At 48.1% G+C, this 132,996-nt stretch overlaps 5 protein-coding genes across 20 annotated transcripts; 3 read left to right on the top strand and 2 right to left on the bottom strand.

Annotated features, from left to right (window-relative positions):
* Nucleotides 1-2,331: 2,331 nt before the first annotated feature.
* On the top strand, nt 2,332-31,065 carry USP21 (ubiquitin specific peptidase 21; the record flags this gene model as incomplete). Of its 4 annotated transcripts, none has more annotated exons than XM_080984593.1 (15): nt 2,332-2,530; nt 7,969-8,062; nt 9,063-9,873; nt 11,024-11,116; nt 15,295-15,354; nt 18,047-18,170; nt 18,977-19,088; nt 19,212-19,349; nt 22,069-22,133; nt 22,560-22,663; nt 23,873-23,959; nt 24,229-24,307; nt 27,444-27,551; nt 27,659-27,773; nt 30,839-31,065. In XM_080984593.1, 15 exons carry the CDS (start codon nt 2,332-2,334, stop codon nt 30,927-30,929), a joined length of 2,280 nt encoding a protein of 759 aa, XP_080840719.1. In that variant the 3' UTR covers nt 30,930-31,065. The 4 variants fall into 4 exon arrangements, with proteins under 4 accessions (XP_080840719.1, XP_080840720.1, XP_080840721.1 ...); XM_080984596.1 differs by lacking the exon at nt 2,332-2,530 and adding an exon at nt 2,967-3,106; XM_080984594.1 differs by lacking the exon at nt 11,024-11,116.
* A 2,832-nt stretch (nt 31,066-33,897) lies between these two features.
* PPOX (protoporphyrinogen oxidase) lies at nt 33,898-48,308 on the top strand. Of its 7 annotated transcripts, none has more exons than XM_080984686.1 (14): nt 33,908-34,109; nt 34,416-34,461; nt 36,739-36,832; nt 38,501-38,635; nt 39,879-39,994; nt 40,512-40,644; nt 41,820-41,964; nt 42,075-42,265; nt 43,899-43,959; nt 44,064-44,182; nt 44,955-45,068; nt 45,571-45,720; nt 47,053-47,095; nt 48,037-48,308. In XM_080984686.1, exons 3-14 carry the CDS (start codon nt 36,746-36,748, stop codon nt 48,171-48,173), a joined length of 1,431 nt encoding a protein of 476 aa, XP_080840812.1. In that variant the 5' UTR covers nt 33,908-34,109; nt 34,416-34,461; nt 36,739-36,745; the 3' UTR covers nt 48,174-48,308. The 7 variants fall into 7 exon arrangements, with proteins under 7 accessions (XP_080840814.1, XP_080840813.1, XP_080840812.1 ...); XM_080984685.1 differs by having other exon boundaries at nt 33,910-33,978; XM_080984684.1 differs by having other exon boundaries at nt 33,910-34,011.
* Nucleotides 48,309-51,595: 3,287 nt separating this feature from the next.
* B4GALT3 (beta-1,4-galactosyltransferase 3) lies at nt 51,596-68,235 on the bottom strand. 5 transcript variants are annotated; one of them, XM_080984698.1, is made up of 7 exons: nt 68,125-68,235; nt 65,177-65,484; nt 60,557-60,792; nt 59,065-59,255; nt 58,098-58,220; nt 53,863-53,967; nt 51,596-52,624 (listed from the first exon to the last, which is right to left on the bottom strand). In XM_080984698.1, the coding sequence occupies exons 2-7, from the start codon at nt 65,427-65,429 to the stop codon at nt 52,027-52,029; spliced, it is 1,506 nt and encodes a 501-aa protein (XP_080840824.1). In that variant the 5' UTR covers nt 65,430-65,484; nt 68,125-68,235; the 3' UTR covers nt 51,596-52,026. The 5 variants fall into 5 exon arrangements, with proteins under 5 accessions (XP_080840824.1, XP_080840823.1, XP_080840821.1 ...); XM_080984697.1 differs by having other exon boundaries at nt 65,177-65,487; nt 68,135-68,221; XM_080984695.1 differs by having other exon boundaries at nt 65,177-65,634; nt 68,125-68,214.
* A 4,080-nt stretch (nt 68,236-72,315) lies between these two features.
* LOC308465724 (palmitoyltransferase ZDHHC3-like) lies at nt 72,316-92,698 on the top strand. Its single transcript, XM_080985905.1, has 9 exons — nt 72,316-72,504; nt 74,692-74,780; nt 79,470-79,552; nt 81,422-81,534; nt 82,464-82,525; nt 84,178-84,298; nt 85,306-85,378; nt 87,147-87,276; nt 87,649-92,698. Exons 1-9 carry the CDS (start codon nt 72,332-72,334, stop codon nt 87,738-87,740), a joined length of 936 nt encoding a protein of 311 aa, XP_080842031.1. The 5' UTR covers nt 72,316-72,331; the 3' UTR covers nt 87,741-92,698.
* Nucleotides 92,699-97,176: 4,478 nt separating this feature from the next.
* ADAMTS4 (ADAM metallopeptidase with thrombospondin type 1 motif 4) lies at nt 97,177-114,334 on the bottom strand. Of its 3 annotated transcripts, none has more exons than XM_080984574.1 (10): nt 113,968-114,334; nt 111,762-112,410; nt 105,692-106,015; nt 104,455-104,587; nt 103,762-103,929; nt 103,054-103,340; nt 102,347-102,533; nt 101,765-101,940; nt 101,351-101,526; nt 97,177-99,953 (listed from the first exon to the last, which is right to left on the bottom strand). In XM_080984574.1, exons 1-10 carry the CDS (start codon nt 113,982-113,984, stop codon nt 99,539-99,541), a joined length of 2,532 nt encoding a protein of 843 aa, XP_080840700.1. In that variant the 5' UTR covers nt 113,985-114,334; the 3' UTR covers nt 97,177-99,538. The 3 variants fall into 3 exon arrangements, with proteins under 3 accessions (XP_080840700.1, XP_080840701.1, XP_080840702.1); XM_080984575.1 differs by lacking the exon at nt 113,968-114,334 and adding an exon at nt 112,953-113,602 and having other exon boundaries at nt 111,762-112,481; XM_080984576.1 differs by lacking the exon at nt 113,968-114,334 and adding an exon at nt 112,953-113,602.
* Nucleotides 114,335-132,996: the final 18,662 nt, after the last annotated feature.

The following is a 132,996-nucleotide window of genomic DNA, read 5'->3' as shown; positions in this document are numbered from 1 at the left end:
CTTCTTCTTTTTCTTTTTTGGTGATCACTTGTAGCAGAGTAAGATTGTCTTCCATTAACACAGTTTTAACAGTGAGTCCGTAAGTGACTGTGGAGGCCAATTCTGGATTCACACATCCTTCCACAGTGGGGACATTGGTTCCCGGGTGGGAGTTGATCACAGTGTGGATTTGCCAAGCGTACCTTCCTCTTAGCACGTTTCTCCCTTGTGTCCTGAGATCAAGTGTCTTCAAAGCCCATGACACCTTTGGTAAAGGCTGTTCTCCAACTGGAGCGCTCTCAGGCAAGTGTTTCCCAATTGTTGGTGTTTATACTACATTTTTTAAAAAATTGCCTTGAGACAGTCTTTAAACCTCTTTTGTTGACCACCAGCATTACGCTTTCCATTTTTAAGTTCGGAATAGAGTAGTTGCTTTGGAAGATGATCACCAGGCATCCACACAACATGACCAGTCCAACGAAGTTGATGTTGAAGAATCATTGCTTTGACACTGGTGAGCTTTGCTTCTTCCAGTACACTGACATTAGTTCGCCTGTCTTCCCAAGTGATGTGTAAAAATTTTCGGAGACACCGTTGATGGAATCTTTTGAGGAGTTGGAGATGGCGTTTATAAGTGGTCCATGTTTCACAAGCATCCAGTAAGGTTGGTAGTACAATAGCTTTGTAAACATGCATTTTGGTTTCCTTGCGAATGTCCCAGTCCTAAAGCACTCTGCACTTCAATCGGGAGAAAGCCGCACTCGCAGAGCTCAGACAATGCTGGATTTTGGCATCAATGACGGCATGGTGATATATCATGATGTTGAAAACCAGATATTGCCCAGCCCTAGTGTGGATGGTCCAGACGATCCACCATTGAGTGCTCTATTATTCCATCCGTGGCATGTTGCAGAATACGCCCATGAAAAAACACCAGTCTGGGGGCTTCCTCAGTGTGACTGGATGAGGCCCTGTGTGAGTTTAATTCCGTGCAAGCAACACTGCCTTTCCCCTCAGTTGATATTTGCTGAGCCATTAATGAATGGGTGGAGGGTAGCATCCAGTTAACATGTCCAGTATCCTCTCCCCTTCATCTTCTCAGTAAGCTGATATGAAGCGAGTAATTAATGCAGAGGAACATGAGTACTGAGATGAGCAGATTTTTGCAAGCTGATCTAGGAGGGTTAGTTTACCACCATCACAAGGAAACAATTCTCCTTCTCCCTGGGAAAGAGGAGTGAATTGGCTCAGAGGCAACAAACAGCACATTAGCATCTTCACAGGCTCGTTATGAGGTTAACGGGATATCTCCCATATGGTTGGTTTGCATACAAATGCTAATGTTTAATGTTTTTCAATTACAGTATATGGTTCAAGGAAACATGGGTGTGTGTGTCCCCCTCCAAGTATTCCATTTTGATTAAAAATAGCTTTTAGGGCAGGTGTTGTCCGCTATACACTTTTGCTTAGGGGGTTCAGCCCTATTTGATTCGCTAGTGGTTGATGTCAGAACAGTAAGGCATGCTCACTTGCAAGGAAAAATGTTTACTTCAGTGTTACAACAAACTCCTTGCCCTGCTCTGCTCAGAAGTAAGCCCTGCCCTGTTCAGTGGGGCTTATTGTCATGTAAGTGTGCACAGGACTGCAGAATGTTGCACCAGCAATGCAGTCTTGTAGCATTTTTAAAAGACTAATGTAACAAGTAACAATGTAACAAGTATCTATTTGTTAGCCTTCAAGGTGCAGCCAAGATCTGGAAGTTCTTGTTACATTTGAATTAACTCCCGTCAAACAAAGTGGGTACAGTATAATTATGATTAAATATCCTGCAATTGCAATTCCTATGCACACTTAACAAGGAAGTAAGCCCCATTTGTTTATTATCATTTCCTATTTCTTAAATGATATTTCACCCTTCCTCACAAAGGAGTTCAGGACTGCAGACATCAACAATAAATATTAAAACACACACAGCAACCTGGAAATAGTTAAATACATTCTGAACAACAGTTTAAAATTTAAATTTAAAAGCATTTCTATTCTGCTTAATATTTCAAAAATCTCTTAAGTGGTGTGAATTACTCCTGAATAAACATTCATAGGATCTGGTTGCAGCTTGCGAATAAATCACAGCGAACGACTCCCAAGAAATATACAATACATAGACCGGATCCGGCTTGCAAAGCGTCCAGCCTCTATTATTATTTTTATTTATTTAAGGCTACTGCGCCTTTAAATTTTCTGGGACGCTTCCCGCCGTTTCCATGGCGACGGAAAAGGTGAGAGTGGCAAGTCGGGCAAAGCAAAAGCTGACTGTGACGCTACCAAAACAACAAAAGGACCCTAGGGAGGATGAGCTGCGCACGCGCAGGTCCCGTCAGTCCGTCGCCGGCGCGCGCGGGGCCCGAAAGGCGTGCCAGCGCCTGCGCGTTGGAGCCGCGCGAAGCCGGCCTCGGCCGGGCAAAAGCGCGGAGTGCGGCGGGGAGGGGGGAGGAACAAAGATGGCGGCCCGTGCTGCAGGAGTTGTTGTTGCCATGGCGTCCTGCAGGAGGTGAGGCCCACACACCTGAACTCCTTTGCGGCACCGAGGGTCTGTTGCGGGACGGGGTGGGGTTTGAGGGCTGGGGGGGGCGAGGGCCGTGGGCCCTGTAGCAAGAAGGGTTAAGAAGAGGGGGGCTCTAAAGACTCGGTTAAAAGGATGCTCTGGGGGCTCCTCTCCTTATTTGAGTCGTGGGGCCGGCTGTGGGTCTGCATGGGGGGCACAACGCGACATAGGTAAGGCCCACCTGCCTAGATGGTGTCTAGCGCAGGCGACATGCACACGCTGTGCCTGTATAACGCGAGGGGAGGGGGAGGGCAGGGAGCACAATTTGACATTATTATGTAATCGCGGCATAATAATATGTGGGGTGAGTCTTGACGGGGTGGGGTTGGGGTTTGTGGTTTTTATTTGGGGGGGGGGACTTCTCTGCCCAGGGTCCTCGGTGAAGGGGGTGGGGAATGGGCTTCTCATGGGGGCTCTGGACTGCGAAGGAGGAGGGCTCTAGAGGTCGGCAGATGAGGCTGTGCTGCCTAGGAGTTGGGGTGGGCTCCTGGTGACAGCAGGAAGACCCCCAACCTCTATGGAGTAAGTGGGTCTGAAGTGTGGCTTGGAAGTAAAACAATTTGGGGGGTGTTCTGGGTGTCAGTATATTTTTTATGGCACTGGTCTTCAGCTGGTGGGTTCGGGGACCCCGCTAGTGGGTCACGGCTTGTTCCAAGGTGGGTTGCAGCAGGAGCATGGACATCATGCAGATACACGGTAAAAATAGTAGGGAATGGGTCCTGAAATGTATGGATGGGTTGAAATTGGGTCCTGGGAGTGAAAAGGTTGATGACTACTGTTTTATGGGATGCATGGACAAGGGCTACTAGGAGGCTGCCTCTTGAGAAGGACATCCTGGCGAGGGCAAAACCAACTTCATCTATCTGCCAGTTGAGGATCAGCTGCTCCAGTCCTTGATTTTCCTCTTCCCTCCTCATTCCATTTTCCTTTCACATTGTGTCTATTGAATTGTGAGCTAGAGGGCAGATATTGTCTTATCCTTTAATTTACAAACAGTGCTTAGAGAAATTTAGGAGCTTTGATAATGATGATAATATAGGTTTTAAAATAGGGAAGGTATGGACTGTCTTTTTAAATGGGAAGGTGCACCCCAAATCAGAAGATGGATTTGTGTTTTAGGTGTTTAGATGTGTTTTAGGTGTTTAGATATATTATTGGGTTGTATCCAGGGCTAGTTCTTCCCATAGAAATGAATAGGCATGGCTAGTTCAGTTCCATTTCAATGAATCTACTCTGAGTAGAAGTTGGATAAAAACCTAGTATTTAAATGGTGTATGGCAGTGTCATTATCTGGCTTTATGGTATTTATGAAGATTTGGTCAAATTGACAGAAAAGGATAGAGCTCTGAGTGTCTCTTTGCTGCTGCAAGATATGGCAGTAGTAAAGATTTGAAGGATTTATTTTAAATGGTGAGGTGGAGGCCACCAGGTGTCATGGCTTCAAACAGGGTTAGACATACTTATAGGAGAGGAGAAGGCTGTTGAACTTCCATATCCAGTAGAGGTGGAGAACCTCTTAGGCCCTCCATATGTTATTAGACTACAACTTCCATCATCCCTGATCATTGTCCATGCTTGCTGAGGCAGGCAGAAATTGGAGCCCAGCAGCATCTGAAGGGCCACAGATTCCCCATCCATGATGTACAGGTTGAGACTACCTTTGAATTCCCCAATGCTGAGGACAAACATGAGGGAAAGATTGTTGCTGCTTTATCCCTGGATGATGGAAGCTTTCTGGAGGGACCTGGCTGGACAAAGTTTGTACTGGAGAACTGGACCTTTGCCTGACATTGATGGGCATGCTCCATCTTTCCCAATAACGTTTTGCATGTCAATGAAGCTTTGGAACTCCCAGGGGATGTCTTGTTTTCCATTTCAGCCACAGTGAAAAGAAGCAATAGAGCAAAGGAAAGATATGAGGGCCAGTGGTGGTTGTCCTCAAGGATCACATCTGTGATCCTGCAGATGTTAGACTCCAACTCCCATCTTCCCTGGCCATTGGCCATGCTAAGAGTTGGATTCCAGTTATGTCGCAGGGGAGCGGGACACAGATGTTGACCGGCTGATAATAAAGAGAACTCTGGGATTTTTGTGTATGTAAATAATAAGCGTCTAGAAACCAAGGGGAAGTGCTCTTGTGCTTGAAGCCTGCTTGTGGGTTTCCCCACAGGCAATTGGTTGGCCACTGCAAGAACAAGATGCTTGACTAGGTGTTGGTCTGATCCAGCAGGCTCTTCTTTTGTTCTTCTTTTGTTTTTCATAGAATCATAGAATTGTAGAGTTGGAAAGGGACCCTGGCAGTCATCTAGTCCAACCCCCTGCAATGCAGGAATCTCAACTGAAGCATCATTAGATGGCCATCCAACCTTTGCTTTAAAAACCCCAAGGAACGAGAGTCCACCACCTTCTGAGGGACCGACACAATTTTTGTTCTTCTGTTGCATCTCCTGTGCCTGTCCCTATTCATTCCTCTTTCCTCCATGAATATTTTAGAATATAAGCAAAGGACCACTCAGGCTTCTTCAGTGTCATTTATATAAATGGGACTCTCTGTATATAAGTAAATGAGAATGTGTCGAAATTCTGTGTGCCGAGAAAAGCTAGATTCTATAACCGTGGCAGAAATTATGCTGATAATACATTTGCATATTCTTTTTTCATCTACTTTCTCTTGCTTCTGCTGTGTAGCGACAAATAACTATAGCGGTTACAGAATCTTCTCTTCCCCTGCTTGCATTCAAGTCTTACTTTGCAAAAAAGGAAATGTTTTTCTGAAGGCTGGCTCTTTACTTTGATCCCCTATTCTGTGATTGGGTGGAATTCGTGTATCCCTGCCAGTTTCCTGTGTGGCTCTTGAGGTCTCAGTGGGCATAGCTCTGTCTCCCATAAGAAGAGCCCTGTTAGATTGCACTAAAGCTGGGGTGGGGGGCAGGACCTTGTGACTTCTAGATGTTGTTGAACTGCAGCTTTCATCTTTGAGACCAGTATCCTGCCTTTCCTAGTGACGTGCCAAATGCTCCACAGTCGGAGCATGAAGGCACCGGTCCTCTGCTGCTTATTTTGTTCCTCAAGTCTGCATAATTCATGTAATTCCCATAGTTCTGCTTAAGCAGGCTTTTTGAATTTGGCACAGAAAATTGGTTTTCCCTTGTTTTTAAATATGTCGCTCAGAATCTTGTTGCCTCAGTAAAGACCTCCTTGAGTTTTGATTTCCAAAGAATTGTGATTTCCAAAAGAATTGCGCCAGGAATGCAGAAGAAATCCCCTTTGGCCAATGGTAGCAGAGGAAACTGGAGGAGAACCTCAGAAGAGCTCTGATGGAGAGTGGCTGGCCAGCAGCTCTCTGAAGCTCACAAGCAGCGCAAGGAGGCAATAGCTCTTTACTGTTCTCCGCTTCTTCAGCAGCTGGTATTCAGAGGTATACGGCCTCTGACTTCCACTAGCCTTCGTGGCCGCTACCCATTCATAGACCGGTCCTTCACGAATGTGTGTACAGTGGTACCTCAGGTTAAGTACTTAATTCGTTCCGGAGGCCCGTTCTTAACCTGAAACTATTCTTAACCTGAAGCACCACTTTAGCTAATGGGGCCTCCTGCTGCCGCCGCACCGCCGGAGCACGATTTCTGTTCTCATCCTGAAGCAAAGTTCTTAACCCGAGGTAATATTTCTGGGTTAACGGAGTCTGTAATCTGAAGTGTATGTAACCTGAAGTGTATGTAACCTGAAGTGTATGTAACCTGAGGTACCACGGTAAATGCCTTGCAGTACCACCTAAAGTCATATAACTACACAATGCCCTAAAGCTGTTTGGCTGATACCACTGTGGCAGAACTTTGGGACTGGGGGCCGAATGTGGCCCTTCAGGCTTCTCTGACTGGGCCAGGTTGCCTCTGGCTTGCCAGGATGGAAAGACGTGTGACCTTTGCGTGGCCTACTATACAAAGTAAGAGTTGCACCCATTGCTCTGCCCAGTTTACCACTGACTCGGCCCTGACACTGGCATGTGGCCCCTGGAAGACGCCCCATGAGAGAATGTGGCTCTTGGGCTGAAAAAAAATGCCTGACCTCCCTGGAGTGTTTGTGATTTTTTGGTCAACCTTTAGGTGTCCTGGTTTAGGTCCCATTTAGGTAAGTAGATGCACATGAAATAATTTAGATGCAAATGTGAGTGAGCAGCGATGCTGCCTATTCCCCCTTGCTGCTCTCGAAGCTTGGAACTCCCCCTTAAATATGCACATGGCGCCACCTCTCCTCCCTTCCTTCAAATCACTTCTCAAAATTAATCCTTTTCTAAGGGATTTTTCCTCCTGAATTCTTCTTTCCAACTTTAACCAAGTTTTAGGCCGATGTAACTGTGTCTGCCCACAATTTCTCCTCCCTTCTTCGTTTCTCCCGTTGTCTGTTTTGGATTGGAAGCTCCTTGCAGGCGGGCACCTCTCTGCACACCTCTCTGTGACTTACTGCGCCCCAGGAACGGGAAGACTATGGCATTCCTGATTTTGCAGATCTACAACCCCCCTCATCCCTGACCACTGGCCATGCTGCCTTTGGCTGATGGAAGGGCCACAGAGTCTCTGGTGCTCAAAAGCTTGCACTGACTGGCCATACTGGGCCAGCTTCAAGGCTCTTAACAACTTGGACACCTCAGGGTCCACCTCTCCCTTGTATCCCTGCCCGGTCACAGAGGTATTCAGGGGAGTCGCTGTTAGTGTTAGTTTCCCCCCATGGCTCAGATGCGCAGCATTTGGTAATGTGGGCACAGTTTTATGAAACCTCCTTCTAGCCAAGGTCTGACAGGCCCCCTCCCTGTTGAACTTCTGTGCCTTCTTAACTGGGTTAAAAAAATAATAATCCAGCAGGCATTTTAATTTAATTCTGATTTTGTAATTTTAATTGGGTTTTGATGTCATTGTATTGAGATTTTTGTGTGCTGCATAGAGATGATATAATGGAGAGCTATATAAAATGTCTAAGCAAATGAATAAAAATGTGAAGGAAACACCCATTATGTTACAGGTACTCCCAGCCAGGTGGCCTTGGGCTTTGGTTTCCAAGGTTTTGACAATCTGCATACCTCCAGAGCCCCGTTCACTCCCACTCCGTCCTTGGAATGACGAGAACTATTAAACCTGTATCGCAGAAATAAAGCCGAGGTTCTCAGGAAGCCAGAAGCTGAGTTGAATCCTGCATGGTGTTTACAGACTATGCTCACCCTTGTTTCTGAGGAATTGGAGTTAAGATGTGGCCTCGGTTCCCCCTGAGATGCAGGGAAGCTCTTCCCTTTCCATTGGGACCACCTATCCTGGAATCTGGCTGTGGGGAGCATCTCTGAGTAAAGGCGGAGAATTTTACCAGTTTTCCTTTGCTGTTTTTTTGTCTTGCAGGGCATCTGCCAAGAGGAGCCCTCCTGCGGTCAGCCACCTCTGTGAGGTGTGAGCCAGGGGCCGGAGGGGGTGAGAGTCTAGCACTTTTTGAGAGGTGCGTTTCCAGCTTGCTGGGCTGGGGTCTTTGTGCTGCTTGGCTTTGTGCTGTCCATTTCTGTTGAGTGCCTGTTTTGAGGGGCTAAAAAAATTCCATGCTTTTATTAAATTGGAAACTTGGATTTCCCAAGAGTCTGTGTGCTCAGTCCTCTGAACTGACCTTTTCCCACAGTCTCCTGGTTTAATTGCTGCATTGTTTTAATGTGTATTTCACTTAAGGGTGTCTATATTGTAAGGTGATTGTGTAGTTTAATTAGGAATGTTTCTACTTCAGTGTTTTGTTTCCTTTATACACAGTAAAAAGCACAGAAGCCTATCCTGAACGTTAAGTGGTATATAAAGTTGTTAATAACTGATTCTATCCAGCTAAATCCTACTCAGAGCAGATGCACTTAAGTCAATGGACAAATTAGTAATAGCTATTTATTTCTCAGTTGGCTCCAACCCAGTATTAATAACCAATAGCCTCATATTTGGCATTGCTCTGGAATGATAAGGAACCAAAAAACCAGTGCAGCTCTGAAAGGTTCAGTCTGCCGTCTTGATTCCAAATGATGCCCAGCTGTATCCAAACATAGACAAAAGCCTGGTCCTTGAGTTCTGGAGGAACCATTATGCCAAATTTGGTTATGATATCTTAGCAGGTATCCGAATGCACAGCCAACAAACATACAATGGTACCTTGGTTTAAGAACAGCTTAGTTTATGAACAACTTGGATTAAGAACGCTGCAAACCTGGAAGTAGATGTTTTGGTTGTGAACTTTGCCTTGGAAGCAGAACATGTTCTGCTTCCTGCTGAGTGTGTTCCATTTGTAAATTGAGTCCCCCGCTGCTGTGGGAAAGCACGCCTCGGTTTCAGAACGCTTTGGTTTAAGAACGGACTTCCAGAACGGATTACGTTCGTAAACCAAGGTACCACTGTATTTCAAAAACGTAATGTGAAGAAACAGACCTGACCGTTTCCCCACTTCCCGCTTTTGTTTCTTTTCTCCCCAGGGCCCTCCTCTATCTCCTCTCCGCAATGCCGCAAGCCTCCGAGCACCGCATGAGCCGGGCGAGAGAGCAGTCGGTCATCACCTCTCAGCCGAAAGCCACCTCCAAGCTCCCCAATGGACACCGAGCCCCGAGCCAAGAGCACCGCGGCTGCTCCTCCGCCGCCTCCAACGGACTTTCCGTGGCGTCCAAACTGCGCCCGTTGCCGCCCAGGCCAAGCCCTCTGGATGACAGGGGCAAGAAGCTGGAGCTCGACCGAGGCCGGGCCTCCAAGCGCAGCGACACACTGCGCGCCTCTGCCTCCCGCCGCGGCCCCGTCAAGGCAGACCACGCCCTCAAGGTGCCCGGCTGCCCGCAGGCCGGCACCATCTCCGGCAGCGCCTCCTTCACCATGCCACCTGGGGTCCTCCTGGGCGGGCCGGACTCAGACCGCCGGAGCGGCAACCTGCTGCGCTCCAAGTCGATCAGCATCGGCGACTTGAGCCAGTCCGGCAGCCGCGGGGAGGAGCAGTTGAGCGCCGTGCTGAACCGGCTTGCCCTCCGGGACCGCAGCCCATCGTGCAGCCACAAACATGGCCTGGGCGCCCTGGCCCTGAAGAGGAGCTCGTCTCTGCGGAGAGTCAACGTCACCCCCGGGGCAGATGGGAGGCCGTCGCCCACGCTGCTGTCCGTCCGCACGGAGGGCTGCCCCAGGACTCGCGCCCTCGACCCGCAGGCCACGGAATACGCTCGCTCCCAAGACGTCCCGGTATCCACCAGCCCACCCCAGAGCAAGGGCCCTGTTCCGAGCAGGCTGGAGGAGAAGGCCACTGCTGTAAGGGACTGGCAAGGGGTGCCCAGCAATGATCCTCTTTGGGGGAATGGAGGGCTCCAGGCTTTACAGTAGGGTACACGGTGTGAAGAAAGTAGATAGAAGGAACTTTATTAACCTTAGAATCCAGGGCTGTCTAGGAAACTGATTGGCAGTAGACCCAGGGGCAAACTGAAGAAAGTAATTCTCTGCAGCACATATAGATTCACTCTTGGCATCTCTGTATTTAAGCAGTTGCCTGGGAGTTGTAGGCACAAAGGAATTCCCTGTGGCAGAAGGGTCCTGGATTCCTCTTCCGTCCTGCACCCCTCACCTTTATCCCTCCTCAGCCAAAATACTTTGCAGAATGCTTTCCCCTTCCTCCCCCCTTCCTCCCTGGCTGCTAAGAATCCGGTGTCCTGGGTTTCCATATTAGACATGGAGGACCAGCCTCTTAGCAAGCTAGTGTTTAGAAAACAAAGTGTGGGATACTTATTATTTATTCAATTTATATTCCGCCCTTAATCCAAAGATGTCAGGACGGTTCATAAGATAAAAATACAGGATAAAAGCACGAAATCGATAGTTAAAACCAAAATGAAACAATAACCCCACCCCCCACCCCAAGAAACACATTTAAGAGCCGTAACTTTTGTGGCACTATGGGGAGTACGTTGCCGTGAAGTGCAGTCACAGTCGCCATTTTGGTTTGTCTTAAAGCAGGATTGGTGTAACCTGTGGCCCTGCAAATGCTGCTGAGCTCCAGCTTCCACCCTCCCTGACCATTGGCCATGCTGGCTGGGGCTTACGGGAGTCCAGCAACATCTGGAGAGCCAGAGGTTCCCACTCCCTCCTTTAAAGGAAGGACAGAAGACAAATTTGTGGATGACTTTTGTTCATCACTTGATCGCCTGATAAAGCTCCCATGTTCAGTAGCAATATACCGCTGAATACCAAATGCTGGGGACAGGCTGTTGCCTTCACAACCTGTTTGTGGGTGCCCCAGCATGAGCCAACTTCTTTCTCTCCTCTCCTGGTGCATCCCCCCTAACCCTCCAAAATAATTGCCCCAGAGGGTTGTGTGAGCAGAAACTCACGCTCGCTGGATTTCCCTTGATGTTTATGCTGTCCGCTCCCGCTAGTTTTTAACTGCTTTGTTTCATGTTCCTCCCAGGCAGACATGCACACACGCAGGACTCTCCTTGGCAGGCGGCTAAGTATCTCTAACAGAATAGACAGCCACAAGAGTTCCCAGCATTCCTTGGGGGTGAGTCTGTGGGGGGAGAGCACCGTAGTCGTTAAGCTGGTTTTAAGTGGCTCAGCTGCATTAGACACACTTAAGTGGGTTTATCGGCCATGGAACCTTGCGGGTTGTGCTTCGGCGAGTCAGACAGAGATCCTTCTCTGAGAATTCGCAGGAAGCCACCACCAAAGGAAGTTTAGGGGAACTGGTGGTAGTTTGCCTGGTTTAGAATTGTGACATGTGAACTTTCCTTATACTACTAAGGCAGAATGCTGGCCCATCTAGTTCAATATTGTCCGCAGTAACGGGCAGCAGCTCCTTGGGATTTTCCATCCCTACCTGGAGATGTCAGGTCCATCTGTGTATAAAAGCAGATGCTCTACGCCTCTGAACTATCCCTCCAAAAGAATAATAACCATTGAATAGGTTCCTATAGAGCTGCCCCTAGCTGTTTGCTTTCCCCTCTGCCTCACAGGAAGGCTGCCTCAGTATCCTTCATATCAATTACTTACAGTCCTGTAAATACTGGCAGATGGCCAGCATGGATCCGGTTCCCCAAGGCAGGAGGGTGGAGTTCTGGCCTGACTCCCACCACATGCCAGCTGCTGGAAAATGAGACAGCACAGGCATGGCTCCTTGCAGCAAGGCGCTTTTGGTGTCGTTCGGGTGTCAGTGGGAAACTTAGGAAGCCTCTGTATACAGAGTTGAGTTTTATCGGAACTGACTCTTGAGGGTTTCAGGCGGTTGGCATCCCCAGGTCTACTTGGAGGGGCCAGAGATTGAGCCTGCAACCTTCTGCATGCAAGGCAGATGTTCTGCCACTCAGCTACAGCCCTCCTCCCTCTCAACAGTGGTCCAGACAGAGAGGAGGGCATAAGAAGCTGTCTTCTACTGAGTCAGACCATTGGTCCATATAGCTGCTCAGTATTGTGTATACTCACTCCAGGATTTCAGGCAGGGTTCTCTCCCGGTCCCACCTGGAGATGCTGCTGGGATTGAACCTGGGACCTTTTGCAAGACAGATGCTTTCCCCATTGAGCTATGGCCCTTCCCCAAGGGGTGTTGGCTGTTCATTGTGCTGTCACCCACACAAATGGTTTTCTTTTCCTTTTTCTGTTTATTGCATGGTGAAAATCAGTAAAGCTTTTTGTGGACAAACTTCGTCTCAAGGAGCAGCCTCTGCACAGTTGCATTGCAAGCTGCTTCCACTGGTCCATCTGCCCCTGTTGGAGCCATCTCAGGAGATGCCTCCTTGTGGCCTCTCCAACACTTGAAAGCAGGAGGCAGATGGGAGGGAGGGAAAGGAGACTTTTCTTTGGTGATAGCCTATCGAAAATCACATTTGTTTCCATAGAAACAGATGCATGGAACAAAATGTATAGAGTTAGCAGATGTCTCCCCTAAATCTTTTCTGTGAGTGCAGGGACCGTCTTTTATTAGAGGGGGTGGGGATGGCTTAGGGGAAGGCACATTCTCAAATGTGCCCATTTTCTTCCACTGCTGTCCCAAGCTGGCAGCCCTTTTGCTGAACCTGGACTGATTTGGGGGTAAAATGTCCACGCCCAGCTCCTAGCTCACTATCTGCACCCGGTTCCCCCGGCTAGTGACTCTGGTCGACTCAGGTGCTGACATCTTCCAGAGTTGTAACGGCTAATTAATTCCCTGGGGCAAGGATTCACTTGCGCAGTTTTTATAGGTCTGTGTAGCTGTCCGACTTGCCCTGCTCAAGGTAGCTTTTGGGGAACATCCCACTGTGCCAAGGTGGGTTGGCCCACTGAGAAGTCGTCCGAAGCAGTTACCCGCTGGGTCTCGGGGCTTTTCTCGAGGACGCTGCAGGGGCCTCTTGGGGAAGCTGCTAGCCGTAACCCTGGTCACCCTGAGCTGTGTATATTTGCTTTGGTTGTGTTTTTATTTTGCCGCGCCGTTCCCTCCCTGGCTCCGCAGTTCTCCGAAAGCGTTGCTGCTCCCCAAAGTAGCTCTTCCTGCTAATTAATCCCGCCGAGATGAGCCTCCAGGAGGAGCCAGGAATAGCCAGGGGAAATCGGATCAGCTAATGAGCTGCTGGCTTATAGGGACGTGAGGGAGGGCCCGCCAGTCCTTTTCCCCGCTTGGCGCCGCGCAGGACGAGGGCTGCGCCTCTTTCTCGCCGGCTCTTCAAGCGGGAACGGGCAGCGGGGGAGCCATGCCGGGGCTCCAGGGGGCCACTCTGGTGGAGCTGCCCCGGAAGCTGCACCGCACGTTGGCCACCAAGCGGGAGCTTCATGGCCGAGCGGCGGACATCTCTGAGTCCGTGGTCCACACGGCGGTGATGGGGCTGCTGCTGATGACCAGCGAGGTAACCCCCCCCCCAATCTCTCCCCGTTGCTGCCACTAAGTTGATAATGTCTGACGCGGCTTCATTGCGTGGCTTTATTGTACAGAGGTGCCCTGAGCCTCTTTCTCCGTATCCTTTACCTTTTACCTTTTTGGTTCTTTGGCTGGATTTATACCATTCCGTTCCATATGGGACAGTTTTCATTGTAATGAAGGATGATTAAGAAACTTGACTATTAAAAAAACACCTGCTGTTTGCTGGGAGAATTTGAGGAACAGGGAGCTTTGGCCTATGGGACAAGGCTGCAGCTGAGAAGAGCGTGGAGAATGCTTTTCCTTGATTTCATAGTGGATGAGAGCAACGCTTGTTGAATTATTTGTTTCTGACCCAGTAGTTGCCTTTAATTCTGGCCAGCGACTAGCGACCCAGTTACAATGTTTGTGATGAGATGTTTCCCTCCTTCTCCTCTTCCGCCCACTGCAAGAAGAGGAGAGGACATTTTTAATAGCTGTTTGAAAGAGTTTTTTCTTGGAGGATCTACCCTGTGAGAGAAACCTGCATTTGCTGCAGTTCCCTTCTATATTACTAAATTCATACCCCACTTTTTCCTCCCAAAGTTGTCCAGAGTGGAAAACACACAAGCAAGAAAACAATCTGAACATCTTAAAAACACCACTCCAGTACGGATGCAGGCCTGCTTTTATTGCACCACACAGCTATTTAAACATGAAGAGGCTTGGTCTTCTTTTGCAGTTGGTCTCTCTGATCTCAAGCTCTTCCTCCCCTCCACCACAAAAAAGGAAATTGAGTAAATCGACCAGTTAGTGATGCCGCTGGGGTGAAGTGGCTGTAGGTCAGGGCACAACCTTCCTGTCAAGGGCCAGTAGTCTAAAGAAGGGGTTGGCCGGATATGTGGGGCTGATGGACTCCAATTCCAGACATTGCTGGACTCCCATCAGCCCCAGCCAGAGACATCGGCAGGGCCACAGTGTCCCCCTTCGGAGTATACAACAACAACAACTTCATATGCTCATACAGTTCTCTTACATTGGAAAAGGACCATAGTTCAGTTGATCAAGCCCCTCCTCTGCCCTCAGAAGGTTCAGTCCCTGGCATCTTTAAGTGGAAAAGACTCTGAAGTTCTAGAAAGGCATGGCTGTTGGTGTGGAGCCTATTGGGTCCTCTGGATGTTGCTCAGCTGCCTCCCATCAGCCCCAGACAGCAGGACCAAAGTTAGGGAGTTGGAGTCCAACAACGTCTGAAGGGTGCCTGATTCCTTCCCCCTGGAGCTAAGGAAGGATTGGTATCAGGACTTGTTTGGGGGCTTGCAGCTCCTGTTTCAGAACTTCTTGGTTGCAGTCTTAGAAAAATGCCCCAAGGGTGCCTCCCCCCCCCAACTTCTTGATTGTGTTCAGATTTCCTTCCTGTCACGGCAAGTCGCACAATATAATTGCGTGTATTTAAATCCTCAGCGGTTACCGCTCAAGCTAACCTGCTTCAGAGCCGCTGTGATTTGCTCACTCCTTCTCTGCTCGAGACGACTAGGTAGGGGAGCTGGAACTCCTCCACAGCTGGAAAGGAGAGGTGGATTGATTTGAGAAGCCTGCAAAAGGCAGCTTGGCCAGAAACTGCAGTGGAACGACCCCTAGACCATGGAGAGGAATCATGCTGGGGGGTTGGGGAGTTCTGGCAATGCCACGAAAGAGACCTGTGCCAGTCTTTGGGATGCTCACTCTGTATGTGTACTTAAGTACGGATGTATCTGTCCATCCTGCATGTGGAGACGTGAGACGAGACAAGCCTATTATTCCCGCTGTCACAACACGCAAAACATCCCTCCCTCTCTGTCTCTCTCATTCACTCTGTCATTTGTTTTTGTTTTTTCCAGACGCATCACACTCTCCTGCTGGGCTCTGGGCACATAGGTCTCCGCAACCTTGGCAACACGGTAAGAAGTGGGCGCTTACCTCCCCAGCCCCAGGTGAAGAGAACTTCCCTCCCTGCATAAGGGACTTGTCACAAAGGTTTCTTTTGAAAGGCCCCAACAATGTGCAATTTTTGTTACTCAAAAGACGCCTTAAAATAACCGGCATTGAGAAGTCGAACTTGGTAGGAGGCGAGGTAGCCGTGTCAGACTTGCCACAATGAGAGCAGCAGAAGTGATGTCTCTTATTGAGTTTGTTGTGCGTGTGTTTTAAAGCAAAGGTGGCAAATCTTTTCTGGGTTGGGTGAGATTTGCATCTTCCCCACCCCTGGAGGGCCACATTTGACAGGTGGGTGGGGTTGCCCACCTGCCAATTGCCTGGATCCACAGTGGCATCTTGCGATGCAGCGCTTTGAAGTCCTGACTTTCGGGACTTCAAAGCGCAGCGTGGGACTGTTTGAAAGCCCTTTTGCAAACCGCCCCAGCTGCTCTTTAAAACTCCAGTTTCAGAGGCCACATTTGACAACCTGGTAGGCCAAGATCGGCCTGTGGGTTCCCCACCGCAGATGATTTTGACCTTTCAGCTTGTATGATGTGTGCATATTCTGCACAACCGCTCTGTGCCGAGTGCAGAAAACAAGTTTGGAATTCTGCATCCAGGTGTTGCTGAGGGAGGTGAGGTTGGGTGGTATGCTCCACGAATGTTCTGCACTAAGCACCAAAATCGGACGCAGGACCCAGCATCTTTGGAAACTCGGTGGGATTTTAGGTGCTGCCTGAAGGCAGCTTGCAACCCTGCCGCTACAGTCCCCGTTCCTAACCCTAAATCCCCATCTGGAAGTTGTGGGAGCCTAGCAACAAGGACACACACACCCAGCAACTGTGCCAACCCCAGCATAACTAAGAGCATACGCTGTGGTTGGTTGTTCCAAAATGGCAGCACGCTCCTGTTTCCCACCACCACCAGGAATTGAAGTCAGGATTGCTGGCTAGGAATATGGGTGTTTTATTGCATTCTGCACTGGAGCACTAGGTAGCTAAAGTTCTGTTCGCAATTGTTCCCCCTCCTGTCCAGGCACCGACTCACCCCAGGCCTTCTTTGCTCCAGCAAGATTTTATTTATTTAAAGGCATTTTAAAACAGCTTGTTTATTACAGTCATACCTTGGATCCCAAACGCCTTGCAAGTCAAACATTTTGGCTCGCAAACGCCACAAACCCGGAAGTGACTGTTCCAGTTTGCAAACTATTTTTGGAAGCCTAATGTCCAACGCGGCTTCCGTGGCTTCTGATTGGCTACAGGAGCTTACTGCAGCCAATCAGAAGCCGTGGTTTGGTTTCCGGATGTTTTGGAAGTTGAACGGACTTCCGGAACGGATTCTTTTCGACTTCCAGCGTACGACTGTATTACTATTCACTAAACAGTGTGCAACATAAAAACCGCGGGTTGTAGCCAATGCAAATCCTATTCAGAGTAGACCCATTGAAATTAATGGACCTAAATTAGGTGTGTTGGTTTTTGAAATATTTCTTACTGTGTTTTCAAGAATAAGGAAATACATCAGCATAGGAAGTTACTTGTTGAGTAAAGTACCGTATATATCCATGTACAGTGGTACCTTGGGTTAAGAACTTAATTCTTTCTGGTGGTTTGTTCTTAACCTGAAATTGTTCTTAACCTGAAGCACCACTTTAGCTAATGGGGCCGCCATGCCACTGCCCCGCCATTTCTGTTCTCATCCTGAAGCAAAGTTCTTAACCCGAGGTACTATTTCTGAGTTAGCGGAGTCTGTAACTTGAAGTGTATGAAACCTGAAGCGTATGTAACCCGAGGTACCACTGTATAAGACAATTTGTTTTTCCAAAAATAATGTCAAAATTTATGGGGCGTCTTATACACGGATAGTGCCGAGGGTGTACTGGCGACTGGTTTTTGCTGCGAGCAGGAATGTTTCATTGGCGATAGGGATGTTGATTTGTGTATGCGGCAAGGGCTGCTGCGGATAGGCTGCTGCTGCGGGAAGTGGGCAGTTGAATGGCAGTTGCTGGCGGGTGATTGTTTTTGGGCCCCCTCCCCAAAACCCTCAAAAACTGTGGGCAATCCACTCCAAAAAAAGCTGAACAACTGAGGACAACCCTCCGCAAAAAAACTCAACAACTGTGGGGCATCTCCCCCCTCCCCATTTTCTTAAACCTGAGTCCCCAAAAGGGGGGCATCTTATAGACGGCAAAATACGGTGTGTTGGTGCAACTGTATTACACAATTATACTTCCCCCAGTCAGCAAACAACCATTCGCAGAGCCTCTGTAACAAACTAACTAAATGAAACAAAACTGAATCTCCTGCCCTGTTGGTCTCCCCACCCCTCTGAGTTGAACCAACATTGGATACACCCCAAAGGGAGGGGGGCTTATTCAACTTGTTTTTGCTGAGAGTAGACCTGTTGAAATTGATGGCAAAGACTAAGTAACGGCATTCTGTAATACAGGGGTAAGGATGGAAAATGTCCCATTTTCAAGTCCCCGCCCTGTGATGTTCTGCAGGGTGCTGTGTCGCGAGTAGAATTTTCCCAGCCGATTTAAAGGTTCTCCCGGGACTGTACAGGGGCAGGTGACCTTTCAGGTAGCTGCATCCTGTGTGTCTTCACACCATCCCTTTTGGGGGAACAGGAATGCTGCAGGCCATGATGATACCCCCATTGTATCTCCTCCTCCAGTGCTTCATGAATGCTGTGCTTCAGTGCCTGAGTAGCACCAAGCCCCTGCGGGACTACTGCCTCCGTCGGGAATTCCGGCAGGAACAGCCCAGCGCTCTGCGGACCCAGCAGGAGCTGACTGAAGGTAAAGAGGGGAAGCGGAAAGACCCTGCCCTGCTTTTTCTGTTGTTGTTTTCCCTCCCGTCGGCAGAGTCGGTTATGTAACCAGATCACTGTCTGAACGAACTTCAGCTAAAAAGGATCCTTGTAGTGAGCCAGCAATCTAAATTGGTCTCTGGAGGGCCTTAATCCAATCCCGGTTGACCACTATTATATAAGTACCTCTGCCTTGAACAAAGTATTATATAATTAGAGGACCTAATTCCAGCACTGTCCTGTCCTGTCCCTTTCTCACCTGCGAGGTATTCATAGGCCACCGTCTCTGGCCTTCAGCTTGCAAACGTATTACAGGAAACACCTACATAAATATTGTGGGACAAACTGCCCAGGCTTATAATCCACAATTTTGAGGTGGGGGGTGGAATGGTGGGACAGGGAGAGGATTATGAAAGTCACTCCTAAAGCAGCGGGCGTTTGATATTGCATTGTGTTTGCACATCTTTTTCCATTGCTACAGCCCCTCCTCTGACCCCCTTGATAGTTTTCCACCAGCAGCATCTTTGAGCCTGTCCTGTTGGGAGGGAGAGGGTCTAGGTATGAGTTCTGCCTCTGCCACAGTCTTCCCTGTGTGGCCTTGGACAGGCCACATACCTAACTCCAAGCCCCAATTCCTCATTTGTAGGACAAAACCAGGAATGGTAGCATATTTGCCGTGTTTCGAGGAAGAGGAAGCAAAATGAAATTTGCTGAGTGTTTTCCCTAGTGTAAAAATGGAGAAGGAGAAAGGGAACAACTCCTTTATTTTCTTTTTTGTGGCTCTTCATTCTCCAGCCTTTGCAGATGTCATTGCCACTTTATGGCACCCCGATTCCACGGAGGCTGCCAACCCCAGCCGCTTCAAAGCCGTCTTTCAGAAATACGTGCCATCCTTCACAGGATACAGGTGAGGCAAGTTGGGGTACCCATTGCCTTATCCCTGCCCCAGTGCGGTTGCACATTTCTTACCCACCCCAACATTTCCCCCACCCCGGCCTGCCCAACCCTTCTGCCTTTCTTCCTTTTCTAGCCAGCAGGACGCTCAGGAGTTCTTAAAATTTCTCATGGATCGGTTGCATGTGGAGATTAACAGGAAAGGGCGCAAGACTCCCAGCATCCTCTCTGACGCCAAGCGACCCTCAGTACTAGAGGACACGGACACCTTGAGGTGAGTGCAGAAAATGTGGTGCCGTCTTGTGAGCTGGGCAGAAGAAACTGCTCTATACCACAAATCGGAGCATGCTTCTATTTTTTAAAGGGGAGAGGGCAGGGATTGAACCTGAGACCTTTGGCTTGCGAGGCGGGTGCTCTACCACACAGCTACAGTTCCTCCCTGAATGTGTCAAGCTGCTGTATACCAGGTCATCTATCCCAGTACAGTCAAGTTGCATCATCTGGGCATTTTACTTACACAAATTCAGCTTTACATGCCCAGTTGCGGCTCCATTCCAGCCTTTTTCTTCTACCTCCATTTCTCTCTCTCTCTTACTCACCTCCCCCCCTCCCTTCTGCTGCTCACTTTCACATGGGGGAGTGAGGGGAGGTAGCAGAAACATGGGGGAGGTCTTCCCCATGGGACTTCTCCACCACCAGCAGCCAAATGAAAAGTAACTTTGGCTATGCATGGTTTCCACATATATATTCAACACCTGGAACTAAACCCTTGCATGTGATGCAACTTGACTGCATTGTCTGCTGATAGTGGCTCTCCACAGCCTCAGGTTTTTGGCAACTCTGCTATCTAAGAGCTCTTATGTTTTGTTACTGTTTACAGTCATATCTTGGGTTGAATTTGCTTCAGGTTAAGGCTTTTCGGGTTGCACTTGGTGGCGACCCGGAAGTAACGGAGCGTGTTACTTCCGGGTTTCGCCGCTCACGCATGCACAGATGCTCAAAATGACGTCATGCGTGGAAGCGATGAATCGCAACCCACGCAGGCGCGGGCGCGGATTGCGTTCGCTTCAGGATGCGAATGGGGCTCCGGAACGGATCCCATTCGCATCCAGAGGTACCACTGTATATAAAGTGATTGTTTGAATGATGCCAGTTTCTACTATTGACACAATATATGCCGCTTTTCAGCCAAAAGAGACCCGCAAGTCAGCTCATAAAAGAATAGATAACACAAATGCCAACACAAATGATAAAAATTCAAAATAATTAACATTTGAAGAGTGTTTGACTGCGTTCGTTTTCCTGCCAAAGAGGCAAAGAGCATTCCCTACACACACAAAATTGAGAGCAAGATCAAATCTTTAAGCAGCGGCTCCTCCTTATAAGAGTCCCAGTTAGGGGGGCAAGGCAGGTGGAAAAGCTTGCCCGGGTTGATTCCAGGAGTCTTTCCCATGACTGGAGATCCTTGGAATTGGATCTGGAACTGCTACAGTGGTACCTTGGGTTAAGTACTTAATTCGTTCTGGAGGTCCATTCTTAACCTGAAACTGTCCTTAACCTGAAGCACCACTTTAGCTAATGGGTCCTCCTGCTGCCGCTGCGCTGCCGGAGCACGATTTCTGTTCTCATCCTAAAGCAAAGTTCTTAACCTGAAGCACTATTTCTGGGTTAGCAGAGTCTGTAACCTGAACCGTATGTAACCTGAAGCGTATGTAACCCGAGGTACCACTGTATATGCAAAGCACAGGCTCTGCTACTGCTTTATGGCCCCCTCCCTTAAACACCACCTCAGAAGAGAGAGGAGATAATGCTAGAAGGGGCTTCCCAAGGAAGCTGAATGTTGGAAGATTCAGGACAGACAAAGGAAAGTCCTTCACTCAGTACAGAGAGTTAACCCGTGGAACTCACTCCCACAAGACGAGTGGTGGCCAGCAACTTGGATGGCTTTAAAAGAAAATTAGGCAAGTTCATAGAGGAGAAGGCTCTCAATAGTTGCTTTCCACGGTGTCTGTGTTCTCCCTCCACCGTCAGAGGCAGTTGCTGGGAAGCGCAACTGAGGAGAGTGCTGCCACTTGCAGGCTTCCCAAGGGATCTGGTCAGCTACAGTGAGAGCAGGCCTTGATGGGCTTTCTGGTCCTGCAGGGCTTTTCTTATGTTCTTACAATGGGCTCATATTTCCTGGTCCAGTGGCCTGTCCTAGTGCAGGGTGTTTCTGACCTACCTGGGCTAATGTGGCGAACAGTTGGGCCTGACCTCCCAGTGTAGCTGAACTACTAGCAGCGCTCAGAGTGTGTCTGAGCACATAAATGCTGGAGGCTGGGTTTCTAGTCACCGCTTGAAGCCTGATTCATACTTGCATCTCCATTGCTCAGTGCGGAGCTTGGATGTGAGAATTGCCATGCTTGGAAAGCGTTTGTGTGTGGAGGAGGTGTTTGATGAAATCTTCCCTGCGGTGACTGGTTGTTGCTTACTTAATAATAATAACTAGCCATTCTGTAGCACTCCAGTTTTCAAGTGACATTGCAGACATTCTCAGGTAATTTTTACAACACCCCCTTAACTTGGACTGGTATCGTCACACCCACGTTTCAGATGGAGTCTGAGACTGGCTTGCCAAAGACCATCTAGCGAGGTTGCTCCTGAGGCAAGATTTGAACCAGGAGCTTACAGGTTCCCAGCTCAGTCTCTTACCCCCATGCCAGCTATCAACTTGCTGCCACTGAGCTTCCAAATTTCAGGGGTTGATGGGCCTTCAGTTCACCATCAGTGCCTGGGATTGTAAGCTCATCAGGGGCCTGTTTTGGCTTTCTTCTGCAGTGATGCATTGGTACTGATGTTGCTGAATTAAAATAATAATCGTTTTGCAGGTGGGCTCTGCTTCCTCCTGTTCTCTGCCCCGGTAACCAATGCCCCACCTCCATCTAACCCTCTTCCACTTCCTGCTCATGTTGCTCACACTCTCCTCTTGGGTTTCTTTCCTCCCCCCCCCCCAGTGATGACGAACAAGCCAACCAGATGTGGAAGCGCTACCTGGAGCGAGAAGACAGCAAGATAGTAGGTGAGCAGGTGTTGTTTCTTGCACAACCTTGGACTGCCAGCTCCCATCATCCCTGACAGTTAGCCAGGGACTGATGGGAGATGGAGTCCGGCAATCCCTGCCGGGCCACAGGTTTCCCCCATCCCTGCCCTACAGCATGGGAATGGTCTGAGCTGAGCCATAAGGTCGAAATGATTTGCCTGTGACTAAGCCAGTCTAAGAATCGCCCACCTGGTCACACAGGAACATGAGGGCCACTCGAGGGTAGACCCAAATTCAAATGCCAGTGTGCAACTCCTACAGGGTGCTTTTGATTCCATCTATTATCAGCTTGAAATGCTCCCTTGGAGCCAGAACGCATGAGCTGTAGCAGAATGTGCAAGTCGAATGCTGTTTTTAAGCTGGCCCACACAGTAACAGAAGCATTTCTTTCTCTCTCTGCGCTAGATCTCTTTGTCGGCCAGTTGAAAAGCTGCCTCAAGTGTCAAGCGTGTGGCTACCGGTCGACCACGTTTGAAGTTTTCTGTGACCTCTCCCTGCCTATCCCAAAGGTAGGCTCCTAGTGTCGTCACGGCAGGCTTCAGGGCAGATGCTGTTAAGTGACTGATGAAGCTTCCCTACAGCAAGTCAGATAGCTAGCCTGGCTAGCTCAGAACTGTCCACTAATATGACTGGTAGCTTAAGGGATACTTTTTAACTGGAGAGTTAATCTGGGAATCCTCTGGAGTGTTTTCTCTTTTAACTGGTTAACTGGTCAAAGTATTGGGGTTTTCCCCCTATCCTGTAAGCCAGGAGTAGGGAAGGTGGGGCTTTCCATATGTTGCTGAACTCCAGTTTCCATCATCCCTGATGACTTTATACTGGCTGGGGATGATGGGAGTTGGAGTCCTTTGAGCTCTGGAGGGCTACAGCTTCCCAATTGCTGCTGTGAACCACTTCAAGAGAGAGGTTTTTTTATAAAAAAAAAAAAAAGGTGGTGATTTTAAAATTAAGATTCCTGGTTGTCATTTTGTGTTTATCTACTCATGAGCAATGTCAGAAATGGGCCGCCCACCTGTCAGTCCCCTGTTGCTACACTGACATCAGGCGATGCTTCCTTTTGAAGCCCCAGTTGTCAGGACTTTGAAATGAACCGTAGGGCTTTCAAAGCCCCCCACGTTTGGTGTGGTGTAGTGGTTAAGAGCGGTAGACTTGTAATCTGGTGAACTGGGTTCGCTTCCCTGCTCCTCTACATGCAGCTGCTGGGTGACCTTGGGCCAGTCACACTTCTTGAAGTCTCTCAGCCCCACTCACCTCACAGAGTGTTTGTTGTGGGGGGGGGGGGAAGGAAAGGAGAATGTTAGCCGCTTTGAGACTCCTTCAGGTAGTGATAAAGCGGGATATCAAATCCAAACTCTTCTTCTTCTTGCAAACTACTGGACTGTGGACCTTTCCTATAATTTTGCAGTGGCTCAGAAGCAGCAAGAAGGAAAAGGGAGGGGGTTTGGCCATCTGAGCAAAGGGACTTGACATCCCCTTGAGCAGGGGAGGTAGACTGAGCTGGGGGAGGAGAGGTTCCTGCACCCAGCCTCTGGGTAAATTTTGGCACTTGCTGGCCTGGCAGTGGGGCAGAGGGACTGCCAGAAGTGGAGATCTTCATCCCTGCGTTTGTTTTTACGTGTGAGCACTGATTTTTGTAAGCCTCCTCGAACGTTCAGCCTAATGGATAGGGTGGTGGTAAAGATGATCTTTCCAACCAAACCCTTGCCCTGATTTCACAGAAAGGCTTCACCGGTGGGAAGGTATCTCTGCTAGACTGCTTCAGCCTCTTCACCAAGGAGGAGGAGCTGGATTCTGAAAACGCACCAGTAAGTTCATCGTGCTTTTCTGCCACGTGGGTGATGGCATTAGCAGTAGCACCTGTTTTATTGAATTTGTGGTGTCTTTTTGTTTAAATGATAATTGTCTCACTGTTTAAGAGGTTTTTTAAATAAAAAAATCTCCAGTGGTTTATAAAAGCTTTTACAGAAATAAAATGAAGTATAAGCATCTTCTTCTTCTTCTTCTTCTTCTTCTTCTTCTTCTTCTTCTTCTTCTCTCTCTCTCTCTCTCTCTCTCTCTCTCTCTCTCTGAGCAGGTGTGTGACAAATGCCGGCAGAGGACCCGAAGCACCAAGAAGTTGACCATCCAGCGCTTTCCTCGCATCCTTGTGCTACGTATCCTTTCTGCATTCTCCCTCCCCCACCCCCGACCCAACTTCCCCCAAGAATTGGGAGCCAGTCAGGGCTGCAGCTGGCGGCAGAGCGCCCAAAGTATTCTGTTTGTATTTTATCTGCAGATGTAGAAGCCACTTTGCAACCAAAGGTTACCAAGCGGCGTACAGAAAAATATCAAGTTGAAATCCCAACTCAGTAAACTACAAGGAACAATAGCAATTTCTACAGTTGTAAAATTGTTGTCCTGTAGTATGACTGCGCCACACTGCAGGGAGAAAGTGGCTGCTTAGAACAGTCTGTTAAAAATGTTAAGATGGTCAAACTGGCCTACTTTTCAGGCTGGTTCTGCAGAATTACACAAAGTACTTGGGATAAGCGATACATACAGTCATACCTCATGTTATGTTTGCTTCACGTTGCGGCTTTTCAGGTTACAAACGCTGCAAACCCGGAAGTGTTTATTTCCGGCTTCGCCGCACGCGCAGAAGCGATCTGCGCGCTTTGTGCATGTGCAGAAGCACACTATCTTTTTTTAAAAAAAAATAAATTTTTATTAATTTCCCAAAAAAATTATACAATTTTATCCAAATTTTAACAAATAAAAAAAACATTTTGGACTTCCTTCAGCTTCTCTGGTAATCATCCATAGTTATTCTTCAGTACGCATTCCCTTCGTTGTATTGCCATTTATCTTCCCTCCCCCTTCTATTTCTTTTTGACAATACATCTTAACTTTTACAGTGCTTCTTGAAACCCCACTAGCGTTGTTTGCACATCACACACATTTTTCAGATATTCCACAAACTTTTCCCAGTCTTCGGTAAACTTTTGGTCTCTCACATATCTTATTTTCCCATTTAGTTTATCCAATTCAGCATAGTCTGTCAGTTTCATTCTCCATTCTTGTATCGTCTGTATTTCCTCTTGTTTCCATTTCTGGGCCAATAAAATTCTTGCTGCCGTAACTGCATACTGAAAAAGTTTACAGTCCTTTCTTCTTATTTCTTTTCCTGTAATCCCTAAAAGAAAAGCTTCTGGTTTCTTTACAAAAGTATATTTTAACATCTTTTTCAATTCATTATATATCGCTTCCCAGAAACTCTTCACTTTCTTACACTCCCACCACATGTGATAAAACGTTCCTTCTTTTTCTTTACATTTCCAACACTTATTACATGTCTTATACATTTTTGCTAATTTTACCGGTGTGATGTACCATCTATAAAACATTTTCATCACGTTTTCCTTCAATGCCATGCATGCAGTAAATTTTAGATTTTCTTTCCACAATTTGCAGAAGCACACTATCATGCTTCGCGAGCACACAGTAGCGGCACTCTACTTACGGACTTTTCAGGGTGTGAATGGCACCCCGGAACGGATCACGTTCATAAGTAGAGGTACTGTAATGGATTTAGGGGTTGCTCGTGCGTAAGTTGCCGCCACTCCTGGCGAGGTTACCTGGTTAAACCCTTTCTGACTGAACAGCCTCCAGCATCGTGACTGTCTCAGTCGCTGGCAGAATCCGTCAGTGGGCGTTTCTTAAACTTTTTCCAGCACAAAAATTCCTTGACGCCTAGTCTCCGCCTAGACTCCCTGTGCGGAAGCCTTCTGCGCAGGGAGGGTGTGGGCAGCGGAGGACCCGTACTCTCTCCGCTGGTCTCCGGCGAGGAGTCTTGGAGCCTCCTCTCCGATTCCCCCATCTGCCCCCCTTCTCTACTGGTGTTACGCTGATTTCCTTCCCCAGCGGACGGGCTGCCTCTCTCCCTACTGGGACCCTCTCTGCCATCCCTCTGGAGCCTTCCCTCCACCTCTAGCTCCGATGGCAGTTCCCTGACAGGTACTGCTGTAAATCAAAATCGGATGCCTTCCTGGGTTTCCTAAGGAATTGGGGATTGGCTTCTTCTGGCCTCTAAATACGACGCCGCCAAGGCTATTCTGGCTTGGGTTTTCTTTTATGAGGAAGCATCGGGTTATGCTGCACTGATGTGTGTGATACTGGGTATCTTGCTCCTTTCCAGTCCTGCTGAGTTTAGGGGGGAAAGCAAGAGGTGTATTCTAGAGCAGTGGGACCAGTGGTCAAAGTGCCCTTGCTGCACTCGGCACAGGCATTACAGTCCTTCTCCAGGTTGAGTCCTGGAGAAAACTGTATATAATAAAATGGCTTGTGCAAGGTTTTGCAATACAAGGTGGATGCCAGGAAGCTGCTGAAGCCCACCTAGTCCCCTAGAACAGCTTGACGCATGAAGCGACAAATTTATATAATATATATTTCATTTCATTTATATCCCACCTTTGCTCCAAGGAGCTCAAGGTGGTGTGCCTGGTTGTACGCCAGTGTGGTGTAGTGGTTAAGAGCGGTGAACTCGTAATCTGGTGAACCGGGTTCGCTTCCCCGCTCCTCCACATGCAGCTGCTGGGTGACCTTGGGCCAGTCACACTTCTCTGAAGTCTCTCAGCCCCACTCACCTCACAGAGTGTTTGTTGTGGGGGAGGAAGGGAAAGGAGAATGTTAGCCGCTTTGAGACTCCTTCGGGTAGTGATAAAGCGGGATATCAAATCCAAACTCCCCTTCTTCTTCTTCTTCTTCTTCTTCTTCTTCTTCTCCTGACCTGTTTTATCCTCACAACAACCCTGCAAGGTAGGTTAAGCTGAGAGGCAGTGACTGGCCTCTAAGGTCACTCAGTGAGTTTAATGACCGAGTGGGAATTTGAACCCAAGTCTCCCAGCACTTTTAATTGCTTCGCCACCACAGGCTTAAATGAAACATATAAGCATGGTGCTTAAAAAGCAGGCTAAACCCGTGAGATTCACTTAGATGCACACCTGCCATCAGGTGTAGAATTGGAAGGATGAGTTTACCGTATTTTTTATTAATCATTTATTTACGGCATTTACACCACCTTTAGCCAAAAAGGTTTTCAGAGCAGCTTACAAAAACCAAATACTATCCCTGCCGTGTGGCTCACATTCTTAAAGGACACGACACACAAGGAAGAAAGGATGGGAGGAGGAAAAAACAAGCTTGAGTACTTCAAGCTATAGCCAGTTATATTGGTTTATGTGTTTTGAGAAACAGTGAAAAGCAGGATATCAGTTTTGAATAAACAAAATTCTTTAACTCACCCTATCCCAGACCTGAACCGGTTCTCCACCACCCGTTACTCCATTAAGAAATGCTCCGTGTTTGTGGATTTCCCCCTCCAGCAGCTCAACCTGAAAGAGTTTGCCAGCGAAAAGGCCGGTGAGTTGGCATGCCAGGTCTGGGCCAATCCCTCCTGTGCCGTCTCGGGGCCTGCTTGCTGGAGAAGGGGAAGTCTGAGCTCCTCCTGTTCTCTCTCCCTGTTCCAGGCACCCCTGTGTACAACCTCTATGCCCTGTGCAATCATTCTGGCAGCGTCCACTACGGCCACTACACAGCCTTCTGCAAGGACCAGTCTGGCTGGCGGGTTTACAACGACTCCCGGTGAGCAAAGAGAAGACGATGGCTTTCCTTTCCTTTCCAAATCTCCACTGCGCTGATTCTAGTCTAGTTCTAAGGAAGCTTTCCTAGATCAGAAGCGGGGGTGTAAACACTCTCCAGGGTTTTGCAGCCAAACGACGCTGGTCGGGCCATCCAAATTCTGCAACCCGGGTTCGAAATGCGTAATTTCCTTGTTGAGTAATTCTGGGGAGGAGAATTCCCCGGACACTGAAGGCCTCTTCCATGCATCTCATAGGGAGATAGGGAGTAAGACCGTTGGTCCAGATCGCTCAATATTGCCGCGTCTGTCTACTATGGAGTCAGGCAGGTGTTCTCTCCAGGGCCTGCCTGGGGGTGGATGCAAAGGATTGAGCCTGGAACCTTGTGCATGTAAAACACGCACTGAGCTGTGGCCCATCCTCCCAAAAAAGGAACCTGGGATATATAGGAAGCTGCCTTGTATTGAATCAGACCGTTGATTCACCTAGCTCAGTGCTGCCTGCTCTGACTGGCAGCAGCCCTCCAGGGTTTCAGGCAGAGGTCTGTCTCTCCCAGCCCTACCTAGAGATGCCCAGGATTGAACCTGGGACCTTCTGCATGCAAGGCAGATCCTCTCCCACTCTCATTCAGCCACACTTGTTGAGGTTTCACACACACACACACACACACACACACACACACACTCAATCACTCACTCACTCTCAGCTGTTTTGTAGGCATACGGAGTAGAAAAGTCCTTTTTTTTTTCTTAAATCAAACCGTGAAGGGCAGGAAGCTGAAAACTGCACCCTGCGTCAGCATTTTCCAACTCTACAATTCTGTGATTCCGCACCCGCTGTGGGACTGTGGCGCTCACCCAGGCCAGCTCTTATATGGGTCAGAAGTCACTTCCTGAACCCTTCCTGCCTGTGGCCTGCTTCTTTGCACCATAAATCCTGTGCTCTGCTCTGGACCAGGATGCTAATATAATTAGGTAGCTGTACTAACTAAGTAGCTTAAGACACCTGTTCCTAATGTGTGCCCTGCTTGGCAAGGGTTTAAAGCAGGCCAGGCTGCTGCCTGAAGACCCTTGATGCAGCCTTGCAGCCAGCTGCAAAGCCATTCAAACCCGGCTGCCCTAGAACCCAAATTCTGCAGTGTGAACAGCTCAGGTTTTTTTTTTAAATGATATTTATTAAAATTTCAAAAGAAAAAGATTACATTGATAAAAAAAAATAACAATAGAAAAAAGAAAAATACAAAGTACAAAAAAGAAAAAACAGTTAAAAACAATTCCATCTTTTCATCACTTCTCTTACATTTACTTGTTTCCTGGACCTCCTCATACCTCCCTTTTTTGTATTCCAATTCAATTTGTTAGTCCAGCAATTCCTTTCCCTCCTTTTTAATCCTGATCTTTAATCTTAATATATTATAACATTAAGTTTTTATGTATTGAAAACCAATTTTTCCATATTCTTTTATACCATTACAGCTAGAAACCACTTAACTTCAATCCAACATCATTCTAACATTCATTAATTTTACAATATTTCTGTAAGTAGTCTTTAAATTTCTTCCAATCTTCTTCCACCGACTCTTCTCCCTGGTTTCGGATTCTACCAGTCATTTCCGCCAATTCCATGTAGTCCATCATTTTCATTTGCCATGCTCAGTTTTGCAACCAATGCAAAACAACAGCAAGAGGGTTGTATCCAACGTAGAGTAGACCCATTGAATTCAGCAGGCATGACTGACTAAAGTTCATTGATTTAATTAGCTGACTCTGAGCAAGAGTGAGCAACCAAAATCTCTGGTTTTCCTCACTGGCATGTTTTCCCCCCTGCTCTTTAGCACGATACAATCCTCTCCTGCTCTTTATGGGATGCTGGACATTGCCCTGCCCTCCAACCTCTTGGAGTCTTCTTTGGCCGTCACAGTGCTTTCTAAGATTTCATCTAGCATAGCTCATGTATCACCACAAAATCAAAATGGCTACAGAAAAATAAGAACCTGGCAATTAGAGTGATAAATTATCTGGCCCATGCTACACCCTGTGACTTTGGCTTTCTTCTATACACTTGGCAGTGGTTATTAATTTTATTTAGTATCCTCTACACACATGGAAGGGACGCGGGTAGCGCTGTGGTCTAAACCACTGAGCCTAGGGCTTGCCGATTGAAGGTCAGCGGTTTGAATCCCTGCGACAGGGTGAGCTCCCATTGCTCGGTCCCTGCTCCTGCCAACCTAGCAGTTCGAAAGCACGTCAAAGTGCAAGTAGATCAATAGGTACTGCGGCGGGAAGGTAAACGGCGTTTCCGTGCACTGCTCTGGTTCGCCAGAAGCGGCTTAGTTATGCTGGCCACATGACCCGGAAGCTCCCTTGGCCAATAAAGCGAGATGAGCGTCGCAACCCCAGAGTCATTCAAACTGTACCTAACGGTCAGGGGTCCCTTTACCTTACACACATGGAAGTTTACAAAAGTACTGGGCAGGGAGGGGCGGCAGTACAGGCGACTCCAAATTTCCAGTTGGTTCAAAATGCAATTGCTTATTTGACACTGGGAGGAGATCATATCACTGGGAGGAGATGTGGTCTCAATACCATCAGCTTTGGTTATTTACTGGTTTCTAGACTAAATTCAAAGTGCTGATATTAACTTCCTAGAACCAGCACACCATAAGGGCTGCCGTCTCCCATGTGACCAAGTCTGAAGTTCATCTTAAGATGTTGCTTTACTGTAAGACAGATGTGGGGAACCTGAACTGCAGCTCCCTATGAGCCCCAGCAGATGTGATCAGTGGGCAAGGATGATGGGAGCAGGGGCAGACTTTCAGATTTCACCAGCGCCCTTTGTGGATCCACCTCTTGCCTTCCAGTCCGCTCAGTTCAGTACATTAGAGTTGTGGTGCGCTGCTCAGCGCCCAGTGTGGCAGAACTGGTCACTCTGCCTAAATCCGCCTCTGATGGAAGTTGTAGTTCTGCAACATCTGGAGGAGTATCCCAGGCGAGTAAGATGAGCAGGCAAGTAAGATTTCTCTGCTAATGTGCCATCCTTTCTCTCTCCCCCCCCCCGCCCCTTTTGCAGTGTGTCTCCCATCAGTGAGAACCAGGTCCCGTCCAGCGAGGGCTACGTCCTTTTCTACGAGCTGGACGACATGCACTGGAAGAAGCAGTAATAGTATTGGAACCCAGCACTTTCGGCCCTGCCGCCCCTCTTACCTCATAGAGACTGGTGCTCGGGTCTTTTTAAAAAAAATCATTTTAAAAAAGCGACGACGACAAAAAAAAAAAACAATAAAAAAACAAACGACACTGTGTGGGGTTTGTTTCTACGAGTGACCCGGGTCATCCACTTCTCCATATACGTTCCCAGGTTTCCTTTTTATTTTATTTTTTCCCCTCATTTGTTCTTTTTTTAAAATAAAAATCACCAGGTCTTAAGGCGGGATGGGAGCGAAGTGGTTGCAGGGCAAGGCCTGGCAGAGAGAGAGAGAGAGTGTATGTGTGGGAGCTTGTGAAGGGATGTGTGTGTGGGAGGAAGAATGCACAGAGCCTCCATTGTCCGTCCGCTTGCCCCCCCCCAAGCCCTCAGGGGAAATAACATGCGCTTACCCCTCAGTCTGACTGTGGCAGCCACTACTGATTTTAAACGACTATGTGACTTTGTATATATAATGATGGGTTTGTACATAGATGACAAGAGAAAAATGAAGAGGTTGAAACTTTTTTTGTGAATAAATTTACTAAAAAAATAATAACAAAAATGGTGTTTGTCTTACTTCTATTTGGGGGAAGGGGTCATTTTGGGGTATTGGTTTAGAGCAGGCTTCCTCAACCTCAGCCCTCCAGGTGTTTTGAGACTACAATTCCCATCAGCCCTGACCACTGGTCCTAGCTAGGGATCATGGGAATTGTAGGCCAAAAACATCTGGAGGGCCGAGGTTGAGGAAGCCTGGTTTAGAGTGTCGGACAAGGACCCAGGAGAGATCAGGGTTCAAATCCTCACTCAGCCATTATGCTCACTGGGTGACCTTTAGGCTGTGGAAACTCAGGCACTGGTCCCTTTGGATGAGAAAGAATTCAGGTACTTAATTATCATTTTTATTTCCAATTGTGAAATGGTTTATAGGTGTGAGTGTGTTCATTTTGTGTGTGTGTGTTTGTAACAATGCTTACATCTTGGCACAGAGTTCTGTGCAATCTAGAAGCAGGCACATGTTTTCTTGTTGCAAGACAAAAAACTGTGGTACTTTTTGTGCTAGCATAATGAAGCCTGACTGATTCCTGGGCAAAACTGTTAGAAGCATTAGTTGGTTGCTGGGGTGACCCCACCAGAGTCCAATTAGTATCTCTACTCATTTGGGATACAGGAAGCCCCAGAGAAGGGGTGTGCATCTCTCTCTGGGTTACTTTTTCTTTCTAAAATTCTCTGGTGTGTTTATAAAAAGTTTTTCTCTCCCTAGCCCTGAGAGTGTCATTTGTCTTTATTTGAGGCTTCTGTGAACTAAAATATAATTGCCTTTAACACAGGAGACAAAGGAAATGTGTGTGTGTGAGAGAGAGAGAGAGACAGAGAGAGAATTGTATCCTAGAGATTATCAGAATGGCAGTGGTGTTTAGGGGCTTCTGTTCGGGTCAAGATTTAATTTTGAAGTGCATTATTTTCACTGTTACTGGGACTGTGTATTTTATTATTATACCTTATGAATTACAAGGGGATTGCTTAATTTTATTGTACATTTCTTAATGAACTGTTTTTGTTAACTTGTTTTTTATTGTTTAAATTTTGTTATATTTTGTAACAGTGAATTATGGCTTTTCCACACCATGAAAAAGACATGATAGCCAATGCTAGTTGATGGACAGTAGATTATTATTAATAATAAGTAACTTTGTTAGTTGCTTTGCCCAGGGAAACCCAAAGATGAATTCATTTCAGTGGGTTTACTCTTAGTACAGTTAGTTAGCTACAACCCTGGGAGATTTAAACTTCAACGTGCCATACTCAATGCCACTTCCCATGCATTATCTAGTTGCTGTCCTTACAACAACTTTGTAAAGTAGGCTGTTGTTGTGCCCATATTGCAGATGGGGAACACTGAGGCTGAGTGTGTTTTGCTTAATGCCACCTTGTGAATCCTTGACCTTGATACCTCCTCTTGAGTCGCACAGAGACAGGTAGCTCTGAGCATTTTAAATTCCGATGTCTATCAATCACTTATGTTGTTAGTTGTTTAGTTGTGTCCGACTCTTCGTGACCCCATGGACCAGAGGACACCAGGCACTCCTGTCATCTACTGCCTCCAGCAGTTTGGTCAAACTCACGTTAGTAGCTTTGAGAACACTGTCCAGCCATCTCGTCCTCTGTTGTCCCCTTCTCCTTGTGCCCTCAGTCTTTCCCAACATCAGGGTCTTTTCCAGGGAGTCTTCTCTTCTCATGAGGTGGCCAAAGTATTGGAGCCTCAGCTTCAGGATCTGTCCTTCCAGTGAGCACTCAGGGCTGATTTCCTTCAAAATGGATAGGTTTGATCTTCTTGCAGTCCATGGGAGAGCAGGGGTCAGCAACCTTTTTCAGCCGTGGGCCCGTCCACCGTCCCTCAGACCATGTGATTGACCAGACTATATTTTTTGGGGGGGGGGAGGGAATGAACGAATTCCTATGCCCCACAAATAACCCAGAGATGCATTTTAAATAAAAGGACACATTCTACTCATGTAAAAACACGCTGATTCCCAGACCGTCCGTGGGCCTTGAGAAGGCGATTGGGCCGGATCCGGCCCACGGGCCTTAGGTTGCCTACCGCTGCTCAAGAGTCTCCTCCAGCACCATAATTCAAAAGCATCAATTCTTCGGCGATCAGCCTTCTTTATGGTCCAGCTCTCACTTCCATACATCACTACTGGGAAAACCATAGCTTTAACTATACGGACCTTTGCGAACGGGTAGCTCTCAGTATTTTAAATTCTGATGTCTATCAATCACTTATAAAAGCGCCCCAGGCCCCGCCCACCAGGCGGTGCGCGTAAATAGGAATTGCTACAGAATGCTCAACGTTCCACTCGCCCCGCCTCCCCTGCCCTTGCAGCCGAGCGAGTTGTCCGAACCCTTACGTCATTGTCCCTATTAGCCAATCCTGGGCGGAGGGGAGGAGCCCTGAGCTCAGCTGCGGGGGATGAGAAGGAGAGAAAGAAAGAGGGAAGTGGATGCAACGTGCAGCCATCAGAGTAAGGGGGCCGGACGTCGCCCGAGGACTAGGGGTGGGTGGTACACGTGTGTTTTGTGTTCGTGTGAATGCAGCCAGAGAGTGGAGTAGAGGACATATTGGTGTAGGAGGAGTCAATTGCTGTAAATCGAGGTGGGTCGGTCTGGAGTGTGTGTTTATTATGGTAGAGAGAAATTATATCGGTGGCAACTAAAGGAGGCCTTGAACTAGGGTTAGGGGGTGCGTTGTAGAACCGGTTGGGGGGTAACAGGAGGGCAAATTGGGGAAATTGTTCCAAGGGTAGTATATGGGGGGGCGAGGTTGCACGTTACAGACAGGAAGAGATATGTCATCAAATGAGGGGTTGGAAGGCATATTTGCTGGGGAGGTTCTGGGGCAGTTGGGAAGAGTTTCTGTGATGTACTTTACTCATCAATTACTGCATTTATATCCTCCAAGGAGCTGAAGTGTGGTGTCCATGTTATCCTCGCAACAACCCTGCGAGGTAAGGCAGAGCTGGTTACTGGAGTCACCCACAGCGAATTTTGTGGCAGAGGGGGGATTTGAACCTTGGCCTCCCAGATCATAGTCCAACACTTTTACCACTATGCCACCGAAGGCTTTCATTGTGATCACAAATAATCCCTGGTCTTTACAGGGGGTACGGAGTGGGTGTGGCTGGCTAGGTGCAAATAACATAGTAAAGTGAATGGGGGGAGGGAAGAGAGCAATCTTCCCTGAAGGGGGTGGTTGGTGGGGTGACCAGACAGGGGAATTGTGTGATCACTTGAACTCAATATAGACTGCATGCAAACCACCCATTTAAAGCACACATACCCCAAGAAATCATGGGAACTGTAGTTTGATAGTGATGTTGAGAACTGTAGTTCTGTGAGAAGGCATACTACGTAAATTTCCCAGGATTCTTTGGGTGGGTAAATGTACCGTACTTTAAATATATTGTGTAGTCACAACCCCATTAAGTGTTGGCTACTTTGCTGAGCACCTCAGGTTGTGCAACAATTGCTTAACAAGCCACATTCATGAAGGCTTCCAGACTGCGTTGTGTGGGCTGAAAAATGTATTCTCATGTGTGTTAATAATGGCAACCAGGAGTGGCAGCAGAGACTCATCTGGGGGTGGGAAACTTTCAATTGCAAGTAAATATATGGGCTGGGGAGGTATTTTGAGGGGACGACAATTTCAGAGTGGAACATTTCCTCTCTATGATTAAGGTGCACATGGTGAGGTTAATTTCTTGATTTCATAAAATTTATATACTACTTGGTTGTAGAAAACCTCAAAGCGTTTACAAAAAGTTTATTCGTTAAAAAAAGCACACCTAAAAATAAAAACCAGCAATTAACTAAAAACACATAAGTATTCTAAATATCATGTTAACCCATATATTTATATTAATTTCTATTATTATATTTATATTAAATTTATTTATTTATTACACACACACGCCTCCCACCTGTTCTCTGAGGCGCTCAAAGTGTACACATTCCCCTCTCCAGTTTGACTGGGGTCACATCCATGCCTTGCCTTTAAAGAATCCTGGGAACTGTAGTTTGTTAAGAGTGCTGGGAATTATAGCTCTGTGACAGGTAAACTACACTTCCTGGGATTCTCTTGGAGGAAGCCAAGTGCTTTAAATGTATGCTGTTAGAGGTGCCATGGGTACCTTCAGCCAGCCCACTTGTTTTTGTTTTTTAAAAAATAATATTTATTGAAGTTTCAAAAGAAGAAAAAATCACATTAATAATAATAAAAAAATTAACAATAAAAAGGAAAAATACAAAGTAGAAAAAAGAAAAAACAGTTAAAAACAATTCCATCTTTTCTTCACTTCTTTTACGTTTACTTGTTTCCCGGACCTCCTCATACCTCCCTCTTTTGTATTCCAATTCAATTTGTTAATCCAACAATTCCTTTCCCTCCTTTTTAGTCCTAATCTTTAATCTTGATATATTATAACATTAAATTTTTACATATTAAAAACCAGTTTTTCCATATTCTTTTGTACCTATACTGCTAGAAACCACTTAACTTCAATCCAACATCATTCTAACATTCATTAATTTTGCAATATTTCTGTAAATAGTCTTTAAATTTCTTCCAATCTTCTTCCACCGACTCTTCTCCCTGGTCTCGGATTCTGCCAGTCATTTCCGCCAATTCCATATAGTCCATCAATTTCATCTGCCATTCCTCCAATGTGGGTAAGTCTTGTGTCTTCCAGTGCTTTGCAATAAGTATTCTTGCTGCTGTTGTAGCATACATAAAGAAAGTTCTGTCATTTTTTAACACCGATTGGCCGACTATTCCCAGGAGAAAGGCCTCTGGTTTCTTCAAGAAGGTATATTTAAATACCTTTTTTAGTTCATTATAAATCATCTCCCAGAAAGCCTTAATCCTTGGGCACGTCCACCAAAGGTGAAAAAATGTACCTTCGGTTTCTTTACATTTCCAACATTTATTATCGGGCAAATGATAGATTTTTGCAAGCTTGACTGGTGCCAAGTGGGTGCCAGCCCACTTGTTATCTCTCGGCCCAGCCAACCTCTCAGGGTTGTTGTGAGAACTGAAGACGGCTGTCAATATGGATGCCACTGTGAGCTCCTTGGAGGAAGAGATGTAAACCGCTTTGAGGTTTTCATTGCAGCCAAGCAGTATATGAATGTTGTGGAATAATAAATGTAAAAATAATAATTTGGGGGGCATGGTGTTGTGGGTGACCCCCTGTACGTAACTGGATCCTTTGCCCGACTCTCTCTAGAATCCCAATGCAGAGGACCGTGGCTGTCCTTGGTGGGGGGGTGAGTGGCCTGGCAACCTGCTACTACCTTGCCAGAAGCCCCCAGGCACCCAAGGTGAGTGTGGGACTGTCTGTGAGGTACTGTTGCTCTCTGGAGGGCAAGGCCCGGAGGGAAACAGCACTGCATTTGCTGCTTAAGTTGGTAATTGTGTGTGGGGGGGGTGACCAAGGGCACAGCTTTAGACAAGCATGGCATCCCCTGCAAAGGATTCTGGGAGCTGCCATTTGTTCAGAGTGCTGAGAGTTGTTAGGAGACTCTTGTTCCCCTCACGGAGCTCCAGTTCCCTGGGAAGAAGGGCTGAGCATTAAACACAGAACTGCAGGTCCGTGAGGGAAACTGGGATGTGCTAATAGTTCTCAGTACAGTGGTACCTCGGGTTACAGATGCTTCAGGTTACAGACTCCACTAACCCAGAAATAGTACCTTGGGTTAAGAACTTTGCTTCAGGATGAGAACAGAAATCGTGCGGTGGTACCTCAGGTTAAGCACAGTTTCAGGTTAAGAACGGACCTCCAGAACGAATTACAGTGGTACCTCAGGTTACATACGCTTCAGGTTACAGACTCTGCTAACCCAGAAATAGTGCTTCAGGTTAAGAAGTTTGCTTCAGGATGAGAACAGAAATCGGGCTCCAGCGGCACGGCAGCAGCGGGAGGCCCCATTCGCTAAAGTGGTGCTTCAGGTTAAGAACAGTTTCAGGTTAAGTACAGACCTCTGGAACAAATTACTTAAACCAAGGTACCACTGTACCCTTAACAACTCTCCTCCCCTGGGTGCTGTTCTGGAGTTTCTCTCAACACCTAATTTGCGGAATTCAAGGGGAGCAACGTGGGGAAAGGCCCCATTGTACATTTCTGAGCACAATTCGAAGTGTTGGTGTGGACCTTTAAAGTCCTAAACAGCCTCAGCGCTGTATATCTGAAGGAGCGTCTCCACCCTCATTGTTCAGCCCAGACACTGAGGCCCATCTCTGAGGGACTTCCGCTGGTTCCCTCACTGTGAGAAGTGAAGGGAAGCAGGCAGAGGGCCTTCTCGGTTGTGGCACCGGCCCTCCCGTCAGATGTCAAGGAAATAAAGAACTGTGTGACTTTTAGAAGACATCTGAAGGCAGCCCTGCATTAGGTGGTTATTAATAGTTAATGTTTTATTACGTTTTGGTATATGCTGGAAGCTGCCCAGGGTGGCTGAGGCGACCCAGTCAGATGGGCAGGGTGCAAATAATAAAGTTGTTGTTGAAGCTCTTGTATGGGTTTCTATAACAGAACCCATATGTTGGATCTGGCCCATAGGAAACAAGGAAGATGTTTCTGATAACAGTCAGCCCAGCATCCTGATAAACATGGGTCCCATTTGATGCTATTCGGTCACATTCTCATGCACACACTAGTGTTCAAAATCCCCCAAGTGCATTTTGCGATTGCAAACGGTCCACTTGCGACCAAATGGAGATGTCCCGTTGCCAACTTGGCATCTCCATCTTCTGGCTGGCACGCAGAAAAAAATTCTGCTGCCATACCACCTACGCAGCAGCAAACTTGGTGAGAGAATTGCTTTCCAGGGTAGAAACAACAACAACAACAATAATGATAATAATAATAATAAAATTACATTGTAAAAATAATTGTGGTGACCATAACCTAGATTTAAGGTGCCATTTGGCAATTAGCTTATATATCTGAGGTTTTTTTAACACTGACACCCCCCCACCCTTTCTCTGTCCAGGTAATCCTTTTAGAAAGCAGCAGCCGTCTCGGAGGATGGATCCATTCCACCCGTACAGAAGATGGGGCGGTTTTTGAACATGGGCCCAGGGGGATCCGCCCTGCTGGGGCTGTGGGAAAGAACACCCTCCTTATGGTATGTATTTTGTAAATCGGAAGCCCTTTACAATCAAGCAGTATATCAGTTGTACGAAATAAAATAAATTGATAAGTTGAGGCCCTTGATAGCTCAGTTGGTAGAGCATGAGACTATTAATCTCAGGGCCGTGGGTTCGAGCTCCTCATTGGGCAAAAGATTCCTGCATTGCAGGGGGTTGGACTAGATGACCCTTGGGGTCCCCTTCGACTCCACAATTCTATGATATATCCCTGGCAAGATGCTCCCAGCTGTGCTAGCCTGTCACTGGAAACATGGCCACTTGACCCAGAGACAGATGATACTTAAACCTAGTGGACTGCTTCTGAAATCACCTGCTTGCCCATTCTCTCTTATTACTGGTTTTCCTAATTATTACAAATTATTATTATAATTATATTATTACAAATTATTACAAATCAGGCCGAATTCCTTTAATTTAATACAATTGCTCTTTTTTTAAAAAAATCAGGTTTCCCACTCCTGTTGCAAACATATGTCCATTACTTCCCTGTGCAGCCACTTCATTCTTCTTTAATCTCCTCTTAGTCCTTCTCTTGAATTCTCTTCCATTTTGAGAATTAGCAAGGGAAGGACCTGCTTGCCAGTTCTCAAAACAGAATTGGTTTGCCTCAAGCCGTAGGTCAGGCGCCAGAACCCTTTGGCTTTCCAGATGCTGCTGAACTACAGCTCCCATCAGCCCCCAGCAAGCATGGTGGGAATTGCGAGGCCACCGGGGTTTGAACCTGGGAGAGGATGCTCTGCTACTCAGCGATGACACTTCCCCAAAAGCTGATCTGGGCGGCATTGACTGCTGTTATCCATGCATCATCGTCTACAAATGGTCATGGGTCGTTTTATCTTTAGAAAGTTCGGTGTCGACTTTCTAAGTCCCACAGACTGCAAATCATTTCAGATCCGCATTGCTCGGGGAGCGAAACAGCCCCCATAAGCAATCATGTTTGATATACAGTGGTACCTCGGGTTAAGAACTCAATTCGTTCTGAAGGTCCATTCTTAACCTGAAACTGTTCTTAACCTGAGGTACCACTTTAGCCAATGGGGCCTCCCGCTGCTGCTGCGCCACTGCCACACGATTTCTGTTCTCATCCTGAGGTAAAGTTCTTAACCTGAGGTACTATTTCTGGGTTAGCGGAGACTGTAACCTGAAGTACCACTGTAATACACTATTTTGAAGTCGAGCATCTGCACTGGGGTTAAAAGGGTTGCGATTCCTTTCTAGGTCTCTGAACTCGGACTTGACACAGATGTCCTTCCTGTCCCCGGTGACCACCCAGCAGCCAAGAACCGCTTCCTCTATGTCCGCGGAGCCCTCCATAAACTCCCCTCGAGTATCAGGTACCGTATTTTGCGCCCCATAGGACGCATCGGCCCATAGGACGCACCTAGTTTTTTGGGGGGGAAATAAAGAAAAAAAAAATTATTTCCCCCCCAGGTGCGGGGCTGGAAGAACCAGGTCGGGGAACAGCGGGTGGGGCTGGCGATGGGGAGAAGTGCGCTGAGCCCAGGACTGCAGGCAGCTCTGTGCGGCCATCGGGAGCTGGGCAGGCAGCTCTGCGCAACCCTTGGAGCCGGTCTCCCGAGGGTTGCGCAGAGCTTCCTGAAGCATGGGTCGGTGCACCGACCCCTCTCGCTCTCCAGGCTTCAGCGAAAGCCTGCATTCACCCCATAGGATGCACACACATTTCCCCTTCATTTTTGGAGGGGAAAAAGTGCGTCCTATAGGGCGAAAAATACGGTACTTTCCAGAAACCCTGGGGATGGCTCTCAGGAGCCCTGAGATCAACCCGTCCCTCCTATCTGAGCCTGGAAGGTGATACTTTCTCCGCTGTGTTTTGTGGGTGGCGATGTCCAGTGGCGTCGTGCGGACTGTTCCTCCTTTCACCCGCCCTCTGGTCTGGAGTGGCCTGAAAGAGCTCCTGTCACCCCGCGGCTCCGAAACGGACGAGACCATCCACGCCTTTGTGAGGCGTCGCTTTGGCCAGGAGGTACGTGCCCAGAGGGGAAATGTGGCAATGCTCATTTGGGGGAGTGAGCCAGGAAGGTTTTCTTATGGTGGGGCATTTTGTTTTGGCTGGCGCAGGGCAGGGGGGAAAGGAGAAGCAGACCAAGGGTGGGGCGGGGGCTGTCTGTCTTATCAGCTCCACACAGGGCCTGAGAGAAGGGTGGGTCCCACTGCTCTCCCTGCCCTGCCTGTTTCTCTCACACAAAGCCTTCCAACAGGGTCAGGGTAAGGTGTTATCAAAGATATCCTGTCCATAAAAGAACAGGGCTACTGTCTGCTTAAAACAAGGGCAGGGTACTTTCCCCGTCTCCTGCCGCCCTTCAGGAGAACCTTCCAGAAGCCACATGAGTCAGAGGCAAAAGTGAGCAGAGCAGTGAATGTGAATTTTACCGTTGCACAGAGAACTAGTTTGTACATAACACTCATTCTCCCCTTTCTGTCTTGTATCGGGAAGTTTTTAATGTTTGCTGTTTCATTATGTTTTTATATGTGTTGGAAGCCGCCCAAATGGGTGGGGTATTATTATTATTATTAAGGTAAAGGGACCCCTGACCATTAGGTCCAGTCGTGACCAACTCTGGGGTTGCGGCGCTCATCTCGCTTTATTGGCTGAGGGAGCCGGCGTACAGCTTCCGGGTCATGTGGCCAGCATGACTAAGCTGCTTCTGGCGAACCAGAGCAGCGCACGGAAACGCCGTTTACCTTCCCGCCGGAGCGGTACCTGTTTATCTACTTGCACTTTGACGTGCTTTCGAACTGCTAGGTTGGCAGGAGCAGGGACCGAGCAATGGGAGCTCACCCCGTCGCGGGGATTCGAACCGCCGACCTTCTGATCAGCAAATCCTAGGCTCTGTGGTTTAACCCACAGCGCCACCTGTGTCCCTATTATTATTATTATTATTGTTGTTCTCCATCCAGGCAAGTAATAGGCCTGATCCAAGTTCGAAGACACATTCCAGCCAGGCAAAAACACCCAAGGACCAGCGAGAGGGATGTGGCCTGCGGGAGATTCCAAAGGGCCAGATAGGAAGCCTTAAGGGGCCACATTTGGCCCCATGGTCTGAGATTCCCCACTCTTGATTTTAAAAAGCGCTGCGCCCAGCATCAGGGTGTGTTGCCGCTTTCTTGCCTTGAGTGCTGCATCCTTGATCTCCACAGCTGGCTGACATCGTCATCGACAGCCTCTGCCGGGGGGTGTTTGCCGGAGACTGCCGGACCCTCAGCATGCGCTCCTGCTTCCCGGCGCTGTTCCAGGCCGAGCGGAGCCACCGTTCTGTCATCTTGGGCATGGCCCTTGGCGGAGGTGAGGTGCCAAGGGGAGCCGGAGAAAAAGAAGGAGGCTTTTGGATTGCATGTTTTGTCATTTCAGGACACATAGAGTAGTTTCTGATATCAAACTTCCTTATCTTGTAGGGAAAGGCCCCCCTGTGGATTCTCCTCTGATCCGCAGAGCTCGAGACGAGCGATGGAGCCAGTGGTCACTGCGTGGCGGCATGCAGACTCTCCCCGAAGCCTTAGAGGGCTTCGTGAAACAGCGTGGGGTGGAGATTCACTGCGGCGCTCCTGTGAAGCGGCTGGAGAGGGTGGCATCCAGCTCTTGGAAGGTAAGAAAAGGGCCATTGGGGAGTGAGAAAGGAGCATAGGGTAGCTTCCTCTCTAGGAATCTCCCTTCAGCTGCTCTGGAGGAATTTTGCCCCACTCCTCTTACAGTATTTCCGCAGAGGCCTGTTCAAGTCACGTGGTTAAAGTGTTGGGCTCAAAGACCTGGGAGATGTGGGTTCAAATCCCTTTCTCAGCCATGAAGGTCACTGTGGACAACGCTGGGCCCAGTCACTATCTCTCAGCTTAACCTGCCTGAACACTGAGGTCCAGCACCGAGGGCCTTCTGGCGGTTCCCTCGCTGCAAGAAGCCAAGTTACAGGGAACCAGGCAGAGGGCCTTCTCGGTAGTGGCACCCACCCATCAGATGTCAAGGAAATAAATAACTATCTGATTTTTAGAAGACATCTGAAGGCAGCCCTGTTTAGGGAAGCTTTTAATGTTTAATAGACTATTGTATTTTAATATTTTGTTGGAAGCCGCCCAGAGTGGCTGGGGAAACCCAGCCAGATTGGCGGGGTATAAAAAATAATAATAATAATAATAATAATAATAATAATATATAACCTGCCTCACAGGGTTGTTATGAGGAGGGCGAGATCCACATGCTCCACTTTGTGATTCTTGGAAAAAAGGTGGGACTGAAGTGGGATGATGAACAGTAATAAATCAAAGTCATATGAATAAATAAGCCGCCATCTCCTTGTGGAAGCACCTGCAACCATGTATAGGCCTTAGTCAGCTGCCCCTGACTATAAATTGAGTTCTATCCAACTAAAGCATACTCAAGAGTCGACCTACTGTTTTATTATTGCATTTTATCTTGCCACTTCCACCAAGGAGCTCACGGGGGGGGGGGCAGGCATGGCCCTCCCCTTCTCCATTTTAACCTCACAACAACCCTGTGAGGTAGGTCAGGCTGAGGGACAATGGTTGGCCCAAGCTCACCCAGTGATCTTCGTGACCAAGTGGGGATTCGAACCCCGGTCTCCCAGGTCCTAGTCCAGCGTGTTGGGGACTGCAGTAACCTGTGCTGGGCTTGGTGCCAAGGCTAATTTTGGGAACATCACCCAGAGTTTTCTGATTGGTCATTTTTGGTGGTGGTAGGAGGGCTGGACTTCAGCCAGAGAGCCCTGGCTGTTGTTGTTTAGTCATTTAGTCGTGTCCGACTCTTCACTCCCATTTCTTTAGGAACTTGCCATAGTTTGCTGTGGTTGACACAGTCAAAGGCTTTTGCATAGTCAATGAAGCAGAAGTAGATGTCTTTCTGGAACTCTCTAGCTTTCTCCATAATCCAGCGCATGTTTGCAATTTGGTCTCTGGTTCCTCTGCCTCTTTTAAATCCAGCTTGCACTTCTGGGGGTTCTCGGTCCACATACTGCTTGAGCCTTTCTTGTAAAATTTTAAGCATAACCTTGCTAGCATGTGAAATGAGTGCAATTGTGCGGTAGTTGGAGCATTCTTTGGCACTGCCCTTCTTTGGGATTGGGATGTAGACTGATCTTCTCCAGTCCTCTGGCCACTGCTGAGTTTTCCAAACTTGCTGGCATATTGAGTGTAAATCACTGCACTTGTGTTAGAGACCCTTCTGCGGCTGGCGCAGCGTGGATTGATGCTGGCTCTGCGTTTCTCCCTTAGATAGCGCTTGAGGACGGCGTTGTGGAGGCAGATCACATCATCAGCGCTTTGCCCGCCCAAGGTAGGAGAATCCTCTGTCCTGGAACAGGGACCATGGAGCCTAAGGACCACATTTCATCCTAGGCAACCTTGAATAGACTCAACCTGCCTCTTCTCTCTCTCCAGCGCTTGCTGAGTTGCTTCCCAGCTGGGCCGAACCACTTGCCCAAGAGCTACTGGCCATCCGGGCTGTTTCTGTGGGGGTGGTGAACCTACAGTACAGAGATGTGCATCTCCCTGTCACGGTAAGAGGCTTTTTCAATGCCCCCTGCTCAAAATGCAAAGCTTGCTGGTTCCCATTGCAAGGAGCTTTAAGGGGCAATGCAAGCAGGGATAATGTTTCTCGTTTCTCTCAGGGGTTTTTTTCCTGTTGTGTCACACAGGAGAAAATCCGTACATGCCCATAGTGAGATCTATTGTTTGGGGAGCTGGGGCTTTACCAGGTGGATTTCTACCTGTCACAGAGCGCAACAGCTTTGAAACCAAAGAAAAGGGGAAATGTGGCAAAAATCTCCACATGCCCATAGGAAGATGTAGCGGTTGGAGGAGGGGGTGGGGACACCTTCCCAACTAGAAATTCAACAGGTAAAGTTGCCGGGCACTGTCACGGGAAAGATTTCTATATGTCCACAGAGAAATTGAGTGATGTGACAAGGGCTGGGGCTTAAGCCTTAAATTTTGAGAGCTCTGGAGTGTACATTTTTGTAATGTTAACTTCAGCTAGAGTCAGTGGTCCTTGCATGTCCTTGCAAAAGGCCGTGATCAGCCCTCCCCCTATTTTCTCAAGGGGGTGTGCCCACCCATGTGCCCACGTGCCCCTTGATCTGTGAGATTGGCTGGGAAACCCAGGCAGGGCCTTCTTCATAGTGGCCCCAACCATTAGGAATAGGTTTAAATACTGTGTGTGTTTGTTTGAATGGGTTTCGTTTGCGTTCCCAGAACCTTTAGGGCAGAGTTGAAGTAAAAATAAAGAAACCTACACTTTGTGTGTATTTTCTGCCAATCTCTTTCTTCCAGGGATTTGGGCACTTGGTACCCTCCTTCGAGGACAGCTCGTTGCTGGGCATCGTCTACGATTCTGTCGCCTTCCCCGGGCAGGATGGATCCAGCGGTCCTTGCATGCGCCTGACAGTAAGAGCCGGTGGGAGGCGAGGGGCTAACCTCCCACCCCCACTATAGGATCATGTTCTAAAGATGGCTTAATGCAGGCTTCGTCAACCTGGTGCCCCTAGAGGCTCCTCCATTAGGGCAGATGGGGCACTCCCCCACTAACCTCAGCTGGCTCTGAGCCAGCCCCCATTTCCTGGCTGTCTTACAAGCAGTCCAGGGGGTGGCACTTCTTGGCAGCTTCCTCCTCCTTAGGCTCCGTGTTGCCCCTGCAATTGTGCTCATCGGGGGGAGCTCTAGGATGCTGGAAGTGGGAACTGTCCTGCAGAAATTGACCCCCCCTGGCCACTAAGCCACCGCCCAGCTTCCCTCAGTCCAGCCCTTTTGGACACTCCGGCTTCCATCAGCCTCAGATAGGCTGGGAGTTCTAGTTCAAAATGGGCGCTGTGCCAAAATGGGTCCCAGAAGGCAATGCAGCTTTCAGGCTGGGAAACAAGCTTTTTAACGTTCCGCTCCTTTTGCCCAGGTTATGCTGGGCGGTGCATGGTTTACATCGGGGCTTGGAGATCCGGACACCATCCCCCACGCTGTGCTGCTGAGCCGGGCCAAGGCAGCTGTTAAGGAGCACCTGGGGGTCTCAGCCGAGCCCTCCCGCAGCATCGTCAAGGTGCAGAAGGTACAGACCCTGGAGCTGAGAGAGAGAGAGATGGGGGGGGGGGAGAGTGTCAGTCTTAATTCCACAAACCTCCTTCTGTGTTCCAGCTGGATGCACAGCTCCCATTAAGTTCAAGAATCACAGAATCACAGAGCTGGAAGGGGACCCTGAGGCTCATCTAGTCCAACCCTCTGCAATGCAGGAATACGCAGCTGTCCCATGCAGGCATCAAACCTGCAACCTTGACATTTTCAGCACCATGCTCTAACCAGCTGAGAAAAGTGAACTGATTTATGATGATTATATTGATTTCCTTTATTTCACAAAACGTATAATAAATAATAATAAAAATAAATTTTATTTATACCCCGCTCTTCCCAGTTCAAAAACCGGGCTCAGGGCGGCTAACAACAAATTTTAAACACTTTAAAACACTTAATTATAAAAGCAGCATAAAATACAGTATAAAAACACGAATAACAGTAAAATTCAAAATTCAAAAATCAATTAGATAATCCCCAGGGCTAGCTGGCTGAATTGGTCCTACTTGGGCCAGCGAGGAGGCCAGGGGAGAATTAGCTGTGGGGTCTAAGAGCGTGTGATCTTCATAAAAGGGGAGGGGGAGGGAAGAGAAGGGCAATGAAAGATCAGGCTGAATTCAGATTAAAGGCCAGGCGGAATAGCTCTGTCTTACAGGCCCTGCTTGCAAAGAAGAAACCCTCAAAGTGGTTGACAAGCAGAATGAAAATGAAATTATCAGTGTGTGTGTGTGTGTTGTTGTTTTTTTAAAAAAAGTTAAAAGCAACTATTTAAAACTTTTTAATAATGAAAACCAACATTCACTTTTCTGCTGGTGAATGGGCTGGGCAGCCTTAGACAAAGCTGCTGTTTTCAGCTGCTCCTTTGCTCCTGCAATTTGGGGAGGGTAGTGCGCCAAGATGGTGTACAGCATGACATAAATGGAGAGCTTTAAAAATGCAGAATTTGGGCGGAGGTTAAGAACCAGGGTGCTTTGACCCACCGTCCGTGTTGCTTTCGTGATGACACAGCCACTGTGCTGGTTGTTCCCGTGGTGCAGATGGAGAATTGGTGGCATGAGGAGGCTGTGGGGATTTGAACCCAGCGATCTGCTGTCCAAGCCTCAATTTCTGTGTCTTGTGTGTGGAAGAAGCAGAGGAGAGGGTAATGCACTGGGTGAGAAGCAGAGAGAAAAAGAGTCGGGGAGGGGTATTGAAGGGGAGAAGAGAAAGGGTACAGGATCTCTTTATATATATATAACTCCAATTTGTTTGAAAACATTTTGAGTTGCTCAAGACCACCTGCAAACCCCTTTGCCCCTTCCTGTCTCTGCAGGCCTGCATTCCTCAGTATACACTCGGCCACTGGAAACACATAGGTAGGCCTTTCTTTTTTAACTATCAAGACAATTTAATTCAGCTATTTTCATGTTACACAGCCTTCCAATATGAGTGTGTGTGTGTGTGTGTGTGTGTGTGTGTGTGTGTGTGTTAGAGAGAAAGCGAGAAAGAGAGGCCTCAGCTTCATTAATCAAAGAATAATGTTTTGAATTCATTATAAAAATGCAACACCGGATGGCGCCAGAGAGCAAAGAAAATTCTAAGTGATTTTTGCATAGCATTTTTTCTTTCTTTCGTTATAACGATTTAATTTCTGACTTATTTATAGCGTTTCCCCCCCGTGTGTAGCTCCACCCTGAGAGAGAGAGAGAGAGAGAGAGAGAGAGCAAGCAGACATACAAACAGCCTAGCGCAGCAACACCTTTCTATGTATATTCTATCTATATTGTATATAGGAGCACAGGTCTTCAGCCAGGGGGTCGGGACCCCCAGGTGGGTCGCAGGACAGCTCTTTCTTCTTGCCATGTTGAACTCCAGCTACAGCTGACCAAACCAAAGGAGCACAGTGCATGCGGTGTCTAGGCCAGGGTGCATCCTTATGAAGACACACTCATTTTTGCTACAGGGGCTGCAAACTGAAAGGCTAGAGCCTTTTTCCATAAGAAGAATATTTCTGGCAAGCTGTGTATAGCCTTCCTGTAGTGAGGGAGCTGTGACACTGTTTGCCTTCTGGTCTGTTTGTGTGGCTCTCTCAACTTCTCCCAGAACAGTTGAATGATGGGGACCAGAATGCGGGAGGGTGGTAACTCAGCGGAAGGGATGGCTGCAGGAAATCAGCTAGCAGAGGCTCCCACCTGGAACCCTGGACAACCGCTGCCAGTCAGTGCAGGCAGTCCTGAGCTAGATGGAGCAATGGCCTGACTCGGTATAAGAAGGCAGCGACACATGTTCCTTGCTAACCCTTTGCTCTTTCCTTTAGAGAGCGCAGCGGCTTACCTGGAGCGGCAAAAGCTGCCTCTCAGCCTGGTTGGGGCTTCCTACGAGGGCGTCTCGGTCAACGACTGCATCTCCAGTGCCCACACTGCCACAGCCAAGCTTCTCGGCCATGTCTCCTGAGAAAGGCAGCGGGAACTTCGTCTTTCCTCAGCTTGTGGGACTCCTGCCCCAAAGTGCTCCTCTCAGCAGGATAAGAACCAAGGCTGCCAGCGAACTGCCTGGAAGTGGGGTTGACGAATCTCTTGGCACAAGATCCAGGCCTCTCGCGCTGAAACGCAGAAGGGGGTGGTTGCGTTGGTTCAACTTGGAATGGATTTGCTCCTCTGAGCTTATATCTATCTGGTCCGCAAGCACCACACACTCTGTGCTCAGCAATGTCTGGAGAAGGCCTCGCTGAGGACTAGGAGCATGCGTTGCTGCAATTGGAAAAGCGGGTGTCTAGCCCCTGGCTTTCCTCCCTCCCTTGCAATTTGAGGTTTCCGCTGGTGCTTGGAAGTGTCCGTTGCTTTGTCTGAAGATTATGGGGAAGGTGTCTGAGATGCTCTGCTGTTGGATGGTGGGGTTTGTGTGGGCCCTGCCTGCTTCCTTCCCACCACCCTTCAGTTCTTCATAAAACTGACTATTTCATAAATGTCTGCTAATAAAAAAATATATCTATCAGCCCTACTGCTGGGGGTGGTTGGGCTGATTTCTCGCTCCCATTATTTGCGTACATAAAAGTGCAAAGCTTGAGGATTCAGGCAGTTGTGAAATCCACGCAGGTCTCCTCCTGTGCAGGAGATCTATAGCAGGCATTCATTAGAATTCACTGTTCAGCAAGACTGCAAGTTACACTGGAGTTCCGTTCTTGGGCTCATGCCTGAAGCCCAAATCTCTCAGTGGTGGCCAAACTTGGCCCTCCAGCTGTTTTTGGACTACAACTCCCTAGCTAACAGGACCAGTGGTCAGGGATGATGGGAATTGTTGTCCCCAAACAGCTGGAGGGCCAATTGCCAAAGTCACTTTTCCTGGAATCCTGCCCCCTTTTAATTTTTTTTTTAATTGTTGCCATATGCATAAAGCTGAGTGTGCACTAGTTAAATGTGTGTTAAGTTGCGGCTTTAACTTGCAATGCAGTGGTATACATGTGCCTGCTCAGAAGTAGGTGTATGTTTGCAACAGGGCTTACTTCCAAGTTCTGACTGCGACAGAAATTATTCTAGCAAGTAAGATCAGCATCGGCTGCTGTTGCTGCTTTGTTTGCGAATGACACATAGCTGGTTTGTGCTTCCTTTGCATTGAAATGAATGGACTAACATAATGAGTATGGAATTCAAAATGTAAACTAGGACCACATGCAGACTTGCACTTAAAGCGATATGGTGTGACTTTGAACAGTTGCAGCTTCCCTCAAAGAATGCTTGGAGATGTAGTCTGCAATCACAATAGGACACTAGTATTGGGAATAATTATTAGCCTTCCAATGGACATAGACATTCCACAACCAACTCTATGCCCTGTGCCCTTTCCTCTTTGGTGCAGGTAGAAGTTCACCAGGTGATGCCCATCCTATTTCTGGTCCCTACTGGGGGGGGGGGGGCACACCTATTATACCTGTCCCACAGCTGATCTTTTTATTGCCTGAAGCCCACATTCCCTCATTGCAGCCTTCCAGGGGCTGCACATTGGGGGTTTGCTGCAGGGCAGAGGCAAAAGTGGCTGCATTTGGAGGTTATATTCCAGCCACACAAAAGCCAGAGGATTCTACCCCTACCCACACATCTCTCCACCCTCCTAGCAACATTCAAGGACAAGGGCACAGTCCAACCCAAGCAAAGGCACACAAGGTGAGCGGGCCTGGAGGGGACAGTCCCCAAGGGCCACCTAGAGAAGGCCCGAGGGCCACACCTGAGCTCTGGCCCAGAGGTTGGCCTCTCCTGCCTGCAGAGGGCCAGGCAGCCGCTCTTAACCAGGGAAAACAGCTCACTCATTTCCTCTTTAATCCACGGACCATGTTTTTATTTCATTAAAAAAATCGGTTTATCAAAAACTGAGGCAAGGGACAGTAGCTACAGCGAGAGAGAACGAGGACTCCATAAATAGAATAAATAACTACACACCACTGCCAACAGCTAGAGCGATTGTGAGACGCACACCTGCGGAGAGGAAGAGGAAAGGGCCTTTTCTGAGGCCGGGGGGTGGGGTGGGGTGGGGGGCACAGGTTGCAGGCTGGGACCAGCCCTGAGAGAGAAAAATGTGTGTGTGAATGTGTAGAGCTGGAAGAGGGCACTGTGTAATGTTAACTATATCACTATAACGTCCGTTCACAGGAAGTTTTACAATCTATCCCCTTTCCAGCTTATTTTGATTTTAAAAACCACCATGATTCAGCAGCTACAGAAAGTACAGGGCTGATCAAACCCCATTTCCAATGGTCCACATAGGCCTTTTTCAGGCAAGGAAGGGGCCCCAAGGTGCTAGAAACAGCCTGAGAGGGCAGGCATCCAGCGGGCACCTTAGCCTATTTGGGATGGGGATTAGGGTACAAAAAATGGCACTACACCATTAAAAAGGGACCTCCTTGGGAAGGAATATATTGCACGACAGCCCAAAGTTGAGAAGCAGCCCCACTTTTGACCCAAAAATGAAGCTAGGCCACCTTCATGCCATACATTTAAAGACCTATCATACCATTTTAAATGGCTTCCCCCAAATAATCATGGGAACTATTGAGGTGCTGAGAGTTGTGGGAGATGACCCCCTGCCCTTCCCCTCACAGAGCTGAAATCCAGAGTTCCCTGTGAAGAGGGATTGAACACTAAATCCCATTCGTGAGGTGAACTAGGGACCCCACAGCAACTCTCAGCACCCCAAACGAACCGCATCTCCCATAATTTTTGGGGGGGAAGCCATGACCACAAAAGTGGCATCGTAACGCTTTCAATGCGTGGTGTGAATGTGGCCCTAATCCTTGGATATTTAAAAAAAAGGGATTTCTTGCTTGGCTCAGAATGAATAAATAGGTTCCAGCATCCATCTGCGTCCAGCTCCAGAAAACATGAGAGGGGTTGGTTCAGAGAACTGCAGGAAGCAGCCATCTAGGCTTCAATTCTCTGCTAGGAGGTGGTTTGATGGGGGTGGGGACACAGACCTCTCTCCTACCAAATGTTAGGTTCACCACCAGCACCTCGACTGGGCACAGTTCCTCCTCTTAAGGAAGGAGGGAGCCAGAAAAATAGTGTTTGTATACGGACATATTTCTTTCAAAATGTCTGGCTAAGCAGGAGATCCCCGCTTCGCCAGCCTTTTGAAGAAGTCACCCAGCAGCGCCAGGCTGTGGAGTGCCCCCTTCTCCAAACCAGGCAGGGAAGAGGCCTGCGTCTTTCCCCCGGGGACGGCATGAGCCCAAGGGCTTTTGCAGGAACGGCCTTTGCTTCCGAGGGAGCCTGGCACCAGCGACAGGATGGAGCTTGGTGGATGTGCCCTCCTTCACTTCAGTCGTACGCAGCCACCTCTTCCCCCTGTTCTGTCTACTGCCTCCGACAAAATCCACCAGCACGACCCCCTTTAACAGTATAGAACACCCCCAGGCCCCACAGTGAGAGTCAGCCCCAAAGCCAAGGGGTTACGGCTGCGCAGCAGCGAGGCCTAACTCTTCTGCAGAAAGTTGGTGGCACCTCTGAGGTAGGGCCAAAGTCTTCGGGAGGAGATGGCACCGCAGGTGGAACCAGGAGTCAATCACTGAAGGATCAGAATGTGGAGTGTATTCCCCCCCCCCCAGTGGAAATTTAACTACCATTTATTGCCCCTCCCAGGTCTCTCTCCATTGTCCAGTCCGGGTTTGTTGGGCCCTGGTGACCCAGCAGACACAGAGAAGGCAGCCCGATGGGCTCTAGGCCACAGCCTGATTATTATTGCAACTCCTACGATTGGTTCTAGAGGCTTGAGGCTTGGCTGTGGCGCCTAGTGCCCACCGGCTTGGACTGCACCCGCCCTAGCCGGCGCTTCCTGGGCCAGTGTGATTGCTCATGGGCTTCTGGACCGGGGAGGCAGGGGTCTTGAAAAACTCTGCCTCCCCTCGCCCGGGTAGATGCTTCCCAGCATCCTCTGCTTCTCGCTTCGCAGCTTCCGCACTGGGTGCCGCTGCCAGGACGACCGTTCTGAGGATTCCTGGCCTCATGCTGCCAGCCGCCGCACGGGGGGACCCCACCTCCCGCTCCGCCTTCCCCGCTGTGGGGCTGGTTTTCATCTTCTCCGGTTTGGGAGCCCCCCGCTCTCCCGTCGCCGAATCCAGCAGGGCCTGGATGGTCCCGAAGGGCACTTCCCCCCAACCCATGGCCCGGGAGAGTTTGGCAAACGGAGTCTTGCGCAGCATCTCCTGGCGGAAGTCGTGGTTGCTGCCGCTCGGATAGTTCCTGCCGCCGAGGCTGGGGATCGAGCCCTTGCCGCCCCGGGTGGCCCGAGGGTTGGTGCCGATGTCGGCCGTGATGTTGGTGTACAGAGGTTGCAGATCCTTGGAGAGGAGGGTATACGAGAGGGAGTTCATCCCATCCTGGGTCCAAGCCCGATGCGTCCTGATCAGCAGGTCAAACCTACGGGGTTAGGGAGAGACAGAGAGAGTGAGTATGTGCAAGGTCCCATTTCTGCCACACATTGAAAGCACTCTTCTGCCACAGGTCCTGAAAGTGCTGTCCGTGTAGAAAGACTGGGTCATTATAAAGAGAATAATAAAGAATAATAAATTTTATTTATATCCCACCCTCCCCAGCCGAAGCCGGGCTCAGAGCGGCTAACAACAGTAAAACGATAAAACATTCTAAAATCATTTCATTATAAAATTAATTCCAATCAAATTAATGGCAACCATTGGATTAGAGGTTCTGTGAGGATTGCCAAAGGAGGGAGTCAGAATAATAATAAATTAGTGGTTCTTAATTGATCGGGGATTCGGTAGCGCTGTATTGTATTATTTATGCAAATTGATTTTCTCTGGAGTTAAAGATCTGACCAGGACAAACCTTGTTATGTTGAGCTCATATTTTGCACAATTTGTATACGGTGTCTGTTTGATAATGTGTGGTTTGCTATGCCTAATAAAGGATAAAGGTAAAGGGACCCCTGACTATTAGGTCCAGTCGTGGACGACTCTGGGGTTGCGGAGCTCATCTCGCTTTATTGGCCGAGGGAGCCGGCGTACAGCTTCTGGGTCATGTGGCCAGCAGGACTAAGCCACTTCTGGCGAACCAGAGCAGCGCACGGAAACGCCGTTTACCTTCCCGCCAGAGCGGTACCTATTTATCTACTTGCACTTTGACGTGCTTTCGAACTGCTAGGTTGGAAGGAGATAAGGATAACTATATATAAAAAGACCTATGTTGGCTCCCAGGGCCGTTTTGGAGCAAAATTCAAAGTGTTACTGCTGACGTTTGAAGTCCTAAACTGGCTCGGCCCAGTATACCTGAAGGAGCATCTCCACTCCCATCGTTCACCCACTGAGGTCCACGTCCGAGAGCTGGTTCCCTCCCTACAAGAAGTGAGGGAACCAGGCAGAGGGCCTTCTTGGTAGTGGCCCCCCTACCTGTGGAACGCCCTCCCATCAGATGTCAAGGAGATAAACAACTACACAACATGTAGAAGACATCTGAAGGCAGCCCCGTTCAGGCAAGTTTTAGAAATTTAAAGTTTTATTATGTTTTTGTATATGATGGAAGCCGCCTTGAGTGGCTGGGGCAACCCGATGGACAGGGTACAAATAATAAAATGATTATTCCTCCAACTGCAGAGGTGTTTTTTGGGGGGGGTGAGTGGGAGGAGGGAGGAAGCAGCACACCTGTGTGGATTTTCCTCGTTGCCTTTATCTCCCTTATGCTTCACCATCTTGTAGTGGCCGACAGAGACAGGAGGCCGTGAGATCTTCATGCCGGCCAGGCGCACCCTGGAGACACAGAAGCAAGGAGGCCAAATTAGGATTTGCTAGCCCGGCCCTATCGTTAGCCACAGTGGAGCAGGTGCCTCAGGCAACATGTTTAGGAGTGCGGGGAGTGGTGGTGGCAACAGCATGTCCACCGCCAACCCCTCTCAATTGGAGACCAGAGCTAGGTCTGCCACAGGCCTGTCACACAGCAAGCCAAACTGCTCACTGGGATAGACTGTCACTATCATGTTACACTGCTGCTGGAAGCATGGCAAAGGCTGTCCATTAACTACCAACTTAGACCTTGTCCACACCACACATTGAAAGCACCACGGCAACCCTTTCAACAGCCATGGCTTCTCCCAAAGAATTCTGGGAGCTGTAGTTTGTTAAGAGTGCTCAGCTACCCTGACAGAGCCACAGTTCTCAAGAGTTCCTTGTGAAGCAGGATTGGCTATTAAATCACTCTGAGTTGTAGCAGTGGTCTCCTAACAACTCTCAGCACCCTTAACAAACTGCCGTTCGCAAGATCCTTTGTCAGGAGGGAAGCCATGACGGTTGACGTGGTACAAGAATGCCTAAGGGTGCAGATGTCGGCAAATAAATGCACAAACACACACAGCATGCTGCCTTAGGAACAGTGGGTGACGCTGTCTCATTGACAATGTTCGATAAGAGTCAACTGTTAGGCCTGCCAGCTTCTGTACACAGAATGGGGAGTGCGAGAAGAAAGAGAAGGGGACGCCATTTTGTTTTTTTGCCTCAGGTGGCAAAATATCTTGGGCCAGTGCTGAGGATTTAGTCAGATGGCTTGGGCATCTCCAGAGGCACCTTGCCTGGGGAGCTCCCTAACAGAGATGTCGAACCTGCTCTGAGGTCATGGACTCCTGACCAATCAGGAGGTGGGTAATGTGCATTGCTGTGCTAAACATCCCCCCTCTCTTTTAACGCCAACGCTTTTGCACAGGGAATTTTCCAGAAGCAGAGCGTAGGCACGCCCTCACAGCCAATTCCCTCCTACCCCTACCCACTCGGGTCTCTCTCTCTCTCGCTTTTCCTTTATCTTCGCTCAAGGTTAAGCATTCCACTGCTGTTCCCTCACAGCAGGAGGTGGAACAGTTGCCATGGCGACGCACAGTCCTAGTCAAATCCATTGAAGAGAGGCACAATTTGGGAGCCAAAATGCTTCCCTGGGTGAGCCTGTTGGAACCAAGTACCAATTTTATTAATCCTTTGTTATCCATGTCTCTTAGTTCCCTCTCCTCCCCCTTCCTGCCACCCCTCACTGGCAAATCTTAAGATTGTAACCTCCCTGGGGCTGGGATCCTGCCTCTTTCCCAAGCCTTATGTGGGGGTTTTTTGCAAAGCGGTGATAGCGAACCTCAGGCCCAGGGTGGTTGTGAATGCGACCCTCCAGGCTTCTCTATTTGGCCCTTAGAACTCTCTCTACAGGTTGTACCTTGGCTGCAGTTACAGTCTCTCTGAAGTAAAAGGCATAGTCTTTCAATATCTCTGTATCCATCAGTCTCAAGCAGCCTTAGTGGCACTGAGCGGCTTCCATCAGCTTCAGCTGCTGGCATCCGTCTCTGGACAGGAACAGCCTAATTCTGTCGCCTGTGCTCCAGTAACCTCAGAGCTGGACTACTGCAATGTGCTACACACGGGGCTGCCTTTGAAGACCATTCGGAAACTGCAGCTGGTGCAGAATTCAGAGGCCAAATTGCTGACTGGACAGTCTGAACAAATAGCACCAGTTCTGGCACGATCATCCTGGCTGCCAATTGGTTTCCATGCAAAATTGAAAGTGCAGGTTTTGACCTATAAAGACTTCCGTGGCTCAGGACCCCAGTACCGCCTCTCTCTTCCCACGTGAACTGACCTGGACCCTGCAAACATCATCTGCAGTCCTTCTTCAAGTGCCTCCTCCACAGAAGGTTCAGAAGGTGGCAACACAATATTGGGCCTTTTTTTGTGGTGGCCCCCTGCTTGCAGAATGCTCTTTCCAGAGAGGCATCTCTTTATTTTTAGGTGCCAGGTACCCAGACTTTTGGCCCTGAATTTGAAGAATAGCATTGTGGCCTCTTTGAATGAGGTGGGATCGCTAAGTCGTGCTCTGCTTTATCCGTTTAGTGGTACTTTTTGGATTTTTATTGGATGTTCCTAATCGGTTTTAATGTAAGTTGCTTTGGGTTCCCCTGTGAGAAAAGCAACTAACAAATAAAATAAATAAAGACTACACCTCACTGCCCTGATCTGCACCCTCCTTAAATATAAAGCTACAATTTCCAAAGTTATTTAGCCATCCATCTTTCTTCTCAGGGAACTCTGTAGTTCTTGGAGAACAGGGTTCTCCTAACAACTCTCAGCTCCCTTAACAAACTACATTTTCCAGGATTCTTTGGGAATTGACAGTTTAAAGTGGTGTCGTAGTGTTTTAAACGTATGGGGTGGATGTGGCCCAATTCCTAGTAAGTGGCTCACAAGTGTGCTAAACCCAGGTTGGTGAGGTGTTAGGTACTCAAATTCTAATGTCTGCAGGGATAGATTAAGTTTCTCTTCTGGTGCCCCATTAGAAAATTCCTTTATCACCTCAAAAATTCTGGACATGCATTCTTTGGGATCAAATAAGCAAAATTAAAGCTTCACATCTGTTGCTTACAAGAGCACAGATCTTTGAATTATATACAAAGCTAGTTCTATTCAGAATACACCCACTGAAGTTAACAAACATGGATAATCTCTGTGAATTTTACCCCGAGTAAAACTAAGTTGGGCACAACCCTCAGAAAACATTTATAGCCCCGCCTTTCCATTTAAAATCTCATTGTTCTGTGCAGTTTCCCTTTCCACCTTCTCTCACCGTTGCTGAGCTGACCCGACAACATCTCACAAGAGACACCACCACCCCAGTGTTGGAGCATTTGTGAACATCCCACGGCATCACAGACATTCAATTCGCCAACAAGTTCAAACCCTAATGCAACAAACACATGGGATTACAGAGCTGGGCGCGTCATCAGGCTTGCTGCAATTTTCTCACCTTACCTGAATGCTGCAGCCCAAACCGCCACAGCCTGCGTGGGAAAAATGAGCATGCAAGGATCCGACAGCGTGCACAAGGCAGGGTGGAAGAAAGAGATAAAAAGAGATGATAATGAAGGCGATGAGAAGGAAAACAGCACTCCAGTTGCAGAGCGGGAAGTAGGGAGTGGAACAGAGGCAGGGTGGGGAAACCAGTGCTCCAATAATCTCAGAGTCTTGCAACAGGCAGCGAAAACAACGATACCAAAGATCGTAAACCCACCAGCTGCAGCTACTCTTCCCACTGCCCATTTTTAGCCTAAAAACCATGGCTACACTTATGCCACAGTTCTGCACAATCGCAGGGGGGGAAAGCACGAAGAATGATTATCCGGCCTGGAATTTAAGAATCTGAGCTGCTTCTACCACTTTTTATTTCTTTCTCTTTCTCTCTCTCTTTCTAGTTTCTAGTCCTTTTTAAGTTGGTAGAGTTGCCTCTGAAAAACGCACAGGTCAGTGCCTTCTTCGCAGGCACTGTAAGATAGCCAAGAGGATAATAATTCTTCTGGATCAGGCCAAAGGCCCATCTAGTCCAGCATCCTGTTCTCTCAATGACGACAGGAAGCCTGCAAACAGGAACCGAGTACAACAGCAAGTCTTAAAAAAAACCAACCCATTAATTTTGTCCAATCCTATTTTAAAGCCACCAAGTTGGTAATCATCACTGCCTCCTGCAGGAGAGAGCTCTATCATTTAGCTACACACTCCTGTGGTTTCCAGAGACTGGCGTGCAAGCTAACCAACAGGGTTTAAACCACAGAATCCAAGAATTGCAGAGTTGGAAGGGTCCCTGAGGATCATCCAGTCTGACCCCGCTGCAATGCAGGAATATACAGTCATCCCATACGGGGATCGAACCTGCAACCTTGGCGTTATCAGCGCCATGCTCTAAACAACTGAACGAACCACCGCCAACCCCTCAGCTACAGTTCCCGCCGAGTCAGGTGCCAAAACAAAAAGAGCAATGCATGTTCTAAGTGGGAGTGGGAGAAATGGTTGCAGGTCGGACAGCAGAGGGCGAAGAGACAACGGCCACCACGGAAAGAGAGGGGTGAACGAGGGACACTCACCTCGTGGCAATGTCGTCGTCCTCGCCTCCCCAGCCCCAGTACTCGTTGGGGAAGCCGTTGATCTTTAGGTACTGGTCCGGGGTAAGGGCCGACACACCGCCAAAGTACTGCGAATATGGGAGGCTGGAGTGGGGAAATGGAGAGAAAAGCCAGTATTGTTAAGTTGTTTTAAGTGACACTGGGAAACCCCCGCACTAGGTATTTCGAAGACACGGGGTTGGGGGTGGGAAAGGCTCTTTACCCAAATTTGCAAAGCATTTGCTTTTTCGCATGTGCTTGTGTACTGCATATAGATGGAAAGTCCTAGCCCAAATCAAACTTAATTCATATTTGGCCCGCTTGGCAATGATGGGGAATTACTTTTGGGTGTAGTTTGGATATTTTATTTTTTTTGAACTGATTCTATGAATTTAATGAAATGGAGTGAGTGCTGCCCTCAAAACACAAGAGCCTTTTTGAGGAGGAGCATCAGGACCTGATTATGTTTTCTGCTTCTGTTTTGAAATAGCCCAGAAATGGTGAAAGCTAGAACATGAAACATTCGACACAGATTTCAAACAATTTCATTGTCTGGAAAAAACAACCAGTGTGGTTAAAAAGGCTCCAGGAAAGTCAAGGCAAGGATCATTTCCTTATTGATTGGTTTCCCTTTCTTCAAAATACGTTAATTGTTCTAATCAAACAAGGAAACCACCTCACAAACATGGCCAGCTCTGAAGAGACGATAATTTCAGTATTTGGCACTCACTTTCCCCCTTTTTCTTTGGAAACCTGTTGGATTCTTCACTTGTTTTTACATTTTCTAATGTTTATACGTTCGTTCTGCTCTTGGTTGTTACGTGCTGTATAAAAATTAATACATATATTTTTTCCCAAAAAAAAGTAACACCATGGAGCCAGCCCAGAAGACAACCACCTCAAAGCATGGTGCGATCAGTCCTGCCCTCCCCTATCCCTGCCTTCTCACTTGTAGCCAAACTTGTTCATGGCGACAGAGACGTGCTTGGGACTCCACGGGTCGCAGATGTAGAGATTGTGGTCGTTCTCGGGAATGAGGTCAACATCGTGGAGGAAGAGACAGTTCCACTCCTCATCCTTTAGGGCTTCCTTCACGCCCACATTCAGCAGCTTCGCCCGGTTGAAAGTCGCATTGCCAGCCTACGGAGAAGCAGGGTTGAGAGGGAAGAAGTGGCAACAGGGCAAGGAGCAAGACTCATGAGGCCCAGCCCTGTCAGAAACTCAAGATAAATAAACTCAGAAACTCAGATAAATAAACTCAGTGCCAAATGGCTCCTTAAAACAAGGTTACAGTCGCCAGAACAGAAGTTTTAGTTGCCATTTTGTGAGGAGATACGACTCTAAAGTCTGTTTTTTCAAATGATGGACTGTGTTTGATTCTCAGTTAAACATCTGGCTAGTTCAGATGGCCACCTTGAGCTAGGTTAAGAGCTCTGAGAACTTAAAGAAGAAAAGTCACTTGATCTAGGGAGAGGCCACATATATATTGGCCTATTCCGACCTTTCCTTAATGGTGACTGCGCCTGCTCAAGCTGCCCAGAAAAAGCATTTTGGTTCCCAAAATTCATTCCGATTGTGCAGATAAAATATAACTGGTAGAATTCCACAGGGTGGTGTATTAGTGTGGGAAAACAGCCAAGTTCCAATGACCCCCAGATGGTGGAGATGTCAGGCACTGTCCTGGTGCCTGGGCATCTTCACTTGGTTACAAGTGGTCAAAAGCTGGGTGCAAACTTTGCATGGCACCTTTGAGTCCTGAGGGCCAGGCCTCTGGCTGGCTGCTTTGGGCCTGAGGTTCCCCCACCCAGGGCTGGATTTAGGTTTGATGAGGCCCTAAGCTACTGAAGGTAATGGGGCCCTTTATATGTCCAGCTGTCCTTTGTCAACAACAAATTGTTGCTGTTTTTTGTGTTGAATATATGCTATATATATGTGATATACAGTGGTACCTCGGATTAAGAACTTAATTCGTTCCAGAGATCCGTTCTTAACCTGAAACTGTTCTTAACCTGAAGCACCACTTTAGCTAATGGGGCCTCCTGCTGCTGCCGCCGCACCGCCGAAGCACGATTTCTGTTCTCATCCTGAAGCAAAGTTCTTAACCCAAGGTACTATTTCTGAGTTAGTGGAGTCTGTAACCCGAGGTACCACTGTATATGGTATTTTAGGAAGCAAGCAGGACCCATTACTTACATCATAGGAGCCTACACAACACAAAACACTGTTGCGGTATGTACGTTTAATTTTATTTGTTTTTTATCTTATATTTTGGAAATGTACATCCAGGTTCTTTTCCTTTAAATTTTTATGGGGCCCCCAAGAGAATGGGGCCCTAAGCTATCACTTATTTAGGTTATACATAAATCCGGCACTGCCTCCACCCCTGGATTGCATTGAACTAATCTCTCTTTCACACGCACATAAACCCCAAAGAAACGCACCTGATGGACCACATAGATCCCATACTGCAGCTGCTGGCGCTGGAGGAAGGGGTGTAAGTAGTAGAGCAAGTGGCGCAGGTGCGTCTCCCGGTTGCGGTGCGGGATGATGACGGCTGTCCGGGAGCGTGGCTCGCAGGCGGAAGGGCGGTACCTGCCCCCAAGGCCCACCGCTGGGTTCTTCTCTTGGATCTGCTCCAGATTCGGCACCTGGCTGAAGCTCACTGTCAGGGGGCCAACTGAGATGAGAGTTGGTAGGGTGAGAGGAGAACAAGAACAGAATCAAAAATTCACATGCAGGCCCTGGGCTCTTCCAACGAGAGCTGCTTGCCTCATCTCTCTGATGCAGCGTTCCAAAAAACCCCAAAGAATCTGCCCAAGTTTCTAGTCTTCATGAGGCCTGCATGAATACCTGACACGAAAGCCTCTATCTAAATATCTCTCACCCCAGAGGCAGGGAGCTAAACTAACCTTTCCTTCCATGGCGCGAGGAGACTCTGTGCGTGTCAGGTGTGGCGACAAAGTTTTAAGCTATAAGCGGGATTTCCCAGAAAAATGGAACGATATATGTGCATGCAAAGTCAAGGATAACAAGCTGTTAGGAGCAAATGTTGCTTTGTCCCCACGCCAAGGACATCTGGGTCAGGGATAATCCCACAAGACTAGAGAGAAGCACCCTCAACATCTTTCCTTTATAATAAAATAAGTCAGAGCAATCTGGGTTGGGAGTTGCTGCTCTTAATATGACTGCGGCAGCCCCAGGTGGACAGTGCAACGAGTCAGGAGAACGGGAAGCGCACTTTAAACTGAGTCAGACCCACTGGTCCATCTGGGTCAGCGCTGCATGCACTGGCTGGCAGCAGCTCTTCACGGTTTCAGATGGCGGACATTCTCAGCCCTGTCTGGAGAGGCTGGGGATTGAACCTGGGACCTGCTGCATGCAAAGGTGATGCCCTGCCACTGAGCTATGGCCCTTCTGGCTCCCTGCGCCACTGGAGCCGCCATCACTAGAGGAGGCATCTGTGGGCATCTCAAGCCAAGGCACCATCACCACAGCCCAGCATCCTCCAGGCCCAAAGAAGTCATGTGACACCGGGCAGCCAATCCTGTGCCACTACCTGCTATAAAAGGGTTCCAGGCCTGCCACCCTCTTCCTAATCCAGGCCGTTCGGCTGAGGGAGGTGGCCAGGTCTTCTCTCTTACCTTCTGTTCCATATCCATATTATAAATATAAAGGACTATGACACCACTTTAACCTGTCCCAGCTTGCCCCCAAAGAATCCTAAACAAACTGTAATTTGTTAAACGTGCTGGAAGTTGTTACGAGACACTCCCAAGTCCCTCCAAAGCTACAATACTCAGAATTCCCTAGGGAAAGGAATTGGTGGTTAAAACTACTCTTGGAATCACAGCTCTGGGAGCGACTCAAAATTGTTATATGTATGAACACGTAGACTCATTGAAATTCGTGGAGCCAAGTTGGTCATCTCCATTAATTTCAATGGATCTAAACTCTGAGTAGAACTTGGCTGTTTAGGGTAAAAACACTTTTTTATCCTCAGGTGTATAAATTTTAGAAAATAAAAAAATTAGCTTCATACAACTCTACGTTCCTAGATCTTCACTACCAAAACACTGTTGCTATATATAATCATGCATGGTATAATTTTGGCGCTATTAACATTCTTACCGTTAGCTCTGTTTTTAACCTTAAAACTATTTTCCTGGATATTCTGGGCTTTTGCTTTAAGGCAGGGGTGAAAAATATATCTTCTGCCTTTTACTTTTCTATTGACTTTTGGAAGCTGTGTGTTTCTTGAAACAATCTTGGCACAAGTAGATGGGTTGCTATATTATCTTTTTCCTATTAGACTGCACTGTCAGCTTAGATCTGAGGTAGCTAACAAGGCACCCATTATGGTGCCATCAGTTTCCCCAACCCCCCTCCTATTCTCTTTAAAAAAAATAAATCAAGGGAGGGTAGCCTGCTTATCTGTTGGTCTGCAGTCCATGCAAGTGCATGTAAAAAAGTGCATGTAAGCATTTTGCCTCTTTGGATGTGTGTGAGAGACTCACCGGTTTTTCCACCTGTGAAATGGGTACTTTGTGGGGGCAAGAAGTTTCTTAGATTTCCAAATGTGCCCCTGGGCCCCCAAAAGTTGAGGATTCCTGGCCTAAGTTAAAAATATAGATTGCGATCCTATACACACCCCAGGAGAAAGTGCTGCTGACTCCAGTAGGACTGAGTTCTGGAAATTGTGATGCAAATGATACATTTTTACTGACATGCCAGGGACCACCTGACTGACGCTCGCAGTCCACTGGCAATCTGTGGACCACAGTTTCAGAACCCTTGCCTTAAATCACGTCAAGGGAACCTGTGGGCCCTCCAGATGTTGCTGGACTCCAGCTCCCATCAGCCCAAGCCAGCATGGCCAATGGTGAGGCATGATGGGACTCATAGTTCAGAAACATCTAGAGGGCCACAGGTTCTCCACCCCACCTTGGAGGAGTGGTAACTTTCATTTGCTCAAGTTACTGTTGTAATTAGCACACAATTATACTGTGTACTAAGGACGCGGGTGGCGCTGTGGGTTAAACCACAGAGCCTAGGACCTGCCGATCAGAAGGTCGGTGGTTCGAATCCCCGCGACGGGATGAGCTCCCGTTGCTCGGTCCCTGCTCCTGCCAACCTAGCAGTTCGAAAGCACGTCAAAGTGCAAGTAGATAAATAGGTACCGCTCTGGCGGGAAGGTAAACGGCGTTTCCGTGCACTGCTCTGGTTTGCCAGAAGCAGCTTAGTCATGCTGGTCACGACCCGGAAGCTGTACGCCGGCCAGTAAGCGAGATGAGCGCCACAACTCTAGAGTCGGTCACGACTGGACCTAATGGTCAGGGGTCCCTTTACCTTTATACTGTGTACTGGCAGGGCTGGCAGTTTGCATGCCATTTTTACAGAGTGCAGAAGGACAAGCCCCTGCCCCAAGGAGCTTACAGTCTCAACATCTAACAAAGGGGAAAAGAGAAGCAACGAGTAGCACGGAAATCACAGACAATGGACAGGTACTGGGGCATGCTTGAAAATCCTGCCCACACATCCCTGGAAGATCAGCCCCACTGCACTCAATGGACTGACACGTGAGTAGACAAACACAGGGTTAAACTGTTCATTGCAACTGGGAAGGGAGTGGGGAACATTTCCCAGCCCAGTGACTACACTCTGTTCTTGGCTACCTCTTGAGGGCCGCATGCCAGTGGTGGGTGGAGCAACAAACATTAATATCATCCTTGTGCAACAGGCTAGCTTCTGCACCTGCTCTCTCATGCCCTTCTCCATCCACCCTCCAGATAAGCAAGAGGCAGAGTTCAACAGGACCAAAACCGCAAAAGCTGCAAAGCAGGGTGGGTGAGGGGTGTGGCCTGGGGAGAGTTGTAAGGGCCGTTCAGAGAGGCCCGAAGGGCCATATTTGGCCTCTGAGGGTGGGATTTCCCTCCTGCAACAGGAATTCCACAGGAAAAGTGATCAAGCTCATACACAGCAATACGAAACTGCTCCTTCAGCAACTTTGAAAAGGCTCAGCCACTTAACGGGGTGCCATGTGATCTAATAATTAAACATTTACCCAGGCCCAAGCAGCAGACAAAGAGACTACCAGGCATAAAGCTGTGATAACTGCCTTATCTTATTTATTTTTTAAGTGGCTTTGAGAGACTTTGTAATCTTGCATACACCCACCCACATTTTGCGTCTGGGTTTTAATCCGGCAATACTGAGCTTTCATGGGAATAGTTTTCTCTGCGGCCTTCGAGAACCTAAAACATTTTGGAAAACAAAGCGGAGGACTTTTTCCAGCCTGAGGGCCTCGTGGGTCATATTCTGGAGGCCACATGCCAGTGCAGGACAGAGCTAGAGGCAAAAGTGTCAGGGCAACAAATGCAGCTCTTAATTTTCTACTGTAGGCCATGCAAAAGGCCTCCTCTGGACTGTGGATTTAAAGCAGCGTAATACAACTTGGAACCTGTGGTTTGTTAAGGGTGCTGAGAGTTGTTAGCAGACCCCCGTTCCCCACCCACCCAGAGCTACAATTTCCGGACTGCTTTAACAGTTAATTCCTGTTCCCAGGAAACTCTGGGGACTGTAGCTCTGTAAGGGAAATAGGAGGGGTTCCTAACAATTCTCAGCTTCCTTAGCAAATGGCAGATCACAGGATGCAATGGGGGAAGCCATGACTGTTTAAAGTGGCATAATAGTGCCTTACATGTATAGCACAGAAGTCAGCATTTTTCCTCACGCACACACAAACCTCTCTCCATGCAGGTAAGCAGAAGGCATTGTTACAGTTCAAGAGCGAACGCACGCAAGGAGGGCATGGAGCAGGCAGGGCTGGTGTGGTATGCAACTTGGAGAGAGTAGCAAGGGCCAGAGAGACACACATGGAGGGCCACATTCAGCCCCTGGGTGCAACATTCCCCATCGCCATTTCAAAGCCGATCGTGATTCTCTGTATTTCTAGGACAAGGGAGACTCTTAAGCCCCTCGTATGTTGGAACCTACATTGAACCACCCCTCACCCTGCAGTTTTGACCTCCACACTGAGCAACGTGGTCACAGGCCCCACTCACTGAGGTACGGCGACCGCTCCGGGCAGTAGGGCAGAGACTGAGTGGGGCTCCCATAGCGGGGCTGCTGAGGCAGGAGGCTGAGGTTGGTGTAGACGTCGTGGGTCCGGGAGTAGTCGAAGGACGGGTTGGCGTCGTGCCCAAATATCGAGGCCAAGTTCCGGAAGCCACCAAAGGAGAAATAAGCCATGAAGGCAAACTGGAAGCCAATGAGGAGAGCCAAAGTGCAGGGCCGATCCAGGAGCCTTCGGAGCATGGTGGGGTGGGGGGCAAGGTCTTCTCCCTGGGCCTCAGAAGGACAGCAGTCGCACCTGCAAGAAGGTAGGAGAGCACATCTCTGAAGACCCGTTCCTGGAGAGCAGCAGGGGGTGAGGGATGAAGCTCAGGGGCAAGTCATCTGCTTGGCATGTAGAAGGTCCCATGTCCTTGTTTCTCCTTCTTGCTTTCAGGCTCTTGGCCTGCTGAAGACGATGGAAACAAAGTAGGGAGGGCAGGCGTGGTGGAATGGTAAGAATGTATTTTAATACTTTGTTGGAAGCTGCCCAGGGTGGCTGGGGAGACCCAGCAAGATGGGCGGGGTATAAACAATAAATTATTATTATTATTATTATTATTATTATTATTATTATTCCACACTCAGCCATGAAGTTCACTGGGTGACCTTGAGGCTGGTCACCATTTCTCAGCCATAACTTACTCCATGGGGTTGTTATGAGTTTAAAATGGGGAGAGGGAGAACCATGTACGCCCCCCTTGAAGGAGAGGTGGGACAAAAAAATATATATCGAAATAAATAAACAGAGTTGGAAGAGACCCTGAGGGTCATTTAGTCCAACTTTTTGCATTGCAGGTGCAATACAAGAATTGCATACAAGTATTTGATTCTATGAAATAACATTATGGACTAGCAACCTGTTGGCAAGGCCGAATGAAAAAAATGATTAACCAACCTCCGAAATCTTCAATGGACCGACAGCCTTGCTGTTACTTTATACGTAATTTGCTATTGTTATAAATTTTGGTTTTAACAATAGTAACTGGCAACAAAGCGTCAGGTTTCCTTTTCTCCCCCTTACAGGCAGCGTTGAGAGACGGCTTTGCAGAGGGACAAAGGAGAACTGGCGAGCGCTCACACAACATTCCCAAAGAGAACCTGACCAACCCCGAGGCACCATGCTGCCCAAACCTGTCTCAGTTTCCTGCAAACTGAAACCTGCGACTTTTACCAATTAGGGGGAGCAGGTAAAGTGCACAGGCCAAAAAAATGACATTTTGCCCCATTCTTCTCTGGGAGCCCCAGAAGCTTTGGGCAGTGCACATGGTTCGCCCATCAGCCCCCATTTTATCCTCACTGTGACCTTGTGAAGAAGGTTAAGCAGCGAGAGAGAGAATATGAATGTTGTGCAACTGGTTCAAAGTCACCCGTGTGGTGGGTTGTGGCGTTCAGCTGTCCCTGGTCCCAGTCCAACCCCTATATTTATGAATAAAAAGGTTTGCATAGGAACGTAAGAACCACCTGGTGTATCAGACCAATGTCCCATCTGGTCCAGCATCCTATTAAAGCCACCAGGGCTAGTAGTCTTCAACACCTGCTGAGGGAGCAGTTCCATAGTTTAACTTCGTACCACATCCTGCATTTTGGCACTAAGAAATAAACTGGACTCTCACATGCAATGTTCCTGAGCGATTCACACACCGAAGGCTTAGTTTAAGGTTAAAACAGTTGCATGCAAAGCTACACAGATATCACAGTTCCACGTATGCACGTAACATGTTTTGGGGTGCAAAATCCAATTTCAAAAAGGGGTGTTTGTGTGTTAAGAAACTAAGATTCTACACCTCATGTTTCCAGAGATATGCTAGAAGAGCACTTTGGGAAATGTCCGAAAGCTGGCAAAATAAGGTTGGCAGTGGCAGAGCACAGGGCTTCCATTCCCTGCATAATCTCCAGATTATCGGACGCATAATATGTCATACGTCATCTTCAAAGTGTCAGAATAAGCCATGCAACAAAGACACAGTTTCATCTGTATTCGGTCCTAGGAAACTGGCTGAGGGAGGGGAGAAGAGAGAAATCCTCTGGGAGAAGCATAAACTAGGCATGGCAACATTTTAGCACTGTTTGTTTTTACCCACCACCACCACTTTTATCCCCCTTACTTGAACAGCCAACAAGAAAAGAATAGACCTGTGTAACTCAAAAGCTGGTGCGGTTCATTTTGAACGCAGCAGGTTCAAGTAAGAACTCTCCATCTTGGCGCTGCCTGCCTCCCCTGCTCCTTTCCCCATCCCCATCCCTCCCTTTCCCTCTGACATCCCGCAGAAAATTAAAGAGCCCTGAGTAACTCAAAAGGTAGCACACTTCCATTTGAACACAGCTGGATCCAGCAACTTTCCTTTCCTCCCTGACCTGCTTTCACCTGTATATATCCTGGCGCGACCGACTCACCTGTCCTCCACCGGGTCCCTTCCCAATCTCTGCTCTAAGCAACTACCTCCTTATAAAAGCCTCGCCTTTGAAATCCCAGCGGGATACAGATATGGCTATCACACACACATATCTAATTATTTCGCAACGGAAGCACCAATTCCATCCTGCTGCTAAAAATCTGGGATGATCTCTACGGCTAAAGCTCAGTTGGCAAGGGAGGGGGATGGAGCCCAAGCCGAGCGCCTCCCCCACCCTCTCCCCTTCAGGATCCCTTTCCCAATCCAATCCCCATAGAAACGCCGGGGGGGGGAGGAGGGCGCGGGGGTTTGCAAGAGGCGCCCCCCGCCTCCCTCGCCCAGGTGCAAGGCTCAGCGCCACCCTGGAGCCCAGGTGTCCCCTGCTCGCCGGGTGGAAGAGCCTCTGCCAGCGGCACCCACCCTTCCTGCAAAACAGCGCACCCACCTCGGCCCCCAAGGGTGCGCGCCTGCCCTCCCGCACCTCCTGCCCCGCCCTTGCTCACCTGGGTGCCGGGAGCCCTCCGCGCCAGGAACGCCCGGCTCTTAACCCCACCCCAGAATCAGAACCACCGCCGCCGCCGCCATCTTCAGTAGGTAAAAGGGAAAAAAAGGGGGGGAAATGGAATTAAGGGGCGGGATGCTTTGGGGAGGGGGATAAGAGAAGGGCCGGTGACGTCGAATAACAGGGCAGGCCCGGATACTCCTCCCTTTAAAGCGCCCTGCACGCGGAAGCAGAAAGTCCGGAGGCTGCAGAGATTTTGATCCGATTTGATTTTTTTGCAGTATTTCCCCCCCCCCCCCCACGGCGGAAGCTCCAGGATTTGGTTGACTTTGGACGTCTGAGGCACGGCGGCGTCCGAAAGGCGAGAGAAGCCCTGAGCATGCACAGAGGGCCCGTTTCCCTCCTCGCCTGCTGCCACCGCGGGAGCAGGAATCGGACGCTACTGCGTGACAACATTGGCAACATAGGAACGGACAGCTGTAGATGCACACTCTCTTTGGATAAAATACAATGATATTTGGAATGAATTTACACAATATTAGTTTATTGACAATTATGTGTGTATTAGGATAAGAATATATGCAAGTAAGGTAATGTAACAGTATATTTTTTCATCATCACTCATTTTTTTCTTTTTCCCCTCTTGACTTTTTATAAATGAAATTCTAATAAAATATTACTAATAAAAAAGGAATCAGACCTTACTGACAGGGTGGGGCTTTGGGGGGGAATACATAAGCACCTTGGGTCTGTCCACTCTTGAAGAAAAATGCTCCATTCGCTGCATGTTACTCAGAAGTAACTCCTTCTGGCGTCAACAGGTTTTAAACCCAGAGCAAGAGGGAGATAGGACTGCAGCCTATACTCCTTGAACAGAACAGCCAGAAATGTCAGGAGCATTGCATTACCCTCATGATGGAGTTTATTCTTTATATCAGCTTTTGCCAACCTGGTGCCCTCCTATTCCCTTCAGCCACAGTCAGCTCAGCCCAATGGTCAGCGTTTATGGGAGGTGGAGCCCAACAACATCTGGATGACCCCATGGGCTCCCTTTCCTACAGGTTAGGGGTGGTCCCATTGACAATACTTTTTTTCTGTTCTCCAGCCCAGAATGGACCATCTTTGTCTTTTTCTAATATGTACCGTAATTATATTTATGGGTTTTCAAAAAATACATTTCATCCGCCCCCCAACCACGAGTAATTCAAACCACATGTTCCCCAAGTATGATTGATAACACATCATGGTCAGTGAAGGATTAAACAAAAGGATTTATTGTTTCTTACTGTGTGTTTTTCTCCAACAATTGGTCAGCTTTTCCATCAAAAACAATTCCTAAATTTGTGCAAACCAAGCTTCAATAAGTCCATATCCAATGGATATGGTTATTGTGAAGTGTGCGGGGATAATGAGAAGGAACAAATATCTTTAAGGTCTTGCGTATCTTCTGTAAAGACTGAAAATAAAGCTCTTTTAGGATCTGTGGCGGACTAGATGATCCTCAGGGTCCCTTCACGACAATTCTATGATTCTATGGTAACTGCTCAGGCCAATTTTGCGGAGTATCTTTGTCCAGAAGGAGTAAACACATGGACATGTCCCCCACAAGTGTATAAATGATCCTATGTCATATCTCCATCATGATGATGATAATGATAATTTATAACTAATTTCTCTTTGTTTAATTTGCTTAAGAAATATGGATGCATATGCCAATCATCTTTGTTTTTGATTGATTTTACAACAAAAAGTTTAAGTTGGACCAAAATGGGGAACTCTCATCAGCCCCAGGCAGCACAGCCAATAATCAGATGGGCAATAGTTTGGTGGCTGATATGGGCCATATTCACACCATGCCTTTAAAGCACTATAATACCACTTCAAACAGTCCTGCCCCCCCGAATTCTGGGAGCTGCGCTTTGTTAAGAGTTCTGATAGTTGTTAGGAGTTCCCTATTTGCCTTACAGAGCTACTATTCTCAGAGTTCCTCTTCACTGGGAACATTGAGCACAAATAATTATGAATGCACAATAAAAAGGACGTCTGGATGGGCTCTTAGCAAATCGAGGAAAGAACTCTTCCTCGACCAGAGTACACTTCAGTAGATGTGTGAAGGTTTATATGAAGGTTGGCAGATGTAGATATACAGTACACTTAGACGAGAGCAGATGAATATAATGGTTTTCAATCTGCACTTTTCCTTAATGAAAGCCAGCATCTCTCTGATCTCTCCAGGCAGACTCTCAAGGTATCCTTTCCCCATTCCCTGAGGGATAAAGTGGGATAGGAGAGAACATGAGGAGAAACATCTGTAAGCCTGTGGAACAAGTTTACATTCGGGGGGGGGGGGGGAGGCTAGCCTTATGGGAGACCCTTAGGTTCTTATTGACATCGGAGCGCCAGGCATCCATATTTATTGACAAAAGCCACTGTTTGAACTGGCTTGGGGTCATATCCACACAATACATTTCAAACAAGTTGCTTCCCTCCCACCTCCCAAGAACCCTGAGAACTGTTAGACTGGGAACAGTAGCGCTGTGAAGGGTGAACTACAGTTCCCAGGATTCCTATGAGGAAGATGTGCTTTAAGTGTATGGTGTGCATGTGACCAATATAATGTCTGTCTCCACTACCCAGGTCCCATTTAAAATAGTATCACACCACTTTAAGTAATTGTGGCTCCCCCCATGGAATCCTGGCTACAGTAGTTTGTGAGAGAAGATAAGCTACAGTTCCTAGGATCCTTTGGGGGGGGGGGAGAGAAGCATGTGGTTTAAACTGTGTAGATATGACCGCATTTGGGATGCAGAGAGTTTTGTTTCGGTTTGCTTTTAAAGGCTAACCTAACTAATGCTTTCCAACACTGTATGAGCACTGAAAACTGGTCATCCTCCAAAATCGGCACTTCTCTGAAGTTTGCAATGCAGTTCTCAAGCTAAGCATTGTGTACAAAAATGCTTAAAATGCTAATGGTAATTCTCTAAGAGACATTCACATGACAAGCCCTTGGGAAACCTTCCTCCGAGGGAAACCGAAAATTAGAAATTCCTACAAGCTGCAAAAAATGCTATAAAATGGAGGCCTCTGCAATATATGGGGTGAAAAGAAAGCCAGGTGACACCAACCAAGATCTGGATGCCATGGCACACTGCATAGGTAAAGGTAAAGGGACCCCTGACCATTAGGTCCAGTCGTGGCCGACTCTGGGGTTGTGGCGCTCATCTCGCTTTATTGGCCGAGGGAGCCGGCGTACAGTTTCCGGGTCATGTGGCCAGCATGACTAAGCCGCTTCTGGCGAACCAGAGCAGCGCACAGAAACACCATTTACCTTCCCGCCGGAGCGGTACCTATTTATCTACTTGCACTTTGACGTGGTTTCAAACTGCTAGGTTGGCAGGAGCAGGGACCGAGCAACGGGAGCTCACCCCGTCGCGGGGATTCGAACCACTGATCTTCTGATCGGCAAGTCCTAGGCTCTGTGGTTTAACCCACAGCGCCGCACACTGCATACCATCCAACAATTCTCTGTTGAAAATGGGAACGTCCTATTCCACCCTCCTCCTTTTATTATTTATACCCCATCCATCTGACTGGGTTGCCCCAGCCACTCTGGGTGGCTTCCCACACATATAAAAGCATAATAAAACATTAAACATCAAACAACTTCCCTCTACAGGCAGGGCTTCCTTCAGATGTCTCCTAAAGGTTGCATACAGTAGTTACTTATCCCCTTGGCTCGGGGGCCACATAACTCCATACCCTACAACACCATTGTTTTTTCTTCTTAGAGACTTGTAGAGTCGGAAGGGACCCCCCGAGGGTCATCTAGTCCAACCCCCTGCAGTGCAGGAATCTCAGCTGAAGCATCTAGGACAGATGGACACCCAACCTCTGCTTGTTGTTGTTGTTGATTTCATTTCCCAGATTTTTTGACCCCAAAGGCCTGCTTGGCCTTTGGCGCCCCTTCGCACGCCGGTCCCCAAACTGAGGTGCGGGCGGGGCCCGCTACCCCGCCCCCCACCCCGGCCGCAAAAGAAAAGGCTGGTGAGGGCCGCTGCTGCCAGGCCGCGTCTCCACGGCAACAGGAGCGCGAGGGAGACGCTGGCCCGGCGGCGCCCTCGGCTTCCGCGCCCCCTCCCTTCTCCCGATCTGCGATTGGCTGGCGGGCGGGGAGGAGGCGGCGCCGGAAGTGCCTGCCGGGGGTTGCCATGGGTGCGGCGGTGGCGGCCGGGGGTCGGTGCCGGTGCTGGTGCTGCGGGAAGGGGCGGTGTCGGGCGGACCCGTGCGGGGTCCTCTGCCTGCTGCTTACGTACCTCAGTGTGGGCTACGCCGACTACGTCATCCTGGAGCATGTCCTGCTCCAGCCGGGCTTCCGGGGCAGGTAGGGCGCGCCAGCCCCGCAGGGAAGCCCCCCCCCGCTCTGCACACGCTCAGGGGCACGGTGCCCTTGGGAGGGCTCGGTTTTGTTCCTCCCCCTGTGGTGGGGGAAAGGAAAGAAGCCAAGCCGGAGAAGGGCCGTAGCTCAGGGGCAGGAGGAGGTCGCAGCTTCTGTACTCTGCACATGCTCAGAGATGCTTTCTCAGAGTTTTCTTGAAAGAAAGAAAAAAGGGGGAAAGTTTCAGAATCTACCTCGAGTCATAATGTTGCTGCTGCTGTTATTGGACGTGTTTCCTGCCCTTCACCAATATTTTGCTTAGGATCAACCCAGCCGACACAAAATGCCAGTGAGCAAACCTTCAGCTTCTCCAGAGCTCTGCATCGGTTTCGGTAATTCCAGGAGTGGGGTAGTGAATAACTACAAAAATGAGGCTGGATACTCATGGAGCCAACATCCAACCTAATTGCCTTCCCCCCCCCCTTACTTCTCCAAGTTCTGCTTTGTGCAACAACTGGCCTGGTGAAGAAATCTGGTGGGCTAAAACCTTGTTCACTCTTTTGTGACATTTTGGTTGATTCTAATATAAGTATTGTCTATTGGTGGATTCTGGATTCTTTACTCTGTGGAATGTCCTCCCATCAGATGTCAAAGAGATAAACAACTACCTGACATTTAGAAGACATCTGAAGGCAGCCCTGTTCAGGGAAGTTTTTAATGTGTGACATTTTAATGTATTTTTAATCTTTGTTGGAAGCTGCCCAGAGTGGCTGGGGAAACCCAGCCAGATGGGTGGGGTACAAATAATAAATTATTATTATAAGGCAGCCCTGCCCTAGTTGGACTTGCTCCTGGCTAAGTAGGTGGAAGACTGCAGCCTTATTTTTTGTTGTTGTTTAATAGATGTACATTCTTTACTTTAGTGCATATATTTTTCAGGACGCCAGCACAGGGCACAGTTATGGAGGAGGAGTCCTTTAACTTCTGTTAGTTAAATAGACATAATAATGGCTATGCAGAACCTGTATGTTTGAGGAAGTCTACCACTGAATACTTGTCACTGGGAGATTAAAAGGTAAAGGTACCCCTGACCATTAGGTACAGTTGTGGACGACTCTGGGGTTGCGCGCTTATCTTACTCTATAGGCCGAGGGAGCCGGCGTTTGTCTGCAGACAGCTTCCGGGTCATGTGGCCAGCATGACTAAGCCGCTGCTGGCAAACCAGAGCAGCTCACAGAAACGCCGTTTACCTTCCCGCCGGAGTGGTACCTATTTATCTACTTGCACTTTGACATGCTAGGTGGGCAGGAGCAGGGACCGAGCAATGGGAGCTCACCCCGTCACAGGGATTCGAACCGCCGACCTTCTGATCGGCAAGCCCTAGGCTCTGTGGTTTAGACCACAGCGCCACCCGTGTCCCTTAACACTGGGAGATTACAATAGAGAAAAGGCTGTATCCTTCAGACCTTGGTGGTGGTCTTTCATGAAGCATTTGCCTGGCTGGTAAATGGATGTTGGGCTAGAGACATACACCTGGTCCAGTTCAGCGTGTGTGCTATGTTTGGGTACATGGATTTTCTTACAGGTCCTGAGCATGCCTTTTTTCTTACCTGGTGCCCACCTTTTTTTATCTCCCGCAGTTTAGCTAATTTCGGCTGTGATCCTAAACACACACACTAAGGAGTAAAGATTGAAAAACATGGGCTTTTACTTCCAAGAAACCATGCAGAGTCAGTTATTTATAGGCCAGGATCAGTAGTAACGTTTGACTTTGGAATTCTGAAACAGTGTTTTCCTTCTCCTTTACACCCCCAATGCCACCCTTCGAAAGTGGGGAGTATTAAAAACACAAAAGAACAACATAAAAAAACTCCACTGGGTATGTCCAATCATGGGGGGCCTTTTGGGTCCCAGCCGTAATAAAATGTGAATATGCTCCCTTTCATGCACAAAGTAATCCAAGACTTGCTGCATTAGTAAGATGATCCCTGCTTGGCTGTCAGAATGCACTGTTTGCAACCGGATAATAACGAGTTTTTGGGGATGATTATGATGACGCAGGGATAGAATGGGCTCTCATATTTCACTGAGTTAGCCTCCTGGAAAAGCTGTTGGGAAAGGGGAAGGGGGGGGAGAGAAAAAGAAAGAAAGTTTGCGAGATGCTGATGACCTCACTGCTTCCATTTGTCACAGCCTCTGGTGTCCGTTCCATGCCGTGGTGTTCAACTTCATTGTCGTGATGCTCTTGGCCTGTCACACACGGGCTGTATTTGCCGACCCAGGTAAGCCACCTTCACCCCTTACCTGGGCCCTGTGTCATCAGCTTCCATGCTTTGCTCTCTCAGTGGAGGTTGGTAGGACAAAAGGCAGAGGGTCCTACAACAGCCAGAGCTAGAGCCAGCGACAGGCAGAGCCAGCTTATTCTAGTTTTCTCCCATCCTCCTCCTTCCTACTGAGTTCTTGAAGGGCAACATTGAGACTAAGGAGGAGACGGCTGACCGGCCATATTGGACTGCAAGTAGGCAGGTTGGTGGGAGCTGGCCAAGGACAAGCTGAGGCTGGTGGGGCCTTGAGGATCAATCCATACCTGCTGCCTTGCGGAACCATCTTTGCGAAAGGAAAAGGCTGAGGAGTTGTTGTTTAGTCATTTAGTCGTGTCCGACTCTTCGTGACCTCATGGACCAGAGCACACCAGGCACTCCTGTCTTCCACTGCCTCCCGCAGTTTGGTCAAACTCATGTTCGTAGCTTCGAGAACACTGTCCAACCATCTCATCCTCTGTCGTCCCCTTCTCCTTGTGCCCTCAATCTTTCCCAACATCAGGGTCGTTTCCAGGGAGTCTTCTCTTCTCATGAGGTGGCCAAAGTATTGGAGCCTCAGCTTCAGGATCTGTCCTTCCAGTGAGCACTCAGGGCTGATTTCCTTAAGAATGGAGAGGTTTGATCTTCTTGCAGTCCATGGGACTCTCAAGAGTCTCCTCCAGCACCATAATTCAAAAGCATCCATTCTTCGGCGATCAGCCTTCTTTATGGTTGGCAAGGTGATGTCTGCTTTTTACGATGCTTGTCATTGCTTTTCTCCCAAGAAGCAGGCGTCTTTTAATTTCGTGACTGCTGTCACTATCTGCAGTGATCATGGAGCTCAAGAAAGGCTGAGGAGTAAAGCTACACAAATCCAGAGTGGAGATCCTAATACTGTTGACTGGCGCCTTGTATGGCTCCTTCTGGCAACTCCTGCAGTCAAGCTGGGGCCAAATGTTTTGCTTTGCTTTGGACCACATCAGCAAGGCCTGAGAGGGGGGTCTTGTTGTCTGGGCATCCCAGCCTTCCCCCCCCCCCACTGCCCAGCCTCGTCCCAATTGCCCTGGATGGACCGGCCTCCACTGTGCACACTTTCTCTAACCAGTACACGGTGACCTTATGGGACTTGCTGTCCCAAAATGGGTTAATATTGGCCACAAGCTTAAATGGCATTTCAAAAATGATTTGAAGTACAATCCTGTGTGCTTGGAAATAATGCCCCACTATGGCTAATAGGAATTCTCTCACAAGTATATGTGCACTTTCAGCTTCAGACAAATAATACAGGGAGGAAAGAGATTTATTTATTTTTTTAAAAAAATTAAGCTGCCCTTTATCCAAAATCGGATTTTGGAGCAGTATGCAAATAAAAAAAGAAAATGAAAGCAGCCAATGATGCAATAAGATTAAGAGGAATAAAATCACCCAAATAGCTGAGAACAAAATCATTTAAAATACCTGTGCAAATGGAAAGCCTGGTCTGAAAAAAATGCAGTGTCTACATTACATACTTTCCTTGGGAAGGCATTTCATAAACGGGCAACTTCTCAGCAGTGCAGGAATGTCCTGTGGCTCCAGGCTTGTTTGCCTTTCCTATTCTACAATTCCATAACAGGACCAGGGCCTCGATCAAAGCACCAGCCATGTCTGGAAAATCCCCCTGAGCCTTCAGGAATCCCCTGGATTCCATAAGTATCTGGGGGAAGGCAGACCCTCCTAATGAGGGAATGTCAGTCACAGTCAATCCAAATCTCACTAGAGGCTGATGCGTCCATGTCAGCCTGGACACTCACACCCCCCTCCAGGTTCATTCCCAATCCACTCTAGCAAAGACCAGATTGAGAGTACGATTTGCAATATACACTGGCTGCGTAATGTTTTGAGACATCCCATGGTTGCCATGGCAGCCATTAATTCCTGAGCTGGACCAGATAAGGCGGGAGCAGCATTCACATTGAGGCTCCCCAGAATTACTATCTTTATGGTTAAAGACCATACCAGCTCAGACAAGGAGGTTGTTGGGCTTCAGGAAATCTTTGTTCTGTCTCTGCAGCCCAGCATCACTTCCCAGGTTTCAGAATTTTATGACTGCAACCCCACCCTGACCCTCCAGCCTGTGTTGCTGCTGTGCTGAGTACCCAGGCAGGCAAAGTGCAACAGGCCGGCACCCCTGAATGAGAACATAGAACCTTACATTTAGGTCCTTGGGGGTAGGCTGGAGGGAACATCTCTTCACCTAAACAGCTGGGCAGCTTCCTGGTGGCAGAGGACACTGATGAAGGCTGCAGGGCAAGTACAGTGATGGGAACTGTGTGATCTCCTGGCCTCAGATATCAGCCGCAACGTGACACCAGCAGCGCCTCTGATCTGATACTGGGAACAAAGCAAGGGATGGGCTTCCTCTTCCGAATACCAGTTTCTGGAAGTCCCAGGAGAGGAGAGTATCCTTTTGCTCAGGTCCTGCTACAGGCTTCCCAGTGGCATCTGGTTGGCCACTGTGGAAACAGGGTGCTGGACTAGATGGGGCACTTTTTCATTGCGCCATTTACGAGTTGGCTGGCCTCTGTGAAAGAGAGAATGCTGGACTAGACGGACCCGTCTCTGATTCAACAAGGCGTCCTTTTCGCCGTTAGGTGCCTTCTTCCCCAGCCTCTCCTTCCTATTTCAGTACCTTTTGCAGAATAATAAACAACTGCTTGGTGTTCCCCACCCTTGCAAACAGAAGGGCTTTAGAGTCATTCTTTTTGAAACCATGAAAGTGGAGATTCCTGGGTCTCTCTCTGTGTTAGGAGCTATATTCTAATCCTCAGTGGGGCACACTTTAGGCCACACCTATTGCCAGGCCACCCCCCCCCCCCATCTGTGATGCTGCCTTTTCAGCATATCCAAGCAAAGCAGCTGCAGAAACTGGAGCTGCCCAGCTTTCCTTTGCCGGGTGTTGTTTTTCCGCAACTGCTTGCCCGGATCCTGCTGAAGGTCGTTGCCTTGGCTTCCTTGGAGGTGTCATCTTACCCTGGAAGAGGGCCCTCGGGCCTTTGGATCTTTGCGAGTGTTTATTATGGGATCAGCAAAAGCGAAGTCCTTGATCATCTTTTGCCAGTGGCATTTGGGACAGAAAGCTGAAGTGGCATATTTGAAATTAATCAGCCTGCTCTGCACATTTCATCTTTTCTCTCTCTGTCTCTCCAAATGCAAAATCAAAATATTTATTGAGCAAATGTGCCTTTGTTGGCGTCACTGAGAGCTGGAACATCTCGATTGAGTAATGTGCCTGCATCATTGTTAGAAGTTCATTCTGTTCCCGTTTCTTGGAGTTTATTTAGTTCATGATATACTTTTGCAGGGTGGGAGGGAGAAGGAGAACAGCTCTGTTCTCTTGATCCTTCCACGCACATTCAGATTTTTCTGTGCTTTGTTTGCTTAAAAATAAAAGAATTTCCTTGCTGGGTCAAAACTAAGATCCATCTAGTCCATCACTCCAGTAGTGAGCAATCATTAACTCCAGGAAAATTCATAAGCAGAGCATGAGGGATAAAAGCCACTTTTGCCTGTTTGTCCCAAGCATCAGATGTTCAGAGGTAAACCTGGAGGTTCTATTCCTAAATATGGCAGCTATTAAAGGGATAAAAAAGGAGCCAATGATTGATGCAGACTTGGTCAACTGGCAGTGGAGAAGCACACACACAAAAAGCATTTCTTTGGACATTTAAAACAGCTTTTTGTTGCTGAGATAAGAACTGCAAAAACTGAAACGAGAAAGTTAACTGTTTTCTCTGCAGAAAAAAACGCCATGCTGGAAGTAATTAGTACGCCAGGGCTGGGAACCTGGACTCCAATTCCCATCAGCCCCAGCCAACATGATGGGAACTGGAGTCCAGCAACACCTGGAAGGCTGCAGGCTCCCCAGCCCTGCAGCACAACTCAGTGGGATCCCCTTGAGGCCTGTTGGTGGGTAAATGCGATTAGTGCATGCATGTATTTACACCCGCTAAACAAAGCCGAAAGGAATGGTAGATAACAGGGGGAGGTTGGAGGAAGAGCATAAGTAAATGGGTGTGAAGTTAATTTCTTCATCAGTCTGTCTCCTGTCTGTCTGTTCTGAGCCTTTTTAAAAAAAAACATTCTTTCATTACTGTTTAATCTGTTCTTTTCCCCAAGGAGTTCAGGGTGGCACATTTGGTCCCCCACACCTTGTATCCGCACATCAACAATGTTAGCCTGAGGCCATATCCACACCTTGTACATTAAAACACTCTTATACCACTTTAACAGTCACAACTCCCTAACAGCCGGTGTGTGGGGCAGCGCAGCAGCAGCAGCAGCAGCAGCTCCTGCCGACCCCAGAATATCAGTTCTTGTGAATATTTTTGGACACAGTACTTTTGGTCTAGATTGAACAGAAAGCAGCAGAAAGGGCATTTAAAAGGTGTTTAGAGGGTGCCCCCCTTTACATGATGTCACTTACGTGTGCGGGGGTCCGGAACCTAACCCCTGCATAAGTGTGGGGGATGCTGACACCGCTTCCACTGTCTCTGACAGTGATGGGAGAACATAGCCATCAAGACTGGTAGCCACCAATAGCCTTGTCCTTTATGAAACAGCTCCCCACCATAAAAAAAAAAAAAATCAATTCGATGCTCACACCCAGCCTTGCCTGTGGCTCTCTTTCAGGCATGGTCCCGCTCCCAGATACAGCCATTGACTTCTCTGACTTGCGGAGTAGCGGCAGTGGCGGATCGCACAAGAACAGTCGGGTGAGTTGTTGCAAGGGGTCTGTACCTGGGGAGAGGGGAATGTGAAGCTGCCTTACCCGTAGCCTAGGGGTGGGGAACCTGTGGCCCTCCAGGTGGGGGCTGGATTCCCAACTCCCACCAGCCTTGACCAGCATGACCAGGGTCAGGAATGGCAGGAGTTATGGACCAGCAATGCGGTGTTCCAGCTGCACGCTCCTCACACCTGCCTTAGCCCAGTGATTCGTCAAGCTCAACACCATCTAGCTGCAGCTAGTTACTTTAATTCTCTGCAGCTACCTTGCATTCTGACAAGCTGCCGGAGAGGTAAGTGCCTTGTCTGCTGTAAATGCAAGGCATGCAGACTGAGGCCTCATCGGCACTGTGTTCAAATCCTACCACTTTAAACTACCACGGCTTCCCTCAAGGAATCCTGGGGATTGTAGTTTGTTAAGGGAACTGAAAGTCCTTAGGGGGCTTCTATTCTGCCCACAGAGCTACAGTTCCCAGAGTTCCTTGGGAAGAGAGATTGACTGTTAAGCCACTCCAGGAAGGGTAGCTCTGCGAGGGGGATAGGGGCCTTGTAACAACTCACAGCATCCTTAACAAACCACAAAATGGTGGCTCACAGACCCAGGGCAAGGTCTCCTGTAATATACGGAGCAGTTTACAGTGGAAAAACAACATCAACAACAAATATAAAATTACTGAAATAACATCTTCAATAGAATGGCACCAAGGAGCAACAGTAATAGATTCCACTGCTTCTCCTCTTGTGGTCTCCAACGGAGCAGAATTTCTGGGACTCTGAGTCAGATCACCCCTCCATCCCACAGTCTTGCTTTACATACGCAGCTCCCGTGTTTATGCTTTATATATACAACTCGCAGAATTGCTTTCTATAGACAATTGCAAACAGTGCAGGGAGGCTGTGGCTTGCTGACCTTTTAAATTTCCCACAATGCCCCAGGTGCAGCTTTTGCTCGGGGGCATGGTGTGAAATTACAGTGGTACCTCGCAAGACGAATGCCTCGCAAGACAAAAAACTTGCTAGACGAAAGGGTTTTTTGTTTTTTGAGCTGCTTCCCAAGACGATTTTCCCTATGGGCTTGCTTCGCAAGACGGAAACGTCTTGCAAGTTTGTTTCCTTTTTCTTAACACCGTTAATGCAGTTGCGACTTGACTTCGAGGAGCAACTCATAGAACGCGGTGTGGTAGCCTTTTTTGAGGTTTTTAAAGACTTTGGTGATTTTTGAAGCTTTTCCAAAACTTTCCCGACACGGTGCTTCGCAAGACGAAAAAAGTCGCAAGACGACAAAACTCGCGGAACGAATTAATTTCGTCTTGCGAGGCACCACTGTAAAAGGGTGGCTGAGTCCAGCCTCCTGGTGCTTCTCGGAGCAGTGCTTTCATGGCAGGGAAAGGCTGACAGAGCCCACTGATGGAACCAGACCTGGAGTCAGCCCTGAGAGGGAACAGGCTTTTAGGCTAGATGGAATTTGGGCCTGATTCAGCAGGGCTCTTCATAGGTCCTTATGACGTTCAGTCTGCAGCAGTCCAGTCCAGACAAAGGTTTACTCTCTCAGAACTTAGACCCCTTGTGTGCAGATGAACTGTAGTCTGAGGGAGGCGGTGTTAATTCCATTTGATGGTTTCTTGCATTTGCACCCTGCACTTTAACCCGAAAGGCTCTCTGAGCGGCTTACAAAAATCAGCATGAAGCTGGCCCCTGCCCTTGGGCTTCTGTCCAAAAAGGATATGTCAGGCAAGGAAAAATGGAATGGGAGGGAGGAGGTGAAAGCAAGCTCAAGCACCACCAGAAACAGAAACAGAAGCAGAGCAGGTGACAAACACCTTTTGGTTCCTCTGCCATCTTCTTCTTTGCCTCCCTAGAACAATGAGGACTGGACAGTGTGTAACCGCTGTGAGACATACCGGCCGCCCCGGGCGCACCACTGCCGCGTCTGCCACCGCTGCGTGCGCCGCATGGACCACCACTGCCCTTGGTGAGGATCCTGCCTTGATCTGTATGTGTCAGGATTCGATGGTTACTTTCGCTCCCCTTGCTTCCTCCCCAGAGAAGAGGGCTTCTCATCACAGTCAGTGTTATGACGGACCCAGTTGAGACAGCATCAGCCTCCCCAACCCCATCTCATCTTTGGGAACCAGAAGAACCACCCTTTTTAATTTTAACTTGAGCTGTTGTCCCTAGGGTGGGGTGGGGGGGAGGAGGAACGTGGTTCAGTTTGCATATGAAGGCAAACCTCCCCAATTCCCATTTTCTGAAATGATTTGTGAACCAAAGCACAACCATCCTTCAAAATTCACACTATATTAAAAAAAAACCAATAAAAAAGAACTCTACGCTTCTCCAAATTTTGCATGCAGGTTATTTGTTAGAAATATACTTATCTACCACTATTCAATAACAGCAACAACAGTAGAGTGGTTTATGACAATTGTCCATGAAACCATACGATAAAATCCATATAAAAAGTTAAAATCAGAAAGTGGCTGGCTGTTGTGGATAGATGGATTCTCAATTGTCCACCTAAACTGAACGGAATGGAAAAGTGTCCAGCAGGCATTTAAAGTTCTCTTGCCTGTGCAAAAATGAATGCACTAATGTGTGCATGCAAATATACGTGTTAGTGAAAATTACATACAGAGCACATTATATCAGTCAATATTGCTTTGCAGAAATGACTGTATTAGGGGGAAATTGCATATACAAATGTGTATGGTAGGAGAAATTCACAGAAAAATGCTGATGAATTTCCATGAGAATTATTATTTTTTAATTGCAAACTGATGTGGAAATGTAGAGAGCTGAACTGAAGATTGGAGAAACTCGAGAGAAGCCAGAATTGACAGCTTCATCTCGTTCCTAGTTGTCCAGTTTTCTTTCTAACACGCACAAACGCTCTCTTGGTAGGATCAACAACTGCGTGGGGGAACTGAACCAGAAATACTTCATCCAGTTTCTCTTCTATACAGGTATGTTGGGAACATGCCACCAGGCCATGGGTTGGGGGGGGGGGTCCCAGGGCATTGTGGGTAGCAATTTACCTCCCTGCTTAATGCCCCACTGCCCCATGGGCCCCTTCTTTGCCTCCCTAGAACATAAAAATGAGGGTTTAAGGTTGCGTTTGTTGGTTGAGCTCCCCTCGTTCCTATCCGAAGAGCACTGTGGACTGAGGGATTGCGCTGACTGAAGTTGATCCAGCCCAGTTTATTAGATGTCCCTTCTGGTTAATCTCTGAAATCAAAGCAGCGATCCCTGTCTTTCCCCACTAGGGGCTGCTCTTCTCCAAGGCACACAGTCTTCCTCTTCCTCCTCACTGTAAAACTTGGAATTGTTCTCAGCTTCTGACAAGTTTCTTTGTCTCTTTGAGGGTTAAGAGTCCTTGTTTGCTTGTTTACCTGCTTAACTTTTAATGTCCTTCGTTGCTCCCAACTCACCTGCCACCAACCGAGTGGTTCATAGAATCACATAATCATAGAAGAGTTGGAAGGGTCATCTAGGTTCATTGCTTGCTTCAGCCACTCTGCTCGTTCTGCCTTCCTACCCCTTTGCTCCTTTGCCAGGCTGCCCCCTGCCAATGCCTGACCTCCCCATCTAGGTCTAGAGCTCCCTCCCGAGACAAAATAACACTTTCCTCTCTTGACTTATCAAAACCTAACATTTTTTGTAGAGCAGGGGTAAGCAGCCTTGGACCAGAGCAACCTTGACCCTTGGCCTGATGGCAGAAGCCCTCTTCAAAGGATCAGTTCAGACCTCTGGCAATAGCAGCCTGTTCCTCCCTGGTAGACTTCTGTCTGGGGAGGAAGAGCATGGTGTCAAGAGAGTGTGGGGAGAGGGGTGTCAGGAGAAGGAGACAGGGGAGTCAGAGGGAGAGGACATTTTTAACTTTTGATGTTTCATTGCGTTTTTAATAATTTGTTGGGAGCCACCCAGAGTGGCCGGGGCAACCCAGTCAGATGGGCGGCATAGAAAGAATAAAAACGTTACGTTACAGTCATACCTCGGGTTGAAGGAGCTTTGGGATGAATATTTTTGGGATGCGCTCCGCGACGACCCGGAAGTAATGGAGCGTGTTACTTCCGGGTTTCACCGCATGCGCAGAAACTCAAAATGCCGTCGCGCGCGGAAGCGGCGAATCACGGCATGCGCAGACGCAGGTTCGCTTCAGGATGCGAACAGGGCTCTGGAACGGATCCTCTTCGCATCCAGAGGTACCACTGTATTAAGTTGGAGTGGTCCCACCCACCACCAGAATGCAGCCCCTGACAGATTGCTCCCAGGAGAATGTGACTCCAGACCAAAATAAAATGAACCCCCACTCCCCACCCCTTCTGTAAAGGATTTGGCTTAACCCCTCATTCCTATTCACTGTCTCCTTTATCTTGCAAGCTGAAAGTTTGTTGAAAGTTGGTCTTCTAAGGTATCTGGAAGTTGAGCAGAAAGCCTGTCTCCCCACCCAAAAAACCCATTCAAGCTTCAGCTCTGTCCTGATCATACTTGGGGATTTATGACATGTATCCCCGAGGAAATGATGAAATGCACAATGCCTGCGTTGAGAACCCTTTTTTCTTTTTGTGTTTCCTCTCCCTCTTGGCCTTCGCTGACCTGGTTCTCCCTGCCACAGGCTTGGCCAGCCTTTACGCCATGGGGCTGGTCTTGACCACCTGGCTTTGGCCCACGGACAAGAGCTCAGCCGGGAAGGCCGAAGGAGCCGAAGGAGGCGTTTCCAACAATCGCATCCAAATGTGAGTCCCACTTCCTTCCTCCTGCCACCAAGCTCAGGATTCTCCCCACCCCACCCCACACCCCGTTGCTGGGGCAGGGAGAGTTCTAGAGACCCTGTAGATGCCTCAGTTTGGCCTTTTGCAAAAACAAAAAAATTAATAAGACGAACGAAAGAAAAGAAATTGCCATGTCACACAGTTCTTGCCAAGAACAGCTGGAGCTCCAGAGCTTTGGCTCAGAGCCAAGGGAAGGGGAAGAGGCTCCATGCTGGCTTTTCTATAAATGAGCAGCACACTCCCCCTCCCCCTCCCCCTCTCTCTTTGGAAAATGGGAGCAGCCAAGGGTAGGGCGTTGTCCCTTTGTCCAGCCCCCGCAGCCTCCTCGCCTGCTTCCTCCTGCTTAGGGTCTCTCTGTCCACAATCGTGGGGGTGGGGGAAGGCTTCCCCCCCTCCCGTCGAGGGCCGCATTCCCCTGCTGCCAAGGGCTATTTATTTATTCCGTTTCACTTCTGAATCGCTTCCCGCGAACGTGACCTCGAAGCGATTTAAGCAGCGAAGGCATCAGCGTTAGAAGAATTTCATGTGGAGAAGAAACGGAAAGAATGGGTTATACCCCGTTCGAGTTCTCCAGTTAATTAGGCATGCCTAACGTAGGCTCCATCTGCACTCTGCATTTAGAGCAGTATCATACCACTTTAAATAGTCATGCTTCCCCCCCCCCCCAAGAATCCTGGGAACTCATTTGTTACGGGTGCGGAGATCTGTTTGGAGGCACCTCTCCACCCCCTCACAGAGCTACAATTCCCAGAGTGGATTAACAAGTAATCCCTCTTCCTGTGGAACTCTGGGAATTGTAGCTCTGTGAGGGGAATAGTTGTTTGGAGGTGCCTGGTACACATGTGAAGCACAGCTCAGCCCTATTTTAAAAAATAGTCCCGTGCGTTCTGCTGCCCCTCCGGAAACACAAGTTGGAGTAGTAGTGTTCCTAGTTAACAGACTGACTGTACTTTTCCCTTTCCTCCTCCTAGCGCTCACCGCATCATCTTGCTGGTGGAATCCATCCTCTTTGGCCTCTTTGTCACAGTCATATTTTATGACCAGGTTGGTTTTTAATCGTTTGGCAACCTTTTTAGTTTGTCAGCCATTTATTAAAAACAACAGCAACGCCCCCCCCCAATTATTTTTTTAAAAATTGTTCCAAATCAATAGATTTTTAAAAATAGTTTATTTATATGTCGCCTTTCCCCACTGAGCTGGGCCCAGTGTGGCTACAACACTTATTAGCAAAACGCAAAACTTTGTAGGGTGGGAGAGAAAGCTGTTGTCAAAATGCATCCATAAATTGAAGCAACTTTAAAGAAAGCAGCAATTTAACAACATTGGAATGGATTCAATACTAGAAATAATCTAGACATGAATATGCCAGCACAGAACAATTTTTTAATATTTTATTTTACAAGCAATTAAGTTCCAGCTGCTGGCGCTGGGCTGATTCCACTCCAAAGAGCCTCAGCAGCCTGACTAAGACACAGTTCAGAGAGGGAGGGGTCTTCTCACTAGGCGTACAGCTGGCTCCCTCATCTCTCCTCTGGAGAAGATTTAACAGCAGCAAAAGGGAGATGCTGGGGAGGGCAAGAGTGGCAAGTCCTCTTCCCCAGCCTTCTTCCAGTTGCTGGTGCTGGTTTTCCTGTAGAGGACTAGAAGAGAAACCGTGTCCATGGCACAGACACTATCAGATATCAACAGCTGCATGGAGCTGCCTTGTAAAGTGTCCAATCAGTGGACTGCACAGCCCAGGGTGGCCTCTTTTAATTGGCAGTGGCTCTCTATGGCCTTGGCAGGGGTTGTCGCTGTACGTTGGAACTGGGGAGGGTGGGGGCGACTTCTGCATGCCAAGCCATGTGCTGTACCATTGAGCTATGAGCACCACTGAGTACAGGGTGCAGCTTTTTGCAGGTTGGGTCCTCTCTGCTGTGATCAGCAGTGGTTTCCCAAGGTCTTGTTAGATCTTACTGTGAATCATGCACATCAGGCTTGCATATTTATTGAGATGTTTCCATTGGTTTATCGCTTGTGGCTAAATTTTGTTACGTTTTGGTAACTGTTAGTGTGAATTATGTACGTTTTTTGAGGTTGCAAGTAGGGCTGGGCAATATCTGGATTTCAGCATTGTGATATATCACCAGCTAAACACCGCAATATAGTGATACATCACAATGTCTGAAATTAGGATGGAGCTATGTAGAGGCATTGGCTGGCTTCACAATTTTTCCTGCATCATGATTTTTGCATAGCAACCACACACACACACACACACCCCGAGATTTGCGATATATTGCCAGGTCAAAAATTATGAGAGTCACATAGGTGTAGCATTTATGTTTGTATTTTTGTATTGTCGGTATTTGAGTTGGTGTAATTGTGTGCATTGTAAATAATAATGTTTGTTTTTAATTTTAAAAAATACATTATGAAACCATTATCACGATATGGACTTCAAACTGGTTTTGGACGATATATTGATATCTCATCCAGTCCTAGTTGTAAGCCACCTTGAACAAGGTTTAACTGTAGGAAGGCGGCATACAAATAGAGAGCACTGAAGCATCACAGCTATCACAGGGTGTTGTTCAGGGACTAGGGGGGACAGGTGGGCAAGGTTTCAGATTTTGCCCAGCGCCTCCTGAGGTGCCAAGGATAACCTTCCCCCAAAAAAGATGCGCCGGTGGTGGTGCTATTAGGGGAAAGGGAATGTTAGTGTCGCATGGAGCGATAGACAGACACAAGTGCTTGTGTGTGTGTGTGTTTGTGTGTCTCAAAACATATCCTGCCCCACCCCCAACTGCCTAATGTGCATCACTTCTCCCAGCTGGTCTCCATTATCACGGACGAGACCCCAATTGAGCAGCTGCGCAACCGGCTCCTGAAAGAGGCACGGCGGGAAGTCTCGCATACACGGAAGCCCAAGATCGCCCTCCTGCGGGAAGTCTTTGGCCGAGGTAGGTCTGGGGTGGTGATGACTGGCGTATGTCCTTGCTGGCCCGTTAAAGCAGTGCCAGGAAGCCAGCAGCCCTCTAGATTAGGCAGAGAGAACCTCCAGATGTTGCTGTGCTACAAGTCCCATCATCCCCAGCCGGCGTGACCAGCGATGCTGGGAGCTGTAAATCAGCAACATCTGGGGGACCTGTATCTGGAAGATGCTGAGCTCCAGCTCCCATCGTTCTGTGCCATCGACCATGTTGGTTGGGGCTGATGCGGGCCGGGGGTCCCTCCTCAGCCAGAGGGCGCTGGATTCCCCGTCCCGGCATTAGAGGCAAGCGTCCACGATGAGCTGTGTGCATCCAACCCTCCTTCCCTCTCTCACCACCTAGGTCTCGTCATCTGCTGGTTCTTCCCGTGCAACTGCAGCTCTCCGTCAGCCAGCGGGCCCTCCTACAGCTACTTGCCCAACTACGACGTGTGACTTCCTGGACTGCTCTCTCTTCGTGCTCTCTTTCTATCGGTGGAGGCAGAGGTTCCGTTCAGTTTCATTGGCCACCTTCTGTGGAGGCAATGGTGGCTGCAGTTTCCTAGTGTTTTCCCCCTGGTGGGGAAACGGTTTCCTCGGGAGGGGAGTGTGTGTGTGTGTGTGTGTGTGTGTGTGTGTGTTTGTGTGTGTACTATAAGTGTTGATGCTCTTCATCCCAGTGGGAACAGAGCATGCTCTCCCTTGAAGTGGAGCTCAGCAGGAGGTCCTCGTATTTCGAACTCTTGGCTCAACCTGTGTAACACTCAGAATTGGGGTGCTGCACACAGCAGAGATCACTCTCAGAAGCGGCCCTTAATGCACCTTGGGCCCTGGTGTGAAGCATGTGAATTTGAGCCCCTTCCTTCCTTCCTTCTTTCCTTCCTTCCTTCCTTCCTGCCTCACCTTGCCTGTGAAGGCCGTATTTAAGCCCTGCGTCCTTTACCAGGCTGCCCAAAGAGATCAAGCTCTGGCCTATCTAATAATAATAATAATAATAATAATAATGGGGGCATTAGCCTCCTACTCTGGAGAGCTGTGACCTCTGCCCACTAGGGACCCCAGCCTTGCTTTTGCTCACCTGATTTCAGCCCCGAGGGTGGCAGTGTTTGGTACATGCTTCCACTTTCAACTTGCTTTAGCCTCTGATGCTCTGCTGTGGACTGAAAGCATGTCGGAGGCTGATGGTGAACAGCTGTCCCAGAGGAGGGAGTACCTTGTATTAGCATCCCCTTGGGGTTTCCTTTTTCAGAGGGTGGGGGCTGGCTGCCCTCCAGTGGATTTGACCACGGATAGCTCAGGTGGGTGTGAAGAGCACGCAGCCGCACCTCCCCACGCTACACCAGCCTCATCCAGGATTTCTGCTTATCCTTCTGGTTTGCTGTGAGCGTTGTGTGTATGTTGCCTTTCAGCACATTCCCAGCAGTTCCTTGAGCTTTTTTGAAACATAAGAGTCGGAACATCATGCTTTGTGGTGCGCAGGGACTTGCTGCATCCTCCGCTTGGGGAGGTGTTCAGGAGGTTTCTGTCATTTTTGTGTCTAATCGCTGGGGGGATTCCTTGTTTCCTTTGCTGGATTGGCCCCCACCCCAAGGTTCCCCGGAGGCCTTGAAATTAAGAGGCTGGGTTTCCAGCATCATTTGAGCTGCTCAATAACTGGAGAAAAGGGAGACCCAGGGCTTTTTTTCAGCCAGAGCACACCGGAGCGCGGTTCCAGCACCTCTCAGGTGGGTGACATTGCAGGCCAGCACCCTCCCACCTGCTTCCTGCCTTTACGTACTTCCGAGAGGCCCAAAATGAACATTTCAAGTCCAAAGCGAAGCTGGCCAGTGTGTGAGTCTACTTTTTTTTAGATCTAGCCACAGTTGGTCAAGCTATGGGGTAGGGCAAATTAGTATTTCCATTTCTTCAATCCAATTCCCGTATAGCGGCAGTGGGCTTTAAGCTTTCCAGCTAGGCCTCTACTGTTGCACGTGGGCATGTTTGCACGAGGGCCCTTCCAAGCTGCCCTAGCCATCTGCCTGAATCTAAAAGAATGGGGCGGGGGGTGGGGCACATTTATTTGACCTGCACCAGAACCAGGGGCGACCCCCAAACCAAACAGCTTGCTGTAGTTTTTATCACCTCCATGGCTGGTGAACACTGCTGTTGTCAAACAGGCATCTGTCTATTCAAGGCTGCCCCGAGTCACCTGGCGACTTACTGTAGCAACTTCATGGTGAGTTCTGGCACCTATTTTTCTTGGGGGGGGGGGGAGCACCAGAGAAGCCCTTTTTAGTAGAGGGCAGATTCTCCTGCCCCTAGTACTTCAGCAGAGGGTGGCAGCCCCCTCTGAAATAATTACTCCCTGAAACTCATCTTAAAATGGTGGCTGGTATCCATTAGAGTTTGTAGGGCAGAATCTGGGAGCCCTGCAGGAGGCGGAGCCAGAGGCAATGACAGGCAGAGCTGCAAGCAATGAGTGGCGGAGCCAATGGAGTCTAGTTTTGTCCCCATCCTTCTCCCGAGACTGAGGAGGAGGAGGGTGACAGGCAGGGCCCCCCCTTGGACCGGCTGTAAGTAAGAAGGCAAGCAGGCTGGGGATGGCTGAGAGCGGACTAAGGGTTGTGGGGCAGTGCCCCATTCCCCTGAGTGGAACAGCCTCCACTGCCTTTCAAAGCACACGAAGTGTGTCACATTTGATACCCATTGTGTCATGTGTTTCCCCCACACCCCCGACTTGCTAATCCTACACTGCTGCCCTTGGGTTGGGTGGTACTTATCTATTTATTATGTCGCCTTATAGCCCAGGCTTCGATTCTACTTCTCAAGGCGGCTAAAAATATATCATGTTATAATAGAATATTATTTTAAGTATGCTAAACGGGTAAAGCAACTAAGCAGCAGGATTGCAACCAAAAGCAGAGAGGAAGGCCTCTTCTAACACAATGCCCTGTGTGTGTGTATTGTCTGAAAACAAAGCATGCCTTCTGTTTCAGAAGTGTTTTCACCCATGTGCAAGTTTAAATGGCAAACTAAATCTAGCCATGCTCATACAACGTACAGTAATTGGTTTAAATAAATAAATAAATAAATCAGGTTGCAGCCTCACTTTCAGCAGAGTGCTACAACCTGGGGAGTCAGTGTGAGACACCCTCCCCCAGATGTTGCTGGTTTCCATATCCTATCCACTCCAACCACCATGGTTCGTGGTCAAGGGATAATGGAGGTAGTAGTCCAGCCACATCCCTATACTGCAGCATTCTCATTCCCCCACTCCTTTCTACATGCTGTGTTAATTCCCTGTGCTCTGGTCTGTGCTAGAATGAGGCTTTTTTCTACCACTGTCTCCCTGATGCCTGACCCTGCTATCCATCCAACTTTTTAAAAAAGCGGGGTGGTTTTCGCTCAGACTTGGCAAACAAGTTCTGAGCTGCGAACCTAACTGCGGCACGATTGGGGTGGGTGTGTGTGGTGAGGAGGGGAAGAATGTCTCTGGGATTTAATTGGGATAATTTCCTACCCTCTAATGAAAGTCTAGACAGCCCCAGATGCAAGTGTCAGGAACTGGAGGGTGAGCGATTGATTGCCCCCGGTGCCCTGCGGACAAAGCAGCTCTGGCTGTGGATTAAGTCTTAAGTGTTCTGCCGCTTTATTTATTTTCTCAGGATGTGTTTGCACTGATGCTTCGTTTAATAACAGGATGCCACTTGTTCTCTTTGAACCAAATGTGATGCCCGCCCATCTCAAAGATGAGCAGCTTCTTTTGCAAACCCCACAGACGATCGGTCTTGACATCTTCACGCTCGAGAGGGTGCCAAGGAGCAAGGAATCCGGCAACTGGAGCACATTTTGCTGCCACTTCTTTTTTTAAAAGCAAGGTTCCGGTCCTCATTGCTGCAGAGAATAGCCAAATTTCTGACTTAAAAGAAAGAGAGAAAGAAAATATCTCTCACTCGGGAATCCAGTGCTCTGAAGGAGAGTCTCCTTATTTCTTTGCACAGTTATCGGGCTCCCAAAGTTAAGACTCTGCTAACCCTACTCTCAGAATAGTCTCATTGGAATTAATGAACACAACTGACTTAGATCTATTAATTTCAGTGGGTCTGTCTTGAGTAAAATTTAGTCACTCTGTTCTCAGCAGGGGCACAGGAGGCAGAGTTGTGGCACGACTGCACACTGGGGCAAGGCAGCAGCGGGCTTTGCCACCATCCCAGCAAGGACAGTGCCGCTGCCAGGAGATCACTGCTGCTGCTCTTCTGCCCCCTTTGCATGCCTTTGCTGCTTGCCCCACTTTTGATCATCTGCCCTAGTATTGCGATTTGTGTTTTGCAGCTTTAATCTTCCAGTCTCTCCACCACCCACTGCCCAGATCAAAACCTGTGCAATGACTCCCTCCAAAAAAGAGATACTGCCGTTCCTAACATTCCTGCATTGCAGGGGGTCGGGCTAGATAACCCTCAAGGTCCCTTCCAACTCTTAAGATTCTGGGAGTCTAAATTATTGTAGGTCATTTCATTCCAGTTACATCATTTCATTCCAGTCGCACAGTTTGGGAGCTTCTGTTTTGTTAATGCAAAACTCCATACTCTCATCGCTGAGCCCTCTTCTGCTGGGTGGCACAGAGGAAAAGCTGCCTCCAGTTGCCTGTATAAGATCCAGGCTTTTGCATCCCTTTGTTTTTTTTCTGCTGGGCCTAGTCTTCAACCAGCCACCCAACACCCGGAACTTCTGATGGATGACAGGTGTGAGACTTTGGCAGGCAAAGCCCTCCCTGTCCTCCCCCTGCTGTCTAGAAACGTGTTGTTGTTTTTCCTAAAAGAGCATGTATCTTCAGGATATAGAATCCTTTGCTTGTGTCTTGCAGTGGTGTTGGAATCTTAACACAGCTCTCGTGGCCCCGGCCTCTTAACCACGCACAGCTTGAACAGCATCTTATATGGAGGCCAAGCACAACTGGGAGACGGACAGAAAGTAGACTGGGATCAGTGGGTAGCTCTCTGGGTGACTTTGATTTGGCAAGGGCTTCGGATTCCTGACTGTTTAACAATGGCAACAACCGAGAAGTCTCTTCTCCCTTCTCAAATTAAGCTGCTGAAACAAAGAAAGAAGGGGAGACTAGGAGTGGATTGGGGGGAGGGATGCTGTGAGCTCAGTCTTGATGTAAAAAACAGAGTCCCAGGAGCAGCGTGTGCCCTGTTCCTGAAATCCCCGCCACCCCATCTGTAGAGGAGCAGTTAGCTTTCTTAAGAAGTCCTCTTAGCTCTCTCAGTTGTGAATGTGAACATTGCACTCAGGTCCTGTTTGCAGGCTTCCCCTCGAGGTGTCTGGCTGGCCACTGTAAGAGCAGGCCGCTGGCAAGGAGACCTTTGATTTGATCCAGCGGCCTGTCTCTTCTTATTTTGCTGTGGCAGTGGGGATGCAAACATGCCTTTAAACATAATAATGCAGCAGCAGATTGGTGGAGCTGCAACAACAATGGTCTCTCTGTAGGAAAGGGGAGGTGGACCGACCTTGCCCTAGTCGCTGACGCCACAGACTTGCTCATCCATGCACGCTCAGCAGCCATAGCTCCCCAGCGCTCGCTGGCATGTATGAATGAGCCGTCGCAGGTCTAACTCGACAACTGGAGGGTCCATAACACCTCCAGTGCAGTGTTAGCTAGCTGGAGTCCAGCTGCCTGTTGAGTATGCAGTCATTTAAGGGCTGATCCACAGAAATTTGTGCTTGAGGAGAGGGGGGCTGGCCACAGACAGGGGCCGTTGCCACACTCCAAAAATGTGTGTTTTGGGGTTGGGGGCCCAAAGGAGGTGCTGCTATGAAGCCTGACCCTGTTGCAGCCTAGCAGTATTATAACATAACGGGTCATCTCTGTATGTATTTGCTCTTTGTATTTACTGCAATGATTTTTTATATATAAAAACATTCCCCCCCCCCCCGTTGAATTCTGTTTGAATTATTCTTCTTCATTTGTGGCTCGGTCGTTCCCCCACAGCAGGCACAATCAGTTCCCCTGGCCCTCATCCAATCTTAATTTTAAAATCTCAGTCGGAGAGGCTAACCATTTCTGCGTTCCTCCCTGTCCCACACACCCAGATTCCCCACCCCCCTTTCTAAGACCAGGAGTGGAAATTGCAGCCTCTGTACGGGCTCTGGAATCCGAGCCGGCAGCTCCGTGGCCTTGGGAGATTTGGGGAGTTGGAGATGGGCCCAGGAACCTTTCAGCGCCTGGGTGAGTCAGAGAAAAGCGACGGAGGAGGTGAACGTCTGGAAAGAAGATTTGAAGAGGCAGCAGGAAAACATGGAGGAGGAGATGTAGCAACGATCCTTCTTCTGGACCTCACCTTTGGGGACTCCTTCCTTTTTTATTTTAAAGCTTGGAACCCAAATTTTTGCTTTGCGCGTAGGTCCAAGTAGCAGAGTAACAAAAACAGCTGCCATGCAGGCGTTGGGAGGCTACGCCTTAGAGGAAGAGGACTTTGCCATTAGGAGGTGACGGGAATGGCCAGCTTGTGAACGTTGGGAAATTCAGAACAGACAATGGCCACCAACTTGTTTGACTTTAAAAAGAGAATTGGACACAATCTTGCAGAATCAGGCTGTTGATGGCTCCCAACCACTGTGGCTGTGTTCTGGCACTACCGCTGGAGACAATATGCCTCTGAGGATCAGTTGCCAGGAATCACAAATGGGGAGAGAGCTGCTGTTGCGCTCAGGTCCTGATTGTGGGTATCCCACCAGCATCTGGTTGGCTGCTGTGGGAACAGGATGCTGAACTAGATGAGCCACTGGCCTGATCCAGCCGGATTATTCTGCTATTGAGTACAGTGGTACCTCAGGTTACATACACTTCAGGTTACAGACTCCACTAACCCAGAAATATTACCTCGGTTTAAGAACTTTGCTTCAGGATGAGAACAGAAATCCTGCTCCGGCAGCGCAGCAGCAGCAGGTGGCCCCATTAGCTAAAGTGGTTCTTCAGGTTAAGAACCGTTTCAGGTTAAGAACAGACCTCCAGAACGAATTAAGTTCTTAACCCGAGGTACCACTGTATTTGGCTGGGCACCACTGCTGATGCACCACTGTCCCTACCATGTCAAGTAGCCCCAGGTGCCTGTATCTAGTCACTCTTTCTGATTTCCCATAACATCCCCTGCTTAGTATTGGTGCCTTGCAAGACATCTTCAGGAGAAGAAAAAGCTAAGGAGTCAAGCCTACACAAATCCATAGTGGAGTCCCTAAGACGGTTGGAGGGTGCCTGGTATGTCTCCTTCCGGCAACTCCTACAGCCAAGCTGGTGCCAAGCATAATAATAATAATAATAATAATTTATTATTTATACCCCGCCCATCTGGCTGGGTTTCCCCAGCCACTCTGGGCGGCTTCCAAAAGAATATTAAAATACTATGATACATCAAACATTAAAAGCTTCCCTAAACAGGGCTGCCTTCAGATGTCTTCTAAAAGTCTGGTAGTTGTTGTTCTCTTTGACATCTGGTGGGAGGGCGTTCCACAGGGAGGGCGCCACTACCGAGAAGGCCCTCTGCCTGGTTCCCTGTAACTTGGCTTCTCGCAGTGAGGGAACCGCCAGAAGGCCCTCGGTGCTGGACCTCAGTGTCCGGGTAGAACGATGGAGGTGGAGACGCTCCTTCAGGTATACTGGACCGAGGCCGTTTAGGGCTTTAAAGGTCAGCACCAACACTTTGAATTGTGCTCGGAAACGTACTGGGAGCCAATGTAGGTCTTTCAAGACCGGTGTTATATGGTCTCGGCGGCTGTTCCCAGTCACCAGTCTGGCTGCTGCATTCTGGATTAGTTGTAGTTTCCGGGTCACCTTCAAAGGTAGCCCCACGTAGAGCGCATTGCAGTAGTCCAAGCGGGAGATAACCAGAGCATGCACCACTCTGGCGAGGCAGTCCGCGGGCAGATAGGGTCTCAACCTACGTACCAGATGGAGCTGGTACACAGCTGCCCTGGACACGGATTTAACCTGTGCCTCCATGGACAGCTGTGAGTCCAAAATGACTCCCAGGCTGCGCACCTGGTCCTTCAGGGGCACGGTTACCCCATTCAGGACCAGGGAATCCCCCACACCTGCCCGCCTCCTGTCCCCCAGAAACAGTACTTCTGTCTTGTCAGGATTCAACCTCAATCTGTTTGCCGCCATCCATCCTCCAACCGCCTCCAGACACTCACCCAGGACCTTCACCGCCTTCACTGGTTCTGATTTGAAAGAGAGGTAGAGCTGGGTGTCATCTGCATACTGATGAACACCCAGTCCAAACCCCCTGATGATCTCTCCCAGCGGCTTCATATAGATATTAAAAAGCATGGGGGAGAGGACAGAACCCTGAGGCACCCCACAAGTGAGAGCCCAAGGGTCTGAACACTCATCCCCCACCACCACTTTCTGAACACGGCCCAGGAGGAAGGAGCGGAACCACTGTATGACAGTGCCCCCAGCTCCCAGCCCCTCAAGACGGTCCAGAAGGATGTTATGGTCGATGGTATCAAACGCCGCTGAGAGATCCAGCAGAACTAGGAAACAGCTCTCACCTTTGTCCCTAGCCCGCCGGAGATCATCAACCAGTGCGACCAAGGCAGTTTCAGTCCCGTGATGAGGCCTGAATCCCGATTGGAAGGGATCCAAATGGTCCGCTTCTTCCAGGCGTGCCTGGAGTTGTTCAGCAACCACTCGCTCAATCACCTTTTGCTCTGCTTTCCTTTGAACCACATTGGCAAGGATGAGAGGGGGAGTGGCTTGTCATCTGGGTAGCTCAGGACCTCCATAACACACTGCTCAGGTTTGTGCCCTAGAAAGGTCACTTTGGTGCTACAAATGCAGCAAAAACAATGTGGGAGGCAGCAGTTATAACCTTATTGGGAGACATACCATACGCCTTCATCTGCCCCAGCTGCAACAAAACATGTCTCTCCCGTATCGGTCACAGCAGGTGCTGCAACCTTCCAACAGTTTGACTTCACTTCTCCATTGGTGCATTTTGGGAAATTTAAAGGCTGGTCCAACCCATCTGCCTGGAAAGTGGCCTCCATAACCGAGTAAGCTCAGCAAAGTCATTAACAGACAAAAGAGTTGCCTTCTCAAACTTTGGACGGTTGTGGCACAGCCTGTTCTGCACACAGTGGTCCATAGACAACAGTCTGCCACACAACCTCATCCCCTTACAGATAGTATGGGTGTCATAACGTTCATATAATTTTGAAGTGTGTGTCCTCTGGAATTCCTGAGGCATTGCATACCAAGCCCAAAGCAAGATCTAACAAGGTGATATTGTTGCACTCCTCTCCTAGCAGGCCGCAGTCAGCTTGGCCAGTGGCCAAGGGTGTCTGGTTCCCCCACCCCAAAAGTATAGAATGTTCCCGCTCTCATTTACAGCTTGAAAGCTTTTCTTTCCCTAGCGAGGGAAGCTGAGATCCGGCTTTTCACTGCTTCTTGATGAAACCGCCTTAAAGATACAGATGATACTGCTTCAGGGTCACATCTGGCCAACGGGCTGCTTTTGGCCAGCTGAGCTCATGGGGTCAGAGACAAGAGTTTGCCTTATACAGAGTCAAGCCATTGCACCATGTAGCTCAGTGTAGCTGACAGGCTGTAGGTCTCCCAGGAATATTTGGAGCAGGAATATTTTTCCACTATCTGGGGATGCCTGGGGACCTTCTGCTTCAGGAAGTGGACACCCTACCGCTGAGCTATGTGCCACCAAGTGAAACTGAAGCGCTGCCTAGGACAGATAACTCAGTCCCAGGACCCAGCTAGAAAGATCTGGAAAGTTGCATTTGGCCACGGCCTGAGGTTCCTCACCCCTCCTCTTAATACTTTCTCCCAAGCCACTGCTAAATACCAGGGGTGGCAGTATAACGGTACCCACCAAAAGAGTCACACCAAGACACCGGGTTTATAAATAGCATTAAATAACCTGGCGGAGTTTTTATTATTTCAAAACGAAAAAAATAACCCCAGATCCCCAACAATAGTTATTAAGATCAAACACACTGTTCTATACAAAACGAATATAAAACCCAACCTCATGACCCCCGGGGACTTGCCCCGGGGCCAGTTAAGGCTTTTGCTGCTATCCTCCTTGATTTATAATTTAATTAAATTATTAACTATCAGAGTCCCTGTGGTTGAGGGAAAGGGCTATTACTGACAAAACTGGGGAGTTGTTTGGGGGGGATTCCCTCTGGTTCTACAGAGGTTTTAAATATAATTCACCCCCTCCAGGGGGAAACTTAGTGTGTATCAGCCTCGGTATGGGCATAGCTCATGTTGCTCAACTACAACTCCCATCAGCCCCAGCAAGCATGGCCAATGGCCAGAGATGATGGGAATTGCAGTTCAACAGCATCTGGAGGGCCCAATGTTCCCTACCCCTGTTGTAAGGGCTGGTGCTTCTGGCACGGCAATGTGCAGAATGAGTTTCTTGTTCCCTTTTGCTGCCTCTTGGCCCATGTGCTTCTACTCCTCAGGGAGGGGAGAGACAATGAGAAGACCCTGGCTTGGCATCCTTTCGCTCTCAGAGCTGGTGGAGTCCCATTGTTTCCCACCTTCGCCCTACTTCACTGCTGCAACCACTAACCTCTGCTCTCATTTTAGAAGACTTGAACGTCAGCGTCTAGGGATGATAGCCAACTGACTTTTACTTAGAGTAGCCCCACTGAAATTCGTGGACCTAAGGTAGTCCAAACCATTGTTTCCATTGGGTTTGCTCTGTGACAGGCATTGGATGCGACCTTCTCTCTCCCTGCCACCTCAATGAAATCACCTGCTTCCCCTCACTTTTCAGGTTGGGAAAAATAATTCCCTTTTAATGGCCTCCTCATGCTAAGCTGCTGCTTATTCCCTTGCCACTCACTCGGCAGTGCCTCCTAGCCCATAATGTTAGGGCCGTCAGCTCCCCTCGCAACCTGTGATAATTGGGAACCAGCCCAGACACAACATTATTTTCTGGGCTGAGGGGAGGAAATCCTTTGAGTGGCCTCTTCTGCAGGCCACAACAGTGAGAGACACAAAGGCCTGGTCCCTTCGCCCCTCCCTCGGCATAGAAGAAGAGAGGTCTAACTGAGGTCGGCCTACTATGAGGGAAAAGCCCCAGAGCCTGACCACTTCAGGACGGCTTTTCCCCCAAACCAAGGCCTGTAATTTCTCTGGTGCCTTGTCATTGCCGCAAGAAAAAGGAGAAAGGCACGTGCTGCCAAAAAAATAAGAGAGGCTCGCCTGTCCTGGCAGAAGAGTCTGTCCAAAGCCAGAGACAGCTGTGGGGTGGGCCAAAAAAAAAAAGCCCATTTGAGAGCAGAGAGTGGGGGAAGGAGGAGGCGCTAAGAGGCTGAGGTAGACACCGCTGATTCGAGCACATTTTCTGGCTCCCCCAGAAAAAACGTGTGGTGTAAACTTGCCAAGTTTTGGTGAGGCTGAGGAACATTGCTGCCTCCTTTGTTCTGCTTTTAAAAAACCCAAAAAACCCAGCAGCAACAACAAATATATATATATATAAACCCTCCCCACAATTAATACTCTTTATGCATCCAGAGTAGTGAATAAATAAAAAGGATAATAAATACAGTACACGAGCGGACAGGAATAAAAAAACTGAGAGAACAAGCACAATGGAGAATAGGCCTGTTGACGGCCTGGGCTAAGCCAGATGTTGTTTTTGCAGAATTGATGCCTGTTCTCTTCAGTCAGGTCAACTTCTCCCTGTCGCTCATTCCACCCCATCCCCGAATAAACCACAAAAAAACAGCAAGGGGCTTTTTTTCACCTCCTCCTCCCCACCCTGGATTCCATTTTGAAGCCTGGCTGACCATCGCCCTATAACTTATCAGATCCCTCGCAGGGAGGAGGAAACGGCTTGGCTTGACAACCCCACACTTGAGGTCAAGCCTTTTCAGGCATACAAGGCCATAAGCCTATGGGTGCTTTCCCCTTTCCCCCACAACTTGGTTTGTGTCCTGAGTCTTCGAATGTCCAGGCAGAGCCAAGAAAGAGAGTCCACAACATGCGGCAGAAGGTCCTGGAAGGTCCCTGAGCCATTAAGCAAACCTAGCACCAGCTTTTGCTGCTTAGGGTCTCTTGTTTGTGAGGTCAGCGGGTAAGGTTTGGTGCAGTTTGGTCATCTTCAGGAAAGCGACATTAAGAAGATGTGCCTTTTGAGCCCCCTCCCCACGCAGACGCCTGCCTCCGTTGTGGGTTGCAGGGGCCAGAGCAAGTCGGGAGGCCTGGCCAGGAACCACCTCTCCCCAAGAGGTGCGCATGTCTATTTGCGGCCTCGCCGGTTCCTTAGGACCTCCAAGATGCGAGCCTTCTGCTTCAGCCACTGGCTCGACAACCTCTTTGGAGCCTTGGGGACGAAGAAGGTGTACTTGAGGCGCGGGGTCTTCTGGTCGGTCACCACCAAGGCTTGCAAGGTGAGCGGTTCTTTCAGGGGCCCGCGCCCCACGATCGTCTCCATGGCCTTGGTGGCCCCGCTGTAGCGCATGTTCACCCCGCCTGGCAGGTGGACGTCCTGCTCGGAAGGTGCCAGGATGTAGTTGCCGTTGAGGGCGTAAGTGCCGTCCCGCCGGCGGAGAGCCAGGTAGATTCCGTCGCTGGAGGGCGATGGGCCGCTGCTCTGGCGGATCAGGATGTTGGTGGCTCCCGCCGGGATGGTGACCACCTCGTTGTAACCGTACCTGATTGGGCGGGAGGACGAGAAAGATCAGGGATCAGCTGGGATGGAGAGTGGAAAAAGGCCTGCCTCTGAGGAGCAGGGTGGCCAGGTCTCCACAAGACTCAGGGCTCATTCACACTCCTGTTTTCCTTGCCACTTTCCTCCCCGGGAAAACTTGCATTTTAGCGCTGAATCAGAACAAAGGGCAATCCAGTTTTTCTGCAGATTGCTGTTCTGATTTCACGCAAAAGAACAAGTTTTCCAGAGGAAAGCGGTGGAAAACTGCTCGGAGCCATGCTTTCTTGGCATGGGACAAGTGTGGCCGAGCACCCAAATTTTCTGAGTGGTTCTCAGGGAACTTTGGGAATTGTTGATCTGCAAGGGGAATAAGGGGCTCCTGGTGACTCTCAGCATACGTGACAGACTACATCTCCCGGGGTTCTTTGGGGGATGCCATGACTGCTTAAGGTGCTGTGCTATGGCTTTAAATGAATGGTGTGAATGTGGTCCTAGGAAGCTGGGAATAGGAGCCAATCTCTTGGTCCGAGAAAGACCAGGTCTTAGGGCTGGATGGGATTTAGGGCTGGATGGGATTGGAGTGAGAGGTCCCACCCTTTCCACATTATTTATTTGTTTCAACACTTTGTACACTGCTTAATCCCAGTCATACAGGAGCAGTGTACGCATGGACATGATTCCTTGCAGACAGCAGTCCATGGTCTTCCAGGAATCAGGGGCTCTTAAAAATTGCCCGGTTCTGTTGGAAATAATTTATGTACTTACTTGCATGCAGGGGATGCCACTTTATAGCTTTCCCTTCAAAATGCATGAAAGTTCTTACACATTTTGTTAGGAATGGGAACAGGGTGGTTTTATAATTGGAGCAAATTATGTAAGTATGAATATATATGTATTTGTATCCAGTGCTTTTTTTCTTTAAAAAATGTTTAGGGGTACTCTCATTTTGACTCAAGAAAATAACCATTTTATAGTTCAAATTGGGAAAATAAATACAGTAAATGGACAATAGTACAAAGATTCACAAAATGTTTAGGGCTATGCGTACCCCTGCATCCTCCCCAGAAAAAAAGCACTGTTTGTATCCATCTAAGTTATACTCAAAGCCCAGAGGCAACTCCATTCATTTCAATGGATCTGCTCCAAGTAGGAATACTCTTGGATACAACCTGAAATTCATAAATGCAAGAACTATTCATCATTTATACCTGGGCTCTTGAATTAGGGTTTCTATGGATACTTTTGGCATAGGCCTATATTTAACTGTTGAAGTAATGGCATCAGCAAGGTCTCAACTATCTGTAAAGAAATACTTGGGGTTGGGAAGGAGGGAAACACATTGTGCATTCCCAATGTCTTAGCGCCACACAAAGCAGCGCCTGCAAAAGAAATGTCACTCACTGAGGGTTGGTGAAAGAACCATAGATCTTAGTGCATCCAGAGTTGTCCCCTCCGCACGCCATGCATTTGTCAAACTTCTTCTTCGAGCCGATGACACGATCGCAACCAGCGTGGACGCAGCGCCCCTGGACACAGACTGAGGTGGAGTCAGGGGAGCAGGGTGTTCCATCAGCCACCTAGAACCAAGCAAGAGTCAGTTTACTGCCCCAAGGGCTTATGGGAAAATCACTTCCTCTTCGGTCCTCTACTTCCTTCCCCACAACACCTTCCAGATTCCCCATCTCCCGCCTACACACTCTCAGATAGCTGTCCATTGCTTTGCATTTTGTTTCCGAAAGCTTGTTCTCTTAAGTGTAAAATAACCTCAGGGTCTCCTGAGGGACGGGAGGCCCACATTGCCATGGTAACACTTACCTTCGGTTCCAGGACATAGTAGTAGCCCAGGGCATGGGATTGGCAGGTCAACTTGCACTGGTCACGCTCAGCCACACCGCTGTAGCGGGGCACCCAGTCCATGGGGGCAGGGTAGTCCTTAAACATGTCAGTGCGGTGATTGTAGACAGCACACTGCTGTTCCCGGTAGGTCAGAGCTGGAGGGGAATTAACACACAGGGGTTAAGACCTGCAACTAGGGCTGGGTGGCAAGAATAAAATGGCCCCAGGTGCATTTTGGGTGTGAAATGGGCATCAACATTCATATTAAACCTCTTGATGATTGCTTCCGTCTCACGTTTTCTCTTCCATATTAAACAATTAAGCAAGACCCCTGTGTGCTACTTGGAATAATGAACCCAGTTAGCACACAGGAACATAGGAAGCTGCCTTATGTGGGGTCAGAAAATTGGTCTCTCTTGCTCACTATTGCCTGCACTCGCTGGCAGTTGGCTAGCTATGGTTTCAGCCAGTAAGAAACACAAGCAAGGAAGCACCAGGGCAGGCTGTGGCAATCAGGTCTACCTAAGAAACGCTGTTTGAAAGCGGCAGAAACGATCTTACCGTTCCCATCGGGGCAATTCTGGACGTTGCAGGAGCGGTACTGGGTGCGTTTCCCCTCGCAGTACTTGCCACCATTGCGTGGGACAGGCTTGTTGCACTCGCGGGTGGAGTACTGCACTCCCCCTCCGCAGCTGCGGGAGCAGTCGCCCCACGGGCCCCAACGTCCCCAGCCACCGTGGGTGGGAATCTGCAAAAAAGGAGAAAAGGGAAGAGAGAGTGAAAAAGTGCTTTGTGTGAGACAATTGATACGTCATACGGTGTTTACAAATGTACAAAGCACTTCACAAGCACTATGGTAGGAACAGGTGAATCTGTCAGTATCTGTTTCTCTTTTTTCTAAACTTAAGTTCAGTTTATGTGCCTCTTGTGTTCTTGGGTTTCCAAGGCTTGGTATCCAATGTAGTGCCAAGCAATTAAATCTACTAGCGTAAGAATTGGTGCTTGTGCAGCAGATCTTCTCCCCTCCTTCCCCTCTGCACCCCTTAAATCTGTCCTGATGCTCCCCTCAGGAGCAGATTTGGGAGGGCATGGTGTCCATTCAGGGGAGGAGAAGAGGGAAAGCACCATTACACAAGCACAATTCCCTGTGCTAACAGAACAATTGCATTCAATACTGTACAATGCATCCTTCCCTGCTCAAAAAGTGAGCGCTGTGTCCTTTATGTCTACCCTGGGAACGCAGAGATACCCCTGGTGGGTCTACTCACATTGTACGCCTTCAAGTCGACTTTGCTGATGCACTGGCCGCTCATGCAACTCTTGCCTTCGCCGCAAGGTGTCCCATCGGCCCAGGGGAAGTATTTCGTCTGGCACATGTATTGCCCGTTGATCTGCCCCGTGCACCACAGTGAGGAACAAGGGGGACGCATGCTGGGGCAGTGGCGCGAGTCGGGCCCAAAGCTCAGCTGGCACTGCTGGTCCACGTCGTAATCACTGCCGGGGAAGGCAGCTGGGAGGTGCAGGGGTTCGCGTGGTTTGTCTAAGAGGCAGCGACCTGCAAGGAAAGGGATGAGGAAGGGGGAACCAGAAGATTGGTTAATTCAAGGCCTAGGAGTGGGCAGATCTGTCAGTTTTGAGTATACAGTTCTGCAAAGCAATGTTCCCTAATAAAAATGCATTTTGGTATGCCCTATTCACCATTACTGCACATGCATTTTACGTTTCTTTGCACATTGGCCGGACAACAGCATTACAATGTTTAGAGATGTGTGAATTTCAAAAAATGGCTGCTTTCCGTCTGTGCATTGTTTTGGTTCTCCTTTCAATGCAAACTGAATTGAATTGCTCCCCCTTCTCCCTAGGTGCTTAAGTTGTCACATGAGACCAGGATGGTGAGGAAGGAAGCTCGACCACCGGGGCCAAAAAGATCCAACTGAACAGTCAAGGAATTTGCAGATCGGAAGGCGAAGTCTTACCATGGTCGTTGTCTAAGAAGTCAGTGATGAAGCGGGCACTGCATGGGGACCACATCTCTTCAGGGTCCACGGGGGACATGATGGAGGCCATCATGTGGCGCGAGTTCGATTGGCGGTTCAGCTCTCTGCAGTGCTTGTCATCGTCATGGAGCATGTTGAAGACATGGCCTATACAAGGGGGGAAAGAAAGAGGGAGAGAGAGGGAGAGAGAAAGAAAGAAAGAAAGAAAGAAAGAAAGAAAGAAAGAAAGAAAGAAAGAAAGAAAATTCAGCTCCAGCTCCCCGTATACTTATGAAGCTGCAGGATATTTTGCATTAATTACTCAGCCATTCAAGAATCTGCTATCTAATGTGAAGCGTAGGCTTCCAGGATTAGTTATTATTTATTAAACTCATATCTTGCCCATCCTCCCAAACGAGCCCAGGGAACCAAACACATCTAATGATAAATAACGACTGTTATTCAGAGGCATACTGCATCCAAGAGTTGAGGCAGAGCATAGCCCTGATGGTTAATAGTCATTGATACATTATCCTTCATGAAACCCATATTGCTGACTAGACAAGCCTAGGCTTGCACTCCAAACCTCTGTCTTTTTTGGAAATAGACCACCTGGCTTTTCGGCAGGGATGGATCCATGGGAATGCCCCCCAGGGGTGGCTGGTTGAGTGCAAGATGCCAGTCCCCACTTACCAAGCTCATGCGCTGCGGTGAAAGCAGACTGGAGCCCGTCGTCCTCCACGATGGAGCAGCTGCGTTCTGGGTCACACACAGTGCCCACGTCCGCCATGCCCAGAGTGCCACAGCTAGCGCTCCCGCAAAGATCCTGCCAGGGAAAGACAAATGCATATTGTCAAGGCCACCAATGCACAGTGTGGTAGAAACAGCCATTGAAGGAGCCTCCAAGGTGGCACTGGCCACGTGGGATGGCACCCTCTGCAGGACTCAGCAGGCAAAGTCTACAGTATCTTTCTGGAAGAGAAGGCACCCACTGGCTGTCAAATCAGCTCTCCTTACAAGTCATTAGGGGGAGAGATGGTCAGACACCTGCGTTCAGACCAAGCTACAACTGATAGAATCATAGAGTTGTAGGGCTGGAAGGTTCTAGTTAGCTATGATTCCCTGCAACACAGGAATCATAGCTAACAAATTCCTGATGGAAGGCCATCCAGCATCTCTTTCAAAACCTCCAGTGAACAAAAGTTCGTAGGTAAAGTAAAGAGACCCCTGACCGTTAGGTCCAGTTGCGGACGACTCTGGGGTTGCGGCGCTCATCTCGCTTTATTGGTCGAGGGAGCCGGCGTACAGCTGCCGGGTCATGTGGCCAGCATGACTAAGCCACTTCTGCCGAAACCAGAGCAGTGCACGGAAGCGCCGTTTACCTTCCCGCCAGAGCAGTACCTATTTATCTACTTGCACTTTGACGTGCTTTTGAACTGCTAGGTTGGCAGGAGAAGGGACCGAGCAACAGGAGCTCACACCGTCGAAGGGATTCGAACCGCTGACCTTCTGATCGGCAAGCCCTAGGCTCTGTGGTTTAGACCACAGCACCACCTGGAGGTAATAGCTTCTTAAAATGTCCCCCCCCCCTTCTAATTTTCTTTTTGTTAGCATCTATCTATCTATCATCTATCATCTATCCTTGGTGGGGGTTTTTTGTGAGCTTCATGGCTGAATAGGGAATTTGAACCCAGAACTTCCTGGTCCTAGTCTTATCTACCCTCCGGCTCTCAACTAGCTACTTATTGCAAATATCCCTTAAGCCTCTGGGGGCTCTCTCTTACCCAAAGGAAACCAAACCTGAATTTTGCTGCAATCCATGGAACATTTTGCAGGTTAGGAAAGTAAGGAGCCTATTGCTAAATGCCAATGTGACCAATTTGCAGAATTTATGCAGAATTTGGGGGATACCTGGCAGCAGTTCACATACCTCCCTAGTGAAGAGAATGGCCGTGTCAAAATGCTCAGGATCCTCGTCACTCTCCTTGTTGAGGCCTTTCTGCCACGTGCAGAAATTCCGCAGCGTCCCGGCAGCGTTGGAAGACACCCGCAACCCGTCCTCGGATTGTCCAATCACAACCAGCCTGGTCACGACCAAGTTGACTGGATTCTTCAGGCTGGGGTGTCGGAAGAACTTGGCGGCCGCTGCCATGATGGTGAGGAGGTAACGCTTGAGGCCTGCGCCGTGGAAATGCGCCATCTCTTCATCAGCCACCACCAGAGTCTCCACATAGCGTGGGATGGAAGCAAACCGCTGCAGGGAACAGAAGGGATGAAGAGAGGTGAGTTGGAAAGAGGGTGAGTGAACCTCATTCTGCCCCACACACACACCATGGGGGAGCAAGCTTTGCCCTAAGTGCCTAGGCAGGGACAGAACACTGGGTGGGGATACATGCAATGACAGATCCATCAATTTAATTAATGTTATCTATATATTTTGACATCTATATATGTCAAACATCTATATATGTTAGCTATATATTTTGAGAAGCTGTTTGTTGTCTATGCATCTGGACACCTCTTACGATACCACAACAAATTTTTGCGTGGCAGTTCCTGAAATTGAGGAGCAGGTGTTTGTCTTATCTTTGGAGACATTTGGGTGCCATTTTGAATCAAGATGGCAGACTGTTCCATTCACAACTGCACTGATTTTAACCGATTTTTTCGTGGCGGTTCCTGAGGTTGAGGAGCAGGTTTTTGTCTGTCTTTGGATACAATTGGACACCATTTTGAATCAAGATGGCAGAACGAACCTTTCAAAACTATGCTGATTTTAAGCACTGATTTCAAGACTGTGCTGGTTTTTCTGTTTCTTAGAATTCCTGAGCAGCGTCAGGTACAAGTCTACTAGCCATATTTGAAGAAGTAGTTCAATGGCAGAGCACCTGCTTTGAATGCAGGAACTTCCCCACTGTTTCATGTTAGAAGTACACTACAGAAAACCTAATTTTCTGCCTGGGGGCTGCATTTCCTCCAGAGTGATCTTCCAGGGGCCACATACCAGGGCTGGGTGCAGGCAGATGCAGAAGTGAGTGAAGCAATGGATCTGACTCTTATCTTTGTATGGTAGGTTCCATTCCAGCCATGCAAAATGCAGGAACATAGGGAGCTGTCTTGTACTGAGCCAGACCATTTGTCCATCTATCTCGGTATTGTCTACACTGATTGGCAGTTGCTCTCCAGGGTCCTGTATCTGGAGATGCTGGGGATTGAACCAGTGACCTTCTGCAAGCAAAGCAGTCGTTCTACCTCTAAGCTACACACAGAAAGAGATTTCTCCATCTTCCTTCCAGCCAAGAAGTATTATCACATTTCAAGGACACATTCAGCCAGCCGAAAGCACTTGAGGATATGGTTTGTGAGATGGGCTGCGGCCTGTGGAGAGACCCAAGGGCCACATTTGCCCCCTGGTATTAGATTCCCCAACCCTGCCACAGAAAGTGATGGGAAAGACTCTTCTCTGCCTGAGATTCTTGAGAGCTGCTGCCAGTCGGTGTGGACAATACTGGTCTATACTAGGCTGCTTCCTAGATTCCTGTTAATAATAGGCAGGGCAGGGAACACTTTAAAAAAACAACCATTTAAAATCAAATAGATTTTATTGAAACGATTGCATGCAAAGGATGTGTGGCAAGTAAAATATCTGACACCAAAAAGGATTTAGGGCTTGGGGAATTTGAAACTAAGCAGTTTTGGTGGGGAAACAGTTCTTTGGCTGGAGATGGTCAGGGAGCTTAGGCGACAAGGCCCAACAGTTTTGACGGATGGATTAATCAACTTCTGTTGATTAATCTGTCAGGCCCCATTTGAGCAAATAAACAGCATATGTGCCTGAATGCCTTGATGTCTCCAGCCAGGCAGCGTGGAAGAAGATGAGTAGCGGAGAGCTTGTGGGGTAGCTTTCTTGACTGGCTGCTGGACAAAATTCCTGAGGGAGGGAAGGAGGGAGACTTTGAGGGCCGTCTCTGCTGTTGGCTCAGAGCCTCAAGCCTCGACTCCTTCGGTGCAGCAGGAGACCAGGCACCAGTGCCTGCCTTCCGCTAAGTAGGAGGCGAGGTCTCTTGGGGCCTGTGCGGTGCTGAGACATCTCCGCCACTGTGTGAGGTCAGAGCTTGCCACGGCTTTGCTGCATTACATGCGTCAGGAAGACCCAGAGGTGAAGGGTTGGGGTGACAAAATACGAACGGGGTTGAAGTCAGATTTGATGGGGACAGACTTTCACTGGTGCTCAAAAGCTTGTGCTAGTTGCTCTTGCTCTGTCAGGTTCAAGGTTCTGGTATTCATTGCCAAGGCTTAATTGGCGACAACTTGAGCCAAGGATACCTCATTCCTTATATCCCTGCCCAGTCATAGAGGTATTTGGGGTAGTCACTTTCAGAGCCCCCCCCTTCTCTCAGAGGCACAGTGTTATACACCACCCCAATCTCCAAGAGTGGTGTGAGATTCCAGGGGTTCCAGGCGCTTACCCAGGGTTATTGCTTCCTCTGGGAAGATTGAGGCACAGTGGAGTCTAGTGCTTTTAAGAAATATATTACTTATAATATAAATGGCTCTTATCCATTAGGAGCTGTGTGTTCAGTATTGAGGACCCAGTTTTATGGAACTCCCTTCCAGCTGAGGCCAGACTTTTATTCTAGCAGGCATTTCAAAGGAATTCTGATTTTATAGCTTTAACTCGTTTTTATTGTGCCGAGGTTCTGGAACAAATGCTTAGAGACTATTGTAATTAAGTGGTCTGTAAATGATTGAAATAAATAATAAAACACTACCTCTGCTTCATGGAGGGGGTTGTTGAAAACTCAGGACTTGCTTGTGGGCTTCCCAGAGAGGCATCTGGTTGGCCACTGTGAGAACAGGATGGCAAATAGATGGGCCTCTGGCCTGATCCAGCAGAGCTTTTCTTATGCTCTCTGCCACATTCTTTTTGAGATCTGAAAGCTCTCTCTCGCTCTCTCCTAAACTTTAAACTTGTGCTTGCTTACTCAGCGGTACGGAGGAAGAGCAATTCTGCACATGCCTAGAGGAGCTCTCCTCTTGCTTCAAGGGCTGGTGTGTATCATCCACTGTTCAAATCACGGGGCGATGGGAGGTGGGATGGCTCTCACTGAAATCCACAACCTTCCACCCTGACAATCCCAATGGGTCACCAGCCACGGCTATATATTACCTCCAGGACTAGAGGCGGGACCAAAGCAGGAGAGGGCCAGTGGGGTCGGCTTCCTCCTTTTTAGTCTCATTGTTGGCTTTGCAGAACTCAACAGGGAAGAGGATGGGTTCAAAACTAGAGTCACTTGGCTCTGCCTGCCGCTGGCTGCGGCGCCACCTGCTGTTAGCCTCCTTCTCTTCTGCCCTGCTGGTCCCAATGGGCACCAGCCACTGCCAGGAGCCTCTCCCTTTCTCTTTGAAAGCGAACTTTCTTACAAGCATCCTGAACACCCAACAGTTGCTAGGCAGATTTCCATCCCAACAGTAGAGATGTGTTCAGGTTGGCTGGTGGCACTGAATGAGCTTAAGCTGGTGTGCAAAGGTAGAGCCTCAATCAGACTTAAGGGGCCAACTGTGCATCTCGAAAGAAAGAGAAAAACCACCCCCACCCCCACCCCAAAAAAGAAAGAAGATGATGATGTAGATTTGCACACAAAAATGCACACAATAAATTATTTGCATAGCTGCCAGCACGGGTTCTTGGTGACCATTGGGAATAGCAGGGCAGAAGGCAAGGAGGCCAACAGTAGGTGGCGCCATAGCCAATCCCAGGGAGAGCCACCATGTCCAGCTAGGGCTGTGAGAAACCTTGGAGAGCCACTGGTAGCTGCTAAGCTAAATGGATCAGTCCTCTGACTTGGCATGAGGCAACTTCCTGCGTTCTTATGACAGGAGCCTTCACTGTCCTCCTTTGCGTTCAGCCTCCCTTCCTCTAACCACTGGCCTGCCTTCTCAAGACATCTTGGCAGCTGTTCCAAGATGGCACCCAGACCAGGGAGGCCATGGCTTGCATCTGCATGGAGCTGCTTTCTCTCCCCAGCCTCCCCGATGGCTTTCTACAGCTTTGCCAAGACTTTTCTTGTCTCTTTCCCAACCCCAACTGATGACACCTCACAGCCAGGGCAAAGAGCAGTCAGAGGAGGGGAGGGTTGTGGTGGGTGGTGGGTGCAAGTGTAGAATCGCTGTCTGGGGGCTGGGCGTTCCCTGCTTCACTCTGTTCCATTATTATCTCTCAGACTTGGCCCCAAGGAAGAATCTGAAGGATGCAGACACTGCAACCAGATCCCCCACCACCTGCCTGCCACTGAGTGGGAGTGACAGAGATATCATAATTAACATGCCTTTAGAAAATGTGACCCAAACAAAATGAAAACATGAAAAATAAGACTTCTTTGTTAACAATGGGGCTGGGCAGAAACAGTGTGCTAGGTGCAGTATGGATAGGGATGGGCCAATCTGTCAGTTTCAACATCTCTCAATGTCCCATTTTTCCAACTTTACATACATTTGGCTTTCTGCATTTTCACATCAGTTTGCATATTTTTTCTGGTGGTGGCTGAGGAGGAAAGTCCTCAAGAAAATTCATCAACACTTTAGTGTAAATCTCCCCTAATGTTCATATCTCTGTATGCAGTTTTGCCTAGTATCTATGGTTCTTACTAATGACACTTTGCTGTGTTTGTGATCCTGCCAGGAATCAATATCTTTGATGGATTCACCAGGCCAGTGTTGTTGACAATGACAGCCTTCCCTAACCCCCTGTAGATGCTTTTGGACTACAGTTCTCATCATGCCTGAGCAATAGCCATGCTGGCTGAGGCTGATGGGAGTTTAGTGTCCAGTGACATTTGGAAGGCATGAGGTCGGGGAAGGTTGAACCACAATAAGGAAATAGGAACAATTCATAACTTGTCTGGCAAGACCAGGCGCCATTGGCTCAAGAGTCCCTGTACACAGCCACTGTCAGGGATCAACCCCACTGGGCATTTACTGTGGCCCCACATCCCAAAAGTGGCCCTACTTTTGATACTCCAGAGCCTCCTGGCTCTGCTCCTCCTCCTCACCGTTGCCATCTGTTCACTTGCTTTCTCCAAGCTTGTCAGGAGAAGCAGCAACAGCAGTAAACACCTCTCTTGGGTCCAACTAAAGGGGCATTCAGACATGGAGTTTATTGCGGTAGTTTGCCTGGCTATAATGCAGGCGCTTCTGTTCTGGTTCCCAAAGTTCCTTTTCCACCGCATTGCCTGTTGCATTATGGAACAGTGGCTTTCATATTGGCATCTCATCATGCCGTACTAAATTTCATTCACACAAGTGGGCGTGGTGTGACCTGACCTATCACTGGACACATCGCCAGCCTTTAGGCGCATGCGTGCCTCTGTTCCCCCATGATTCGCCAATGGAAATGACAGAAACAAACTGTATGCCGGAATACCGCCCCAAATTCATGTGAATGGCGGTGGCATGATGCATGAAAACTGCGGAAAGTACAAAAACTGCGGAAAGTGCAAAAGCCCCACAATTACCTGGGTTAACTGGGTTGCAAATGGATTTCCCACCCAGAAGCAATTAACACAGAAGTGAGCACCAAACCTCTGTTAGATACCTGATACTGCTACGGGCTCCCAGGAAAATGGGGACATAGTGGGCAGTTGAGAACATTCCCACCAGGAACTTCCAAAGAACCTTTTGGGTGGGGAGAAGGGCCTAACCAAAATGGATGTAGAGGGACCCAGGTTCAATCGCGATGTCCTTCAGGTCAGGCTGTTCATATCCCATGCCTGAAACCCCGGAGAGCTACCACCAGCCATTGTGGACAACACTGAACTAGATGGACAAGTGGTCTGAGCCTATATCATGCAGCTTCCTTTAAGAGCAAAACAGAAATGCTAAAACAAGGACTCAAAAGCTGGCCCTGAGCGCAACGTGGAACTAAATGGCGTGTGCAAAGTATTCCCGGTAAGTGTTTTTGGCAGCCGCATCCCCCCATCCCAGCATGCTCCCGCTCTTACCTTTGCTCTCCTGGGAGATGCTTCGCCCTTGGGCAATGGTTTGCCTGCAGGGGCTGTCATGCTCTCTGGCGCCTGCGACCCGACGCCGCACATTGGCCCGTCCGTTTTCTCTGGCATCTTCTTCCTCACCACGTGGGCGCCGGCTCCTCCTGCCGTGTTTGGGGCTCCCCCTTCCAGGGGCTGCACGTGGTACTCGGTGCCACGGTACTGAAGCACCCCCAGCAGCGATGCCCCATCGTAGTTGACTGCCGCAATCGATTCCGGGTCAGAGTTCACTGTGCCGGTGAAGTAGGTCCCTTGCTCAGCCAAGCCGTCCACTGCTTGTCCCGACCTGCCCAAATACTGGACCGTCAAGCCCTCTGCGACGAAGCTGGGGTCTTTCTCTAAATTTAGGACCAGTTCTTCACCGAACACGCGAAGGCGGTAGGAGAGCCGCACATCCGAGCTGCCGCTGCTACCCAGGCCGTTGTCTAGCATGTCGCCCTCATCCCAACCCGCAGGATGGAATGTGGCATTGAGTCTCTCGGGGAAAATGATTTCTTCTTGATACTGGCCGAAACGGGCCCGTTCGTCCACAGCGAGGACCAGGTGGCAGCAGGTGATAAACCAAAGAAGAAACATTTGGAACTTTTTTTTTGCTAAAAGCAACCTTGTGGGGAGAAAGGGCAAAGCTTGGTGATCTTTGAGGGAGAAGATTCTTTTAAGGAAAAAGAGGAGCCCCTAAGATTAGCAAAAATAAAAACAAACACAAATCAACAACTCAGCTGATGCACACAAAGGATGTGAGCAGTCAATGGAGGCAATTGAGGTCGCTCCTTCTGTCCTATCTGTGGCTCACAGCACCTAAGCAAGGAGCATCATCCACTCTCCTTTGGGTTTTGAAATCCACCTCCAGTCACCACCTCACACACCCCAGCATGAAGTCCCTCACTGCCTATTTAAATTTCTTAAAAATGGACCATCAAGAAGTCCCTTTCCCAGAATTGTGGGGTTTCTCTTTCTCTCTCTCTCTCTCTCTCTTTCCCCACCTCAATGCCAAGTCTTTTTGAGCTGTCTTCTTTTCAGCACACACACTCTTCTTTAAAACAAAAAACCCGGCAGCAATCTGGAAGCCTGTGCAACAGGATGGAGCTGAGGTTTTCCTTTCCTTTTGTTCCAAATTTTTAAAGAAATACAAATATATAAATATACCTCTCTCTTCAAAAAGGGGGCTTCCTTCCTTCTGAATAAAGGAGCTTGAATGAAAAGCCGGTGGAAGAGGGGGAAAAGGAAAAGAAACCACAAGAAATCGATGTCAATTCCAGTTGGCGTTTTCTCTTTTCTTCGCGTCTGTCTAAGAATCCTTGGGAACTTTTTGAGTTTGAAAGAGCGCAAGAGAGAGAAAATGTGTGTATGTGATATATATTTATATGTGTGTATTAATCTCTCCTCCTTTATTAAATTGCGCTATAGTTGCTCGTTCAAGCATCCAGCTCCTTTTAACAGCTGTTTTTGGCTTCTGCTGATTGGCTGAAGTAAGGTAATTTTTTTTTATAGCCTTCCTTGGCCCCCCCTCCAATTTTGCTGAAGTACAAAAGACGCAAGCAGGCAGTCGTTTGATGAGATCATAAATTACAACAGTTTGTATGTGGGTTTTTTTTCTTTTTTCTTCCGTCCAAAGTAAGGGGGGGAGTGGGTTGCAGAGGGAAATGATGGTTCATCCATTGGCTAGAAGCCAATTTAAGGGTGGGAATTGCAGTTGTGACTCAACAGATTGCCAATTTCTGACACAGCTTTTTTCTTCATCTTTAAACACAGCGTCCGGACCTTTTCTTTTGTAGAATCCCTTTTGCTATCTCTGGCTGTGTGCAGGATATTATTATTATTATTATTATTATTATTATTACAGATGTTGCTACAGTGAGTGAAAGCATGCTGGCTGTTTCAGAGTTGAAATCACCCAAAACCTACAACTACTTTTAAGTGGAGGGTGGGAGCCTTCCCTGTTCTGATTGCTACTAGTCCACATGGTTTGAACCCCTGAATGCTTTTTAAAGTGTGGGAAATGGTATCATAGAAACTTCAGATCCTTTTTAAGGTACTTTCTTCAGGGCCCCCATCCCCAACTATTGGACATGACTGGCTGGGGCTGATGGGAGCTGGAGTTCAACAACATCTGGAGGGCCACACATTCCTCAACACCTGTCCTAATCCTAGAAACACTTACCTGGAAGTAAGTTCCATTGAGCTGTATGGGACTCATTTCCAAGTCAGTTCTCAAGCAAATGGCGGAGTCTTTGGCTGGCAAAATAAATATACAAGGAAGCAGGTGGAGGTTACAGGACATACCAAAAGTTAAAAAATGGATAGATAAAATCTGGGAAGAGTTTTGATGTCAAAACTGGTGTTTTTTATAAGGACAACAGCAACAGCAAAATATATTGAGGAAAAACTGGTCCATCCATTGAGTAAAGTAATATTTTAACATTCCCAATCAAAAGCTGTTTTTATATTATATTGAATAATATTGGATGTCTATAACAATAATAATCTACTAAGTATCAGCTATATACATGCACATGAAAGAGGCCAAGTTTAGGACAATGGAAGACAGAAATGCATTACGTGTATATTTATATATACTTATGTGTACATATACTTATGTGTACATATGGGACGCGGGTGGCGCTGTGGGTAAAACCTCAGCGCCTAGGACTTGCCGATCTCATGGTCGGCAGTTTGAATCCCCGCGGTGGGGTGCGCTCCCGTCGTTCGGTCCCGGCGCCTGCCAACCTAGCAGTTCGAAAGCACCCCCGGGTGCAAGTAGATAAATAGGGACCGCTTACCAGCAGGAAGGTAAACGGCGTTCCGTGTGCTGCGCTGGCTCGCCAGATGCAGCTTGTCACGCTGGCCACGTAACCCGGAAGTGTCTGCGGACAGCGCTGGCTCCCGGCATATAGAGTGAGATGAGCGCACAACCCTAGAGTCTGTCAAGACTGGCCCGTACGGGCAGGGGTACCTTTACCTTTACCTATATGTGTACATATAAAATAGACAATACATATTACATGCGTGTCTTTTTAAATATGTGCATACACACTTATAATAACAAAGTATAATGTATATATAATAATTATATAAAAAGCAATGTATATAAAATTATAAACACAGTTATTTTCTAGGCATTAGAAAGAACCGAAACAGGGAATAAACATTGCTGTTTGTGATCTTGGTGGAGTAGAAAGCAATTAGGTTTGCATCCACATTTGTTTGTGCAGTAAGTATTCTCCCTTCTTCCTGTCTATCTGTTCTACATTTGGGAATACTGATGAATAAAAATCAAAAAGAGGAGGAAATATTTTACAAATACATTGGCAGGCAAGGACACCAGTAGCGCATCAACAAGATCAATGTAAACAGCCATTAATCTGGATTAACTCTTACCACAGCCTTCCACAAATCATTATAGGAAGTGTACTTCACATCAAGACTTGAGAAGTCGCTCCTTGCCCTTTGATAGGAAATCAGTTTCCATTCCACAGGTTTTATTCCACTGGGAGTAAAAACAGGGGCAGCTGGTCTATTGGGGCAAATAGGGCCCTGCCTTACCAACCTCAGTCTGCCCTCAGCCAGCCATCTTCATTTAGTTTGATGTTTTATTATGCTTTCATATTTGTTGGAAGATGCCCAGGGTGGCTGGCAGAGTATTATTATTATTATTATTATTATTACCATCATCATCACCAATCAAGGGGTGCCTTTGCTTGTGATTGGCTCTCTAGCTGAGCCTGTGATTCCCTGGTTCTGGCTCCACCTATTGTTGATTGCTGCCCTACTAGTCCCAATGGCCACAGGCCACCATACATCAGTAATAATCATAAAATTGTATAGCTGGTCCAACCCCCTGAAATGCTGGCATCTTTTGCCCAACCTGGGGCTTGAACCCATAGCCTTAGTCTCATACTCTATCTCTACCAGCTGAGCTATCTACACTGAATAAGTAACACTTTGCCACCATTCATGATATCCCAACTAATTTGAGGCAGCACTTCCCTCTGCCCAACGGTAGAGCCAGGCCTGGCCAAGACTCTCTGTGCCCATCTGAGTAACCCCTATAGCAAAATGACAGGCCTCTGGGACAGTCAGCTTTGCATTTGTTCATGACTTCCCAGATGATTTTGCTATTTGTGATGATGGTGGTGATGGTGTCTTTGTGCAAGATAAGTCTCTCACTCTTGAGGGAGTCAGACAAGGGCTGCCATTTTACGGCAGCTTCCCTACCCTTCCCAGACCAAGAGAGTTCTTCTGAGAACATGTTGTCCAGCTTTCCCACAGTCCCTTGGGCCTCCTTTGGGAAAGCCAGGAGGGAAGCCAAGCAGAGCAAGACGTAGCAGGGGTTAAGGCCTTGGAAAACTCTGCGCTTTTGAAAGAAGGGGGAAATCGGGCTTAGTTCCAGAGAGAGAAATCTTTCTCGTGGCTTGGCAGCCGAGCACTACAATTATACTTTCCTTAGCCTTTGGCGGTGATCTCGATCTCTTTCTCTTTCTGTCTTTCTCTCTATCTCTCCTTCCTTCCTTCCTTCCATAGAAGAAGGAGCTCTTTCTTCTATTGATTATGAATTTTAATGTGGTTTTTAAAAATTATATATCGACACCAGCCACATTTGCACCATACATTTAAAGCAGTATGATACCACTTTAAACAGTCATGGCTTCCCTCAAAGAATTCTGGGAGCTGAAGTTTGTGAAGGGCGCTGAGAGTTAGGAGACTCTCTTCCCCTCTCAGAGCTACAGTTTCCAGAGTTCCCTTAGAAGACAGATGAATTGTTAAACCACTCTGAGAATTATAGTGCATATCAAAAGAAATTGGCACTAAAATGCTGCTGGACATGTGACTTTTTTTTAAAAAAGCAAACTAATTTTGAACTTCAGGCTGGAAAGATGAGAAATGGAAAGAAAGCAAAACTGACAGATTTGTCAATCTCTACAGAGCACTCCTAAACCATGTTACTAGCCATGGCTTCTCCCAACTAATCCTGGGAACTATAGTTTGTTTAGGGTGCTAGGAATTGTAGCTCTGTGAGGGGTTTCTCCCAACAACGCTCAGCAGCACTCCTAACAAACTACAACGGGGGAAAGCCTTGGCTGTTAAAGTGGCGTTAATGGGTGGTGCTTGCAATGCATGGTGTGGGTGTGATCTTTTCAAAAAAGAACAACGGACTTCTTGCTTGTTTGGAAAGTAATAGGGGATGACTAAATGGACAACCTATATACACCCGGCAAGCAGATCGGAATGCATGCAGGACAAACACTCATTGTCATATAACCAGCCCCGCAAACAAATCAGAACTAACGCAGCTCAGTATAGATCGGACACAGTCTAATGTTGGTGTTCTGCAAACTTGGGCCCCCAGAAGTCATTTGACTACAACACCCATCACCCCGACCCATTGGCTAAAGTGGCTAGGGATGATGGGAGTTGTAGTCCAGTAAAAATAGGGGGCTTCAGGGTTGAAGAACATTGGTCTAACCTCCACGTAAGCTTTCTGCAAGTCAGTCAGCACTGAACGCTCGTTAAACAGGTCATCTGCAAGGACCCACGGTTTCAAAAATACAGTAAGTAGAATGGATTCTTTGTTGTATTTTTATATAAAAACAAACAAACCAAGAGACCTACTTGGTATCTTGTCACAGTCTATACAATGTTATGACCACAATGAACAAATTATATCTGATTCTCTCACTCACTTGCTTTTCCTCCCTCCCCTCTCTTATTTTTCTTTGTCCTCCTCTAACCTCATCTCTCAGCCTCTCTCTCTCTCTTTCTCTTGGATTCAGGTTTCCTTGGATTGACTCCCCTCCAGCTCCGCCAAAGTAGCAGGGGGAGATCCCTCTGGCTCACCAGGCCCTCTGCTGAAACCTAAGCGACCCCTTTATGAAAAAACTCAGTTAAAAAACACCAACTATTTACCCCCGCCTCCTATAGCTGCATTGTACATTCATCCCCCCTCCTTTAACTGCCCGCCTCTTGTCTTTCTTTCCAACCTCCTAGCATTATTTTCATTCTTTCACCACGTTTATTCACCCTCTCTGTAGGTCTTGAATTTATGTTAGTGTGGTTTGTTCCATCTCTCCCCACTCCCCCTTTTCACATCTGTTCCACCCCCTCCAACACACACACACACACACACACACACACACACACCGCCCCGTGTGCAGAAGCCTTTTGCGGCCAAAAATATACTCTCATCTTTTCCTTTTCTCTCCCAGTCCCTTCTTACACCCCCTCTCCTCCACCCGCCTCCAAACTCTGCAGCACTGAGCTGCAGGAGATGAAAAAGTCTGCAGCTCCAACCTGGAAATGGCCACAACTATTGTAGGTCAGGAGCAAAAAAAACCAAAAAACCCTGGGGGGAATTTTTAGCTACCCTGGCAAACCCATCACCGGCGGCAAAACAAACACAAATCTTCGCCCATTCTTAGTTCTTTCAAAGCGGCGACAAAATCTACCCTCATCCTCTGGTTCATTTTCTTGGCAGCCTGCCATCTCTACCACCTTGGCATCATGGAAACGGTAGAACTTCAAATGTACAAAGCAAGTTTGGGAAGGCTGCGGTTTCTTTCTCTGAATATCCCTCCCGCCCGCCTCTTCCTGAATCAAACGTTCCATCTCCTGATATCACGGTCCCAGCCCTTCTTCACACGGGGGCCAAATATCAAGGTGAGGAAACTAGGTCAGGTATTTTAAATTGCCTCCATTCATTACAGCTTTTCAAAAGGTATATGGGAAGTCATTCGCTGTGCTCCTCAAAGCTGGCCTGAGGGGTGGACAAGTGGCTGGGCCTTGTATTCCTCTGACTTTCATTTGTATTAACTGTTTTTAATTTCTGAATTTTAAATTATTGTAACCTGCCCTGGGACCCTGCGGGTGGAGGGTAGGTAGTAATAATAGTGCTTCAGCAAGGAAGAACTACATACAGTGGTACCTCGGGTTACATACGCTTCAGGTTACAGACTCCACTAACCCAGAAATAGTACCTCGGGTTAAGAACTTTGCTTCAGGATGAGAACAGAAATCGTGCTCCGGCGGCGCGGCGGCAGCAGGAGGCCCCATTAGATAAAGCAGTGCTTCAGGTTAAGAACAGTTTCAGGTTAAGAATGGACCTCCGGAACGAATTAAGTACTTAACCCAAGGTACCACTGTACATTGAATATAATGCATTGGATAAGTTTTGCATTACTGCAAGCCCACAATTTACGGACATTTAAGTTGTGCGCATTCAGATTTATGTGCTTGGCAAAATAAATAAATAATAAAAAAGCAGGCAGGTGTCCAGGAAAAAAAAAGACTTTGGCAAGGCCACTCGCCATCAAACCCCATATGGTTTGACAATACACGACTTTGGCCTTAGGTGTGATTCCCGGAACATAATCCTCGCGTAAATTGCTGGTTTACGGGACATAGCTTGCGTTAGGCACTTGCCATTTTTGGAGATTTTCCAGCAGGTGTAGGGACTACAAACATATGTGCGCTTGTTATGTCCTTTGAGGAAACCAAGATAACCTGAAACCCAAATTCTGGGCCAGACAACAAATCTGAGGGCACACCAACTCAGAAAAGTGCAGGGTTGGGGTTTTGTTTTCTGGCCAAGCTGCCTTTCACAACAAGCTGCTTTATAGTACCCCAGGTCAGGCTACTTGTCCATCCTGCCCAATATTGTGAATTCTGACTGGCAGTAGCTCTCCAGGGTCTCAGGCAGAGAAGAGTCTTTCATATTGCCCACTACCTGACCCTTTTGACTGGAGGTGCTCAGGATTTAACCTGAGAACTTCTGCCTGCAAAGCAGCAGCACTCTGCAGCGGACCTTTCCCCTCCCGTTTAGAAGCTGGAATGTTTGTGAGCATTCTGTGGCATCACAGTGGCTTAGCCATACTGCAGCTGGGCTCCTTTTTTTACCAAATAATATGCTAACTAGTGTACTGGAATGTATGAGTTCATCATGTGTGAGAGAGGGGTTCTTTTTCTCGGCAAACGGCACCACACAGCTCTGAACTGTTGCCACTCTGTGTTCAGTTGAGGTTTCTGGCCACTGGCCCAACGGGCTGAACTCGTCATCCACCATACCTCTTTATTGGCCTATATTTGGAACGGGAGCCTGGTCAAGGAAACCAGACCTGGAACTGGAAGAGCCATTTTCCACCCTCTTTTGTGCTGGGTGTTTGACTCAGTAGTAGGAAGGGGCAAGGGGAGGGGGAGGGGGCTGATTGCTCAGGCAGCTGTGGAAGGAAGTGCTCTCCATCCGCTTGCAGAACAAAGTCTCGCTTCCGTCCATTTCCACCCCCAGCACCACACACACACACTCACACTGCGGCTCTTACCTTTTTCGCTCCATAGAAAGGCATACAGGAAAACATGACTCAGATGAGTCCAGCAGAAGAGAAAGAGAGTTGCTCACACTAAGAGGCATTGAGAAAAAACAACGAAATAACTAGTGGATGCTGCAGCAAAATGTTGCAGCGTGAAGTGATCCTGGCTCAGGTTTCCAGCCAACCAGACGTGCATCCTTCAAGGTTATTCCATTCCATCACCCACTCTGTTTTTTCTGTGTCCTACACCAAGAGTTGCAAGACCATAAGAAAAGCCTACTGAATGGGGCCAATGGCGCATCTAGTCCAGCACCCTGTTCTCACAGTGCCTCCCCAGATGCCCCAATGGGAAGCCCACAAGAAGGACCCGAGCCTGAGAGCACTCTCCCCTCCTGTGGTTTCCAGCAACTGGTATTCAGAAGCATCACTGCTTCCCACTATGGAGGCAGAGAACAGCCATTGTGGTTGTTGTTGTTGTTTAGTCGTTTAGTCGTGTCCGACTCTTCGTGACCCCATGGAACAGAGCACGCCAGGCACTCCTGTCTTCCACTGCCTCCCGCAGTTTGGTCAAACTCATGCTGGTAGCTTCGAGAACACTGTCCCGCCATCTCGTCCTCTGTCATCCCTTCTCCTTGTGCCCTCCACCTTTCCCAACATCAGGGTCTTTTCCAGGGAGTCTTCTCTTCTCATGAGGTGGCCAAAGTATTGGAGCCTCAGCTTCAGGATCTGTCCTTCCAGTGAGCACTCAGGGCTGATTTCCTTAAGGATGGAGAGGTTTGATCTTCTTGCAGTCCATGGGACTCTCAAGAGTCTCCTCCAGCACCATAATTCAAAAGCATCAATTCTTCGGTGATCAGCCTTCTTTATGGTCCAGCTCTCACTTCCATACATCACTACTGTGGTTAGCTGCCATTAATACCCTCATCTCCATGAATTTGTCCCATGCTCTTTCAAAGCCATCCAAGTGGATGGCCATCACTTGTGGGAGCGAGTTCCATACACGTCTATGAGTCCCAGCGCTATGAGAGGAGAAAGAGGAGACCTTTATCCGCTTTCTCCATGCATACTTTTATAAACTTCTCTCATGTCACTTCTTACTTGCCTTTTCGCTGCTCTAAAAAGTCCTAAACGCTGCAGCCTTTCCTCGTAGGAGTGTTGCTCCATTCCCTTGATCACTTTGATTGCCCTTTTCTGAATCTTTTCCAACTCTTCATCCAGCCAGCCACTATGCTGTGCCCACTGAGCATGCTCAGTCTTCTGTTTTGGGCTCCTTTCCTACATCCAGCGCTCTTCTTCCAGAAAGAAAAGGGTGCTGGTACTGTGTACCCTTGAATACCTCAAACATACCTTAGCACCATTAACAAACCACAGTTCCCAGGATTCTTTGGGGGGAAGCCAGGGTGGGGGGTGGAATTATTACCTAGGAGTTTTGTAGTAGTCCTCCTCCTATTTAGGAATCTGTAACATTGGTCCAACCCTGCTTATAAAGGCTGCCTCTTAAAAATAATCAATACCAGCTCTCAAAACCCTGAAATATTTTACCCAGGCCTGATTAATGGTCTGTGTTTATTTGTCTACCCCTTCACCCCTTTTATTGTTTTTTTAAAAAATATTTTGTCTCTGTGTTGGAAACAGATGGAGGTGGGGGAGAGAAGTCTATAGGAAGGTCTAGCCAGCTTTGCAATTTATTTTCTCATGGTCTGGGAAAGCCAGCCAGACCTTCGAGTGTCTTTCTAAGAATACATCCAGCCATGATTTGTGAGTTGCCTCTGGATTTGATCTGAGAGTTTGCCTCATTGACACAATAGTTTGGGCTTATGTGGACACTTAAAAAAAAAAATCCAAGCACTTTTCTGCATACAAAATGCTGAATAGCTTGCATGTGCTTTGTTTTAAATATATGCTGAAACAGCCAAATGCATTACTATCTCGTCTGCAAATCCCTTCACATATATTGGCTTAGCTGCTGTGAGCTACAGTTCCCAGAGTTTCCTGGGGAGAAAGATGGATGTTTAACCGCTTAGGGAATTGTAGCTCTGTGAGGGGAATAGGGACATCTCCTATTAGAACTCTCCTCACCCTTAACCGAGTAAACCCATGTCTATTTAAAGTAGCACGATACTGCTTTAAATGTATGGAGCAAATGGGACCTAACTTAGAGCAGGGCTTTAGGTGTGGCTGCCCCGTTCTGTGGAAGAGCATTACTGTTGCAATAACAAAATGGATTTTCAGGAAGCATTACCCTTTTGTTCCAACAAGCCTTCCCAGCTGAATGGATGGGTATCTACCATGCTTTTAAACTTGTCTTCTCTTGTTTTCTTTGTTCTCTTGTCTTCTCTTGTTTTTAAATTTGTCTTCTCTTGTTTTCTTTGTTCTTCTCTTGTCTTCTCTTGTTTTTAAATTTGTCTTCTCTTGTTTTCTTAACTGTTTTAAAGCAGTCTTTATTGCATTTTGTACAAAGCGTTTGTGAAGCAATAAAAAATAAACACTCAGGACAGATACTCAACATTATTTGTGGGGCTGTTATATGACCATGAGCATTCATGAGCTCCATGCTTGCTAGAGCTGATGGGAGTTGTATCCCAAAACATATGGACAACTCCAGGTTGGTGAAGCCTGTCCTAGAGGAAATGGTGATTCCCTCTTGCCTTCTTTCCCCTCCATTTCCTGCTGGGATATGATGATCACATTGCTTCCAATTTTCCTGCCTCAGCCCTGATAACCAATTTCCAGACTTTCGGTATCCAGTCAGAAGAGCAAACAGAGGCAGGGCTTGAACTGCAGCAGGAGGAAGCAGACAATTTCCTGCTTTAATAGGTTCAGTTTCCGCGCTGTCGGGAATTACTCTTCCTCACCTACAGAGAGACAGAGAAAGGTGGCTTCGTACTGTTACTGTGACGCATCAGTTGCTCCACTAGGCCAGGAATTCCTCCCCAAAACACCTTCAGGGTGCTTCCTCTCCCTTTCCCTTGAAATCCCTCCTCCAAACACACCTTTTTCCGTGAGCCTTTGAGTACAACCCTCATCCTGTATGGAAAAGAGGACTAAGTATGTATATCAGTTTCCTATCTATTTCTGGTGTTCAGGCTGTGCATGCCATTGGTTATGTAACCTCCTTGGGAGGAGGAATAGATTACTGAACTGTTCTGGGAATTGCAGTCCTGTGAGGGCAACAGGGGGTCTCCTTACAACCCTCAGCACCCTTACCTAAGTACACCGTGGCTCCCAAGAAACATATCCCCTCGCTCATTCTGTTCTCCTCAAGTGCCTGTCCACGCCACACACACTTTCAACAATGCGTTTTCTAAAGAGGGAAGAAAGAAAAAACTAAGGCCACATCTACCCCATACATGTAATGAACCATGTTTACGCCACTTTAAACCGTCATGGCTTCCCCCAAAGAATCCTGGGAACTCAATTGTTGGTTGTCAAGTGTGCAGAGAGTTGTTAAGGAGATGCCCTATTCCCCTTGCAAAGCTACAATTTCCACAGTTACCAGTGAAGAGAGATTGGTAGTTAAACCACTCTGAGAACTGTGAGACAAATTGGGGCCTCTTAACATCTCTCAGAACCCTTAACAAGCTACATCTCCCACAATTCTTTGGGGGGAAGCTGTGACTGACACAGGTGGTATAATAGTGCTTTGGATGTACGGTGCGGATGTGGCCTGACAGAATGAATGCCATAAGCCCCTCACGTCTCCCATCATGCACTTCTTCCTCTGCACTCCTGCCCCCACACCAGCAACACTGCCTGCTTGCAGAGGATGAAGGCTTTGCCCAGAGAGGTGAAGAGCAGCAAAGGCAGGACGTATCTAGAGGAGACATCGCTAAACCCGCAGGGCCGAGGACACATGAAAAACAAACCTCGGCCCTCTCAAGAGGAAAACAAAGGAGGCTACGAGATCCCACAACAAAAAGGCCTCAGTGCCTGCCTGGGGGCCTGCTACTGAGCAGTGCAAGCTAAAGATGTTCCCAGACAAAGCTTCCCTCAGTGTGTTGCTGGCACAAGAAGTGATGCTAGGCTGCTAAGCCCGTAGGGGGCCCAGCTGCACATTTCAGCTTCCCACCTGATGTGGAATCAGAGTAAGCTTTGGACCACAGCAAATATTATCACAGTTGAGGGAACAAGCAACAGGGCTCACCAGAACACCAGCTAGTTGCCCTCCAGATAAGACTACAACTCCCATCATCCCTGACCATTGGCAGTGCTGGCTGAGGCTGATGGGAGTTGGAGTCCAATAACATCTGTAGGACCACAGGTTCTCCAGTCTTCTCTGCCCTAGACCTTCTGTTACAAGCAGAATCAAAGACAAAAATTATCTACATGTATTCTCAACATGATTACTCTGTACTTCAGGGATGAGGACCAGGGAACTCTGGGAATTGTAGCTCTGTGAGGGTCTTCTAACAGCTCTCAGCATCCTTAAAAATTTCCCAAGTGTCTATGGGGGAAGCCATGACTGTTCACAATGCTATGGCTCCTTGTGTTTATTGATATCAAGACTCGGAGCAGATGGACTTAAACTGGAAGAAGGAACGTTCTTGGAGAAGTTTCAGCACCAATGTTCTAACCATAGCTGCAGCAGGGGCGATGGAGGAGATTAAGCCAAGGAGGTCGTTGTGGGTTTGCAATTTTCTGAAGGAAACAGAAGTGAGATAAGTATCTGCCGGGGAGGCTTTGCGCAGATGGACTGTGCTGAAAGGATGGTTGGTGGCCCATATTTCCTTATAAGGTGCCTTTCACCCCAACATTTCAGGAAATCGGTCAAGCAGCCTGTGGAGAATTCAGGCTAGCGGCTCTTTTGGATTGGAGGCCCTAACTCTTAGCAAGAACGTGTGTGAATCAGCCTGAGGAGGTTGTGACGGAGCGCCTTCCGAGTGAGCCAAGAGGAAACTCACTGGTTGCGCTGAAAAGTAACCGCGGTTTTCAGCAGAGTACACAAATGATGAAAAACGGGACGTCCTAACTGTAAGGACAGTTGGGTAATGCAACAGGATTGTACTGTGGTAAATCCTCTTCCCCTGGAGGGACATAAAGAAGGGACTCTTCTTGGCAAGCGTCTATGGGCCAAGGAATACTTCACACAGGCTGTGCTCACTGTTGACAGCTGGGCTCCAGATATGCTTCACAACAAGTGGGAGGAGGAGTTGGATGAGCTGGGACCCACAGAAGAACAAATAATACTGCCTTAGATTTAGGCCGCATCCACACCCATTCATGTAAAGCGCTACATGGCTTTCCCCAAAGGATTCTGGGAGCTGTCGTTTGCAAAGGGTGCTTATAGAGTTGTTGGGAGAGCAGCCTTTTCCCCTCAGGGCATTACAGTTCCATCCTCTTTTCCTTGTTTGTTTTTAGGCCCCACCTGCACTATACATTTAAAGTATCACCATACTTTAAAAATAATGCCCCCCCCCCAATAATCCTGCGGCTTATTATCAGTGCCAAGATCTGTTTGGAGAACCAAACGCACCCTGTGTTCCCTCAGAGAACTATGTTTCTCAGGGTAGATTAACAACCAGTCCCTCTTCCCAGGGAACTCTGGGAATTGTAGTTCTATGAGGGGAATAGCAGAGTCTCCTCATAAATCTCAGCACCCTTAACAAACAATGCTACCCAGGATTCTTGGGGGGGGGGGAGCCATGACTGTTGAAACTGGCCTGATACTGCTTTAAATGTACTGTATAGCAGAAATGGGGGCCCTCGTGAGTGTGTGCAGAAAGTAGGCTATTGTACAAAGTAAAAGTCGCACACATTGCTGCACCCACTTTTGCCTATCTCCGCACCAACCACTGGTATGTGACCCCCCAGAAGGTTTCCTGGAAATCTGGAGGAGAACCCTACAGCTACAGTGCACATTGATATCCCTTTAACAATCATGGCTTCCCTCAAAGGAGTCTGGGAATTGTAGTTTACCCCTCACAGCACCCTTAACAAGGGAGAGTTCCCCAGATTCTTTGGGGGAAGCTGTGTGCTTTCAGTTAATAGTGCGGCTATGACCTCACGCCAATTCTGCCCTGAGATTCTCACTCCTTATCTTCTCCCTTCTTCTGTTTCCTCCTCAAATTGTAAAACAAGTAATAATCTCCTCCCCCCACCCCCACCCCATGATTCATATTTATTGTATTTAGGTTACTGTGTTTCCATCCAAAGTGGAAGCTCAAAGCAGATTAGTTTCTAAGATCCATATGGATATGCTAGGAACAAAAGAACAATAATAAAGAAGTCTTCTGCAAAACGAAACGAAATGTAAGAGACATCCCGGTTCATTCCAGTTCATCAGCCAGCAATAATGTTCTTCTGAGCAATTTAAGACAGGCCTTCTGAATACTTCAGTCTTCCCCCTTGTTGTTAAAATAGAAGACGTTCTGTTGATCTCCATGGGAAAGGAATTCCAGATTGCGGTGCCAACACAAAGAATGTCCTGCTGTGATTTAACCTTGAGGATGGTGACCCCCGGCTGCAGCGCTGCCAACCCTGGCATAGAAAAGAGTTTCCAGCCCTTATCCCTGGCTCATGTTAAACCCCATTCTAAGGCTCTGCTGTATCTTGGGGGGATGTTGGACAGTTTACTGCGTACTGTTCTCGTCGCTTCACCTCAGAAAGGATATTGCAGAGTTGGAAAAGCTTCAGAAAAGGACAAGCAAAACGATTGAGGCGATGGAGCAGCCCCTCTATTAAGAAAGAAAAGTTTGGAAGTTTTCAGTTTAGAGAAAAGGAGAGTAAGAGGTGATACAATAGAAGCTTACAAAATCGTGTGTGGAATAGAAAAAGTAGATAAAAGTTTTTCTCCTCCTCTTATAACTTGAGACATCTAATGAAGATGAATGTTGGAAGATTCAGGACAGATGAAAGATAGAATCAAAGAATCATAGGGTTGGAAGGGACACCAGGATCATCTAGTCCAACCCCCTGCAATGCAGGAATATGTAGCGGTCCAATATGGGAATCAAACCTGCAACCTTGGCGTTATCAGCACCACACTCCAACCAGCAGAGCTATCCAGTCCAGGAACGCACTTTTTCACACAATACATAGTTAAACTACGGCACTCACTCCCACAGGAGGCAGGGATGGCCAACAACTTGGATGGCTTTAAAAGAGGATTTGAACCATTTGTGGAGGAGAGGGCCATGGTTGGCTACTAGACAGAATAGCTGCATTCTGCCTCAGTGGTGGTCGGGGACAGAAATGCTTCTGAATACCATTTGCTGGAAACCACAAGAGGGGACAGTGTTCTTGTGCTCAAATCTTGCTTGCTGGTTTCCTACAGGCATCTGTTTGGCCACTGTGAGAACAGGATGCTGAACTAGATGGGCCTTTGGCCTGATCCAGCTGTTCTTCTTCTGCTCTTACGTGAATCCTATCAGAAACAGAAACAGGGGAAGAAACGGCCACGATTTGACTGCTTGTTCAAGATCAGGAATGGAGAACATGCAAGCAAATAAGCACAGTGCTCAATATTGCTCTTCTTCTTCTTCTTCTTCTTCTTCTTCTTCTTCTTCTTCAGCCCACAAATATTACGTAAAACAATTACATCAACTTCTGCTTTGATTTTGATGTTTTCCTTCCACAGAAATGAACTGAGATTAATTTCATAATTATTTCCGTTAGTTTCCGCCGCAGCATAGAGTGAGTCAGATGATATGGATTTCAGCAGAAGCCAAACTGTAGCAGAACTGAAACAGCACAGATTGCAAGGATGGGGTGAAGATTGCTGATTCCTTGTGTCCCTACTTTAAGTGTTTTGGAGGATACTCAATATACTCAATGCATGGGCACAGACAAGATTTTTTTTCGGGGGGCAGGCTTTATGTTGGGGGGACAGAACTGAGTTATCTGCGACACAATTGGTCAGTTTTGTTGTTGTTTAGTCGTTTAGTCGTGTCTGACTCTTCGTGACCCCATGGACCAGAGCACGCCAGGCACTCCTGTCTTTCACTGCCTCCCGCAGTTTGGTCAGACTCATGTTTGTAGCTTCGAGAACACTGTCCAACCATCTCGTCCTCTGTTGTCCCCTTCTCCTTGTGCCCTCCATCTTTCCCAACATCAGGGTCTTTTCCAGGGAGTCTTCTCTTCTCATGAGGTGGCCAAAGTATTGGAGCCTCAGCTTCAGGATCTGTCCTTCCAGTGAGCACTCAGGGCTAATTTCCTTAAGAATGGATGCGTTTGATCTTCTTGCAGTCCATGGGACTCTCAAGAGTGTCCTCCAGCACCATAATTCAAAAGCATCGATTCTTTGGCGATCAGCCTTCTTTATGGTCCAGCTCTCACTTCCATACATCACTACCGGGAAAACCATGGCTTTAACTATACGGACCTTTGTTGGCAAGGTGATGTCTCTGCTTTTTAAGATGCTGTCTAGGTTTGCCATCGCCTTTCTCCCAGGCGTCTTTTAATTTCATGACTGCTGTCACCATCTGCAGTGATCATGGAGCCCAAGAAAGTAAAATCTCTCACTGCCTCCATTTCTTCCCCTTCTATTTGCCAGGAGGTGATGGGCCCAGTGGCCATGATCTTCGGTTTTTTTTGATGTTTGGTATTCGGGAGGAGGATGTCATGGGTGGGGATGACATAATTGGTCAGTTAGTTAAGTATTTTCCTTTATTTTCTTTGTTTAGAGGGGGCAGCTGCCCCCTGCACTCCCCTGGCTATGCCTATGACTCAACGTGTTCAGTGGGGAGGGAAGGAAATGTGCTTCTCCCCCTTCCCATGTCAGGTAGCACATCCATCCTCGGTGCAACTGAATCATTGGGTACCTTTATGAAGACAAGAAACATAGGAAGCTGCCGTATATTGAGTCAGACCACTGGCCCATCTAGCTCATCACTGCCTACTCTGGCTGGCAGCAGCTCTCCAGGATTTCAACCAGGGTTGTCTCCCAACCATCCCTGGTGATGTCATGGGGATTAGGACCATCTGCATGCAGGGCAGATGCTCTCACACTGATCTATGGCCCTTCCCCACCCATGACATCCTCCTCCCGAATACCAAATCCTTAAACTGAAACCGAGTGCATTTATTGAGACATTTCCCTCCCACACTTCTGTTAAACAAGCTTTGGAGATGTCTTGCAAAATATACGAGATGGCAAAAAAGGCAGTAAAAATCTTGCATAATAAAAGAGAGGCTTTAACAATAAAAGTGTCAAAACTTGCTTGGTTAACCCAGCCCGAAGTGTAGATAAAAATCAAGGCATTTAAGCATTTCAAGCCCATTTGACCTACTCCCAAAAATCTCTGTAATAGCCATTCACTAACCAGTTTCAGTCAGTTTCCCCCACTCCTCAAAAGACCCTATAACAGCCGTCTGCTCACCAAGGGCTCTTGCTTAACAACCCAACTTCTCCATAAGATCAGAATTTTGGTCAAAAAAAAAAAGATAGGGCCAAAGTGCTAAGCATTGTCTAATCTCCGTGCTAACGAATCAGGATGATAACAAATCTGGGATGAGGGAACACCTCAGTTCAAGTCAATTTGTCTCTCCACAAATGTCTCTGTAATGCCCATCTAAAAGCACAGGAGTCATCTGTTGGAAAGGGGTGAGAATTGTCCTGCCTTCATATTTTAGGGCGAAGGCACTCTACATATGCTCAGAGATACTCTGTCCAGGCTGCCAGCACTGCTAAAATAAAATAATAATGGCAAGCTCTAAACTACACTGCAAGAGAGGGAGCTGTCAGCCAGAGGTCTGAGATGTGTTTGGCCCCGTTCCGCTCTCCTTTTGCTCCTGCTAAGCGTTCCAAGAACTTGGATATAACATTTCCAGCTTGGCAGGCACAAAGCCTGGGAAGGAATGCACACTTTTTCTCTCTCCAGCCTAACACTTAACTGTTTCTCCATCTGCAGTGCTAGAGGAAAGCTGATTTTGGCTCTTTAAAAAAGTAGAGGTGTGTGGAGCATATCAGAGGCATCAGACTAGGACCAAGTTAGTATGCTAATTCACAAACAACTGAGTGACCTTGGACCAGCCTCTGTCTAACCTACCTCACAGGGTTGTTGTGAGGACAACATTTCTTATTTTATTTTATTTATTGCATTTATATACCCGCTTTCCTCCAGGGAGCTCAAGGTAGTATACATGATTACCCACCCCACCCTGTTTTATCCTCACAACAACCCTGTGAGGTAGGCTCCACTGAGAGACTATGATTCCCTGAAGGTCACCCAGTCAGTTTCATGGCTAAACAAGAATTTAAACTCTGGCCTCCCAGGTCCTAGTCCAACAGTCTGATCACTACACTTATATACACAACCTTGAGTTCTTTGGAGGAAGTGTGACAATAATACTGGGTGGCATACAACTAGGCCCACTGATACAAATAGACCCAACTTAGCATGCAATCCTGAGCACACTTACCTGTGAGTAGGCCCCACTAAACACAATGAAATGTAGCTTTTGGGTAAACATGCATAGCATTGAGCTGTTCCTCATGCTCATTGATTCCAACGGTAGGGCTGCCAAACGTCCGGAATTTCCCAGGCGTATCTGGAATTCGTCTGTCGAAAATTGCGTCCGGGTGAAATTTCCAAAAATGGATGAGGATGTTGCAGGGGATGAGGTTGCGCAGTCATTGACATAGCCGTGGGGGGCAGGGGGAGCTGCCCCTCTAGATCAAGTAAAACAATAGAAATACTTAACTAACTAACCAATTACGTTGGTTCTGGGCCCCCCCAAACAAATCCTGCCCCCCCCCCCACAAAAATCCTGGCTATGCCCATGGGCGCAGTCATAAGAGAAGTCATCCCAGAGAGCAAATCTAGATCTTCTCATAGGAGACCAGCTACCCCACAGCTTGTATGCAGTTGGCCAGTGGGACTGGAAGGCAGGGAGGCCAGCAGTAGGTGGCGCCAGAGACAATGGCAGGCAGAGCCACCCCTTGATGGTTGGAAGAAAGAAGGCAGGCAGGTGAAGGCAGGCTGAGGGTGATGGGGCAGTGACCCTATTTGCCCTCCTGGGCCAGACCCCACTGCCTGTATACTTTCCCCAAATTTGCTATCAATACTGCTGTAGTTTGGAAACGTTAGACTCTGGTCTTAATGAGGCCTCCCTCTCTTTAGATGCTACTGTGTAATTCTTTGCTTGCTTCCAACCCTGTGTCTCTGAATTGAGCTGGAAACTCCTGTTTATCTTGCTAAGTGGGGCACTGCCCCCCAAGTTCTGCCCTGGCAGCACCACTGCTTGCAGTCCTATACTTCACAATTTCTTAGCTCCATATGTTTGCAAATCATTTCCAGTCATGTTCATAGGTTAGTTATGATTCTGTACCTGGGCAAGGTACTCTGTGTATGCTCAGGAACTCTCTTAACATTCACACAATTGATCCTCCAGAGTCCAGGCAATGAAAAGAGGGTTTGGGGGAGACGAGCTCAGATTAACCCTTCCCCCAGGCACTTGGTTTTCAGATGGCTTGCTCTTCTGGATAAGTAATTGGGCAAATCATGCCAGACCTTTTTGGCAGACGCACAAGTCTGGGGAGACCCCCTTATTCAGCCCCCATGGGCTAGCCTCAGGCTGTTTTAACGACAGTAAGTAGAGGCTTAATTTGGAAATGGCCATCTGGATTTGATTTGAGACAAGATTCCTGACATGGCTTCCTTGTGGGGAACATCTGGATCCACCACATGGACTGAAAAAGGCAGAGCAGCAAGGAGCTTTGGGGATGTACAAAGCCAGGACTCATATGTGCTTTGAATGAATAAAATAGAACAAACCCAACTATCTGCTCCCAAATTTCTACTTTGAAGAAATCTGGATACTGAAACCTGCACGCATTATGCAAAATTATTTATTTATAGAATTTATATCCCACCTATTTCCTCCATGGAACTCAAGGTGACTTACATGGTTCTCTCCCTCCTCATTTAATCCCCACAGCAACCCTGCGAGGCAAATTAGGCTAAGAGGCAGTGACTGGCTTAAGATCACCTAGTGAGCTTTATGACCAAGTAGGGATTTGAACCCTGGTATTTCCCAGGTCCTAGTCCGATACTACATCACACTGGATTCTGGATTCTGTGGCCTGAACGCATTGCAAAGATTCTAGATCTTGTGACGTGAATGTGTTGTGCAAATTCCATATTCCGTGGCCTGAATGCATTATGCCAGTTCCAGATTTTAACAACCCAATTGGCAAATTCTGAATTGTGCTGCCTGAAGGTTTAAGTGGCGCATTAGTCATGATGGGAACGTAAGTGAGGTTGTGTCTACTCATCTCTTGTGTGTGATGGCCTGATGCCTGTGTTCCACCTTCACTGTAGGAGGCAGTGATGCTTCTGAATGCCAATTAAGGGAAGCAGTAAGAGAACAGAGAGCACTTGGGTCCTGCCTGCAGGTTTCGCAAAGCCATCTCGTTGACGCCTGTGAGATCAGGATGCTGGATAGATGCAGAGGCAGATGTCCGCAATGAAACTAATGAAGCTTAAGCTTCAGAGCCCATAATCCTGGAGGGGCCCCAGAAGTGAATTTAGTCCACATTGCTTTTTTAAAAAAATTGGTTGAGTAGACCCAATTTGAGTTGCACGACTCAAATTGATTATTTTTGTTGTTGTATCTATTTAACAATCCCAAAGCTTGAGAGTCAGTAGCATAGATGTGTTAAGTTGTGGGCGAACATATCAGACGACACAGCGATTCTTCCAAAGCAGCTCTTTATTTGTAAGCTGGAACAGAACTGAACTGAGGAGCTCTGTCAGCCTGCTTATATAGAGCTCCACTAGAATGCAACAGTAACCATTTTCTGTATCTAGCCAATCACTGAACGTCACTTTCGATCCTTCATTTGCATAACTATCTACAGTATCCCCCTGCTGGCCCAGGGTGAGAACTTCAGTACATAACAAGATGTTGTAAAGGTTGCAAACTATCCCATTGAAGAAGATAACAAGGGT

The sequence above is a fragment of the Podarcis pityusensis genome, assembly GCF_964106645.2.
Source record: "Podarcis pityusensis genome assembly, chromosome: 16".
Lineage (NCBI taxonomy): Eukaryota > Metazoa > Chordata > Lepidosauria > Squamata > Lacertidae > Podarcis > Podarcis pityusensis.
Note: the sequence above shows the minus strand (reverse complement) of the source record. Positions and strands in the feature narration are given on the sequence as shown.

Excerpts from the sequence above, each read along its gene's own strand:
- PPOX (XM_080984683.1), top strand. The coding sequence starts at position 33,958 with ATGCAACGTGCAGCCATCAGAGTAAGGGGGCCGGACGTCGCCCGAGGA. Across the intron at positions 34,110-36,738 it reads GTCAATTGCTGTAAATCGAG|AATCCCAATGCAGAGGACCG; the intron begins GTGGGTCGGTCT and ends GACTCTCTCTAG. Across the intron at positions 45,721-47,052 it reads GCATCGTCAAGGTGCAGAAG|GCCTGCATTCCTCAGTATAC; the intron begins GTACAGACCCTG and ends CTGTCTCTGCAG.
- B4GALT3 (XM_080984698.1), bottom strand. The coding sequence starts at position 65,429 with ATGCTCCGAAGGCTCCTGGATCGGCCCTGCACTTTGGCTCTCCTCATT. Across the intron at positions 60,793-65,176 it reads GGAGCGGTCGCCGTACCTCA|TTGGCCCCCTGACAGTGAGC; the intron begins GTGAGTGGGGCC and ends CTCTCATCTCAG. Across the intron at positions 53,968-58,097 it reads GACGACGACATTGCCACGAG|GGTGCGCCTGGCCGGCATGA; the intron begins GTGAGTGTCCCT and ends CTGTGTCTCCAG.
- LOC308465724 (XM_080985905.1), top strand. The coding sequence starts at position 72,332 with ATGGGTGCGGCGGTGGCGGCCGGGGGTCGGTGCCGGTGCTGGTGCTGC. Across the intron at positions 74,781-79,469 it reads GGCTGTATTTGCCGACCCAG|GCATGGTCCCGCTCCCAGAT; the intron begins GTAAGCCACCTT and ends GCTCTCTTTCAG. Across the intron at positions 84,299-85,305 it reads TCCAACAATCGCATCCAAAT|CGCTCACCGCATCATCTTGC; the intron begins GTGAGTCCCACT and ends TCCTCCTCCTAG.
- ADAMTS4 (XM_080984574.1), bottom strand. Across the intron at positions 103,341-103,761 it reads CTTCTTAGACAACGACCATG|GTCGCTGCCTCTTAGACAAA; the intron begins GTAAGACTTCGC and ends CTTTCCTTGCAG. Across the intron at positions 99,954-101,350 it reads GGTTCTTTCACCAACCCTCA|GTACGGTTACAACGAGGTGG; the intron begins GTGAGTGACATT and ends CCGCCCAATCAG.